This window comes from Mytilus californianus, unplaced genomic scaffold, assembly GCF_021869535.1.
Source record: "Mytilus californianus isolate M0D057914Y unplaced genomic scaffold, xbMytCali1.0.p SCAF_4, whole genome shotgun sequence".
NCBI lineage: Eukaryota > Metazoa > Mollusca > Bivalvia > Mytilida > Mytilidae > Mytilus > Mytilus californianus.
The window spans coordinates 30,310,879-30,417,962 of NW_026262690.1; the positions used below are offsets into that span (position 1 = coordinate 30,310,879).

The 107,084-nt window shown below is 31.8% G+C and overlaps 2 protein-coding genes across 14 annotated transcripts; one reads left to right on the forward strand and one right to left on the reverse strand.

The window, feature by feature from the left end:
* Positions 1-10,631: 10,631 nt before the first annotated feature.
* On the reverse strand, positions 10,632-81,409 carry LOC127739432 (ankyrin repeat domain-containing protein 11-like). Of its 13 annotated transcripts, none has more exons than XM_052251186.1 (20): positions 80,831-81,408; positions 68,590-68,780; positions 62,055-62,274; positions 60,246-60,501; positions 56,356-56,379; positions 52,086-52,322; positions 49,719-49,793; positions 45,821-46,016; positions 44,559-44,692; positions 42,827-42,993; positions 40,246-40,269; positions 30,719-33,173; positions 28,308-28,372; positions 26,141-26,236; positions 24,348-24,577; positions 23,051-23,190; positions 22,349-22,543; positions 19,428-19,484; positions 16,014-16,050; positions 13,218-13,386 (listed from the first exon to the last, which is right to left on the reverse strand). In XM_052251186.1, exons 1-20 carry the CDS (start codon positions 81,386-81,388, stop codon positions 13,365-13,367), a joined length of 5,379 nt encoding a protein of 1,792 aa, XP_052107146.1. In that variant the 5' UTR covers positions 81,389-81,408; the 3' UTR covers positions 13,218-13,364. The 13 variants fall into 13 exon arrangements, with proteins under 13 accessions (XP_052107142.1, XP_052107154.1, XP_052107144.1 ...); XM_052251187.1 differs by lacking the exon at positions 16,014-16,050 and adding an exon at positions 17,118-17,143; XM_052251190.1 differs by lacking the exons at positions 16,014-16,050; positions 19,428-19,484 and adding exons at positions 17,118-17,143; positions 20,657-20,722 and having other exon boundaries at positions 13,276-13,386; positions 22,374-22,543; positions 80,831-81,407.
* An 8,676-nt stretch (positions 81,410-90,085) lies between these two features.
* Positions 90,086-98,578, forward strand: LOC127739438 (uncharacterized). The gene is made up of 2 exons (XM_052251208.1): positions 90,086-90,132; positions 95,576-98,578. The coding sequence occupies exon 2, from the start codon at positions 95,674-95,676 to the stop codon at positions 98,275-98,277; it is 2,604 nt and encodes an 867-aa protein (XP_052107168.1). The 5' UTR covers positions 90,086-90,132; positions 95,576-95,673; the 3' UTR covers positions 98,278-98,578.
* The last annotated feature ends 8,506 nt before the right edge of the window (positions 98,579-107,084 follow it).

Consider the following 107,084-nt stretch of genomic DNA (forward strand, 5'->3'; position numbering starts at 1 on the left):
AAATCTTCAATTTGTCGACGAACCTGAAAATCATTAGATTAAGAAACCATTTTAATCGAATGACCATTCACTAAAACAATGCGTCTTATTAAAATGATATTGAATAAAGATTGACATTGACGAAGGTCATTTACTCTATTGAAATATTTGTCAATATGATTTTATTTCATCTTATTCGTATATTATCCTTTTATCCGTATTGTTGCATAAATCCTTTGACTTTTATATCTTACTGTCCTGTTTAAAAATTGTGAGCCTACTGTCATTATAATTGTTCTGCAGATAAAATATTTAGCAGGTTGGAAACAAAATGAAATATTCACTTTAAGCAGCTTTCTTTTTATACAGCTGCTCATGAACCGCTTGAAAATATTTTGTTTAACTTTTACAGAAACTTACTCGCATAATGTTCTTTTCCAACCTCTATACCATTTCTCCATCTACATTTTAGGGTTTACTTAGTCATATCTGCACAATATAGAACATATTCATATCCACTTCTTTTCCTTAATCCATAATCATAATTATAGTTGAAACTTTCTCAAAAATATAATATAATATTATGCCATTGCGCACTTCCTATATAGTTTTTGGTCTGATGATTTTTTGGGGGTTTCCCTGACCAATGCATGGATTTTGCCATTTCTTTATTTGAGGAACCCATTTTGTACCCGCAACTCCTCCTAAACCCCTCGCTTAAATTTATGTAAACTTTCTCACAATCTCAGCCATTTAATCTTTTGTGCGTCTTCCATCTTTTATCAGAATCATTTTCGTGATTTCCTTTAGCTTCGTGTACACACTACCAGAGACACTATAGTACACATTTGTATCCCCTTTTCTTCATAAACCCCTAATTAGAATTTGATGAAATTTTTTCATGATCTTCTCTATATAATGCCTTTGTGCAAGTTCTATTTTGTTTTTGATCTTAATTATTTTCGTGATTTCTCTTACTAAAGCAAGGGACTGGACAGGGAGTTTCATTTGGTGAGCTAGATTTTGGTTTAAATATCAACTTCTATAAACGTGGAGTACCATCTACGTGACTTTTTGCTTTGTTCAAGACAATATGCATATTTCTGTTTGAATACGATGTAAGCAGTCCTGCTTAGTACATGACAAACTATGGAATATCGTTGACTGCGTTGTCAGTGTTTCGTATACCCCCCTGGAACGGTCACAAGACCAAACAACTATCATGATGTTGCTGTAATGGAATATTCTTGAAAGTACAGCGTTCGATATCATTTCGTAATAAGGCATTACTTTTCTTTTAGAAGATTAAACACTCTGAGCTTGTTTTAAGCATTCTTTGCCACAATATTAATAAGGATCAATTTTGAACTAGTCAGTCGTCATTTTTAACCGATATGAAAGAAATGAACAATACTTAAGTATGGCATATTCAGTCTTTCGGTAAATTTAGAGGCATATCCTCAGTGGAAAATTCAATACAATATATATTCTCTGCTCAGAAAAACAATTTATATTGCATAGTCAGTAAAGGCAAAGCACACCACTGTATTTCCGCTAAGAAAATACCTGAAACATAATTTTACAATGTCTGTGAAGGAGAACAAGAGTGCACACGCTGAAATATCTCGACTGCTTTATTGATCGTTATTGAAATTTAAGTTGAACGTCTTTCAAGTTCAAGGTCTTGCTACGGCTTTACATTATCAATTATCCTTTACAGTGGGACCAAGGACATATGAACTCTGCAAGACGCACATGCACACCTTTTAATCGTTCTATATATACGCAAAAGATAGTTAGAGCTTTTATTTTCTAATAAAGTATCTGAGATACGGACATAACCACAAAAACCTGGTGCTGGTCAATAAAACAGGAAAATGGGGCAAGTACAGATGGATTTGTACACCTTACACTCATTCTACGCAAAAAATATAGTACACCTTATACTTATATTATCTTGTTGATAGCTACGCCGAAGTGCGTTGGTGGTATCTCTGAAGTGCGATGGATTACATAAACTATATTTTCAATGTTTTTCATGTTCACATGTTGATGTAGTCTAAAGTAGTCAATTTGTTTTTTAAAAGGAGTTTTTCAGGTTTTTAAGTAAAGCATCGAGAATACCCGTTTAATTTAAAACAGCCATAATAAAAAGCCATTGCATTTCCAGAAGAGGAAGCTTCTGAGAGGAACAAAGTAAAGATAAACTGTAAACGCAGAATTATGTCTATATGCAGTAAAATAAAATAGGATAAAACTGTAACTAAGGACATATAAATATGAAATATATTCTTTGATTTTGAATGTTGCAAACACTGTTTAAAGTATATTGTAACAGGCTTATTGCAGGATAATCACTCTTTTTATCGATTCTTTTATTTCAACCATAGTCATACATATCATCGATACCGAAATGGCATAAATGTTTCATAGACAATAATGAATGCAAATTCATATACTAAATAATAAAAAGTCGACTTCTTGCACATCTGTAGATTTTAAACTAGCCATCACGCTTCATATCGACCATCGGACATCAGCGAAAGTGTAACAGTGGTTTGATTCCGTCAGTGTACTTTATCCGGATGATGAAAATTCCTAGTGTTTTTTATCCACCAACAAAAAATCACTAGGTTTTTTAATCCGGGTCCAGTGTAAAATATCCACAACTCATCATAAGATTCTAAAGAGAGTTTTTTGAAGGGGAAATATATAAAAAATAGGGGCTTGGTACTTTTTGGGGGTATTTGAATTAACTAAAACTTGCACAGTTGATTTATGTAAAAAATGGACAAAGTAAACTAGTGTTTTTCATCCAAGGAATGATCACACAAGTGTTTTTGAACCAGGAATGATTACACTAGTGCTTTTGTACCAGGAATGATTACACTAGTGATTTTGAACCAGGAATGATTACACTAGTGATTTTGTACCAGGAATAATTGCACTAGTGATTTTGAACCGGGATTAATTACACTATAGTAGTTTAGATCCATATATTGATGAAGTGTTTTAGTACTCATTTTGAACACATGATAACACAATAATGCTTTATGTACGAATTATATTTAAATAATTTTTGTATGCAAATCCATAAAATCATATGCTTTTAATAAATTATCACTAATTGTAATATTCATATATACTGGATTGCCGAAGTTTTTCTGTGCATTTGAGTTTTGGTACATCCAATATTCTCTAGTGAAAAACAGTTACCCGGAATTAGAATATAGCAAAGTGTTCTCGACCAATGAAATTGTAGGATTTGATGCCTCTTAATTGTGAAGAATGAATGTAAATCATGAACTTAGTAAGGGATTATCCTATTATTTAGGTCTATTTACAGTTGGATAATGTAAGAAAGGGATTATCATTCTCTTACATATACTAAATACACAGTGGAATGAAATTACGCTTACATAAGGACCATCTCACTTCGGCGAAAACCATCGCACTTCAGCGTGACCTTATTTGTTGATTTCTATTCACAAATGAAATTAATTTAAAAACTTACCTTTAATTTTTGTTATTTTTATATGCCTTCACTGGTAATCGAACCCCTCCTTGAAATCTGTTATGTGTGACTGACATCAACACATCGACGAAACCTCTAGTCTACCAATGGGTTGCAACTTAGATGTCTATCATATATATATAAATAAACATATGAAAAAGTATATTTTAACAAAACGCATTTGACCAGCAGGTCGAACAACTGATGTTCTTAAACCCTGCTGACTGCCATTGGCGATTGCCAAATAAACGGATCACAAGATGTAACAAAACAGATCTTATTATCAAATTATTACCAAACAGAAAACAATAAACCGGATATGGTGTACAAATTTTTGCACCTCATGTTTGCGGTATACCATCTTTTCCAGAAGTTTATTGTTTTCTGTTTGGTAATAATTTAATAATAAGATCTGTTTTGTTACATCTTGTGATCCGTTTATTTGGCAATCGCCAATGGCAGTCAGCAGGGTTTAAGAACATCAGTTGTTCGACCTGCTAGTCAAATGCGTTTTGTTAAAATATACTTTTTCACTCATTTGGTCTTTTGGAAAATGTTGTTAGTGCTGTATTTAGACCCCTCCACCAAGAAATTTGGTTTGCATGCACACGTATAAAAATTGCGGTTTTTATCCAACGCAATCATAGGTTTGAACGTTGTTTTCAATTTAGACTTGTTTATAAATAAACATATGATACACATCGGTACAACGGACACACAGGGCTTGTACCTTTATATATATATATAATAGGCAATCGTATAGTAAAAGTTGGTAGCCGCGAGGTTAACATGGTTAAGATCAATGAGTTAAAGAGTAGTTAAAGGTATAGTCTTGTCGGTTTAGGTTCGAATCCCTGTATTCTCTTTGTTGTCCCTTTTCTTTAGTTTTTCCGTTTTTCTTGTTATTGTGGATATTTTTTCAATAATAGGGGGTTTTCCCGTTTATTTATGGATTATTATTGGCTATTTCACATATTCGAAAAGAACATGATTACATTCAATTTGTCCATTTTTGTTTTATAAATATAGTATGATTTCATCTGCGATCTGTTCTACTACTTATCGTTATAAAATGTTTTTTCGCAAATCCCTATGAGAGTAAATCGTGATGTGCCTAGAATTAGGCTTCTTGCTAGAAATTTCGGTAACATACTTATGAATTCTTAGAAATAAGTTCGGATATGTCTTATTTTATAAATTACGGATATTATTCAGATGCCTGATAATTTAAAGACGTTGCTCATGGTTTCTTTTTCAAGAATCAACGCTTATTCATTGAAACTATAATACATAATTCATGGCAAAATCATAACCCATTCATATATTTCTCGGTTGTCCAATATACAATACATCTTATTTGATTTAAAAAAGGATAAAACAGTATATATACAGATATCTAATCGAAAAACGAAAATTACTAACCCATTCATATCTTTCTTTGGTGAAATTGCAACCCATTGATATATTTGACATATCAAAAAAGGGACCCATTCCAGCGGCACGTCTGTGTATACACTTATATAGGAAGAGACTTTCCCCCCGGTGCATATTCGACAATTTGTCCATTTATAAATGGACCTAACTCGAGAACGGTGAATGTGTTTGGTGGTAATAAACATTGTGTATAGTTTCATAACATTTGGTTGCGGCAAACTAAAGTTAGAGAACGGAAACAAATTTCGAGAAGTACGGACAGACGGACAAGGGTAAACTTTAATGCTCCCTACGCCTAGAGACGGGGGCATGATATTGCAATAAAAAAACTGTATCGTTTCAAATGGCAGTCACTGAACCATGAACATGAGCTCAAGGACACTTAACATATGCCAGACCGCAAGTTAAAAACATAAAGCATCTGCATGCAAGACATGGATAATCCAGCTCTTTTACCATCTGATTTATGAAGCTTTATACAAATAGGTTTTATTGTCGCCAAATAAGTATTCTGTTAGAAATCAGTGAGACATTCGTTGTAGGTGAAACAAAAACATTAATGCATGGCCCCATTACAATACCTAACTGTGGCCTGTGGAAAAAAATAAACATATAACGTGTCTGTTGTGACGTTTTGGATTTCAATGAACGTAATCTATGTATTACTGGTAAATTATTAAGTCAGGGATTTCGTTACCGCAAATTACTTAAAACCTTTACTTAAATTCTTCCATAGATATAAAGTTTTGGTTTTGAAGTTTGGTTGTTCCTGTAGCCTGGGAAAACTTATTTCAAACGGGATAGCACATCCTAATTTTTTACGGAGATGTTGTTTACCGAGCCCGAACATTTAGATACGATCCATGTAAACTTATCGATCCTTTAAATAAATTTATTCTAAAAGGTTACCAATTCAACAGTGTGATTAGATCTTTGAATATTGTTTTTATTAGTATTAGTATTGATTTTGTTATCAGTAAATTAAAATCAAACTAAATATTATTTTTATATACATATGAACATTCATGGCTCTACAATCTGTCGATACCTGTATCTTGGCATTGCACAAGGTCATGTTTTTCTCTGACTGTTAATGACGTCTTTACACTAAATCCATTGGATATGTACTGATTGATATTTTAGTCTTAGATGCATTTTTTTTATTAGTTGTTATTGGCTTTGAACTAGCTGTCAATAACAAAGTACACTCAGATCTGCACTTACCGTTTTTGTTGTGGGGATGTAAAAGTATCCTTTCACGTCCCCTCTATGCTTTGGTTAGATGTATTTCTATATTTGTATCCATCTGATGAGTTAAGCCTTTTTCAACTGATTTTTATAGTTTGTTCTTATGTTGTAACTGTTACACCACTGTCCTAGGTTAGTGGGGGGGGGGGGGGGGGGGGTGGCGTTTTCAAACTAGTTTAACCCCGCCACATTCTGTATATGCCTGCCCCAAGTCAGGAGCCTGTAATTCAGTGGTTGTCGTTTGTTGCTGTGTATCATGTTTGTGTTTCGTTCATTATTTTGTACATAAATTAGGCTGATAGTTTTCTCGTTTGAATTGTTTTACATTTGTCATTTTGGGGCCTTTTATAGCTGACTGTGCGGTATTGGTTCTGCTCATTGTTGAAGGCCGTACGGTGACCTATTGTTGTAAATTTCTGTGTCATTTGGTCTCTTGTGGAGAGTTGTCTCATTGGCAATCATACCACATCTTCTTATTTTTATACCTTTAATTGTATTTCAGTGCACTGGTACTTGAACGTTGGACACATAAAAACAGTTCTTTAAATCTAGTAATCAGGCAAAACATGCCATCCTTTTTCAATTTAATACAATTTCTTCATAATTAACACCATCATTCAGCAAGGGTTCTTCAAAAACCAACAGCCTTAAGCTTTCATTTAATATAAAAATTACCCATTTTTTTTCATTTTTTAAATGTTACAATTGTTTCAAGGAACTTTTTTCGTTTTAATTATTTACTCCTTTTTGGTACGCCCTGAATTAGTGATTTTACAACCAAACAATGGAAGAAATATATATTAAGGGAAAAAAGCCAGATTTGAAAAATAAACTGTAGAGAACTAGATATGATGTGATTATCTAAAAAACATAACTCCGTACTGAAATGTAACAAACAGAGAAGACAACAAAAGGATAAAAGGCAGAAGACATCAAAAGGCTAGCAGACAGAAAACAACAAATAGATAAAAGACAAAAGACAACAAAAGGATAACAGACTTGGGACAGCAAATGGCAAAGGCATAACAGACAGAAGACATAGAGTGATACAAACAGTGAAGACTACAAAAGGATAACAAACATTAGACATACAGCGAGAAAAACAAACACTGAAGACAACAAAATAATAACAAACATCAGTCATATTGCGAGAAACAAATACTGAAGACAACAAAGGATAACAGACATCAGACAAACAAGAGAGGTACAAACAGCTACGACAAGAAAAGGATAACAGACAGACGACAATAAAGAGAGATACAAACAGTGAAGACAAGAAAAGGATAACAAACAGCAGACATAAAGAGAGAAACAAACATTGAGAACAACAACAGGATAACAGAATCAGACACACAGAGAAATACAAACAGTGAAGACAAGAAAATAATAACTAGACAGAAGACATAAAGAAAGATATTAGCAGTGAAGACAACAAAAGAATAACAGACAGAAAACATAAAGAGAGATGCAAGCAGTGAAGGCAACAAAATGATAAATGACAGAAGACATAAAGAGAGATACAAACAATAAAAACAACAAAAGGATAACAGACCAGAAGATGTAAAAAGAGATACAAGCAGTGAAGACAACAAAAGGATAACAGACTGAAGACATAAAGAGAGATACAAGCAGTGTTTCCACTAAGAGATCTATATTAAAATGTATTTGTGAGCAATGAAGGGTAGTGGGTACTAAAAAAATAAACATTGCATTGTATTAAAATATTGATTTTTTTTTTTTCAATCATTTATGAAAGTGAAATAGTGAAATAATAATTCGCTTTTAGCGACCAGGTTGGTTAAATTTTGTCAAAATAAGCTAAGAAATATCGCTGATGAATTGTTCACTTGCAAGTGAATAATTCGACCTCATTGAATCTGTATTCATGTGACCTTTTGTTAAACTCCGTAGCTAGAGATGGGTTACACATGAACTAGGTGTGTTCAGCTATTAAAAGGAAAGAATGTCAATATTGAAAGTGAAACAAGAGTAAATCATTTGGTTGACTGATTCGATCTACAAAAATTCATTCTTATACAGGTAAAAACGATGATTAACATATTTGTTTAACCTATAATATGAAATCAAACAGACCTAGAAAAATCCAATTGCATGCGTTCGCTATCTATTTATATCAGATTTATGTTTATATCGGGTTATATGACTGTCGGCAGTCTTCGGAGGTCTAGTGGTTAATTAGATGGTGTCTAGACTAAAATACACACGAAATATGGATACATTTTATCGAGTCCATGCATTATTAATTATTCATTTTATACTTTTTGTAAGTTGGATACCTATACGTTTTAGTAGGTTATAAATTAAATATGAGAATTTGAGTCAAATCAGTGAACATGAATTTGACAGCTAATGCCCCTTTAAGCATTGGAGACAAAATTATGACCAAAGGAAGATAACTCCAATTCAAAATATTACTTTAACAATTTATGTAATTTTCTTGACAAGTTATATTTACAATACAAATTAGGATTTGTTAATTATTTACAAGGCAGGGGCTTGGATATATTGGAGTTTTGCATGCGAAAAAGAATGTTTCCATGCCCATGCTTGGTAAATCAATTACAAATCCTAAATAGTACTTTAAATGTTTTGTGTAAAAAACACATTCATGAAGTTTTTCCTGCAGTCCATGTAAAAAGGCTGGATTTTTTTTTCTTTACCAAAAGATCTGTGTATAGTTATAATAGTCTTTAAACATAATGGACAAGGCAGAAAATTTCTTTAAATTTGTTCAAATTTTTCCTTTCTTTTCTTTTAAAATTGTCTAAATAAGCGATAGTAATTAATCATTAAAATTTGTCATGAACGTAAATTGTTGCTAAAATATTTAAGTTAAATTCACCTAGGTTTCAACAACTTGCCCCTATGACTGATTTTAGATGAAAATGGTTGTACACCTTTTTTAATGGAACTCCTTATCAATCTCTAGAATAGCCATGATAAAATTTAATTTTTAACTGGGTTTTCTGATCCAAAATTCATTATTAGTTATTAATTTTAAATTAGTATCGGGCAGGCAGCATCAGCTGTTTCTGTGCACGTACTTGATAACTCTTCTTCCCATGCTTTTCAAATTTTCATATATTGTTACTGATGAAAAAAATGGAGCTCAAGTTTGATTTTGACATTTAAACTAATTTGCTGTAATTTGGCAGCCTTCTGTTTTAAATGAAAAGACATTATTATGATGAATATCATTGCTAATGTTTGTAAATTGTAAACATGTTAGACAAAATGTTTCCTATAATTAATAATTTTTCTTTATTTATCCATCTTTGTCTTTTTTCAATCATGACACAAGTATGGTTATACATAAACACAACACATCAGTTTGTAACTTGCATATCTGAGTATATATTTCATTGATAAATTTTTTGAAATGTTCATGGATAGGGTAGAGAATGATGGGCTCAATGCACAATGTTTTTTTTTTATGTCAAAAGTAGCTAGTGAATAAGTCTGTAAAATTGTTAACTATCAAGCCAGCCACATAATGGTTTTGATTGCATGAATGTTTACCCCAGTAAACTATGGCTCAATCAAATGAAAAGTGAAATTAAGATTACAAAATGTTATTAAATTAATTGCTTTAAATAAACTAGTTGCTAACCTTCTATGTCATTTGTTCTCTGGTGGAGAGTTGTCTCATTGGCAATCATACAACATCGTTTTATTTTCATACTAGCAACTGATATCCATTATAGACCAGAGTGAATGCCAAATAGTAAAGAAAAAAGTAAAATAACAAAAATACCGAACTCCAAGGGAATATCAAATCGGAAAGAAACACTATTGCTTGAATCTTTTTAAGACTGATTGACTGATGATGTTTTATGCCCCAGCAGCACAAAAAGGCTACATAACTAGATAATGAACATAACATAAAATGGAGGATATAAAATCAATCTAAAAGGAAAATAGAGTAAAAGAAGGAGTGGGACTGCACACACAAATAGATCTTATATGACTGCAACAAGAAATATTTGGAGAGTTGGATAGTGATTGACATGCATGAAAGCATGAAATCCATGCCATGTGGTATGGGTTTTAGTCCTTGTTGAAGGCTGTATGGTGACCTATAGTAGAAAAATGGTCTCTGGTGGAGAGTTGTCTCATTAGCCATCATACCAGGTCTTTTTATTTTTTATAATGTAAGCAATGAATTTGGCACTCTCCACATGTTACTTAATATTGTTCATGGCTCTTGTTTTTAAGTATCACAACCTGATTAGACCAGAGAGAAAGGCATCCCTCTCCCCCAAACCAATCTACCATTTAGAGTATAAAATTGAGAATGGAAATGGGGAATGTGTCAAAGAGACAACAACCCGACCATAGAACAGACAACAGCAGAAGGTCACCAACAGGTCTTCAATGCAGCGAGAAATTCCCGCACCCGGAGAGACGTGCTTGGCTGCTATAGACAAATAAAGAATTGTAAAAATACATTATTTTTATTGTCTTGTTGATTTGGCATTATACAATATAATACTACTTTGTAACTATATGTTGTGCTGTGTGTAAAGCCTTTAACAATAACCAATATATAACAGTGTAGTCACTTGTATCAATAAGTAAAACATATAAAGCAATATTACAGTTTCAATTCAGCCATTTTAATTGAAACATATAACAACTCCATTATTAACTATAACAACTAGAAAAAGGAACTGTTCAAGTACAAAACAACAGTATAAATCAAGGCCATGTCACAATTTAAAAATTTGAAACACTTATCTGATTGTTATCAATATGTAGTTCCTTCAAAGCACATGCTCAAACTTTTGTGTATATGTTTCCTCACCACACAATACACAATTTTCTCTGCTGTATAACCACTCATTTTGTCAATATATCTCTAAATCTTATTTTATTAAAAATGTTTGTATAAAATCTGAATAGCAAAAATCTTTAAGCTTTTCTTTATCATTTGTTTCATTGATAATCATTATTTTGAAGAGCGTTACAAAGCAGACTCAAAATAATAACAATAGTTTATCATTATACGTAACAACAAGAGTAAAAGAAACAAGATGGAGCTAGCATTCAATCTATGGCATTGTTACTGATTCCTATGGCAACAGTTCATAAAAATCATTATATACTAGTTCTGATCTTTTAACACAAGTATTAATACTAGGATTTTAATTTGTGAAAAAAAGAATAATAGTATCATATTTGATTGTGTTTCTTGAGAAACTAATTGTTATTTATTTGCATTTTAATCAGATGAATGGTACCATTATTATGAATTTTTAGTTTATAAGAGAACTATTAATATAAATAACGATATAGATTAAAATTTTCATTAATTAAATATGAATTATCAATATCGTACAAAAGAGATTGTCATGTATCAAATAAAAATGCTGTCATAGGACCATTTTACTGATTTTAGGAAAATTCAAAACAACAAGAGCAATATACATGTACTGCTATGCAGCATAAAACTAAACATTTCACAAGCAAAACATTTCTTGTTTAAAACTATCACATAGAACTGGACGGAATATTTTTATCACATGAATGAAAAACAAAACAAACAAATTATATATCACAGCTATGCTTTAAATTACTGACAAGTAATTTGTGTATCTAAAGATGAATGAAGTTTTTCAAATCAATTTAGATAAAAGAATTCATACACATTTCTAATTACACAACATCATTTACAAAACATTGAGCAGAAAAAGGTTAAATCTTTAAAACAGAGTCATATTAGCAAATACATATTGATTATACATTAACACAAAATTAGGAGAACCAAGATTGTCTCCACTTGTTCATTTGGCAAGAAAATTGAGGTATATAGAAAGAAAACTTATCTTGGCAAATTCTGGTTTTTAAAATTCATGTAGCTACAAAAGGCACATAGATTTTTGAATGTTTTGGGATAATTTTGATGTTTAATATATTTTCTGTTGAGAAATACTTTATTTTTTATTCAAATGGTGTTTTTTTTTAATTTTCTAAAGCTAAAATCCTTAATAGGTGTTATTTTTGTTGTTGCTCCAAAAAGCAAATCGAGGGATCACAAAAAATCACAGACTGACACAATTGAAGAAAGTCACATTTATTCTAAAAACATATATCAACTTAAATAGTGACAATTATTTCAATCAGTGCTGAATATAAGGAAAAAGCAATACTGTATCAAATTGAAAACTGTGAACAGTGAGAATATATTCATATTCCCTATTCCCCATTTGTGTAGATTATAAAGTTATGTGTGCTATGGGAAACCTAGAGACATTAAAAAAAAAGATGATCAATTTCATTATGTATTAAAGTTTCTATTAAAGTTAAATAAAAATGCAGTCAGTGGTTTGGGTGAAAAAGCAATAGTAGTTACAAGATGCTTTCTCAATTTTGTAATAAAATGACACAGTCCATGATTTATCAAGAGAAACACCAAAAATCATTTAAATCAAAATTAAATAGGAGGTTCAAAATATCATTAGGTTCTCCTAAATTTAAATTGAAATTTAGTAACTGGTTACATAGTTCAAAAACAAACTATGGATAGATGCATACATAAATGAATACCAACAAAATGTAACAACAATCACTAAAACTCTTTTAACAAGTGACATTTACTAACTATTAGTGTTTAAGTTTGCCTATCAAAGAAAACTATGAAAATTATTGTATTCAAATTCAATACAAGACTTTTTATGTGAAGAAGTCTGATAATCCTAATGAGGTATTAGACCTTTTTATTAACTAAGCACAAAGGTAATGGGAGACAATCCACTTTAATTTCTTGTGACTGGAATACACATTTAACATTTTTTAAACATTTGTTGAGTATTTCCTTGCAATGACATGTTTCACTTCTTAACAGACTTTTTGCTTCTTCCAATTAAATTTATTCCAAGACAATTATTACACAACACCTTTTCATGATAAAAATTTGTGAGAATCATAAATAACAATCTAGTTTGAAAGAATTATATGAAATGGAATGAATGAAATTATTTTAATAGAAAACTATGTCTGCCTTTGTCACGATTCTACAGTTTCTAACATTTTATCTGTTTCTAAAGTTAAATTTCTTGTAGAGTTTCTTGTTTGACCCCCTCGGATCAATCTTTCTTCTTTAAGCACTTCATCATAGACCGTCGGTTCAACAAATACTAGTCCAGCTCGTGGTCGTAGGTTTATACCATCATACTTTGGAGTCCAATTGGCTGAAATTATAAAAAGATAGTTACTAGTTTTCAATAAAAATTCACAAAAGATCTCCTGAGATTGTGTCTTTATCTAGCTGTCAAAGGTTGATTACTAACATAAACATTTCATTTTCATGACCAATACCCTCTTCCTACAAATCATACATGTGTCTTCATAACATAAGTATAGCATTATAATAAAATACTGGATTACTGTTACAACCAAAAATATTAAGCTGTTGAAATAAAAATTTACAGTGACAGCTGCATACATAATACACTTACAAAAAATAAACACTAAAATAAAGATACAATTTTATATTTTAATTTCAATGTCGTAAAGTTCTTTCAATGCTGTTTTTTTTAAAGTATCAAATTAATTCTAATATAATAATGTACAGTAGAGTATGAGAAAATTATCAAAATATGAAAATGGCATCTTGTAAGCTTCTTCAAAATGAGAGAATGACTTTCAATGTTTAAATGTGTGTGAACAAAGATTTCAATCATACGGTTCTTATTCTGTGTTGATGAAAAAATATGATATATGAATGTACATGCATTCCCATACAGCATGAATTGTCTCTATCCATGTGCTGCCCTTTTTCAAGTATGCAATAGAGACATGATAGTCCATAATATAAAATTAATATAGTAAAGAATTCTTCATTTCACATTAAAAATCTGATCTAATTTTTGTTCATTTATATGTTTCGGAGTTTAGTGTGACATCCATTTTCACTGAACTAGTACACATTTTTGTTTAGGGGCCAGGTGAAGCCTACCTCCGGGTGTGGGTTTTTCTCGCTGTGTTGAAGACCCATTGGTGGCCTCAGGCTGTTTTCTGCTCTTTGGTCAGGTTGTTATCTCTTTGACACATTCCCCATTTCCATTCTCAATTTTATAGCTATATACACCGAAGATATCCAGCACCTTTAATGTTATCAAATCAAAAACAAACCTCTGCTACATGTGAAGGATTTTTCTGAATTACTGTGAATTCATTTATTTTCGTAAATACTAAATTTCCTGGACTGAACAGCAATTGTGTTTTCGTGCATATTTGATTTGATGGTTTTTTAACATCTGCATACAAGCCTATAGAAACTTACTTTGTTGACAACTTCTGCATACAAGCCTATAGAAACTTACTTTGTTGACAACTTCTGCATACAAGCCTATAGAAACTTACTTTGTTGACAACTTCTGCATACAAGCCTATAGAAACTTACTTTGTTGACAACTTCTGCATACAAGCCTATAGAAACTTACTTTGTTGAACCTCTAAATTCGTGGTTAACCTATACCCACGAAATCCATAAAAATTGTATTTAATGTTTGTTTACCTACATGGGATCTATATATTTAAATAAGACCCAAAGAGATTAGGTTTGTCTGTCCTAGATCAACTTGTCAAAAATTATATCAACTGAAGATTGTTCTATAGATATGTGATACATCACGACTTAGTGCTAAACATACACTCCTAATACCATCACAGACTAAAAGTTTACAATTCCAATAGTGATAGTAAAAAAAGTTGTGACCAAAGCTCACTCATCATAACTCCCTCCCTCCACATTTTTTTATTCCATAAAATCCATGTTTTCTGTGGGAAACCTCCAAAAGTATTCAGATAAGAAATAAATAGAAGTTGCACAATGCCATAAAGTGATTAGGTAATAAAGATTCTTTGAACGTTTCACTTAAATCCAGAACAGTTTTAGAAAAGTTTCAATTACAAAATGCCTTTCCTCCTTTTGTAGATATGAGGAATTCTATGTTTTGTTATAAGAAACCTCAAAAATAATTTTGATCAGAAATTGAAAGAAGAAGCACAAAATGTCACAAGTAATTTTGTTGAAAATTTACTGGTAGAAGAGTTAGGAGTTGCCAATACAAATTGCAGACAGAAAAAAAATAAGGGATCAATAACTGCAGGGATCAGAACCTGGCTGCTTCCCTATACTGAGGACAAAATTAAATGTCCAAAGTTTGCTGGGTTTGAAGCATTTTTCAGCATTAACCTGGAATAGGATATTCATTGTTTGCAGTTTTGCATGGCTTTTTTTCTTAATTGACATAAAATTTTAAATATTCATACTTTCACATACAAAGCTCAATATTCATTGTTCCAAGTGTGTGTAGTTTACAATCAAACTAAATCCATGCATATATAAGCTTAGCTTGAAAAGGTGCATAGCATGACGACCCCATACACATGTATAAAAGTGATAGAATAAATAGTTGGAGTAAATAGGCTACAATTGACCAATTAATTAAGAAATTTTAAAAAGATCAAAATTTCAGTATTTTTGGAAAGAACATTGAAATACATACTTTTAAAGAAGTAAACAGCCTATGGTAGTTTAAATTTTTCTTTGAGATTTTACAGTTACAACTTAAATTTACAGACTTTTCCTCACAAAAAGATTTCGAAATGGTATATTTGTATATTGATTGTGTGGTTTTGTTTTCAAATACCATACAATGCAAATGAAGTCTAATTATTTCATTTTCCCCCAAATTTTTGTTGAGTTCCAGATAAATAGAAGCTTTTCATCTGAAAATGGCCTTCACCAATAGAATAAAACTATCCCATCCAAAGAGAAATATCCATCTACAAGTATTTGATTTTTACTCACAGTTTCACATATTTCTTTATTAGCCTATATTTTTTTCCTAGAAATTAGGTAACAACACCAGTAAATCTCGTGAAAATGTCATAAAACATTTGGAAAAACTAAATATACTAGAAGGCAAAAATATCTTCGGAATAGAAAATTTTACTATTAAAACAATATAATGTTTTGAACTACAGGAGATATACTTTCCTGGGAATCTTTCATTCAAATGAAACTTACATTTGCAATTTATCAATTCTATTCCATATTTGCTGAATATTTGAATTTCATTTCAAGTCATTTATAATATAAGTGTCATACATCTACTTTGCTCATTTTAAGCATGATTACAACTTCAAGTACTACCTTGTTTAAACCATCAATATTATGAATACCAGAAAGAATCCTTTCAAGCATTTTTTCTTTATTCAATTACAAGATTTTTTTGTTTTAAACATTCTTTAACTATTTTTTGTTTTGAATGTGGATTCTGAAATACTATGTTCATTATATTGAAGATCTACTGCAGTGTGTTTGCTATCTATAAAAAATACATTTTAAATACAGCACGTGTATATATTAAACATAGTTAGCCTTTTTGACTTTCTGCTTAACTGCATTTTGTATAATTTCATGCTATTTTTTCAATATTCTATTACTTTTGTCAAATCAGTGGAAATTAAATATCAATTTCTCTTATTTTTCACTTCTCTGGTAAGAACTTAGTGACTGGATAAGACTAACACATCAGTTCCATGTGTACTTCTCTGGTAAGAACTGAGTGACTGGATAAGACAAACACATCAATTCCATGTGTATTTCATAGAATAATACTATTTGGTAGTGGTTTGAACTATGAAATGGCAGGAGACAAAAATCTTTAGTATAGTCTGAAAAATCAATATGGTATTATGTGACATTAAGGGCCTTACTGGACATCTTTGAAAGAAACGCTGAATAATTCCATAGCAAATGTTTTGGACCCGTCGTCCTTAATGTATAGAACCTTCCATCTAACTTAATTTTGAACAATGTTATTAAAATATAATTCCCCATCTATTTTTACATTCCACTGATCTGACATGTTTGTTAGTGATATTAATGAGGTTTTTTTTTTCTTCTTACCAAGCAGCACCCACCTTTACTATAATCTATTAAAAATAGTATTTAAAAAAAGATGAAAAAAATACTACAAGTTTGAAAGCAGATAATTCAAGTCTGATCTAATACTACATATGAAAGCACTATGAAAATCCCAATGTGCTATACCAAAATACTATACCCTTATTGTAACATTCCATCATGTTTGTAAGACTAAATTATTAGAAAAAAACATTGAATATTAGATATAAAAAGCCTCAAGTGCTCCCTAATAAAAATTGATATTGAAATTTGTAAAATATTGCTTTCAGAACAATTTTTAACAAGTAATTTCAATATTCCTGGTAAAAATGATTTTTTCACAAAAGTAAATTGGTTAATGAGATAATCCGTTAATGAATGAAACTAAGCATTTAAAATTTTGATGAGACAATATTAATTTTTGTTTTTCAAGGTGGATGTTGTTTATGTCAACATTTCATGACACTTGTTTACATTTTGAATGATAACAGAAAATTTGGTCCAAATGTACCTGACATCTAATACATTATCATTTTTTCCTACTAATTGTATACTTTTCAAAACCATCCTTCCACTTATAATTGTCTCATTAAATGAAGTACTTTTGTACACGTTATTATTATATGTATTTGGTTTAGCAAAGTCAAATAAACCAACATATAAACTGTTAACACAGAGATAGCTAGCTCACTTGTGTAAGTAACCTAACCTAAACTTTAACAATTGTTAATGCTGCCAATGCTTACTCAAGATGTCATGGAATAGAAGTTCCTATATAATATTAGATCCAAAAGTAAGAAATATTCTGGAATATTATTTCCAATGGAAGAAATATTATAGTATTTGTTCCTTAGGGAATAAAGTGTACAGAATGTTTGTTCCAACAGGAACACAGATATTATAGCATTGTTTATAAGTTTTCAGAGGAACTTTTGTTAGGAGGAACAATTATTCATTGGCACTAAAACAGCACATCTCATTTTTCACTTCAATGACTATCGTCTCAAAGTGGGACAAAAACTAGACAATATGGCTGAAGGACATGGATGTCCCCCCAATATAGATCAGTGTGTCTTAGAGGTAAAACTTATCTAATGCCATGTTGACCAAAAGTGATTGAATATTCTTTACTAGCTGAAAGGATTGTAATAGTGAAATACCATATCACTGCACCTATATCACTCTGCTCAGTTAGTAAAATCCCATACCATGATGTATCGTAATTGACCCTGCCTTAATAACTTTGACCTGGACTTATCACCAACGTCATAATATTTGACCTGACCTTGATAATTCTTTTTTTTCTGAAACTCTGAAGTCTCTTCTGGTTGGATAGTAAACGAAAGAAAATAAATGGAGAATGTGTCCATGGGACACAGATGGTGCCCCCGCTTGCATATAATGTTATAAAGGGACATAACTCAAGAACAGTAAATGGGATGCCTCCCAAATTCGAAATCAATCTGAGTTTTGTGGTAATAAGCATTGTGTATAACTTTCATAACATTTGTTAAAAGGCAAACTAAAGTTAGAGAATGGAAATGAAAAATTCAGTAATTTTCCATTTGTAAAGGGACATAACTCTAGAACGGTAAAAGTGACGCCACTCAAATTCAATCTTGATCTGTTTTTTTGTGGAATATGCATTGTGTATAAGTTTCATAACATTTGGTTGAGGCAAACTAAAGTAAGAGAATGGAAACTAAAAATATTGTTTCATTCTTGAAAACGGCATCAATAAAAGCTGATAAATTGTTATTAGATTTTGCTCAAGTAGACACTGTAAATATCAGTTGCTGTATACAATATTTAGTCTTGTAAGCTCATTTGCTGAAATCACTTGCCAAAAAGCTTCATATTGTGACTCACAGCTGATATTTTACAGTATCAATATGCAGACAACCTAATAACTGTTACTTATAGGTCTGTATGAAATTGACTGTAAGACCTACCTAAAACACATGTATATATCATCATGGGTTCTTTTAGCTTTGGAAGTGATTCTACACAGAAAAACAAAATCATTGAAGATGAAAATGTAGGTCATTGTGACTTAAATGAACAGCATTGAGAAAATAACACTGCAATACATCACAAGATTTCTGAAAAACCGACCTGCTCTTATTACTTAGAAAGTATGTAATGTAAACATGTATGACCCTCCTACCATTGATACCCCACTGCATAAACACTATAAAGTCATTGTTTATCAATTTTAAGACAGAATTATCAACAAAGATAGCTACAAGCAAGGTTACAGAGAAAGCTAATGTTAGGTTGTGCTAGCAGTGACAGCATATAAATGATTTGTACCTGGTAATACACCCGCAGGTCTCATATAGGAACGTGATTTTGGTGTGCTCATTTTAGCTGTAATTATAAACATGATCTTGTTAAGCATAGTCTTACTGGTTACAATGTTACTAAGGTTTGACAAGTAACAAAACTCTGGATTTATATGGATTATTAATAAAGAAAGTTCCAGACTAAATCCAAAGGAATAATGGATGACATTTTTATGATTTTAAAATTTTATATCATAAAGTTACTATGACTAAAAAAAAAATATGTACATTCAAAATTTCTGGTGATAGGGATATAAAAACTGCTAAACCTAATATATTTGATCCTGAGTCCCTTTTCAAAAGTCACTATGAAATCCTCAGCTTGACTCTAAAACATAATTATCATGAATACTAAGGACTAATATTTTCATGTCTTCTAATTTTTTGCGGATTTTGTGGGTTTATGTAAACCTTAAATTCCACCATTCAACCAAATTCAAATTTTTTATAGATTTGTATGCAGAATTTGTAAAAACCACAGAATCAAATATCCATTTTGTTCCTCAATCCATGAAAATTGGTAACCAAGAATATAAATGAATCCTCAGTAAGTCCTACTCAGGTTCCCTATAATTATCAGGAAAAGTGAGAAAAATATTAATAATTATTTGTCACTTCAATCTACAAATATTTCATCTTTATATTGGAGATAAGTTACAAGTATATCTCAAGTTAAGAGGCCTACAGATGTTCCGTATTTCATATAAACTTAATTATTTTTTTTTTAAATATCAAATGAAACAAATAAGGTATATATACTTCTCATTACTTTATAATTCAGTAAAACTGGTACTTGTATCAGGAAGTAGAATAACCCTTAACAAATTACATTTTTGGTGTCAAATTCATAAATTTCAGATTTTTTAAATAACTTTCTGGAATACATTTCTATAAATACAGCTTTCATAAAAACTATGGTCACTATTTGATAAAAATCAAACTGTTTACTGTCATCTTATGATTCAGTTTTAAGAAACAACAAACTGAAATTTTGAGAAATAAACTGTAAGCTGGTTTGCAAATATGCAAATCCTAAATAAAAATCTGAAATAATGTTAATGGACATCGTGAATAAAGATAAATCCAGTATTTTTTATTGTATCAACTATATATTTTAAATTTAAATTTTCAAGCAAACTACATGTACTAACTACCATACACAACTACACTGCTTGCATTTAAATATCTATTATATACCTAATAATAATTGAAGGCTGTGGCAAATATAGCTCTGTCACTAGGAATGACTTCTGTCAACATAAACTATAGAAAGAAAAATTTAAATGCTTTCTTATTTCAATATATGTGTAAAGAATTGGTCGATATGACCACGGACAACAATTTTATTTATCAATTTAAGGAGTATATTGTGTGTTTAAGTAATTTGTAAAATGTTAAGTAATTTGTAAAATAAATAATTTCAATTTATTGTTAATAGGTATAACATTTGAATTAATGCATTGACCCTTGTATATAAGTTTATAGCCCATATCACTATTGGGTACAAGAAAAAAATCTTGAATGTTATACTTATATTATATCTAAAATTCATACCCATACTAATTTGTACATGCAAAATTATACAAACAATTTCATTGTTTAAATGATGTCAATTTTTCTTAAATTGAATTACAAATAATTTAATTAAAATTTCATTATTCATAGATGATTTCACGTAATAATAACTTTTAACTAAATTGTACTAGTAATGGATGTAAGTGTTAACCTTTTAAGCAATAATAGTTTACTAATTCATATATAGTGTAGCTGGATTCTAAATTCTAATACAATACCCCATTTTTGCATGCCAACTAACTAATTAAAGTATATAGTGTATATATATTCAAATGCAAGCAGCAATAGAATGATACAAAAGCATTATATCTTAACCTCATTGTTTCCTGTAAAAAATCTTAGAATAAAACAATTAAAACAAGTCAATAACATTCCACGCAATCCATTCAGCCTACATAATTCCATGTACAATTAATTATAAATGTGTTAACATTCTAGTATGTTGATCAAAAACTAGTGTACAACTGTCCAACATCTTTCAATATATTTGAATTTGCAAACATTTTAATTAAACATTGCAGATTAATATTCAAATATAAAATGAGCTGATTTTATAACAAGGCTCACACAACTTCAAATTCCTAGGGAGTTGTGATTTCACTTTGAATCTGACAGAGTAAAGTTTTGACAAATCTGACAGAGTAAAGTTTTGACAAATCTGACAGAGTAAAGTTTTGACACTCATTTATTGTACATTACCATGTTCACTTGCTTAAAAACTGCTATTCTGCTATTTGTTTCACAAAATCTAATATGTATCATTTCATGTGTTTTCAGTAAGATAAAATCCTTATCTTTTCCCCCTCATGAATCTGTTTTATAATCAAGTTCTTTATTTCATGCTAAGTGCCCTTACTGGTGGTTGATGTAACCCAAGTAAAATCTTCATTCCTTTGAAGTCTGGGATAAATCATTCTGATTTTCAGTAAACCATATTGCCAGAAACAATTATAACAGAGGTCAACCAGGTCCTTTGGACCCTTTGTTTAAAGTAAGCTGAATGTAGACTCTTTTTTATATATGTCTCATTTAAACCAAATAAATAACAAAATGCATAACTAGAAAATGGTAAAGAGAACTGATTTTAAATGCAGTTTCAAATTTTTTGAAATTTTTAACATCAAATTTTTCATATATTGTTTAATTTTATAGATATAATCCAGACAAATAAGAATTTTCCTGAAATTTGGCAAATGTCTTAAACAGAAAGATAAAAAAATCAATACTTTTACCATATTTAGAACAATTCTCTGCCAAATGACCTGATATAATAGGTCATTCATGCTATTAGTTAAGCATACTAATCATGCATACCAAAAGAGCAGTCTTCTGTCTTTACCCTTCTCATTCCAAATTCTGTCATATGGACCTCCAATTCTTGGTCCTGAGGTCGTGACCTTGATGTAGACATGGATGACGCCATTGACTTAGGTCGTGGAGATGCTCTAGAGGAGTTATTCAAAAGTTTGGGTGTTGATGTTTTAAATGGTGCACCTCTCTTGGATAAAGCTGAAACAACAGAAAGTAATTATACAGAAAAAAATTTCATAAAGATGGTACTTTTTATTGTAAATGAAAAAAAGGATATTTAAGAAGTTGACAAACTGTACTATATTTAAATTCCAAACATTTCTAAATCTCATGCAAATAATCTTGAAAGTGGGATAAACCATAGTTGTAAGATTAAACACTCAAATTGGATAAACATCACAATCATAACAGAAGAAACTAAACCTTGTGAATTTTGCACATGACTTGTGTGATAGGTAACCAGCTGAAGTCATTTTACAATAGATGTCAACATATTCACCAGAATATTGTCAAGGCCTTTTATGCCAGTATAATGTGGTAACACCATCAAACCCCGAATTGTTATGCTGAGCTACTACTTACTCCTACTCTTAGATCACCATATTAAGTTTAGAAACAATACATACAAATGTCTTTGGATAAACTAGATGAACAGGATAAACATTACATTACTGATCAGGTATAAAGAGGATACAAATAAATTACATGTATCAAATACAGGTGTTGGTCCATAAACCCTCATTAATTTCCTTCTTGATTCTTCATCTTTCTTTCTCATCCACTCTTTATGTTTTGCTTTCCTTTCCTTTTCATGTTCGTCCATTCTTGATTGTCTGCTATCCATTCTGAAATGATGATAATATTTGGACGTTAACATCTGGTTAGTTTAAATAAATAAATAAGTTACCAGGCTTTCACTTTAATATACATGTATCAAAATTGAAAATCTGAATGTTGCTGCTTTTGTTTAGCCAAAATTTGTTGTTTCTCCTGCATGGCATTAATTTTGCCTTCCTTACTTCTTTTTCTTAAATAAAATCCAGTATTAATGTAGCTTATTGAGTTTTCTACCAAAAAGAAATAAAGCACTTGCCTTAAAATTCAATTTCAAAATACATGTTTTAAAAAGTATTTCAGCTCTGCAAACTTAAATTTGATCCAGTAAAGATTAGACTTCCTACCAAAATCAATATTAATACAGATAGTGAGTTATATACTGAGTACCAATAGAAATGCAACACAACATATTCCCTTTATTATCAAATTATTTGTTCAAATTATTATACTTGCTGTAAGAATGTTCTTTGATATCTAAAATTCTTTATTTTTGCATAGAGTAAAAATAAATTATTTTGAGAATAGTGTGTTTAAGTAAGTAAGTTAGTACATGCCCTATATCTTCAACCTTTGCTACTATTTTTGAAAAGTCCATGCTCAACACAACATTATTCTATAAATAGCACTTAAAGGCATTAATCAAACATTAAGCTACACTATATTCAAATAGTTTGGTCTACAAGCTTTGTAGTCCCAAAATTTGTTACAGTGGTCAATAGCAAACTCACAGGTTGAAGTATAATATATTCATAGATTTAAGTTTGATTTATATGATTCAGCAATTCATTCTTCCAGTTGATTTTCCCATTTTTTACAGATTGTTTTAGAAATAAAGATTATATTTTTTTACCAATCACAGCATGTTTGTTGGTATTTATTTTAATTAATAAAAGGCATTTCTTTTTGTGTTTTTGTTAGTTATTGCTTGTTTATGAAAATTCTTTTTTGGTATTTTGTTACTTATTGCATGTTTGTGGTAATGTATTTATATTTTTGGTTTTATTACACAATGATATCCATTCTATATGAAATGCTATTTACAGATTATTGTTTTTTCTGCTTTGATAGGTACCTTGACAAAAGCAAAAATAAATTCGCTAAAAATCTAATAAAACTACAGAAATTACAAATAAGTTTTCTATTTTGTACATTTTTATCTACTTACGCCTCTTGTTCCAAAAGCCATGACTTTTCCCTATTATTGCCATATCTATAATTTTTCAGTCTATCCTGACGTTCACGTCTGAATTCTTCCTCCAGACTACTATTCAAATTTCGAGCACTAGTTACACTGTCGTTGGCTTGCTGACGAACACTATCTAGCACAGACTCAGTTTTCTCAGCAAGATGAGAAATCTTTTTGTCCAACTTTTCTTGTTCTTCCCTTTCTTCTACCTTTAAAATGAAAATAAAAGCATTACAAAAGAGAATGATAAATTAATAATATTTTCCATAAAAATCAACTATTTCTTCTAGTAACACTTTGTGTAATTATTCAATTGATTTAGAATTTCATAGTTTTCAAACATATTTTCATAATAATTTTACCAACATCTTTGCTACTGAAACAACCCATCTTAATATTTTAATCGTCAACTATTTAACATTCCAAAGTTTGTGATATTTCACTATATTATACAATCAGGAAAGTCAACACAAGTGGTTTTCTTCCATTGTATAATGAAGAAAGTCAATATTCCTTATTGACCAAGTTCAAAAATTGATCAAGAGGCTGAACATTGTTCATTCTGTATTGAAGTTGTTTATAATTTCCTGTTTTACATACTGTACAAAAGGTTTACAGGAACCTGTATCAATCATCTAGGCTTCAAAGTTAAAAGGGCATGATTATTTACATTGATACAAGTTCTCCAAACCATCAACATTGAAACTAAGTTCAACACTTGATGCCATATTTTTGTATAATTGTTGCCAAAATAACAACAACCTGTTAGAACCATTTATTCATGATTTAATTTTAGAAATGAAATTTATATTTGTCATTAATCAGGTCAGTATAGAAGTCATCATAAAAAAAAAATCATGCTTGTTTTAGGTAAAACTAGATGTGTCAAAACGACACGAATCGTCCCACTCGTCAAAAAAAGAATGAAGCCATTTTTAAGAGTGGAAATTTGAAAATGAAAGGTGGCAGCAAAGACTGTTACTCTTTTAAAGCATATAGAATTTTCAATCATATTTATCACAACTGTTACTATTGGCCTTCCTAAATTCATCATCAGATACATACATGTTTATCTATTCTAAAAATAATCTCTACTTAATGTCAGTCTACTTAAATTCACTAAATTATGAGAAAAGTTTATCAACTAAAAGTTAAAGGAAATGTTAGGTAAAGTAAATACTGTTTATTTCAAAAGAAGAAAAGCCAATCCACATTATACTACAGAAAGGGAACAGTACATATTTACAATAATAGTCTACTGTCAAAATGATATAATACCTATACAAACTAGACAGTTGAAACTACATACCTATACAAACTAGACAGGTGAAATTACATATAGAGATTGAGAGCATTTTAAATCACTTGAAAAAACTTTATCAGTTTGAAGGGTTTGGTAAAATATCAAATAATTTAATCTGGTTTCTATAACATAGCATAAAGTTCTCATTGAGTTTAAGCCAAATAAAAAGAACAAATAGAAAAAACAGAAGAGTGTGATGGAAAGCTTCACAGGTGGATGTTTCAACACTCTCATTTCCTTTATTTCTGTTTTATAACGTTACAGCCATTTTACAACTATTGTTTTACCATTTCCTTATATTTATGAAAAAAAAAAGGACTTTCACTGATATTTTCAATAGTTCATTCTCAAACCGTTTCCTTTCTGATACCATTCTTGCAACCTTCTCAAGACAAGATCCACATTCTCACACCGTTTCCTATCTGATACCATTCTTGCAAGCTTCTCAAGACAAGATTCAAGTGTTTACCTCTTGTTTCTCATTCTGTTTTATTATATGATCAATTCTACTTTCTACAGTTTTCTTAGCATTTGTTGCAGATTTTTCCAACTTTTGGTGATATTCCTGAAAAACAAAAGAAAATTTATAGTTATTCTTTTCAAAGTCTATCTCTAAGGTAAAGTTTAAAAAGTAAATGAAGCAATACATGTTCACAATAGATCATTGCTTTGGTGAGATGCCATTGAATGTGTCATCATGACACATTCATATTCTTATGGAAAGCTGTCATTGTGTCTTAAACATATAAGGGTCTTCAGTATCTTTACTCAAGCATTCCAATAAAGGATGAAACACAGAACAAAGTGACCTACTTTTGGAAGGAAGCTGATATATATCTGTTTTACAACACCAAATATTTTATAATTTGGGGCCATGCTGTAGTCTGATATTTTTGTTAACTGTGCATTCGGATTCCTTCAGTCAAACAGTTTTTTTTAATAATCCACGACGCTTTTAAAAATGTAGATAAAGTATGACCATTCCAAATGTTTCTGGTGGTCAGAGGCTTTTTTATGTAAACAAGGACTAAGAGACCATCAAAACCTTTGCAGTGTCTCTAAGACCATTTAATACACATGTGTTAGCAGTATTTCTAAGACAATTTAATACACATGTGTTAGCAGTATCTCTAAGGCCAGTCAATACACTTATGTTAGCAGTATCTCTGAGACCATTCAAAACAAATACTAGAGCATAAGACAAGTCAATACATATAGCTAAGCAGTATCTATGACACTAGTCAATACATATATCTTAGCAGTATGGTATCTGTAAGACTAGTCTATACACATACTTAAGCAGTATTCTTTAGACCAGTCAATACACAAACTTAACCAGTATCTCTGAGACTAATCAATACACAAACCTTAGCGGTATCTCTGAGACCAGTCATTTCATGGTAGCAAGTATCTCTGAGACCAGTCAATACATAAACCTTAGCTGTAACTCAGAGACCAATCATTACATGGTAGCAGTATCTCTGAGATTAGTCAATACATAAACCTAAGTGGTATCTCTGAGACCAGTCAATACACAAACCTTAGCGGTATCTCTGAGACCAGTCCATACACAAACCTTAGCGGTATCTCTGAGACCAGTCAATACATAAACATAAGCAGTATCTCTGAGACCAGTCAATACACAAACATAAGCAGTATCTCTGAGACCAGACAATACATAAACCTAAATGATATATCTGAGACCAGTCAATATACAAACCTTAGCGGTATCTCTGAGACCAGTCAATACTAAACATAAGCAGTATCTCTGAGACCAGTCAATACAAACATAAGCAGTATCTCTGAGACCAGTCCATACACAAACCTTAGCGGTATCTCTTAGACCATTTAATACACAAACCTTAGCAGTATTTCTGAGACCATTTAATACACAAACATAAGCAGTATATCTGAGACCAGTCAATAGACAAACCTTACTGGAATCTCTGAGACCAGTCAATACACAAACATAAGCAGTATCTCTGAGACCAGTCAATTTACAAACATAAGCAGTATCTCTGAGACCAGTCAATACACAAACATAAGAAGTATCTCTGAGACCAGTCAATTTACAAACATAAGCAGTATCTCTGAGACCAGTCAATACACAAACATAAGAAGTATCTCTGAGACCAGTCAATTTACAAACATAAGCAGTATCTCTGAGACCAGTCAATACACAAACATAAGAAGTATCTCTGACACCAGTCTAAGTCAATACACAAACTTAAGCAGTATCTCAGATCAGTCAGTACACATATCTTACCTGTATCCCTAATACCTGTCAATATGCAAACCTAATACCAGTATCTCTTAAACTAGTAAATATAAATAAATTAGCAGAAACTCTGAGACCAGTAAATACACATATCTAAACATTGTCTCTTCTTAAAACCAGGAAATATAAATAAATTAGCAGTATCTCTGAGGCCAGTAAATATAAATACCTTAGCATTATCTCTTAGATCAGTCTATACACATATCTTAACATTATCTCGGAGACAAGTCAATACACATACCTTAGCATTATGGTATTTCTGACACCTCTTAATACACATACCTTAGCAGTATCTCTTATTAAAACCAGTAAATATAAATAAATTAGCAGTATCTCTGAGACCAGTAAATAAAAATACCTTTGCAGTATCTCTGAGACCAGTTCTGTCATCTTCATAGTAATGGGAAACAAATCTTAATTGATCTGAAATAAAATTTATGAAATAATACTGTTCAATCACAGGGGTCAGAAAATACTACATGGAACTGCAATACTTATATAATATAAAGTATTAATTTACAGATATATAAAAATTATTAACAATATAGATATGGTATCATTTTATTTTAATAGCAAATATTAAATACTATTAGAAACTTTTGGGCATTTACAGTACGGTAAGTTAAAATAATAGATTTATTCTTAAAACCACTGTATATCACTTTTACATTATAATGCCGTGTTATTCTCCAAAATTATGATCTTTTCAAGCTGTGACAATCAATTCAGTTAAGGAGAGGTGCAAACTCTGGTATATATATAAACAAGTGTCTAGGATGTTATACACATAGTATGTTAACTTTTCACTAGGACAAGAGTTATAAGGATTTATACAAAGGTACAAACATGGGGGGAAAAGGGGGGAAAACATGGTAAAGCAAACACAGTTAATGTTTCACCAGTAAGGATTACAATGTAATTATAAACAACAGATTTTTAGGGGGAATAACTTCAATCTTCAAACTGATACCTCTTTGTGAATAATTATAATTAGAATATGCTGTAACAGATGACTTAAACGACCTACAGGTCATGGTTGTACTACGGTCATCTACAAAACAAACATTAATAAGGATCCAGAATACATCTCCTTCAGTCAAGGACACAGGCATTTTATTCAGGAGATAAATTTGATTTCTTTAAAATCAAATTTTTAGGTGTTCTTTTTATATAAAGAAACACATGTCAGATGCTAAAAACATGTCTAGTATTATCAGGATTATTTTAATCTATCATGGATTCTTAGTATTACTGAATAATCTTTCAAAATATAAGAATTTTATTTTGTATAAGAAATGATAACTTTTGATGAAAACTTCATAGATTCCAAATAAATAAAAGAACAAGTTCCAATGTCCCCTGCGTTGCACATATTTTATATTTCCAAGGGGCGTAACTCTTTTAAAAAAAGTCGATTGTCCACCATTATAGAACTTGTCCGAGATATTGCTGATATTAACCTACAGTATATGTTTTATAAAAATCTGGCAAGAATTGTACTCATATAGTTGACCTATTGCTTGTAGTAACTGAGAAACAGACCTTCCGGTAACTACGAAAACTCAAAATTGACCAATGAACCATGAAAATGAGGTCAAGGTCAGATGACACCTGCCAGACAGACCTGTACACATCACATTCATTCCATGCACCAAAAATAATTGACCTATTGCTTATAGTATCTGGGAAACTGACCAAACCATGAAAATTAAATATTGACCAAGGAACCATGAAAATGAGGACAAGATCAAACCATATCTGACAGACAAATAAGGTCAAGGACAATTCACATATGTCGGACAAAAACTTAAGAACAACAGGCATCTTTATACAAGCTATGGAGTATCCAGATTTTCTACCTTCTGAAATATAAGACTTGAGTGGTGCAACTAAATAGGTTTCACAAAAATAAAAACTTGCATTTAAATTTATCAGCATGGTTTATATAGAATATTTTCTGAAATTGTAATAAATAATTTTGCATTTATCTGATTGCTCACCAATAGCAATAATTAATGCACGCAAAAAATTCAAAATTTACAGAATGGGACTGCTGTCAATCAAAAGAATACTGCCCCATGAATATCCCTCCCTAAGGGAATGACCATTTAACTTCAAGGGGGGGGGGGGTTATGGTTTTTTCCTAAAAAAAATATTCTGATCCCCAATTTGATGGAAAAAAATATTGTTGTCAAGCAGATGACAAAAAAAAAAATATTCTGAATCCAGATTTTCCCCATACCTTATAGTGTTAAATTTTGAAAAAAAACAATTTGATTGATAGCGTCGAAAAACTAAAAAAAAATTCTAAGACATAAAACCATAAAAAATATTCTGAATCCAGATTTTCCCCATACCTTATAGTGTTAAATTTTGAAAAAAAACAATTTGATTGATAGCGTCGAAAAACTAAAAAAAAATTCTGACTAAGACATAAAACCATAACACCCACCTTGAAGTTAAATGGTTGCTCCCTAACTCCTTTTTTTCCAGAACATACAAAATACAATCCTCTGTTGTTCATAATATTTCATATCTTCCTTTATGTTTGCCTTTAATTTATAAAGTGATGAATAATAAGGTTTGATAGTCTTCCTAACACATCCTTTGTACATAATGATGTATGTATCATGGCAAGCAGCTAAAATGTCCTCACTTTATCTTTATGAGAAGCAATAATCTATGTAACCTTTATTCATGCTAACTAAAAATAATAAAAAAAAGGCGTAGAGCTGGCTAATATTTGGACAAAGTATGTATTAAACTTACCTTGTAAATATCCATCCCAATCATCCAGCACCTGTGAATCCAGATCTAGTTCATTGTCATAGTTTGATGTGTTATTGTAAACATTCATCATCTTACTGAACAACACAATATCATGCATTGGTCCGGTATATATCTGTGCACGTTTCAATTGATGTAACTGTCGTACAAATGTTCTCTCTGTCTGATACCGTCTCACACTTTCTTGTATAGAATTTGATTTTCGAGTTATTGGTCTTTGTGGAGTTTCTAACCTAGAATATCCTAATGGCAACATTCTGGCTACTCCCCCTTTTGATGGCATTCTCTGAGAAGAATGAGACATTTCTTGCTGTCTTTTTCTATTGAATTCTTTTTCTCTCAACACTTGTTCCCTATTATCTGGTCTCTTTGACCCTATTCGTACTGATCCTGGATAAGGTTTAACTCTGCGTCCAAAATATGGATCATCAATAAATTCGTCTTCTGAATCTAAAGGTGACGGTATATCTCTCTCATCTGGTCGTCTATTTCTTTTATCTTTATCTGCTAAAAGACCAGGCTGAATTCTACCATCTGTGCCTACTTTTGAATATCTTCTTATATCAGCAGGTTTTTCATCAGATTCCCGATCAGTACTCCTAGACCTTGAACGTTCGCGAGCTTTCCTTCGAGCTTCTGCTGCAGCAATGGCAGCTTCTGTTGTTTCGTGTGCACCCTCTGGAAACTCAAATTCTTCGTTGTCTGTAGATCTTGATCTAGACCTTTGTCTGTATTTGACAGGTGAATCACGCCTAGACTTTTCAGATTCACTTGCTGTGGCTGATTCTACAAAAGCTCTTTTAGGTACAATATGAACTTTTTTGTCTTTTTCTTGCTTCTTTTTATTTTCCTCACTGTCTAGTTCATCAACTTGTTTCTTTTTACTTTTCTCTTCCTCACTATCTGATTCGTCACTTAATTTATTTTTACTTTTCTCACTTTGTTTCTTTTTATCCTTCTGATCTTTTTCTTGTCTCTTTTTTCTTTCCTCACTTTCTATTTGTTTCTTTTTTCTTTCTCTTTCCTCACTCTCTATTTGTTTCTTTTTTCTTTCTCTTTCCTCACTTTCTATTTGTTTCTTTTTTCTTTCCTCACTTTCTATTTCATCACTGAGTTTCTTTTTGTCCTTCTGGTCTTTTTCTTGTTTCTTTTTACTTTCCTCAATTTGTTTCTTTTTATCCTTCTGACCTTTATCTACAGCAGATTTTTCTTTTTGTTTAGGTTCACGTAGATCTGGAGAGGTAGAAGGTGGTGGAATATCTAGTTCTTCTCTATCTTGTTCCTTTTTTCTCTCTTTCTCCTGATCTGCAGATTTAAGTGTGTCCTTCCCTTTACCCTGATCTTTAACCTTTAGTTTGTCCTGATCTTTTTCCTTAGTTTTTAATTTTTCCTTCTCTTTATCCCTGTTCTTGTCTTCTTCTGTTGCTACAATAACAGCTGCAGTAACAGCAGCAACTTCAGCATCAGTCAAATCTGGTTTTTGTTTCCCACCTTTATTTTTTTCACCGTCTTCCTTCTTTGTTTTTTTGTGTTTACCTCTTTGGTCGTTATCACCTTGTTCAGCTTTTATTTTCTCTTGTAGCGCTTTCAATTCTTCATCTGATAAGTCTTTTTTCTTTCCTTTTGTTTCCTGTTCTCCTTCTTTCTTGGATGATTTTTCTTTTTCTGCTTCCTTTTGTTCAGCCTCTTTTTGTTTTCTTTCTCTCTCGTCTAGATCACCTTGACCAGCCTGGATTTTTCTCTTTGCTTCCTCTAATTCTTCCTCTGTCAAATCTTTTTTCTTGTCTTTATCTTTTAACTTGTTATCCTTTTTCTGTTGTTCCCCTTCAGTTTTTTTCCCTTCTATTTCCTTTATTGGCTTTCTTTTTATATCTCTTTCATCAACTTCACTCTCACCAGCTTTTATCTTCTCCTGAAGTTCTCGTAGTTCCTCATCTGTCAAATCTTTTTTCTCTCCTTTTCCTTCTTGATCTGTTTCAGCTTTCTCCTTTTCACTTTCTTTCTGATCCTCTTTCCCTTTTTCGTCTTTCTCTTTTTTTTTTTGTTTGCCTATTGGAACAATCACTAATTTTTCTTTTTCTCTTTCCTTTTCAACCTTTTCTTTCTTTTTACCTTTGTCTTTTTTCTTGTCTACCTCAGATTTTTGTTTCTTTTTGTCTTCCTCAGCTTCTTGTTCTTTCTTGTCTTCTTCTTCTTTTTCCTTTTCAGCTTCTTCCTCAGCTTTTTTATTGTCGTCTGGCTCAGTCTCCTCCGGAGTGGTTTCTAAAGTTGGTACACTTTTTCTTGAATTACCAGATTTTGTGTCCCTTTTTTTGCCTTTAGCTATGAGTATATTGTCTATATCCCCACCAGTAACTCCTCCTTTAGATTTTATATATTCAGCGATTTCATTATTGCCTTTAATTATTGCAGCATCATATGGTGTGTAGGATTTGTCCTGAAAATAGAATGGATCATTACATCAAGTGATATCATGACAATTATAACATCTTCATTTAAAATAAATTGCCACAAGACAGTGCTTCTATTTCCATTTTATTCCTTTTGTTTTGGTGCATATTTCACTAAACAGCTTTAGTCTTCAATTTGAACTTTCAAATTCTTTATAGAAGTTAGACATATAGTTTTAAATTTTAATAAGCATTTTATAAAAGTCTGAACAAGATTCACAAGGATTTGAAAATGTTCTTGAGATCAATTAGTAACACAAAATGCATAACATCAAACTAGCAATATGAAGTCATAAAACTTAATATACATCAGTTATGTGCATGCAAACAAAATAAACACAAACAAATGAAAAGATTGATATTATGCATGAGAAGATAGATATCCAATTATCTGCATCAGTCTTTTTTTGTGAAGAAGAGGTAAAGAGACCTTATGATTGACAGAAAAAAGCAAAAATATTTCCAATACTTATTTACAAATTATATAGATTATCAAATTATCATCAATTTCATGCAACATTCAACTGATAAACATCACCATTGTTCACAATTAATTCAATTAATTACCAAACTGCAACTAGGCTATTTATTACTTATTTCAACATCTAGCTTTATATTTTTAAAATAACAATGCAATGAAAAGTATATGTTGAATTTCTAGAAAAAATGAACTATTCCAGATACCATGTTTATATATATGAATATATTATTTAATCTTGCTAAGCACAGAATGCGCACCTCTAATTATTGAAATTAACATTAATTAATATTTTTTTTTTAACCTGCTGGTTACTTTTATCATTACATCAAAATATATCAAAATTAATAGATCTTTTTGTCTTGTGTAAATCAAATTATCTTCATAGATACACATACCTTCCAAGTGTTTTCAAATCAATGCCAAAATCTACTGCCGAAAATAATTTGAGATATGGTCGTCACAATAAAGACACCAATTACAGAGTATTTTTTATGCGGGACAAAGACGTGTTTGTCTACCGAAATGTCTTAGATAATCTAGGTATGGGGTATATAACAGGTCGTACTTTTAAATGGTCAGAACAAACATCCCTTTAAGAACATTGGATCACTGTTTTCAAATCTATTGTCGATGAAATTGGATATAGAGAATATTTTAATAACATCTTAATTTATTTGTAAACAATTACTACTATGTATTGGAATATGAAAATTTGGTCACTGAGAAAACGATCTTAAATGTTTGCCCTATCACCTTTCAAAGTATATATATTATTTTCTAAAGTCGGGGTTGAAGAGGTAAAATTTCAACAAATGTAATTGAAGATATCAATGGTACTTTTGTTAAATCTATAGATGAATTAATTATATGTTCCTTGTTAAATGGATATGTTATACTATAATCAACCTTTTCACCTGCTTTCAATATAACAATATTAAATATAAAATTGGAAGTAGCATTGAACATGAAAAATGATAATGTAATTGATTTATTTAAGTTAATATAAAATTCATTTTATCTAAACAGACAAATGAATAAAGTCAACCATATCACATTTTAATATCTTCATTAAATAACACATGTTCTTGGATACCAAAATTTCCAATCTGCTCCAAACAGAAAACAAAAAACTTTATTTAATTTATCAAATGTACATGTTGCTTTAATCTCTGCCATACTTTGCATTATAACTTAAAACTAAAATGAGAACAAATTCCCCCTCCTATATCATATCAATATACACCTTTAAACGTAAATGGCAGTGTCATTTGTTGTAGGCAACTCTCAATATAACATTAAAGAGATGTGGTATGATTCCCAATGAGACAAGTATCCACCAGACAACACAGAATGAGCATGTAAACAACTATGACTTCCGACAATGAGGTAAATCAATAATGTTATCTGTTATCCAATAAAAATGTTGTTTAATTACTACACATAGAAGTAGTTTCAAACTGAATTAATCAAGCTAGAAATCCCAATCATATGACATAACTACAGAAAATCTGCCATGAAAAACAAGGTTCATAATGACCATCTATTGTCAGCCTGAGATCACTAACAAAACAAGTTTCCAAATTATTTGAATTTCCCGCTATTCAAGGTCTATTAAAAACTTCAATCAAAATTTGTTAATATGCATCTATTTTCAAACTCATATGATCTTGCATATCAATTTTATCAAAATCAATGAAGAATTGTACTTGTGAAGGTATTTAAAAGGCAATTTGTCCATAATATATATTTCCAAGAGCCATACTTTCCCCAAATTTTTTTAAATAGCACTGGTTATACATAATTAATATGGGATATGAACAGGCCACCTCTCCAAGAAACTGTCCCAAATTTCAGATTTTTCTGATTATTGAAGTCATTGAGGTCTTGATTCATATAACTCGAATGCACATTTTAAGAGAATCTGATAAAAAAATGAAAGCTTTATCACGGCAACAAGAATAATTATGGGATATATTTACAAGTTCTGTTTACGAAAAAAATGGTAGCCCATTTCAAATTTTTCTGATTATCATAATCATTCAAGGTTTTGATGAGTGGAACATTTCACACAAATTTGTAGAGGATCTAATAAAAGATGACGGTGCGTATAATGCATCAAGAATTACATCGGTAATATGGGATATATTTACAAGTCCCCTCCCGACAAATGGTCCCCATTTCAGATTTTTTTTAAATATTAAACTCATCCAAGGACTTCATGATTGGAAACCTTCATACAAATTTGAATAGGATCTTATAAACAATGAAGGTGCTATCCAGGAGACAACAATTGATATGGGATATTTCAACTATTCCCCTTCCTGGAAAAAGGGTTCCCCATATCTAAACCAGTGTTTGTATGTCTATTTTCCAGGAGGAGTTGTTAGTGATTGGTGTGGTATGTTGTACTGTCTAATATTTTTGGTAATGGTATATAAAATTGAGAATGGAAATGGGGAATATGTCAAAGAGACAACAACCCAACCAAAGAGCACACAACAGCCGAAGGCCACCAATTGGTCTTCTACGCAGCGAGAAAATCCCGCACCCGGAGGTGGTCCTCAGCTATGTTTACAAGCATTCTTCAGAAGATAATTGCTCAGCTTGAAAACAGTTAACGTGAGCTAGACAAATCATGTACCCTGCATATGTAATTTCAACAAAAAATGATTAAGTCCAACATCCTGTCTTGTGTTAAAAATTTAAAGAAATCAAAATCCTGATAATATATACAAGTGAAAATGGTTTACCCCCACCAAATTTTGTAACTGTACTAAGTGAGGCTATCTGGACCATGAATTGTTTGTTGTTGTTTATCTTTATTGGTATATCTATCGTAGGAGTTAGTTGTTAGTGTGGTCTGTTGTCTACTGTGTAATATTTTGGTATTCCTGTTATCGTTTTTATCTATTTACAAAAGTTCTGCACAATATAAAAGTTATAATGCTTGAAAACTGTTAGAGTTAGTCGGACCAACCATGTACCCTATTTGGAACAGATGAATGGATGAACAGACATGTGCAGACAAGGGTACAACAATAATTTTATTTTAGACATATAACCATGGTTTGTAATAGCACCAGTTGTTAAAACTTTAAGTTAAACAAGGACATTCAGAACACAGAAGCTAAAACATCAACGGGGATTAATTAGCAATTAAACTTCTATATTTTAGAAGTAGATAAAATCTTGACAATTGATTCAAAATGTTTCAATGTTCTTTTTTTCAAAAAAATTATCAGTCAATCATAATCTTGTATCAACATCATTCAAATAAGTCAATGCCAATTTTATAATGACAGAAGAATCAAAATACAATATGAATGTATTCAGGTGTTTAAATGAAGTGTATGGCCCATAAAAGCTATTTTCTTATGTCCTTAGAATACTTCTACAAAGATAATTTGTCTATTGACATATGGAATAGAGGTTTTATAAAACAAATCAATAGATTATTGACTGACATGTAGGTACTAGAGCTCAAATATTATTTGTGAGGATTTTTGTTGGTAACATTTCAACTTTGGAATAAATAATAGCATGCTGTTAAATTTGTAACACAATATATGATTATAATGGTCTTAAGATACTGATTATCTCCCATCAAATGAAATTTTCCAATGTATTCAATTGACAGCACAAACAGTATTTTCGGTGCAAATAATAAAAAATTAAGGACATAACAACCAGTTTAAAGGCAGAAAATAACTGTTTTCCCAAAGTATGATGGTGAAAATGATTTGTCACTGTTTTAGACCATAAGTTACTAAATAAGGACCTTTTATTGTTCCTTTTGTCTTTCCAGACAGCTTAACTGTTAATTTTACATCATTATACATTTATACAAAAGACGTTGATGACATTTATCACAAAAACAAGGACTGAATTTCCTTTTTTTCTGGTTCACCACATGTTCACAGAATTTAAGTTTGAATTTTATATCTGGTAATTAACATTTGTTGTTCTCATTTACCGATTCAACAATTACATAATATATTTCTCAGTTTCTCCATATAAGCTATACTATACATCCATGAACACAGTGTAGAAAAATTGTCTCTGATATTCACCATCTTACATTGGAATTCCCAGAAAAGAACATTGAACATTAGGCTGATGGCAGGGACATAAGTGTCATAACAACACATCTAGTTTTGGTTCATTTTATTCCTAAATTTTGACACCTATGTTGTTTGGTTGGTATGAACATTTGGGTAAAGTTTTGAACAAGGTACCATAAGAATGATTGTTACCATGTCTATTTCAAGAAAGTCAAGAAAGAAGAAGTTGTTTCAAAGTTTACAACAGGTAACAGAGCAAAACCTACACTTATGTAAGCCACAAAACACCCAAGGTTCACAAAATGTGAACAATCTAAAAAAAAAATAAGAGAAATTCAACAGCCTGATTTATGCAAAAAACAATGAACAAAAAAACAATTACAGCAGACAGCAACCAATGACAACAACTGGATTACAGGTTCCAGACTTGGGACATGCTCATAAAAAATGTGAGGAGGTTAAACACTTTTGTAAATCCTCAACCCTCCGCTAACCTGGGGCAGTGGTGTAATGAAAACCCTGTGTAATAGCACAACAAAAACTCTAAAAATAAGTTAAAAAGTGCTTGACTCATCAGATTGGTACTAAGCAAAAGAACAATTAATAAATAGAAAAACAAAGGCCACAAAGTACCATCCTATGAGTACCTAAATGTTCTGAAAACTATTCCATAGCCAAATTTAAACTAATAACAAAATAAACCATAAACTAAAGTAACAATCAGTACACTTCCAACAGATTTCGTGTAAAGACGTTATAAGCAGTCTGTTTGCCATTATGAATGAATATCTCATAAACTCCTATTATAAGGAGAATATCCACATCATCCTAAGAAATTATTGTAACATTTCACCTACCTACAAATAGTACTCAAACATGCCTTTCATACTCAAAGGGAGGCAACTCTAGTAATACATTATGGTAAATATAGTTTGCAAACATAGACATTTTAAAGATTATTTTTATTTCCTTTTTTCTATTATCTTCTTTGTGTACAATTTTGGAAAGAATGACAAAATGAAAACTCTTATAAAAAACAACTTAAGTTTTCATGCTGCCTGTATTGTCCAAATGACTTGTATATCATAGCTTCATTACACATTGGACCAATATAACTATGAAGTTGAAGCATATCATTCAATCATACAAACACAGATAACATTTATTCAAATGTTCAAATAGTTAAAACAAAATGCCTTCAATGGGATTCCATCAGAATCAAGACTCTGGAGGCCATATTTTTCTTATAAAAAAAATTTTACAAATCAGAACCCATGTTTTCTTTTGCTGCTATTTTTTTCAGTCTGATCAGGGCAACATTAACATTTTTTGGAAAAAAACTCCCTAAATGTTAATGTTGCCACAGTTTGAAAATTTTAGTTTTTAACAATGCGACTGGAATATAACCCAAACTTAATACAAGATACTCTAAGGACCATTCACCTCAAATTTTGTTGAAATCGGTTCAGTAGTTTCAGAGAAGATATTTGAAAATGTATACGACGGGCACAAAAATTAGTAAAAAATCAGCATTTAAGGCTAATACTTCTTAATGAGTCATCCAATTGTTTCAGTTGTACTGGTATTTTTGAAGATCTTGTATTTCTTATCATTTTTGCTGTTTACAGTTTCTACCTGTCTATAGTAGTTTTCGAGATAATAGACAAAAAACACAAAAAATCGTCACTTAAGGTCAAGGAACAGTAAATGGTCTAGGTCTCAGATGTTTGTAAGATTTTGCCTATAACTTTGGCTCAAAACTGAAAATTGAAAAAATAATGCATTTATATATTTTATTTTCTGAAATATTACTGATTGAATTCTTTCAAAATAGGTGAACATTTTTATAGAAAATTGGTGACCATATCATAAATCATATCATTAAAATGGAAATTTATGTATCAACAACATGCAATTTTCAAGAGAAATCTATGGATTTGAAGTTGGAGATTTGATGATTTTTAAGACAAATTTAAGAACGTTTTTCTTCGATTTTATGTGCTTTCTATTCAAAGGTTCACCAATTAAAAAGAATTCAATCAGTAATTTCAGAAAATAAAAGAGATAAAAGCATTATTTTTTTGATTTTCAGTTATGGTTCAACTAGCCAAAGTTGTATGCAAAATTTAAACAAAATCTGTGACATTGCCCATTTACTGTTTTACCTTTGGACCATGTGAGCTAAAAATTAAAAAAAATATATTTTCATAATCATGACTCAGATGGTTTCTTTTATTCATGAAAAACCCTTCTGACCTAGTTTTATAAAATACTTTGTAGTTTTGACAAATATAAGACAACACTGGAATCTAGGATCACTATGTCTCTCCCCTTTCGAGACTTTTGATGCAGAAAAGACAAAAAATAAACTAGCTTTGTACATCTACAGTAATGTTAAACAACAAAACAAGAAAAAGAAAGTGAAGTTAAAGATTAAAAGCAGATAAAAATCAATATCAACAAAATCAAATTCTGTTTAATACAAAATATTACAACATTATGACCATGCATACAAACCTCTGTCTCCCCATCCTTGTTGGTCTGTTTATATAGAAAAAAAAACTTTAAAAAGAACTGGAAACAATGTAGAGCAACATATAAACTTTTAATGTGAGGGTTGAGATCTCACAAAACATGTTTAACCCCGCCGCATTTTTGCGCCTGTCCCAAGTCAGGAGCCTCTGGCCTTTGTTAGTCTTGTATGTTTTTTTAATTTTAGTTCATTTATATGTTTTGGAGTTTAGTGTGACGTCCATTTTCACTGAACTAGCACACAATTTTATTTAGGGGCCAGCTGAGGACCACCTCCGGGTGCGGGATTTTCTAGCTGCATTGAAGACCCATTGGTGGCCTTCGGCTGTTGTCTGCTCTTTGGTCGGGTTGTTGTCTCTTTGACATATTCCCCATTTCCATTCTCAATTTTATTTTAATCCCTGTTAAGTCACTTTCCTGAGGAAAGAGCTTGTACTCAGCCAGGTATAGGACATTTGTTTTCTATCAATTGATTTATAAGAAAATATTTTCCAGTTTATTTGTCTTTAAAGTTCAGATATAACCTTGGAACTAAATACGTTTTTTATTCATTGGTTGATTTTTATGTTACTATCAATTTCAGAACAAAGAAGATTTGAATTTTCTATCAACATATTTGTCTGCTGTTAAGTGTGAAATATAAAGTAGATCCTTGTCTATTATTTTTTTGGATTGGGGGTTCCCGATGAAGGCAAATAAAAAAAAAGAACTTCAGACACACCAAATTTATATAGTGCTATTTCAATTTCTAAAACATGACAACATGCATAATTCTTCAAATTATTGAAAAAGAAATGTAGTTGCACAGATGTGCAAATTAAACATGTATTTTAGAAGTTTGAACAACCCATTGACTAGTAGTAAATATGGTATGAATTATATTAGTTTATTTTCCCTGTCACAATTTCAGCTTTCCATCCATATATGTTCTACAATCATTAAAGTTTATCATTCAAATTTATTTTTGAACAATTTACAGCAGCTAAAAGTTGAAAAGGTACTATACAATTTTTTGCTTCTGTAAATTGCTGGCATTTTGACTGGACAGCCAGCTGTGTATTTTAGTTATGTAACTGATACAGATGGGTATATAGCTTATTCTTATGTTGTGCTGTTACACCACTGACCAAAGTTAGAGAAAGGGTTGAGCGCTCACAACAATGTTCAACCCTGCCACATTCTTTTTGTGCCTGTCCCAAGTCAGGAGCCTGTAGCTCAGTGGTTGTCGTTGGTTCATGTCTGTCATATTTGTTTTGAGTAAATTGTTTTTTATAAATTAGGCCATTTAGTTTTCTCAATTGAATTGTTTCAAATTTTTCATGTAGGGCATTTATAGCTGACTATGTTTTGTGTTTTTTTTTCATTGTTGAAGGCCTTACGGTAACTAATTACTTATGTCCTTGCATTTGAACTCAGGTGGATAGTCCTCTCATCAGCAATCATACCACATCTCCTTATCTTTATTTTTATATTAGTGTGTTAAAGATACTTCTGCTTCAGCAATTTAGAGATAGTGTTTGTTCATTCATGACAAAAATAAGTAATCATCTGAAACTAAAGTCTATATCTATATTGGAAGAAATCATTTCTTTCATATTTTGCAAGTCTACCTCCCCACCCACAAAAAAAACCAACCCAAAATTAATATTGGTCCCCATTTCAGATGTTCTAATAATCAAAATCATCTATGATTTGCAAAGTGGAAACTAAATTTGAATAGGATTATAATTTTGATAGTGAAATGCAAATACTGAAATTAAAATGATAATACTTTAACCTGTAAACTATGCAAAAAATTCAGTCAATGAACTAGGACTGAAGTAGCAGATCCATATAATCTCTATCGCAGCATAGCATAAGGGTTTCCCATTAAACTGACCTTATCACAAACTTTAACATGTAAACTATGAAAAATTTTCTAAGTCAATAGACAAGGGTGGGGTCAAATAATCTCCATGAATATGAGATTTGGCAATGCTAATACAACTGCATACCAAATATCATTGACTAACAATAAGTTGTTCATCTAATCTCAAACTTTAACATTCAAAATTAGCAAAATTTTCACAATCAATAAATCATGACTGAGGGGGCAGGGCTATCCAGCTGCATACCAAATTATATTGACTTACAATAAGTGATTCCTCTTAAATTGGCCTTATCACAAACTTGTTGATGCTGCTGCACCTACGTCTTGCCCCTGCAACATTGTCAAGGCTAGACAAAAATAAAGGCACTATTCCAGCAACAGGAATTAATATTGGATAAATTTGCAAGTCCCTAACCTTAAAAAAAGGTTCCCAATTTCAGATCTTTCTGACTGAATTCATCTCTGGTTTCATGGGTGGAAACTTTCATACAAATTTGAAGAGGATTTAACAAAATATTATGATGCTATCCAGCTGACAACAAAGTGATCACAGAAGGATTGCTAAAAACCGAGATAATCTCCACAACTTCATTGTGTATGGTATAATGAGGCTGTTGCTTACATTCTAATACAAACTAAATATAAAATTGACATTACAAAGGTTGTAATTGTTACTGACTATTATTAGTGTGTTACCTTATTTTTCATAAGAGCATTTTTATCAGCCTCACTGTCCAGCAGTAGTTTACATAATTGCAGGTTATTGACTATGGCAGCAATATGTAGACAGGTACGCCCAGCATCATTAGCTATATTTACAGCATCTGGTGAGTTCTTCCATTTTAACAAATACTTCACCACATCTGCAAAAATAACAAGATTACTTTAATACAAAAAGAAAGATGATTCTTCCAATAAAATAAACTAAATATTATTCATCTAAGACATGTTATATTCAATCAGATTGTCAAAAGTATTTGACATTATCTTGCATCAAAGCATAATAAGTACATTTTGGCAATCCTTCTAAATTCATTTTGATTTGTCTTACATCTAATATAAAAATGTAATTATTTTTTGCAATTATCTCCCTTTGATCACAAATTAACAAAATTGTTAACATTGTAATGTTTTATTCTCAACAGAATTTATGCAATATAAGCTTTTTGCTCCATTATCATTTAAAAAAAATAGTGATCTCTAAATGTTTTCTAGTATTCATTAGGCATTCTAATAGAAAATTGTATCTGATTCTTTGTGCAGATGCATATGTGTTTGGAGTAAGTTTTATTTAGTTTTCATTTGCTGCTCACAAAAAGAAGCATTCTTCAGAATAAATAATGTATCAAATCTAACAGTCTTTGAATTTAAAGATAAAAGTAAATTCAGTAATGTGCATTTTTTCCTTTGATTTAATAACTTTTATTAATTATTTCGATTTGATTAACAAATTTTTTCTTAAAGGGGCATTTGCTACGAGATATGATAAAAAATGAAATATTATTTTTTTGTTCAATCAATAATGAAAATGAAATAGTGAAATAGTAATTTGGGTTAAGTAGTAAGTTTGGTTCAATTTTGCCAAATTAAGCTAAGAAACATCGCTGATGAATTATTCACTTGCAAGTGAATAATTTGACCTCATTGAATCTGTAATCATGTGACCATCAATTTAACCTTTTAGCTGGAGATGGGTTACGCATATATACAGCTATTAAAGGGAAAAGAATGTCAACATTGAAAGTGGAACAAGGATGAACCACTTGGTTGACTGATTTGATCCACAGAAAAATCATTCTTATACAGGTAAAAACGATGATAAACATACTTTTTAACCTACAATATGAAATTAAACAGACGTAGAAAATCTAATTACACGTGGTCGCTATTTATTTAGATCTATATTTATGTTTATATCAGGTTACAAGACGGTCAGCAGTCTTTTGAGGTCATCTCAATGGTTAATTAGATGACGTCTAAACATAAATTCACACAAAATGCTGATATATATTATCAAGTCCATGCATTGTTAATTATTTATTTTAGACTTTTTGTAATTTGGATATACGTTTTAGTGTGTTTTAAATCAAATATGAGAATTTGAGTCAAATCTTTTCTTTTGTTTTGTTGCCCTGGTACAAACAAGATTTTCAAGATTTTTAAATTATAAGCATTTCTGTACTGTGTAGAAAAAACAACATGACATTTATCACTTTTTCTGTCATTAAAAAAAGGCGACAGTAAATGGTTGTAAAATAAAAACTTTAAGGAAAATATTTCAAAGGTTCTACATGTAAACTTTCTTTGGAAAGTATAATTTTCCTACTGAAAGCTATTTCTGAGTATGCCTGCAAACTTGGTAATAAAGGAAGTGTGGAGTTCTAACACCACAACATTAAAGATGTATCACCAAATTGTTAGTTCTTACCACAATGTCCTCCCTGTGCAGCTTCATGGATAGGACAATCACCACGGAAACTAGCATGCCAGAGGTCCGCTTTACTTTTATCTAACATTTTAACTGTTTCCAGGCAACCCTTTATTGCAGCACAATGTGTAGGCCTAAAAAAAGCAAAACATGCGAACATGGTGTAAGAATTATATCTATTCACATTTTTATTCTTGAATATTTGGTAGAAGATACATTTATTAAAACACTAATAGTGTATACATTGTCACTTGACTGCCACTATTTAATTTATAGGCAAGCTTTTTGTAAAAGCTTTATTTTTCTTTACAATTATTGACATTTACGGTGCTAAATATATTTGCCGTCTTTGCCGCCCATCTTTATGACGTTAAGTTTTATTATGATGATGTTATTTCAATTTGTCTACGGCAGTTTATTATTTGGATTGTATTTGGACACACAAGATGATTTTTATAAGAGAGCATAATTGGTAAGCATATATTTGATCCGACTTTAGCATTCATTTCTTTAACAAGAATTGTAAAAATGTTCCGTAAATGAAATATATTGATTTAATCTTTTGTGCAAACTTTGTACTTTATAAGAAAACATGTTTCTTTATCTTTTATTATGACTGAGAAGTAATTAATGCACTGTATATTATTTTTATGATTAGCGGAATTTAGTCTCACTCTTATTTATGATTTATAATTTATGTATTCAACATAATCAAAGAACTGATTTGATACGCATACTTGACTTTGTTATTTGATTTACTGTGTGGACCAAATACATGAAAACTACCATTTTTTCCTTAAATCGTAATAAAGCTACTGACTTATTCTGCAAACCTTCTTTGTCTTTCATTTCTATTTTAAAGCTTTCCCAAGAAAAGAAAAAAACAAGAATGTGTCCATAGTACACGGATGCCCCACTCGCACTATCATTTTCTATGTTCAGCGGACCATGAAATTGGGGTCAAAACTCTAATTTGGCATTAAAATTAGAAAGATCATATCACAGGGAACATGTGTACTAAGTTTCAAGTTGATTGGACTTCAACTTCATCAAAAACTAAATTGACCAAAAACTTTAACCTGAAGCGGGACAGACGGGCGAATGAACACACAGACGGACAGACGAACGGACTCACAGACCGAAAAAACATAATGCCCCTCTACTATCATAGGTGGGGCATAAAAATGCCTAAACAAAATTCTTCTGTTATGTTGTCTCAAAATCGTCATCCAACTGAAATATATATATTTTTTTTTACTTACGTCCTCCCTCGAGTGTCTTTGTGATTTGGATCTGCACCATACTTCAATAAAAGTCTGGTACAGTCCTTATTTCCAAGAGTTATGGCATAAAACAAAGCTGTACATCCATTAGTATCAGCCACATTAACTTCAGCACCAAGTTTCTTTAATTTATCAACACATTCAGAATGTCCCCGAGAGGCAGCACAATGAAGAGCTGAAATCATATATGCATTATATAATATAAAGATCTGTATACTTATTTTCCTGCGTAATTTTTCCATCTACTTTTTTTTTGTCAAAATGGACAGTAGGTAGATCTTAACATCTAAATTTTTTTACTGCAGCATGATTTTCTATATCTATTAAAATTTTCAAGATATTAAACAATATTTGAGTTTTACTCCTACGTTTTATTTTCAGTCAAAACTGAACTTATTTTCATTAATCTAAAAGTGTAAAATTGAGTATTGAATAAAGCACAAACCTGTATTGCTGTGTGCAATTGATTGAGGTAACATGTATACTGAAGCATAAAGATTACCTTCCATAGAAGCAAAAAACAGTTTGAAAAAAAATTTTCCTTCTACAATGAGTGTTGTTAAATTTCAAACTATCAGCTAAAAGGAAGTGGCTGCCAAGCTACCAAGCTGCAGACCAAATATGAAATCATTCCATTTAAAAAAAGCCAAGAAAAACTTTGAAGAAAGTTTTCTACACAAGGTCTTTCGGACAGACAGACAGAAGAATAAATGAATAAGGGAATGATGGATGTAGTAGAGAGGTTACTGGACCAGCTTTCCCTGTTGGTGACAGAGATAACAAAAAAGTTCACTAAAGTATACCCCCAAGGCATTTGTCCGCTTTATTTTAACGGGTGAACAGTTGTTTTTATTATACTTTGTTTCATGGCGTAAATAGATGATTCTATTTAAAGTTAATAAATACTTTAATAATTGATTAATACCATCCTGACAATATACACTGATATTTCAGGTATACAAATATGTTGCAAACTATAGGTAAAATGATACCCCGCTCCCACCTACAGGAATGGCAAAGTTAATAATTTTCTAAGAGAAACCCCAAAAGTAATGTGGATCAATAAACAAAATATGAGGTGCTGACCATGCATTACATTATATAGTTATGATTCTGAGAAAGTTTCAACAATTTCTTAAAAAGGGTTTAGCAAGAGCACATACGAAATGGGTACCCCTAGATTAAGTAATGACATGAAGTCCATGAAATGCAAGGGGAAACACCAAACATAATTTGGATCAAGAACAAATCAAGGAGGGCATAATGGCATATATATATTAACTTATATATGATGATGACTCTGAAAAGGTTTTATAACATTCTGATTAGGGGTTTAGGAGAAGTGGATACAAATGTGTATTGTAGTTAGGAAAAGTGGATACAAATGTGTATTGTAGTTAGGAAAAGTGGATACAAATGTGTATTGTAGTTAGGAAAAGTGGATACAAATGTGTATTGTAGTTAGGAGAAGTGGATACAAATGTGTATTGTAGTTAGGAAAAGTGGATACAAATGTGTATTGTAGTTAGGAGAAGTGGATACAAATGTGTATTGTAGTTAGGAAAAGTGGATACAAATGTGTATTGTAGTTAGGAGAAGTGGATACAAATGTGTATTGTAGTTAGGAAAAGTGGATACAAATGTGTATTGTAGTTAGGAAAAGTGGATACAAATGTGTATTGTAGTTAGGAAAAGTGGATACAAATGTGTATTGTAGTTAGGAAAAGTGGATACAAATGTGTATTGTAGTTAGGAGAAGTGGATACAAATGTGTATTGTAGTTAGATAAAGTGGATACAAATGTGTATTGTAGTTAGGAGAAGTGGATACAAATGTGTATTGTAGTTAGGAGAAGTGGATACAAATGTGTATTGTAGTTAGGAAAAGTGGATACAAATGTGTATTGTAGTTAGGAAAAGTGGATACAAATGTGTATTGTAGTTAGGAGAAGTGGATACAAATGTGTATTGTAGTTAGGAAAAGTGGATACAAATGTGTATTGTAGTTAGGAAAAGTGGATACAAATGTGTATTGTAGTTAGGAGAAGTGGATACAAATGTGTATTGTAGTTAGATAAAGTGGATACAAATGTGTATTGTAGTTAGGAGAAGTGGATACAAATGTGTATTGTAGTTAGGAAAAGTGGATACAAATGTGTATTGTAGTTAGGAAAAGTGGATACAAATGTGTATTGTAGTTAGGAGAAGTGGATACAAATGTGTATTGTAGTTAGGAAAAGTGGATACAAATGTGTATTGTAGTTAGGAGAAGTGGATACAAATGTGTATTGTAGTGTGCAGATGACAAAGTCTATGTTAGAGTGGGTGCCCATGATCGCCGCATAAACCATCCATTTTAAGCTACCGCCAATCTACAGTTATACTTGGTAACTTATTATGCAATTTTCCAAAAGTTAACTATAAAACTAACACGTCTGATAAAGGAGGATCTATCAGACATTCATTTTTTAGGTCTACAGGTTAATGCAAACTTGAGAAGAAATCAAATTTTCCGCATACCATGTGAGACACATTTTCACCATAATCTATGACTCTAAAATATTCATTAACCCTGTTATATTAAACAACATGTTAATGTGTGATATTCGCTCAAAGCAATTAACAAACCATAGAGATAAAAAACTGACATAAAATATTTGCTTACTCACAGGGCATTCATGGTTTTCCAGATATTTTTATTACGTCTATTAAACAAATTATATAAAAAACGCACTGAGCTACATTTTTTTTAAAAGAAGTGCCTGCTCATATTTGAAATGAATGAATAAAACTATCCAGGAGGGCATAGATAACCCCACAAAAAATCTATATGGTATATCACAGACACAACGTGCATGCACCCATGACAAATTAGTAGTGTAAGGCGTCGAAAGAATTTGAAATTAAACTTTGATTTAGATTATTTGCGAAAAAAAAAAAAAACCTTTCCTATTCATTGAGCAGAGGTTAACAAAATCTCTGGGTCATTATCATGATGCATTTTGACGACAGCTGTCCATTTGACTAGGGGAAGGGGTTCATTGTTTCAGGAAACGTCATTGTTTTTAGCAATGATACATTTATTTTTGGAACTTTACTCTTATATCTCTGAAAACTTATAATGACGATGATTAAACACGTTGAATGTGTATAAATTGTTGAGATGCACACTGTGCAAGCAAACAAACCATCATGACATGTTCTCGAGAAAAATTGCATAACTGCAAAAATATGTCCATGGCTAATATGGGCCACCCATTCTAAATCATTTTGATAAAGAGATAAAATAGGTGGTGCAAAATTACACAATGTAAGGAAAAATCTGTGAAAGTTTGACAAAATTCTACCAATAGGTCTACTATATTTAAGCAACAATCAATCTATCATCTAACTAATATTTCATTTCTTAATATCACTTTAAATCAAAATCCTGACAATATGATATTAGCACATCCTTAGTATAAATAAATGCATGCTTGCTAAAACCTGTAGAGGTCAAGCTGACAAACAGTACACCATATATTCAAACTTATTCACACTTTAAAGAATAATAGTTGACTTAAAAGCTGAACCACCTGTCCTTTTGGGAATAATACAAAAATGAAATCCTGACAATAAGCACATCCTCAAAATAATAGCATTCTATCTAAATTCTGTAGGAGGAATTGAGTGGACAAGCATAAAGCTGATAGACTTTCACACGGACAGAGGAGCAGGGGTTAAGCAATATGTACTTTTCCTAAAAGGAACATAAAAATCATCTTTTTTTTCTTTCTAATAATTGAAAAGTAGTATTTTCTACATTCAAATAAAAGTTGCAAAGTAATCCCGTTATAGTTACTTTTAACCCTTGTCAATAATTCTGTTTGAAATCTTACCTGTAAGACCATCTTTATCTGTAGAATTAACATCAGCTCCAGCAGTCACTAATAATTTACAGGATTCTGAGTTCCCTGAAAGATCAAGAACAAAACGTCATTTTTGAAAAAAGAAAAATTGATAAACTGGTGTTGAAATAGACTTAATAAGACTTGATACATAGTTAGCGAGTCCTTACTTTTGGTGGTATGTACATATATTGTGAAGTATTTATCAACTGGTGTTGAAATAGACTTAATAAGACTTGATACATAGTTAGCGAGTCCATACTTTTGGTGGTATGTACATATATTGTGAAGTATTTATCAACTGGTCTTGAAATAGACTTAATAAGACTTGATACATAGTTAGCGAGTCCTTACTTTTGGTGGTATGTACATATATTGTGAAGTATTTATCACTAGATTAATCTTTAAATCTATACTAATTCATACCTTCAAATTCTACTGGTCTTTTACAGAAAAAAATGCGAAGGATGAATACTAAACTATTGAGTGTAATTAAAACAATTCACTAAAGCTGTCATTATAACATTTCATTATTATAAAAAAAAAAATATACAAAAATAATGTATACTTAAATTATAGGTTAACTCTGTTCCATAGGAACTGTTCTGTATAAATATATTATTAAGACACAATATGTTTTATTGGGAATGCTTGCGCATGTTTAATTTTATTTGGGAAACCTTGTCTATTATTTTGTCCAATCAGCACTGGGGTTTCCCAGTTACTGCTGGGGGGAGGGGGTTATTTTGGACTACCACAGATTTTCAACTTGATTTTGCTTTGTTTGTAAATATGTTTATTGCTTAATTGATATGCAAAGAAAATATTTAACTGTGGTTCTTTCTCCCAAACCTGTGTTTGTTCAGTTTATACCTTATTCAAGAACCAGTTAGCATGTCTTGGGTCCCTTACTGATCTCTGATTAGTGTAAAACAGATGCTTTCATTTGCACTGTATCTTCTCAGCTTTTGGTTCAGGCCCCAAAGAGATAGCACCTAAGTATTAATACCATAGGCCCTAAATAATATAAGCAGCAATATACAGGGACGATTGGGGGGACTAGTAAATTGGATTAAGTTGAATTTCAATTAAGGAAACTTTGGTTGCATACCATGACATGAACATTTCATTAAAACGAACAATTCATAGAATTAGTTACCAAAATTATCACTTTCAAAATAACCAAAACAGTGTCATTATTTTTCTACAACTGAGCTGACATGGGCAATTATAACTGAATACTTGAGTACACTTATGGATATTTGAGTATATTTATGAATACTCCTAGGAAAATAAATCTTTAGTCTTTAACATACCCACAGTGGCAATTATTGCACAACCCTCCTCACCTAACTTTGATTATTTTCTCATTTCATTCTTCATTTTTAACCCCTAAAATTTAGATTTTGATTAAGGATTCTTAAAACAATAACCATAAAGCACCTAGTTAATGATAAAGACATTTAAGTCACCATATGACCTTGAACAATGATTGAGACACCATATAATGTAACAGATAGAAATTGTCAAGTGTGAAAAACAAATACACTCAAGATAGACAACTAAACACTTAATGAAATAAACACCATACACTTAATGAAATAAACACCATATTTACAAAACTCTCAATTCAAAATTTTGACAAAAGCAAACAAAAAATAATGAGATTCAAGACTTTGGATAGGCACATAATCATGTGACTGGTTAAAAAATAGTTCCAATATTCTTTCTGGGTAGCACATTGAAAAAAATAATAACAGGTGGTTCATATATTTTGATTTAATTTTTTGTCCATTTTTATTTAACACACTTTAATGCATTGTGTTTTGAAAAGAAATTCTGCTTGATCTGAATATTCATGAAATATTTGCCACTGGACATTAAACAAACAATATTTAATCAATTATAGTCAATTTCGCTTTGCATAAAGTACTTTAATTTTTTGGCTGATCATAAAATCTAACTTTATATAACTTTTCTTAGTTTTCATCTGCCCCTATTTTGACTCTCTTAAAAGATGCAGTACAATTTTTAGATGTTGTTTTGATCAGAAACCTATTTTTAATGAGTGTCTCATCGCCAATGGTAACATGTCAAACTTTAATTTCACATAGCATATAAATTGTAGAAAATCAATAAATTAAATGCTGCTGTCGATTATTCTCTTTTTTCATATTGTCTGGTTATAATGCATTGTAAAATGATCTTATAAAGTTTTATACACTGTCATGTATTAATCAGATATAATGAGGAAAGAAAAGACTTTGCTTTTTCTAAACTCGTCATGAAAAGTCTCATTAGGAATAAACTAGATATCTTTGGTTTGTTAAATATACCCAATATTTTAAAATTTCTAACCTGCACTTGCAGCCCATAATAAAGGCTGTCGTCTGTCTTTATCTAAAACGTCGCATGGTATACCACTGTCTAATAATTTCTTCAGGACTTTCTCTCCTATTTTAGCATCAGAGTGCCCATTATCTCGTCCATTCATCTGTGCAGCGTAATGGATAGGGTAGGCATTATGATTGTCACATTTTGACAGCTCAGCATCTTGTTCTATGAGAACATCTAATATCTCTAAATGTGTACATACTGAAAAAATAGAAAAAAGTCTTCATTTTTTAAACATCATTTCATCTGGTAGTCTTTGAAAAACAAAAACAGACTGATCTTATTTTCTATGCAGTAATAGAAATATGAAGAAAAATTCCATTGTATAGCTGTTTTCGCAAATCTTTTCTTCCTTTACTTCCATAATAAATGGAGCCATGCAAATCATATGACACAATTAATATACTTCGAAAATATTTTCATGATTCTGAAGTTTGGTCACTTCAATGTTGTTTGTCATAATTTTTCATGAATAATTGCAAAAAACTCATATGGTCCACATCCCAGATAGTATATGAAATTTTACATCTGTTTCTTTTAGATTACACCTTAAAACTTTCCATATAAATCATAACAGAAATCAAATACAATTTTGAACAATGAACTTGTTAAGAAAAGTACAGTATACCAGTGGGGATTACTGTGAGTAGATAGAATGGCAGATGATGACCAGAAGTTTAGCTCAATCAAGGGCCCAACACTAATACTGAATAGTATGTAGAAATATGAGGTATAATGAAATTGATGATTTTTTGTCCTTTTGATTTTTATGAGAAAAATAGTCCATATCTTTCTTCAACAATAAGGACAGAGGGATAATCAACAGCCTGCCTTAACAATAAAGACAGAGGGATAATCAACAGCCTTCCTCAACAATAAGGACAGAGGTATAATCAACAGCCTTCCTTAACAATAAGGACAAGGGGATAATCAACAGCCTTCCTTAACAATAACGACAGAGGGATAATCAACAGCCTTCCTTAACAATAAGGACAGAGGGATAATCAACAGCCTTCCTTAACAATAAGGACAAGGGGATAATCAACAGCCTTCCTTAACAATAACGACAGAGGGATAATCAACAGCCTTCCTTAACAATAAGGACAGAGGGATAATCAACAGCCTTCCTTAACAATAAGGACAGAGGGATAATCAACAGCCTTCCTTTACAATGAGGACAAAGGGATAATCAACAGCCTTCCTTTGCAATGAGGAAATATGTCTATCATAACTTACTTAATTGGCTATGTTTCTCATTGCTGTAAAATGTTTCACAATATTAAAATAAATACTTGCACTCTGGACACTGAGGTGTGAAGATGACAAAGTAGTTAAGAACATTTGAAACTAAAGCAAGCCAAGATATAAGTGATTTCATCCTATGCATGGAATTCTATACAAGGAGTCCTTCAAATTTAATGAATTAAAGAGATTAAAGGATTTTTGCACATATTTTCACAAACACGAAACCAATTTATAAATCTTAAGAGGTTTGATTGTCAAATCTTTCCGTATTAAAACAATACTGAGTAATCTAATTTCCATATTAGCTTAAAGTGCTCTTCAAGGTAGCAAATTTACCCTTCAAATGAGTGATAAGAAAATATGTGGCTGTGATAAAAGCATTTAATATGACTGTACATATGTATCTTAAAAGGTTTTGCTTCTTTGAATTATGTAAAACATTGAGTAATTACTAAGCAGTAGTTAGGATTATAGACGTTTAAATGTTATTGAATTTCGATGAAATCAGGTTAATGTACATACAATAACTTTATATTAAATATTTGCAGTTTTTTACAAAATCAAAGATACTCCTATACAAAGAGTTGTTAGGCAGTACACATCAACTATGTAAGAATGTGTGGTCATTTTACTAATATGATTCAATTATGCTGACATTTTATTTTCATTTTTTTACAGGTCTGGGTGAACATTCTGAAAGCTTTAAAATTCATTATGTCAACATTTCTAGGAAGGCATGTGATTTGGTAAAAATTGTGTTCAAAGCTATACCAATGGAAACTTGTCTATAGACTCAGAGTGGTTAGCAGTTAACATAGACATTTAACTATTATTCAAATTATTATGTAGAGCTCTTGATGGCTCCTAAGTGTTTGTATTGTTGGGTTGTTGTATCATTGACATATATCTCACATCTCCTTCTTCTAATATAGACTGTTAACTCAGCAGAATACTTCTTTCTCTACAGTCTTGTGAATGTCTGCAGTCATTATAAAAAGTCAAAACTATAATTTCATTTCCTAAGATCATAATTCCAGTAAAAATAGGTTGTAAGCAATAAAATCAAAGTTATTTATATCCTATCATTAGGAAACTTCATACAAAATAGAAGGTTGCTAATATCAGCAGGCACAATTAAATAAAACTTTACTGTATTTTAGAATGATAAATATTGGTTAAAAAAAAGAAAGGCAGAAGATACCAGTGAGACATTCAAAACTTGTAAATTGAGAGAGTTGCCATGGCAAAAAAATGAGATGAAGAAAAGACAAACAAGTCCAAAAAACAAGTACCTGACAATTACTGGGAGTCATAAAAAATGTCAGCTCAAATCAAAAACCTGGAAAGGGGGCTTACTTTAACAGTTTTCTAAATTTGAGTATATATCCGTTCTGCTTTGAGGAAGTACTGCTAACTAACAAGCCTGAGTAAAAGATCAAGTTGTATATAGATTCAACTACAGTCAATGACCTCTTATAAATTTCAAAGTTAATTGATCATAACATTTAATATTCTTTTATCTGATGATTAAATATTGTCTGAATACATTGTTACTGTGTATATACATATTAAAAGAGAGGCGACAGATACCAAAGGGACATTCAAACTCTGAATGCATAAGACATTTAAACTGTTTCTACTCAAACTTTAGTATGAGAATGCCAATAGCAATTTGGTTAAAAATATATCTCCTTCAAAGGGGTCAACCTCTTTGACTTGCACTTTTCTGTACTAAACATGCTATCAGAACAAGACAGCAGCATAAAAATCCTAAGACAAAGTTATAGCAAGAGCAATTACAAAAAAAAAATTAAAAATTAGAATATCATACAATTATAAAAATAATAATTTCATAGTCCTGTTTTTTAAAATAATAGTTACTCCAGCATTTTGTTACTTTGTAATGTTTTAATGATCAACTCTTTTAAATCTATATTATTTACAACACCAAAATAATGTGTAAAAAACACCATATGTGACCAAACATTTACCAATACCACTCATGACAATACATTATATGTGTCTCATATTTTGTCAACTTAATTTGCACTCTTCATTCATATTTGGTATACAGATTTACCAGAAGATGTGTTTTAAAGACATTACAACAAGTAATAAATGAAAAGCTACAAATACTGCTGATTATTTACATACACATATTCTAAACCATCTAGGAACTAAATAGTGAATAAAAAATGATAAAATAATTATACAATAAATTCTGACTACATTAAATAAAATGCTATAAATAGAAAAGACCCAATAAAAGCCTGAAAATTTGTAATGTCTGATTGTCAGTTATAGTTGTTTGAATCTAAAGACCTCCTCAGTATAGATTTCAAGACAGTCCCCAAAAACCATATTTATATCATTAACAGACAAAGAAAATAAATGAATTTTGGCCATAAATACCCTTTTACTGATTTAAAGTATATACTTATGACATCATAATGACTTCATTATTGAAACTTAACAATTTTGTGTCCATGAGACAATTTTGGAAGGTAAACATTGCAAGTTTGAATTAACCAGAATTTCCACCCATGAACTTACTACTTTATAACCCCCTCTAACTGCATAATTAAAGCTTGTTTTACTACTACTCCTTCTTCTTGTCACAAATATACTTTTTTATTACATTCCTTTTTCTTTTCCCTATATATCCAAGCTCTAAGCATTAATAATTTCCCATGTCTTAATTAACAACCTATACTGTAAGTAAATTTACATTTTTTAGATTGGATACTTAAAAAAGATCAATTGATATTAGCTAAATTGAAAAGTTGATTCAGACTTTGTAATGCTTATTCAGAAAATCTTCAAATCTCAAGTCACTTTTAAAATTATCAACATGGCATCTTGAGGGACTTTGCACACCTAGTTACATGTTATAACGATAGTATCTTATAAAAATAATCAATATAGAACAATCAGACATTACAATTTTGCATAAGGTGTGAAATCAGAGAGAGGAAATCGTTGATCTTACCTTTAACTCCATCAAGATGATTACCTTAAGAATGCAATTTATTTGTTAATTCTTGTGAAAACATGCAATTTGTGAATACATATATGCCAACATTTTCAATTTTAAATGCAGGTTCCTGCAATTTCTAATGCTAATGATATGATTAAATACAAGTTTTTGCCCTCATCAACGTTAAAAAAATCTATTGGACTAGTTAATAACCTGAAATTTACTTATTCTATTTGTGTGCATTGTAATTTAAATCAATTACTCACAACAGAAAGACCCCACACTTTGAAGTTGAAATAAGAAATTGGATCAAAATTGACCTGTCGGATGGTAATAATTTACTTAAATGCACCAAATCAACATAATTTTTCTCTCGGTTTGATTAATGGTATAAGAAAGTAGCTTACAGTACAAATATGTTTTTATGTACCAAAGACACTGCTATCATAACTTTGTAATATGTTTTTCTTTTTTCTCAAAAAAAAAAAAAATACATAAAAGAATATCAGTTTCATTTCAGACTTTCTTGTATCATTTTGAAAGAATAGATCCCCTTTCACTAATAAAGTAAACATCAATATGGTGGACATTGAGAAAATATTTCTTTGCAAGATGTACAAGGTTTGTATCAAATCTTTCCCAAATAAACTTTGCTGCTAGGTATCGCCTGTCGGCAGAAAATTCAGAAAAAGACAATCTAATGGACAGCAACATTGATAATTAATTCAAAGTTGTTGGACCTTGACCTAGGGGACAGGGCTTCGAAATAGTCATCAAACTAATGTGTACTGATAGTAATGCAACTTTATAGAAAATATCATTGATCTATCACAAGCAGTTCCTATCAAACTAACTTGAGCAAAAAACTTAACAATTGTTGACGCCGTTGTCACGGGAAAAGCAACACCATTGTCTCGCCTTCTGCGACTTTCATCACAGACGAGACAAAAAACACAATTTGAATGGGAAATATTTCTAGAGTATCTTTGCTTCTTTAATGACCAGAATATAATTGTATCTGGAGACCATACACTCTGTCTTATTTATCATGACTCAAAATTTATTTAACCAAGAATAAGAGAACACATGCTGATATGTTTACATTACTGTTCATGTTTGAATTTTTGCTGATAGACTTTAAGATCAGGTCTTAATACAGTTATCATTATCAATTATCAATGAAAATAAGGTTAATATTTGATGAAGCCTGCCAGACTGACAAGAACAACTTAGCTGACCTATTCCTTATAGAATCTGCAAAACAGACCTTACCAGGAAAACTTAATATTGACCAAATGAACTGTGAAAACAAGTTCAAGGTTATATGAACTATGCCAGATGGAAATGTACATCTTACAATCATTCCATAGTTCACCAAATATAGCTGAACTATTGCTTACTCATTGTAGTAACTGAGAAACTGACCTAACCTTGAAAAAATAATGTTCATCACTGATCTTTGAAATATCATCAAGATTAGGTGAACCCTGTCAGACAGGTATGTATACCTTGCATTGATACCAGTATAGTGGTCATATTATTCACGATTAGTGAGAAAAAAAACATGTCTTTATAAAACTGAACAGTTTTTAAGCTGAACCATGAAATGAGGTCAATGACAAATGACATATGCCAAACAGAAACTTTACAATATAAGGCAACAGTATACTAGAAATAATGTATCCAAGTCTTCTACCTTTTGTAATATAAAGCTTTATATAAATAGTTATACATGTCCCTAAGACTACATTCTGGCAGACAAGACAAAATCTGAAAGCATTAATAGGAATCCTGTCAGTAAATAACCATGAGAACTGACCTAACTCAATAGTAAAATTATTTGATGATATTAACAAACAGATTTTTATTCAACTAGTAGAAGAAAAGAATTATAGATTCATGTCTTCTCTAAAAATTATTCACTTACTGATTAAAAGGATTAAATTAATTTTAAGTATACATAAAATTCTAAAAACATAATGTTAATTTTCCATTTTCAAATGGATGGGACTTTTTATACATAACAAATTCTTTTCCAAACCATTGCCTGAAACTAAAAGTATATGCACATTTTCTTCAGAAAATATGTTGGCAAGTATGCATGACAGAAGTTTTTGTGTTCAAATGTGTTTATTAGTATCTAGAATTATCTCTAGCTTTTGTATAGTTTTATTTTCATGCACAGTTCATCACATGAATACCATCGTATATTAATTTTGTTATTAAATATTAATACAAAACAAATTTGTGTTGAATAATGGGATAAATGTAGTTTGCTGTTGGATAACATACAAATATTGAAGGGTTGTAAATGTTCCAAGTAAAAAGTCACACTAAAGCAGTCAGGAATTAATAACTTGAGGCTCCAAAGAGCCTACATCTCTCACCTTACAATAAAACAGTGCATTCAGGTCAAGCTTGAATTGATATGAAGAGGAGGTCAAGCTTGAATTGATACAAAGAGCAGATTAAGCTTGAATTGATACGAAGAGCAGGTCAAGCTTGAATTGATACAAAGAGCAGGTCAAGCTTGAATTGATTCAAAGAGCAGGTCGCGCTTGAATTGATACGAGGAGCAGGTCAAGCTTGAACTGATACGAATAGCAGGTCAAGCTTGAGTTAATACAAAGAGCAAGTGAAGCTTGAGTTGATACAAAGAGAAGCTTCACAAATGATCTACCTTTATCACATATTAATAATTTTCCATAAAAAAAACCGTATGTTCTTTGCAACCATTTCAGGCAGGTAAACAGGAAGTACGTGCCTGAGAGATCCAGAGTGCTCACCCATTATAACTCACCCCTGTCAAGCTGCTGAACAATATGAAGTCATTCTGTTCAGTATAGTTCTTGAGGAAAATGATTTATAAATATTTGGTAATAAAAAAAGATAAATGCAATATATAGCACCCACTCTAGGAGCCCACTCTTACAGTGGGGTATAATAAAACCATTTTGAAACACTATTAAGACCAAAATCGGATAGGAGTTATTAGTTCATAGGATCTGTAAAAACTCATTAAACATTAATACACAATAAAATCAGGTGTTAATCTGCTTGAAATGCTGAAAATGGGTCAGAACAAAATTAATATTTTCAAATAGAATTGTCCAAGGGCCTTAATCAAGTCAAAAATCATATGAGATATATAAATTCTCAAAACACAATTTACCAAATATCAGAACAATATCTACAAGAATGGCTGAAACTTCAACAAAAACTGTTGTTTTGATGAGAATTGAATAATTGAAACAAACTGGACACGAAGCTAGCTGCCATTTTCATGCAATATTCTCCAAATTCTAAGGTCATAGTTACAAAAAAGTATCCTACTCATTAATATATACCAAGTATCAGCAAAAAAACTCAAAGGAGGACTGACATAGGACAAGAAATCTGTCCATGGGCAATAGTTAAGGCAGAAATAGGTAATGGAGCCTGTTACTAACTTTCACACATGTATATACATGTACCTGGAACTAAAAATCAGCTAACTATTTACAGACTAGCTGTAAAACTATATATCTATCAATTTTACTCCTAGGTTCTACTTGGCGGTCATTTTGGTTGGTTCTTTGGAAAATCATATATACTTTTAAAACTAAGACAGCTAAAGAATTTTGTTTTGCCATGCTTAGTGCCAATCTGCTCTGTCATGTGTCTGTTATTTCATAAAACTATTTCTGAAAAATAATTTAATAATATAATAATTGATGATGGACATCAAGTGATGGCAATAGTTAATAAAAGCCATTTTTGCCAAGGAAGCTTAAAAGAAGTAGAATTTTGCATTGTGAAGTTCTTACTGATTCATGATTTGTTTTTTAAAATTATAACATTATTTACATGACAATAAATGTGAAATGTACAATCCACAGATTCCTACATTCAAATGAACCTACCAGTAGCCCAGTGTGATGGGGTATGGCCGTCAGCATCTAAAATATCTACATCTGCTCCTTTTCTAACGAGCAGCTTCAATAATGGTACATTTCCACCAATAACTGCCATATGAAGGGGAGTGAATCCCTGTTCATCTTGTACATGTATGAGAGACTCCTCCCTCATCAGTAACATTTCAGCACATTGTGTCTCTAAGTTATCGGCACAGTAATGTAATGCATTCTTTCCAGTTTTGTCTGTAGTTTTAACTGAAGCCTAGAAGAGAAATAATTGTCTGTTAAACATACACTCACTAAAATAGTTTTGATGGTGGTAAAAAGTCCTGTAAATCACTCTTATTTAAAGGACGTTGAAATATGTATGCCATTCTTCACCTACCTGCAGGTAAAAATAAAATGATTTTGACGGTTCTTAAAAGGATTTAGGTACAAAATTATTTATCTTTTTTTTCAGGCAATGGACTCTTGTTTTATGGATATTGCTACTATCACTTGGGAACAGAAATAACAAGTTTTAAAATTATGTAAATAGCATAAATGTTCTATGCCAGATATAGCTGCCCACAGCTACTATAATAAAAAAAAAAATGAAAACTCAAAAACCTAGTTTAACCACACCACATATTCAGTTGCCTGTTGGAAGTCATATGTCATATTTTCAAATTTTTTCGGTTATTTGGAGAACTAATTAAGTGGTGATAGAAGATCTTTGATAATCACTGCTTAATGTCATTGTTTTTAGATAAGTGGCTTTAGATTTAGAGCTTGACATATTGTACAACAAAGGGTTGCGATCTAGATGTCTTCTGATTCTTGTGTCATAGGGTTGCTGTCTCATCCATGTATACCCTACATTACCATTCATAATGTCATGTAACATGTAAAATTGTCAAGAAAAGCAACAGCGATTCTGTAATTATTTAGGATGTATAAAGACATAAACTAAGAAAGTTCAAGGCAGATCAATATTATCAATCGAACAACTTCCTGTAATCATTTAGAACTCAATACATGCACTTTTCAAAGTATTTCTTAAACTGTTTATTTCTTTTTAATGTCTTCCTTCTTTCATTAATTAACTGCAATCACAAATGTTCTTTCAAATTATTACAATTAAAAGCAAACTATGTAAAAAGTAAATAGTATGTATGTGCCATCTAACATGTCTAATAAGTGGCACTTCTCTTATAAAAAAACTGAAACCTGGTTATTTGCACTTTGAAGGTAACCACTATTGAATTTAAGAGGGCAGCTAGCTTGAATGAAATGGATCTATTCTAATAAATCGCTTTTATAAGGTTTGTTTGATCTGCCAAGTTCATGCCTTTTTTCCAATCTATCGTGGAACATATTTCCTGAATCTAAAGTGAAAATAGTCAATATCGAATTGGATATCCGTTTTGTCACTAGTAACAGCATATTAAAATCTGAAAAGCATCGGTCGAACACTTCGTAAGTTTTTGCATGGAAGTGACATAAAGTGCCATTTTTCAATCTATCAAGGACCATAACTCCTTAACGGTACCAGTGAAAATTATCAATATAGAAGATCATATAACCTAACCTCCATTTTTTCATCAGTGACAACATACTAAAATTTGAAAAGTATTGGTTGAACAGTTCATAAGTTATTGCACGGAAATTATTGGCAGTCGCCTCCCGTCTGCTGTATTTCAATAAGTACATCTTGTTTGGATTTTCTAATCCTCAGGCCATCTTTTCAGTTAAATTTGGTAAGATATTTTTACATTCTTAAAGTTACTGAAAATAATATAATCACACATCCTTGTAAGATAAAGAAAGACAAACCCCATTTTCTAGCAGTTCTTTTAGTTGTTCAGCATTTCCATTCTGACAAGATATAATAACAGGAGTAAGACCATCATCCGTCTCCTGATCCATCAGTGATGTTGTGATATTGAATCCACTGTGAAATAATTTCTTCAAATACTTTGGTTCCTGGATGGCACAAACACGATGGAATATTGTCCTCCCCTTATGATCACAATGGTCTAAGTTTGGCTTGTGTCTAAATATAGAAGAATATTTTTATAATATTTGCTAGACTTATGTTCTATTTTTTAAAGTTACCAATCTTTAATACCAAATCCCAATCAAAATAGAATATATCTTAGTTATTTATTAATAAAAAGACTTGGAAATAGTTAGGATTAAACACTTTTGTTGGCCATCAAATACATATCCATACTTGCCATACTTTTAACAATTTTTTTTTAAATCATAATTTTTCTTTTCAGACATTTTCCTGACCTTCAGTATTTCCCAAAATTTTGAAACTTTTAACAACTTTCTTTCTCATTACTTTTCAAACAATACAATTTACTTTTATTCATTAATTTTTCTATTTACATGTATCTTGTCCTATCAAGATTATAATTTTTTATGCATGAAAAAAATTTAGCTGCCATATAAAATTGCCAGTCTCCTTTATTTATATGTAAAACATTGGTAAAAACACTAGTTTGAAATGAACATCTAAAGGAACCGATTGTATGAAACTCAAATGTTTAAAACGCACATCTCAAGAATGAAATCAAAGACTCAAAAGAGGGTAGTCATATAAACATCTTTGTTGTGTACATCTTGATAAATCAAACCTTATTACCATATTTGTGTATAGCACACTACCTTAATGAAAGAAACTAGAAACTTGTAATGTCAACTTTATATTGACAGCCGACAGAGGTATACTTTTTGTAGTTAGATTTTACATTAGACTTTCACTGTACACTAAATGAAACGTTTAAAATGAACAATAGAATGAAAGATATCTGTTATCATAGTGTTATAGTTAGGTTACAATTGTTAGGTACCTATCAAGCAAAACGAACAGAAATAATGATTAAATTTTAATTAATTTCTTTGTTCTTAGGAAACTTTCATTTATCATATCATATTCCTGTAAGAAATTATTGTCCAATGAAAGTGAGTATTCAAATGTGTTCTAATTTAATCATACATTCTGATGAGGAAAATATCAATTTACACGGAAGGGGAAGCAGTGATATCTCATAAATATAATCCTAGTATAAATATTTAAAACTTTATTGATAACATCATAGTGATTTTAATTAAAAAATTGTTTCTACAGCATACTTTTTACCTAAATTATTATCATAATAAGACCATAAAGCAAATTAATGCATAAAATATGCAAGTTTAAACAAAGCATCTATCTAACCAGATTCAGCCAACAGAAAACATGCTTTAATAATTGGAAATGTGATTTAAATTAGTCATTTCACTTTTCAAGGGATAATGACCTACCTGTGTTTAAATTTCTCATTTTAATAGATTTTTCACTTTCATAATTCTTTTAAATTTAAATTTCTAGACATTATAACAATAGCTGCCTTATTCTAAGTTTGATTGCATCTAATAAATATTTCTCTCTGTTACCATACACTGATTTGTTTATGATCAAAGACACTAGACATTTACAAGCTTCAACTTTAAACTCAGTGACCAAGTGGTTAATTTAAATGGATAAGATTATATCAATAATAGTCTTATGAAGTTATATTTGTAATGTGTAGGTCTAAAATATTATTCTTCAAATTGGCTTAAAACCAATCTCTCAACTTGATATTAAAACATGTACTCTCTACATAGAGATCTTCAATATTATCAATAAATCATTTACAGCTTACCTTCTGAGTTCATATATAATTCATAGCAATCCCATTCAGTTATAAAACAGAAGTTTATAGTCACATTTTTTTCTTATTGTAATGTACATTTCGACGTCCATATTTTCAATGTTATGACAAAAACATAACAGTTAATATAGACTGTCAAGCATCGAGTGTTTAAACTGTGCCATTTAACACAGATTTAATACAGCTGACTGGTTTTAAAATACATCGGTATAATCATAGGTGAATTATCATTATCGGAAGTTTCACTTAGCTGAAGACCTATACATTTCGTCCTTCTATTCAAAGAGATATGTGAAAATCAATCTTTGGTATTAAAAGGTCTTGTTATAAGTCAAATATTTAATTGTTTGATTTTTATCTTCCATATTGGTAATAGGTATTAAGCAGGGGTTCCTGTTAAATACCATTAATTAAACAATTTTCACGGACACCATTTAATTCTTTCAGGTGTGATTTCACTTAAAGTATAGCAATAGTTTAGGTTATTGAATGTCACTTCAGAGTATGTCTCCTGTACCAACAGCATCAAGAGCTCGCATGTAAATTAATGCACATTTTTATTAGCTATCCAGCCTACCTATCAGAATGACAAACATTACATATAACTTGCATGCAGCATATTATAATTTGATGGAAGCTTCTTGAAACTGTTAAACAACATTTTCAAAATCAATATGATAAATCAAAATCATCTCCAGCATCAAAGATTCCAACAACAGATTACTGTAATCCAACTAATTTTCAAGAGTGATTTATTTTCACAAATTGAAAAATAATGCAAATATGAATCTTCACAAATATGAGTATTCCCTTAAATAAATAAATAGATCTCATCAATGTGAAAATCACAAAAATAAATCGTCGCTTAGTGGGATAGAAAAGACTAAATTCGTAAATAAGTTGGTTTACAATAGCATAAATCAAAGAAACTGTATTAGACTATGCAAAAGTACGTTTAAAAATTAATATTGACACTATACTGTAGATCTTATTGCAAAAAAAATCATTGTAAGCTGTTTGTATAAAAGTCTTATAAAAAGAGATAAGAAAACTAATTGGATTAATGGATATAATTGTAATACTGTAACAACATACAATAAAGAGCTGCGCCATGAGCACATGATACCCCCGTCGCTTTTTTAAATAATAAAGTTCCATAACTCCTCATTGTCATATCAGAAATTTGTATAAAACAAGAGTGCACACGCTGAAATGTCTCGCCTTCTTTTCTAATCATTGATATTATGTTGATAGTCCTAAATATAAAGCTTTATTACAACTGTCACCTAAACTTAACATTAACCAAGAAAACTAAACATTGACCAATGAACCATGAAAATGAGGTCAAGGTCAGATGAAACGTGCCAGGCAGACATGTACAGTTAACAATTCTTCCATACAACAAATATAGTTGACCTATTGCTTATAGTTTAAGAAAAACAGACCAAAACACAAAAACTTAACACTGAGCAATGAACCGTGAAAATGAGGTCAAGATCATATAAAACCTGCGTGACTGACATATAGATCATAAAATATTTCCATACACCAAATATAGTTGACCTATGGCATATAGTATTAGAAAAAAAAGACCAAAACTCAAAAACTTAACTTTGACCACTGAACCATGAAAACGAGGTCAAGGTCAGATGACACCTGCCAGCTAGACATGTACACCTTACAATCATTCCATACACCAAATATAGTAGACCTATTGCATACAGTATACGAAAAACAGGCCAAAACACAAAAACTTAACTATAACCACTGAACCATGAAAATGAGGTCAAGGTCAGATGACACCTGCCAGTTGGACATGTACACCTTACAGTCCTTCCATACACGGAATATACTAGACCTATTGCTTATAGTATCTGAGATATGGACTTGACCAACAGAACTTAACCTTGTTCACTGATCCATGAAATGAGGTCGAGGTCAAGTGAAAACTGTCTGACGGGCATGAGGACCTTGCAAGGTACGCACATACCAAATATAGTTATCCTACTACTTATAATAAGAGAGAATTTAACATTACAAAAAACGTTAACTTTTTTTTCAAGTAGTCACTGAACCATGAAAATGAGGTCAAGGACATTGGACATGTGACTGACGGAAACTTCGTAACATGAGGCATCCATATACAAAGTATGAAGCATCCAGGTCTTCCACCTTCTTAAATATAAAGCTTTTAAGAAGTTAGCTAACGCTGCCGCCGCCGCCACCGGATCACTATCCCTATGTCGAGCTTTCTGCGACAAAAATCGCAGGCTCGACAAAAGCTAAAGGGAGGTTATTTTAATAGATATAAAACAGCCTCCAAAGTTATTGTCCGAAAACTGGAAAATCACCCTTTTTTATGAATTAAATCCCATAACTTGGAAACATAAAATCTAAAATTTATAAAAATCGAAAGGGAGCTCACATCAATAGATATTAACAATTCACCAAAGTTTCATGCAATTTGATTAAAGTGTTTTTGAGTTATTGTCCGACATGTTAACGATGGACGGACAACGGTATACCATAATACTTCAAGTAAAAGACCAAATGAAAATCAACTGAATATCTACAGTGTCCTTATTATGATCTTGATTATACTATCACCAAAGTTATACTATGTACAAAGAGGAAAATGAAATGTTACATCAATAATGTTTATTTGTTAGATACTTTCTAAAGATATTAATGATTTTCACATATATATGTAACAAAGATATATAAGATTAATTCTAATTTAGAGGAGTTTAATACTGTACTGATTTCTTCACATACAGCTTGGATAAATCTAAAAGAGACTATCAAAGATCTACAAATAACACTTAAAAAACATTAATATATAAGGTAATATTACATATGGTGTAGCATTCTTCTTTTTTCATTGGTTATTATGATTACATGATTCAAAGGGTATTTAAGTATATGGATGGTATTTTTCTATTTATATATATATATTGATGCTATACTTCTAACTTTATATCGCCATTCCAGTATGAAATTACCCTCTGCTAGACAACAATCATCAGAGGCGGATTTAGGGGGTGGGGGGTAGCCCCCCCCCCCCCCCTTTTGAGGGAAAAATTTGGTTGATTACATAGGGAATCACTGAAGCATGACTGGAGCAGGCCCCCTCTTAGGCAGTCAGTGGGCCCCCACTTATGAAAATTTCTGGATCCACCACTGATCATGGCCCATTTCTATAATATACTACTTACATATGTAATATAGAAATTAAGGACTTTCACTCAGTTATATTGGACCTTGTCCTCAGTCAATATAATCCGAACAAGTCTATATAAAACACATTGACCCTGTCAAAAGTCCATAATTGATAAGTATGTATCATTTCATCTCAACTTATTGCCAAGAGAGGTACTATTTATTATTTCATGTCAACTAAAGGGTAAGAGAGCTAGCATATGAATAAAAGGAGATGTCAATGAGACAGCAACCATCTAGAGAATGATATTTATCATAAAGGACCCAGTCAGTTAGCATGGAACGTTCTTAATTCACTTAGGAGCAAAAATCCTTTAAAACTTGTTCCAATGATAACAAACTCATCAAATTATGGAACATAATCGAATATATGTATAGATCTCTTCTGATTGCTATAACTGTTTATAATCATAATTCATCTACTGGGGTATATCCATTGAAATAAGTGTATAACCACAGCATGTACATTTATTTAGAACCTTTTAAACATGTAATGCAAATTTGGAACAAATTCCAACAACACACTGACCTTGTGTTGTTCATCTGCCAATATTTTTTTCATCAAACTTATCCTTCTGGAAATAACAGGAAACCAAAGGCGAATTAATAAACCATCAAAGCTATGCAAACATTCTTGTTTGAATTATATTACCTTTCAGGACTATTTTTAATAAAATATTTAAAATTCATCAACTTTAATCAGTAGATTTAAATAAATCAAAGTAGTAATTGTATTGTGCAATTCATCCTTGTTGATTTTGACAATGATGCCTATTCATTTTCTAAATTACCTTAAATTAACCTGAATAAAACTGCAATTAATATTATCTTAATACTAAATCATTTTAAACAAAGTTTCATTATTCTACATATATAAAAATGGAACAGTGAGAGTTTGCTGTTAATGGTACGGATGGTAATGTGTATAAATATATGCACAAATAACATTTGTCAGGAGGTATCTCACTTAAGTTCAAAAAGTTTAAATTTTAGTGAAAGTATAAGGTCTATAATTATTAGACATTTTATTGACTTAGTAAATCAGCTTCAAAAATATAATGGTTTATATTAAGTACATGCCAAATTACTTTAATATATGACTTTAAACAATTTCATGTACAATTAGTAAACTAAAGGCTCTGGTTATCTTTTTTGATAAGACCATGGCTATTTAAAGTCAATCTTTGTTTTGTGCTGAGAAACATGGCATTGGTCTACTTTTATAAAATTAATTGTAAACAAAATTTTGTGTGTACAGATGGATGGCAATGCAAACAACACACACACATACCATAACATATGCAACACAAACATCGAACCATAGCACACAAAAAAGTTATATTGCATATAACTACTTGTGAACTACTGGTACTTTTTCATGTTTTGGGAGTGAGGATCTCTATTATCCTTGTCAAACTTCATGAACATGTGGCATTTTTACTTACTTTAACAGTAATTCAAATAAATCAAATCTTTTGGCTATAACAGCATAATGTAAAGCATTTCTCTGGAGTTTACTATCATAAGCATTGATGTCACAACCACCATCTATCAATAAATGACATATATCTATGTGTCCATGTTGAACAGCTGCTACCAGTGGAGGAGTTCCTTTTCCATCTTTTCTGTTAAATATCTGTAAAATCACATAATTAGTACATCACATTTTTGTTCTGTTTGTCTTTTATGAAAAAAAGTTACTATTTAACCCTGTAATATTTTTTATATACTGTCAATGCAAAGATATGGCTCACCTGTAGGTTATTTCCATGTATGTTGAAATTAAAATGGCAATACTTTAACATGTAAAGCATGCAAAACATTCAGAGTCAATGAACCATGACTGAAGGTGCAGGAACAAATAATCTCCATTGAAATGAGATGTGACAATACAAATACAACTGCAAACTAATTACCATTGATTTATCATAGTGATTCCCAATAAACTGACTTAATCACAAACTTTAACATGTAGATTGCACGAAAGTTTTAAAGGCAATAGACCATGACTTAGGGCCAAATAATCTTCATGTAAATGTGTCATTGCTTGTATAACTGTATACCAAATATCAGGTAAGTACCATTAGTGGTTCTCTTTAAAATGACCTAATCACAAACTTTAATAAACTGTTGCCACTGCCTCCAACACAAGAAGAAACAGCATGTCTAAGTCTCACATTGGTGACTTTGTTGAGGCAACGCCACAAGACAAAAATGAGAATTAAGAATAATGCTATTAAATATAAAAATAAGACGATGTAGATTGATTGGCAATGAGACAACTCTCCACAAGAGACCAAAAGACACAGAAACTAACAACTATAGGTCACTTTATGGCCTTTAACAATGAGTAAAACCCATACCCCATAGTCAGCTATAAAAGCTATGTTTGAATTCCAAACTTGAAAAGTTGTTGAGAATCTAGACATTTTAAGAGTAATCTTCAAGGATATTGATAGTGCTGTTAGGGATTTTTTTTTATTAACAATAATACATAATTTTAATTTCAGACTAAATGGTCTTTTGCACAGATATAGAAAATAAAGTTCAGGTCTGGCAACCCAAATTAAACAAATCTTTTTTTTTTTTGTTTTAACTTCATAATTTACAATTTGGTTTATATCAGAGTCTAATTTACAATAAAATGCTTCGCTGGGGCGCAGCTTGATACGACCGCAGAGGTCGAACCCTGAACAGTTGGGGCAAGTATGGACACAAAATTCAAGCTTGATACAGCTATGACTTTGGATTGTCATTAAATATTTGACACAGCATAGGTTTCTGACACAGGATGAATGTGGTGTAAGAACTGGAAAAAATTTAATTTACCTATTATGGTGGAATATCCATAAACTAAATTGTTTGTTAATTTCAATATATCAAAGAATATGTAGAATTCAATGTTTGATGTAATGTAATAAAGTTGAAATTTGGACCGTTTTTGTTCAATGTGGACCAATTTGGTAACATGTATAAATAATCAAAAATCTAAATACATGGGAGCCCATTTAAATACATCATAAAGGTATTAAAATAGAAAGTGACATCATAGTCATGGCTAAAAATAAACAAAAATCCTTAATCAGCAACATTTAAAGTAATATCTAAAAATAAAATTCCTTTGTAATCATAAAAGCCCATTTAAATACTTCATAAAGATATTAAAATAGAAAATGACACCATAGTCATGGCTAAACATAGCAAAAAACCCTTAATCAGCATCATTTAACAGTAATATCTAAAAATGGAAATTACATCATAAAGGTATTAAAATAGAAAATGACATCATAGTCATGGCTAAAAATAAACAAAATCCTTAATCAGCATCAGCAACATTTTATAGTAATATCTAAAAATAAAATTCCTTTGTAACCATAAAAGCCAATTTAAATACATCATAACAGATATTAAAATAGAAAATGACATCATAGTCATGGCTAAACATAGCAAAAACCTTAATCAGCATCATTTAACAGTAATATCTAAAAATAAAAATTTCTTTGCAACCATAAAAGTAAAATAGAAAATGACATCATAATCATAGCTAAAAATAAACAAAAATTTTTTTTATTGGCAAATTTTAAATAGAGTTTATTATACTAAAACAATAAATTTGCAACCATAAACAAACATGATAAAACCCCATTTAAACACATCATAAAAGTATTAAATAATTCAACTACATCATAAGGCTATAAAAGTAGAAAATGACTTCATAGTCAAGGCTAAAGGTAAACAAAAAACCTTCATCAGCAAAATTTTATATTGGCAAATTTCCAATGAAGTTTATTACACTAAAATTGTTGGCAAATTTCCAATGCATTTATTAACAATAAAGTTATTGGCAAATTTCCAATTTACATAATTTAAAAGCAGTGTAGATGAGATATTTAAATGAGTTTGAATTACCAACCTTACACTGCTTTTAAATAATGTTCTTTACTCAATTATTTGTCTATTAAAATGGAAACCCTTGTTTTTTAACCTTTTTTCCCCTTATTCCTTAAACATTAGAGCCATAACCATCCCCCCCTCCCCCCCCCCCCCCCCCCCCAAAGCCAATTATTACTTTCCAATGTAACTTAAATTTCCAATATACATAATTTTAAATTTCAATTCCTCATGATATATAACCGTATCATTATTATTTTCTTTCATATATAAATCTGAAACAACCATCTTTAAATGGAAAATTTTAAAGAAAAAAAAAAGGAAAAAAAAAAAAATCCTACCTCCCACACATTTTTTCAACCCCCTTTTGATTCATCATCCCCCACCTCAATCACAACCTTCAATTTGTGGTATGGTACATTGCAATACAATTTCACAGAGATCCATACACTTGAACACAAGTTTTTGTTGCAAACTAAAAAAATCCTTATTTTTGACCAATATTTGGCCCCTTATTCATAAATGTTTGAGCAATTAACCCCAAAACTCAATTCCTACTTTCTCTTCGTGATAAATAATAACTAACTTATTATGTTAATTTTAAACAAAAAAAAAAGGAAAAAAAAAAATTACCCCTTTTTTGACCCCGCCCCCCTTATGATTCATCATCCCCACCCCCCTTTCCCCCCAAACCAAGCTCAATAACAGCCTTGCCTTTGTGGTATGGTACCTTGTAATACAATTTTAGAGAGATCCATACACTTGAACACAAGTTATTGTCTAGAAACTAAAAAATGCTTATTTTAAACCCCTTTTTAGGCCCCTTACTACTAAACGTTTTGGGCAATTACCACAACACTCAATTCCAGCTTTCCCTTTGTGAAATGGAACCTTGTAGTAAAATTTCAGAAAGATCCATACACTTACACACAAGTTATTGTCATGAAACTAGAAAAATGCTTGTTTTTTGCCCCCTTTTGGCCCCTTATTCCTAAAATTTTGAGGCAATTAACCCCAAAATCAATCCCAGCATTGACCCTTTGAGATATGGAATCTTGTGGTACAATGTCAAAGAGATCCATATGCTAACACACAAGTTATGTCTGGAAGTTACAAAAATGCTTATTTTCGGCCCCTTTTTGGCCCCTAATTCCTTAACTGTTGGTACCATAACCCCCAAAATCAATCCCCACCTTCCTATTGTGGTATTGAACCTTATGGTAAAATTTCATAGAGATCCATTCACTTAAACTAAAGTTAGAGTGCGAAAACCATTGTGTTTTCGGACGACGACGACGACGACGACGCCAACGTCATACCAATATACGACCTCAAAATTTTTTTGCGGTCGTATAAAAAATGATGTATAACACCAGATTTCCAGCAAAAGTAAAGCTGAACTTTAGGTTTTTTCATTATGTCTGAATATAGCTGTAATTATAGATTATTCATACATTAATATCCCTCAGGAAAAGTTGATCCAAGATGAATTTGGCCATTCAAGGTTTCTTCTTAGTCAGTGCTTCAGTACTGACATGATTTCTAACAAACTTTTCTTAAATTTTCCATTGATAAACAATGAAATATGAGTAAACTATATAAAGTTCCAACACCCTCAGGCAAAGTTAAATTCGGACTATTTTCTAAGGTCCCTTCTGGTCCTAAAGCTCCTTACATGTTTAGGTCTTATACAATGGTGGCTTTCAAATGATTGGGTTTGAGTGTTAACTAATGTTTTCGGAAGTGCAATTTTGAAACTTTACAAACATAATAAGGAAGTACATGTATTGCTGAATACAATTGCGCAAAAACTTTTCACTTTTACCTTTAAAAATAATTCACCCAAAATCAGGATAAAAGTTCAAATTTTGGACACAGAAATAATTTTAATCATGTTAATGTTTCATTATCATGCCTGTAAAGTTTTAGACTGGACTTCCAAATGTTTATGAAGAAACTTGAATTTCTTTTCATAACTGTCAAAAGGAGAAAGGATTTTGATAGCAAAATCCATTATATGATAATGAGCTATTCCTTGAGGGACAGTAAGAGGGGGCGTCATCCCAAATTCAAAAAAAAAATAAAAGTATTCTTTCCCAGATCCTGAAAAATTAATCAGTCAATTCCCAGTCTCGATTGGTGTAAGCTAAAGGCAGAATCATGAATTCCCGCAATAATAAAGGCCCGATTCTGACGTCCCGAAAATGATCACTCTGCCACTCTTCCTAAACTTGTTGATTATTGCATTTGATGTCTCCCACATGCACTAGGCATTCTATCAATATTAATCAAATATGGGCAATGGGAAGAAAAAAGTGTCAATATCTATACATTGACTCTATAAACGTATTTACACTTTTGGTATTTAGCTATATTTTGCCTCCGAATGACCTTAGATCTACTCCGAATCACCTTTTGACCTCAGGCAACAATCACTTTTTATTTGTGACGTCAAATGTTTTGAATTATGATGTCAAAGTTTACAGGAACCTGTGTGATTTGACGTAATGACAGACAAATTTGCATACAAGTGTAAATACGCCTACTTTCTTCCCACTGCCATAAATACCCCACACCTTTTTAAACAATAATATTCCAATCATGTTTAAAATATGTTTTAACTGAAAGAAATTGGCCAAATTACAAGGAAAAAGTTTGTTATATGTATATGAGTGCTAGATTTTGACTACTACTAGTGGAACCAGAGACACATATATATATGGGAACAGGTCTGTGGTGGAACCTAAAAGGCTAAGAACATTAGTAACGCTATTCTTTTTGAAATAATATTCCCTACAAACACGTATTTTAGTGTACGACACATATATGTAATGGATTTGTGTACTAGTTTAACCATATGTATTTTAAAGTGTTTTCACTGCCAGATTTATACAAGATTATCTGATTAAATGAGCTGCGTAGAGAGTAGGGTACCAGATTAGATAATCCAGTTGTCAAAATTCCCGCACTTTTCAGAAAAAACACTACCGGCACAGTTTCCGGAAGCAAAGTCTTACCAGAGACATATATAATATGGCATCTGGACCGGGCATCTGGGACATATATGAGTTGCGTCGGATAGAAATCGACCTTATGCAAATGAATATAACTTATTTCGGGTTGAAAAAATCTCTATGCAAAGGCTGTAACTGTCTGAAAATTGAAATGATATAAAAACCATACATGTCAAAAGAGATCAATTACATTCGTCCAGTTTGTTTCGTATTTGAATGTTCCAAAATTAATCAGTCTTATACATGTATATGTATACGTGCACTTGCATAAGGTCGATTTCTATCCGACGCAGGACATATTGGTGGACTTTTCAAATTTGGTTTTCTTACTTAAGTTGGATTTGTTATATGACTATAAAAGTTCTCTTTTCTTATTTGCTAAAAACGTAGGAAATCTTCTTTGAGAAAATGTTGTCTCATTGGTACCTGTGAACAGTATATCTAACAAAAATATATATGTTCCTGTTGGCACTCATACCACATCTTCTTATTGCTATATATCATTTACCGCTGGAAAAACAAATGTCACAGTGGTTATAATTTGTTGATATCAATTGATACAATGATTTATCAACCCTATAGACAAGACATTCACACTCAGCCGTTGGCCTCGGAGAATATCATATCTCTGGGGTTGAAACATCATTATTTCAACCTTATCAGAAGCCAATAAGTGTATAATATTGGACGTCGATTTGGGGAACGGAAGTCGACCAGTCTAATTAAAACATATAGATCTTCAAATTTCGTTATCCTCATATAGACGAGCAACAGAATTTTATTCAGTTTGGGAGGTCGATCTGAGTCCAACACCAACATATATATGTTGCAGGCATTTTCTAAATTTAGGCATTTTGTAAATGACTGAATTTTCAGGCAATTTATACTGAAATGCCTAACCTTGACAGGCATTAATATATAAAATGACTAAAAATACCTAGTCATTTTGTAAAATGACTGAAATTTTGAAACACAATTCAACAAATTGCCTGTTCAGTTTCAGGCAATTTGTAGAAAAAGGATATCATTGAGATGCATATGACAAAAAGTGAACAAAACACAACAATTTGCAAAGAAAATAACTAATGGTTCGGTAGAATTAATTTATTCCTCAAAACCAGCAGGGAAAGTTTGTATGTCACATGATATGTTTTGTTTAGTGAAACTACATGATTAAGTATGTCCTCACTCTGTATTTCAGATAGTAAATGTATGATTATTTTGTCAAAATGGCAGAAGGACAAATTGTTCTTTCAATAGAAACAAAACTGGCTTACAAACGAATTTTTAGAAAATCCAGATTAAAAAAGTGAAGTGAAACATATGAAGCAGAGAAAAAGAAGTTTGTTTTTAATTGATTCATTGCTGTTTGTTTGCTTTCAGTAGCAAATAGTTCATGCATTTTTACGACGAGAACAATACGGTTATAATTCATGAATTAATGAGACAGTAGTTAACTGTGGTTAAAATCTCGAAAATCGACCAAGAAGATACAAATAACAGTGCATTGACAGGGTAAGCGTCTCATGTTATAGATGCATCACCCGGCATGGGCAGGTCTGCTTCAGTTCGTTAAAAGCTATAAGCCAAAAGATACAAATCAAACAAATCATGATAATGTACTTTGAATCTTTTGGGAACATATGAAAAAGAAGGTATTAATGTATGACGTGTGTGCATATTGTAAAACCCAATGTTGTCGAACGTTAAGTGTTTTATCAGAAAAGGTAATGAAAGAGCTAAAAGTGTCATGATCCAGATTTCTCCAAATGTGGTCGAAGTGCTAAAACCAGATTTTACGCCCAACAATGTATTTGCAAAAAATCAGGACAAATATTGTGCAACAGTTCTGTCATCGAAACATTTTAAGAAATAAAAAAATAGTTGTCGAGTTCTGTGCTTGTGTGATATATTTGGAATAATTCAGTAAAACTTATTTTTGATTACTAAAACTCTTAAATTGCAAGCTTTAACATTCATTAATTATCATAAATAAAACTGCTCTGTTGTTCAAAGCATTCAATTGTTTTTTAACATTTCATTCTATGAAATAATTACAGGCAATTTGTAAAATGCCGTTCAATTTTTCCAGGCATTTTGTAAAATGCCTAGAAAATTAGTCACTATGTAAAATGCCTGAATCTTTAAAGTTTTAAGGCATTTTACAAAATGCCTAAATTTAGAAAATCCCTGCAACATATATATATGGCAACCAAAATAAAGCTTAGAGGATAAACATTGATTGGTCGTAATTTGCTGCTAAACGTCCGACTGTGTCGAATATATAATGCATAATCAGCATGAGAACAGATTAATGAAAAAATAAAAATGGGAAGGGTCTGTGTGTGAAGTGCACAAGAAATCTCGACCCATTGAAGACAAATCGGACTGTCTAGCGTCACGTTTTTAGGTATTTTTACATATGTGGATTTCAAATGTTTGGATTTGAGCGTTCATGACTAAGGCAAATCAACGAAATTTATAGTCACGGTTATTTCGTTTATAATACAACTCGGGAATGGTACGTGTGTGAGTGTGTGATGGGTAGGCGCAGAAATTTCACTTTGTATACCCGTATAAGGGTAAAGTGCATAGAGCGTTGCAGTCTTTAAACGGAGGAAATTAGATTTAATGTAGTATTTGAGTATTCTGACAGGTCCGTGGTCTAACCTTAAAATTGCAATAAACCTGAAATTATTTAAAACACTCAGTGTCTCTGGAATGATTAATGTCCTTTATCCTAGTTTTGTTTAATTCGTTTAACAAAGAGGTCTTGTTATACTTTGTAGGGGATTGAAATAGTAGTAAACTTTAAAATGTACATCGTCATAGTGAAGAGTTACCATGCTTCATCATTGTCGTAATAAATGGACACGTGGTGTAGTGAACCGACAATTCTCTAAAAAGTTGAATGGAATGCAGTCAGGAGGCGACAAGAGAAACGTAATAAAAACGATGTGGGAGGTTTGAAATCAAAGTAGAATTATACTTATTGTCCTCTTATATAAAGGACTGAATGAACCCTAACGTGAAAATGTATGAAATTTTAAAAATTAATCAAAACCGAAATGCCAACAGTTTTGTTTCGAATACAAAGTTATAGTACTAATATAATATGCATTACAACAAACAAAGATGAGATATACTCCTGAGAAAACTAATTACTTAGTACCTCCTAATTTTTACGGTGATGTTGTTTTATAGCCCGTAAATTTAGATACGATCCGTGTAAGCTTATCCATCTTTTGAATAAATTTATTCTATAAGGTTGTCACTTTGGAACTAGTAAGAACACTGAATATTGTCTTTATCAGTACATATATAAATTGATTTTGTTAACAATAAATTAAACATATTAACTAAATATACATTGCTTTACATAAGTACAGTTATTAACAATTGCGGTTCTGAATCCTGTCGATACTTATATTATGGGAGCGCACAAGGTTATATTTTCCTACAATGTTTATGACATCTTTAAACTAAATCCATTGGATGTGAACTGATTGATGTTTTGTCTCGGATACATGATTTATTGTTTGTTATTATTGACGTTGTCTTTGCTTTCAGGTACTAGTGACGAGTATTCTCAGATCGGTACTTTGTGCCTTTATTGATTTTGTGAGTTGTTTTGTGCATTGTATCGATCAGATGAGGTAAGCTCATTTCAACTGATTTTTAAAGTTTTTTCTTATGCTCTGATACAACTGTCCCTGGCAAGGGGATGGGCGCCCGCAGAGGTCTGTAATTCATTGTCTGTCGTTTATTGCTGTAAATCATATTTGTTTTTTGTTTGTTGTGTTGCACACCAATAAGGCCGTTGGTTTTCTCTTTTGAATTGTTTTACGTTTTGTCATGTCAGGACATTATATAGCTTGCTATGCAGAAAAGTTTTTCCTCATTGCTGAAGGCTGTACGATGATCTATAGCTGCTAACCTCTATAAGTCATTGGTCTCTTAGACAAGTGGATAGTTGTCTCCTTGGCAATCATACCCACATCTCCTTATTTTATACTATAAAGTAGTTTTACAGACTCTAGGGTGAGAGTCAGCATTCGGATAGTTGATGTGTTTGTCAGATCATATGTGATGTTAGGTATATATGTCAATCAGATATTTCACAAAGTTATAATAATTCACATGATATGATAATAATAAAAAGGCATGTAACTTGGATGGAGAGTTGTCTCATTGGCACTCATACCACATCTTCCTATATCTATATACACCATGATAACATGAAAATAAAGACGGTTATATCAGTAGTGATGTCTGGTCGTTGAAATACGGGTTTTGAATGTCCTTTTAATATCTTTGATATATATGACAAAGCATTGAAAAGAATTGAATTCTTCGGAAAAAAATCTAAACGTAACGTTGAAATTGATGAAATAAATCTGAACCAAAGCAATACCCCAGATATGATTTCATATTTTAAAGCTGATGGATCCTCAATATTGTGCATTCTTTAGTATGACACAGACAAAAAATAATTTATGTTTGAATTGGTGTGTACTATATGCTTTGGTTATGGAACTTATATTGGTGAATGTTAATGGTTTTATATGCCATGTGCTTGTTTAGTTGAATAAAACAGGTTCTATGTATTGAATCTGTATATTTCGCAAAAGAGACAGTATACAAGAGCTTTCACTATATATATATATGAATATGAATTACATGCTAACGAATATATTTAAACAATCTTACCAAAAGTCATCTGAAAAACTATGTCTAGTTGAAATCCAAAATATTAATGTAATCCGTCACTAAGAAATAAATGATTAATTAACATTTTTCGATGATTAGCGAAAACGAACATCCAAGTAACTCGAAATAAAGGTAAAAAGGTGTTTTTCGCGTATCTATTATGACAAATTATAGATTTTGTTATTGACCTGTAAACAATAATTTAAGTGTATGGTTAAATTAAACGACACTCTATAATGCTAATACAATGGCAAGTATTAAGGGTGTAGAGAAAGGGAAACCAAGTCAGGATTTTAAATATGTAAACGACAAAATGTGCATTGTGTTTAAGTTTAAAGGGGTACGGTTCATATTTCATTGTATATTAGTAGTTGTTATGGGATAGATCTTTATATATTGATCTGGACTGGACATAATTGATCGTTTTATTTTTCCTCCCTGTATTGTGTATTGTACTGTGTTCAATTGCACCTTTCTGTAAAGAAACACTTCAATAAACTTAAATTACCCTTTTTGAAGCAGGTATAGTCTAATTGATTAATATGTGATTTATTGATTGTATAACAGAGAAAGCGTTAAGAAATCTACCTAAAGAAATGGACTGACTGCTCAAAATCCATACACAAGTTATTTCATATTATGTAAAGATTTTCAATGAATATATTGGAAGATGTATATGTTTTGGAATGTTGAAAAATAATACAAGTCACAAATATTCTTTTCATCCCCTAACTTGCAATGTGTCGACGTATAGCTGTTGGAACATAGAATTCTTTCAAAAATGAAATCGTCTGTATACATGATTTCTTGGGTTAACTCATACGATTAGTCGGTCAGAAACTGCATCTTCTCCTTTTTCCATTTATTATGAATATGAACAAAAACTTAAAGCCCTTCCTCTCTGTACCCCCGACAAGAATGAATTAAGATTAAGCGTATATATAATTGACTCCAAAGAAATGAATCGGATAAACAGGTGAAAATTAATACTAGTATTCAATTCGCAAAAAATCTTCGGCCTGTCCTCTCATAAAAAATGTTAATCTCTGCATAAGCAGAAGTTGTTAGTTTAAATACTCAAATGAGAACTCATTGATAAGTAGCTGCCAGTGGAACTGGCATTAATGAAAGTATAAACGCATCGTTAACTAAACAAAAAAGTAAGGGTGAACAATTTCGTATAAGTTATGTTGATCCGAAGGGGATGCCTATAGCATACAATAAACGGAGATATGGGTTATTTACGTCAATCACACAGCATTCCCAAACGACTCAAATAACCAAAAGACATCTTAAGCATACACATACAAACTATGCAACTGGATGGAGTGTTTTAAGTTCTTCAATGAAATTGTTCTTTGTTCAACACAAAGGACAGCAATTAGAGCAATCATATATTAAAGAGACAAACGATTATTAAAATCTAGAATATAATTAAATAAAGTTATCAACATTTCTATATGGGTCAGCAACAGAAATTAAATGCCATGAAAAGAAGCAATGACTCGGTTATTATATAGTCTATCATCATGTTTTATCGCCTGTATAGTTTTTCTCCGTTTGTATAGTTTTTCTCCGATTGCTAGTTATAGTTTATGTTGTATCTAAAGTCTGTACCATTTATGGATGTGTTTACTTAATTCATTCGACTTGTAAACAAATACGGTTTAATTGTTTGGTTCGTATGGTCCTTTGGTAAGTGATTTAGCAAACATCCGCCCTCGCGGGATTAATTTGTTCTTTGACAAGGATCAAAACATTTGGGTGTAAAATAGACAAGAAAGAATAAAACAAGTAACTACAAAATACGCCAAGAAAATTTAATTCTACATTTTGAGACTCCTCCCCGAATGGTTTTTGTTGATTTAAAAAAAAACTTGCAATGGAAAATTTTACAAAAAATTAAAATACCATAAAATTCATATTTCAAGTTTGTTACAGCTTAGATGATAAAAAATGATGCAGTAACCCCTTTGCCACCGCCACATCCTCAATCATGGGACTACCTTTGATTATCTTTCGAGAATTCATTACCGTTCTTAGAGATTCTTGTTCCAATAGAATAACCTACCTCTTTTTCTTCATGTTGTACCAATAAATTAAAACAATCTTTATATCCCAAATGAATGGCTAAGTGAAGAGGATCTATACCATCCTGGTCAAAGCGATCCGCTTCTGCCTTGTGGTTCAGTAAAGTTGTAATATAATTGGTATTCTTGTAGAACACGGCTTCAAACAGTGGAGTGTGTCCTGCCTTGTTCATATGATTTATGTTTACATTATTTGCGATTAAAATTTCGGCACACTTATGAAAATGTCGTCCAATAGACGGTCCACTGTCACATCCTTCTTTAATGCAATAGAGGAGAAGATTATTTCCGTCTTCATCGAAATCTGCATTCTCTTCATTCAGTAATTCTTCCAGGTTTTGAAAATCTTTCACTTCGTTCAGTAACTTAGTCAGTGAGTCCGAATGACCTTCCCCAACTGTCTTCCACAACTTATCTTTAAGTTCCTTTTTGGTATATTTAGGCTGATGTTCATTTTCTTTTGTCTCTTCGTCCCTTTTTTCATCGTGACTTTTCGTTTCATCTTCTTCTGGAATTCTATCACTCAATCCCAACACCATTCTCTTTTAAGTGACATTAAGTGGTGCTTTTCCTATCTATTCTATCTAACAAAAGAATCAACCACAAACATGGCATTCTCTGTATATACCATTTCATCTATACTCAAAATTATATAGTTGAAGAAGCCAAAGGCAAAGTCAATTCTATTCAGAGATGGATTGATCATTCAACCATTGTCCTCAGTACAATATAGATACAAAGTCTACTACGTAACGGTAAACGAAGAAGAAATATTTATGCGTGACAAGGTTATAATTATAAATTAAATCAAATTAAATATTAAACATCAATGTATTAAGAAGAAAATATATCTATTAAATGTTGTCAATGCCGTATCAGATCAGAGAGTTCGATGGTGTTGCTAATAGGGTATTGATTTGGGAGTTTTAAGCCATATTTGCATTTATGATTTACCCTGACGTGTCTATATATGTAGTTAAGCTATTATTGATTGGAAGGAAACAATAAATAAAACTATGTCAACATCGGAATTTCGATGATACAATTCCATCAATTTCCACTTAAACAAAGAATGGTCATAGTCTGGTGGAATTGTCGATTTATAAAAAATAAACAAATGATACGATTTCTGTGGAAATGCTGTGTATTCTTCAAGAAATACTTCAACATGAACAAAGGTAAACCACTTTGTTCTGATGACGAAGCTATAAAACTATTAAATAAATTCGGATCAGACGATTGTCAAGCCGCTTTGGCTGACCATAAAGATCAAGGGGAAATAAAAAAAAACAGTATATCACACAACTTATAAGCTTTTGATTAACCCAAGAAATGTCAATTTCCAAAAAGGATAAATTGAGCGACACCAAAGGATTACCACTAGGATTGTACGTCATAGATCGTCGTAAGGAAAGCTACATCACATTTTAGTTTCAATTCTATACAGGAGATGTTTTCAAGTAGATATAAGAAGACAAGGTATGAGTGTCAATGATACAACTCTCCATCCAAGTCACAATTTGTAAAAGTAAACCATTATAGGTCAAAGTACGGCCTTCAACACGGAGCCTTGGCTCACACCAAACAGCAAGCTATAAAGGGCCCCAAAAATGACTAGTGTAAAACCATTCAAACTGGAAAACCAACAGTCTAATCTATATTAAAAACGAATAACGAGAAACACGTATGAACCACATCAACAAACCACAATTTAACCACTGAACATCAGGTTCCTGACTTAGGACACTGAGGTGCAATCAAATGCAGCGGGTTTAAACGTTTTAATAGGCGCAAACCTTCACCCTACCTGAAACAATAGTGTAACATCACAACAAAGAAAGACGCACTATAAAATATAAATTGAAATGGCTTAACTCAATCAAAAGACATATTAACAAAAACAAGTGAACATACACTGAACGATGACACAATGTAAATACAAAATTCATAAAACAAGGGGGTTAGATGTAAAACAATATCAGAAAGACAACCATAACCTTGGACAAAATGCCGCCAAATAAAATAACGTACACAGGTAAATACAAATAATTTTGTTATAAGGTATACATGGAGTACGGAAAAGTGTTTACAAAATAAATAATTTTGTTGTTTCTAGTACGAGAACAAATGTGAAAATTTATCGTCATATACTAAACACTTATCAAAGGTGGTATACAAGGTCCATATTTACAATATAAGCTTCAATGAAATATTGTCCGTCGCTGCCACCCGGGCAATATTGATGAGCCGACCGGATCCCATGTCATTGTTCAATTGACTTGCAACAGCACTAATATATAAGAAAAGTACCTTGCATTTATGCTTTAGTTTCAAAATTATATGGTTGATAATTTTTCTGTAAGAATATTTCGTCCTATTTCCACATACAGTTTCAGTAATTGGTTCACTTTTCTCAAGAATTAGACTTTTTATATGAAAGATGTGTGTTATAAGTTAATGAGATAGCAACACAAACGCACAAAAGACATCTAGAGGTCAATATACTGTCTTCAACAAAAGACATCTAGAGGTCAATATACGGTCTTCAACAAAAGACACCTAGAGGTCAATATACGGTCTTCAACAAAAGACATCCAGATGTTAATATACGGTCTTTAACAAAAGACATCTAGAGGTCAATATACGGTCTTCAACAAAAGACATCTAGAGGTCAATATACGGTCTTCAACAAAAGACATCTAGAGGTCAATATACGGTCTTCAACAAAAGACACCTAGAGGTCAATATACGGTCTTCAACAAAAGACACCTAGAGGTCAATCAATATACGGTTTTCAACAAAAGACATCCAGAGGTCAATATACGGTCTTCAACAAAAGACATCTAGAGATCAATATACGGTCTTCAACAAAAGACATCAAGAGGTCAATATACGGTCTTCAACACAAAAGACAGCTAGAGTTCAATAAACGGTCTTCAACAAAAGACATCTAGAGTTCAATATACGGTCTTTAACAAAAGACACTTAGAGGACAATATACGGTCTTCATCAAAAGACAGAATGATTTATAAACAATATATCTAGCTTTAAATAGCCCGAGTATAAAAAAAATGTGAATAAATTGAACAGAGATTGTCAAAGATTTGCCTCAACACGAAATGCTCCATATGACCTGAGACTACTATCTCATTGTTTTTATACGATATAAAAACAAAGGTAAAAATATAACAACAATAGCAAGCTCAAAGTATTTAATCTGCTGATTTTAAACTATGCATGACGTCCTACACTCTAATATCGGTAGCTGTACTTCAGTGTTGATTTTATACAAATGAGATGCCGTTTTACTATTTATTCCTTATTTTCTGATATCAAAAAATATTTCTTGTTATCCCAAAAATTGAATTCTTGATATAAAAAAATAATCAGGAATTCGAATTTTTGATATCACAATGACACAAAATCATTTTTTTTATAGGAAATCTATTTCTTAAAGAATATTTTCTGATATCAAAAATTCGAATTTCTGATATCAAAAATCGATTTCCTGATATCCAAAAATGAATTTTTGATATCAGAAAATATTCTTTATCCTTTTTAATTCAAGAAATCGATTTACTGATATCAAAATCATTTTTTGATATCAGAAAATAAGGAATGGATAGTAAAACCAGAGACATATAATTGTATTAACACGTTCTCATCTAAAATTAGAAATTCTCATATGCCACTTAACTGATTTTTGTGTGAAAAAGCTACATCTTTTGGGGTGATTGATATATTTCGCGTTAAAAAGTCACTGTATAGCATTATTAATATTTGTCTGTCATTTTTTTGCAAGATTTGTGGTCTTTTTTTGTAAATGCGAATCCAAAACTTCATCATTTTATCATAAACCTTTTTCATAGGATGCTAGAATGAACTATTTCAACACCCAGGAAATAGTTGAAGCAAATAAACCTTAAAAAATTACTCATTCTGCATTTTTGTTATACTTTTATGCCATTTTTGAAATATATACATAACATAGCATTTGCCCATCTTTATTTCAGATGTTTCAATGAAAAGTATGCTAAATTCAGTCTTTTTTCTCTTACTTGTATTTGTCAGGTCTGTATGCCTGCATACCGACCTGGTGTATGCTAAACCCTCACTCTATGTGTATACTAGAATTTGTCAGGTCGGTATGCTAGCATACCGACCTGGTGTATGCTAAACTCTCACTCTATTCATATACTAGTATTTGTCAGGTCTGTATGCCTGCATACTGACCTGGTGTATGCCAAACCCTGAATCTATGTGTATACTAGAATTTGTCAGGTCGGTATGCCAGCATACCGACCTGGTGTATGCTAAACTCTCACTCTATTCATATACTAGTTTTTGTCAGGTCTGTATGCCTGCATACTGACCTGGTGTATGCTTAACTCTTACTCTATGTGTACAAATGTATACTAGAATTTGTCAGGTCTGTATGCCAGCATACTGACTTGGTGTGTGCCAAACTCTCACTGTATGCGTATACTAGTATTTGTCAAGTCTGTATGCCTGCATACCGACCTGGCGTATGCTAAACTCTCACTTTCTGCGTATATTAGTATTTGTCAGGTCTGTATGCCTGCATATAGACTCAAATTATTATTTATTTTGGCATTTTTCTGCCAGGTACTTGTATGCCTGCATGGATTCTAAAATTTTATTCTGGATTCATGTTTGTATTGGCAAGTCTGTCTGCCTGAATGCTAAGCATTTGCTGTGTAGTAACATTTCTTATTTACTTATGTTTGCATAACCCCCCCCCCCCCCCCCTAGAAAATAAGGAGATGTGTATGATTTTGAAAGAGACATACAAATGTATCTCCATCAAACATGTCAAAGGCCGAATTACATCGATGTAAGGAATTACTTATGTATAGCCTTCAACTTCGTTTGAATTTGAAAGAAAGCTCTCAATTCTTAACTGCAACACTCAGGGGTTTATTCCTGTATATCAACCCGCTTTTCAATAAACTCTTGTAAAAAAATGGAATTCATAGGTTTGATTGTCGGCATACCGACCTATAGTCCTATACACATTGGAACATAAAAGTTTGCATATTTGTTTGACATTTTCAGTTCACGGTATTCTTGCATACAACACTGGTGTACGGTGAACACTTATTTTTTTTTTACTTGGATATATACAAGATTTGATTGCCTGTATACCCACCTATGTTCTATTAAATTATAGTTTTACATACATTTTAGTATTGTCAAACCAAGCTGGTGTTCATTGAGCTAGTGTATTTGTGTAGGGTTTGCCTCCAGTCTAAAATTTCTGCATATTTTGTGGCACTTATTGGATATTTAGCAAGCTGAATGGTTTGCATTCTAACCAGCTGTATGTTGTACATGTATTCATATTTTAAATTGTAAAACTATTATTTTTCATCATGCTCTAAGTTAGTAACTTCAAGCATTGTGTCAAGAGGGGCGAAAGATACCAGAGGAACAGTCAAACTCATAAATCGAAAATAAACTGACAACACCATGGCAAGAAAAAGACAAACAGACAAATATTAATAGTACACAAGAAACAACATAGAAAACTAAAGTCTGAGCAACACGAACCCCACCAAAAACTGGGGGTGATCTCAGGTGCTCCGGAAGGGTAAGCAGATCCTACTCCACATGTGACACCCGTCGTGTTGCTCATGTTATTACAAACCCGTTAAATAGTCTAATTCGGTTAGTCACATTCATGAAAAGGGAAGGGGATTGTAGTTACGACGTAAGAAACATATCCGATATCATCTGTGAAACGGTTATTCCATAACGGTCAACCAACTCGTAATGGCGTCCGTATAATTTACGAAGGGATGATTTCAACTTCACCATTTGGAACTCTTGGTTAGAAATTGATGGAGAGAAAATGAAACTGTCTTAAAATCTGATATAGTTGGCAATATTCATACTAAATAGACAGTGATACAACAAAGTGTTTAAGTCATTGTGTTTGCATCTCTGCCTGTCAACATGGTGTATGCCAAAGTTCTTGTTTTTTTTTTTAATGCTTTTAGGGGGATGTCTGTATACAATTTGCTTTACAAAGATGTATGCCAAACATGCATACATTTATTTTAATTATCGGTAATGTAAACAATTTGCAATGATCTGTCTTCACTGCATATCATAAGTCGATATCTAACTGGATTAGCTAATAGATATGGAAATTAGTGAATTTATAGCATTATACTATGGTAAAAATTGTTTATAATGGCATATTATACACTGGAGTTGTAAAAATAAATCCTTCAATCAGGAAAGCCAAAGAATTGATGCTTTTTCTACATGTTCTAGGTGTCGTCCTTATCTAGTGAAGCCATTTTTACTTTATTAGCAGGAACAGCAAAAGGTCAGGTGTTGCTCATTGATGTCGTAGTTTTCTAGGAAGGCATTGGTTTAACCTATCCAGTCACTAAGAAGTGTTACAATTCAATTCATAAGCAACACATAAATAGTTACATGAAAGGTATAGCCACTGTTTGAAAAATGCTGAAACGAGAAATGGAAACTACATATTATATACATATATATATATGTGTGAATATTATACACTTCACAACTTTAACATTATCACAATTACTGATTTTAGAATGTATATGAACTAAGGGTTCTTAGTGGTTGAATTGAAGTCGTTCCCTTGAAGTTGAAAGTATTTTTGTCGCCATGCATCTGATTGAAGATCAATGAAATATGTCATTTCCTTATTAACATTCATTTTTCCAATTGAACACTCTTGAAATGTGCTGTTCTGATCCTTTCGCAATAAATGTATGTTTAATTTGTTTGAATTACTTCTTTTTTTGTTTTTTATTGCTCACTATATTTTAAAATTTTCTGTCTGTCTTTCGATTTTGTTGATAGCTTTTCATATTAAGTAATAAGTAACAGCTTCTTACATACACACATCACAAAATGCTGCAGTGATCATGTGACAAATGTACTGTACAGTTTTCCAAAACAAGGACACATCATACAACCTCCTTGTAAAAAAAAGGAGATGTGGGATGATTGCAAATGAGACAACTGTACACCAAAGTCCAAAATGAAGTGGATGTAATCAAGTATAGGCCATCTGTACGGACTTCAACAATGAGAAAAACCAATACTGTATAGTCAGATGATAAAAGGACCCAACATGAAAAATAAGAAACAATAATTTATAGCAAAACAATTTACGAAAAAGAAATACGACATACATGAACCAATGACAACTTCAACTACAGGCTCCTGACTTGGGACAGGCACATAAAGACTAGTGTGGCCGGTTTTAACATGTGAGCGCTCACCCCCCCCCCCCCTTTTTACCTTGGACTTTTGTTTCCCTAAAAGTTGTTAGAATAAGAACTGAAGGGCATTGGCCATGCATTTTGAAAATCTGGATAGGGGCTGAATTTCAATTTTTTTTTTAAATCCGGGAGACTTTAACTCAGTGGCAGATCCAGAAGTTTCATAAGGGGGATGGGCTGGGGAGGGCGCTGAATTCCTTAGAAATGGACCGCTCCAGTATTGTTTCCCTCAATAAATCAACTAAATTTTTCCCACAAAGCACCCCTTAAAATCCTTAAAATTGTAACTAATGCAAGGAGACATCACTATGGATGTACACATAATCGTATTTCCCATTCATTTTTTCTCTAAATACTTTCAAGGGGGGGGAGGGGGGGGGGGGTGGTAGTCCAAATACTTATGACGTCTTGCAAGGCTATTTTTTTTTTGGGGGGGGGGGGGGGGTAGCTTGATAGTAAAACAGCAGTAAATTTCGCCACATGATGTCTAGCATGAAATTGATTGAAGTGAACAAACCTCTTGAGAAAACAAACTTAGTGTAATCAATAATCTTGTATTATAGTTTTCAAGCCGGATTAAATCAGTCAGTCACTTCTAAAAAAAGAGGGTGTTCTATGGAATTCGTGGAAAATGTACAAAAACCAGCTAGGTTTACTTACCGTAAATGTATCTGACATTCTGTTTTGCTTCTGGTATATTAAAATTTAGATAATAGAGCATATTTTTCAATGAATTGTCCATTTTCTTCTCCGTGACGGGAACTCCTTCATTGATCATTCACATTGTTTACATTTGTAAATGACGTCATATAGGAGTGCGTGACATAAGGTGTTATTAGGTCATTCAACGCAGATAAATAGTCCATTTGTTCTTTGACTTTTTATCATTTACCAATACAAAGTATAAAAAAAACATTTTGTTTTGTAATCAATTGCTATTATTTTAATTAAGTGTACTGGTAAAAAGTAACTCGCGTAAGTCAAGTGCTATCCATCTATAATTCCCTCCGCCTTACGTCAGAAGGTCCCTGACGTCATTTAAAATTTTGTCAACAACTTGGAACCTTGTACAAATTATGATCGCCTCATTTTTCCGTAATTTTAATTTGCAAACAAACAGATAACTGTCATGTCAATACAGTGATCATAGTCGTGGAACTTGAGAATCGGTTTTCATTTTTAGATTTACAACAGTAAACGCTTTACCGGTTTGCCCTGCAAATTAACGCTTTTCTGTTTACCTATCGGGAGAAAATATAGAGGTCAGTGGTAGGCTTTTAGTTTAAAAAAAAAAATCGAAATCAGCGTTAAAACACAACTACTGAAGTAAAGGATTTTTTGGAAACACCCAGGTTCGTATGCTAGCATACAGACCTGCGAAATACAACATTTGATTCAATATTTGCCGTTCTGCATACACCAGGTTCGTATGCAGGCATACAGACCTGAGAAATACAATGTATAAATCAAATGTAGACTTTAGCATACACCAGGTTCGTATGCTGGCATACAGGCCTGAGAAATGCAAGTTAATTTATTACAATTCAGTTCAGCATACACCAGGTGTTCAATATGTCAGATTCACGATTTTCAAGTGCTTGATAAAAAGAAAAACGTGTTTTTCTTTTATTTTTCTCGTTTTTGCACAAGTTTGTCTTATGAGCGATAATTCGACCTATTTGAGTACGAATTATGGCAAATGACCGTTAATGAGAATTTCTAATTTTAGATGAGAACGTGTTTATTATATGTCTCTGGTAAAACGGCTTCTCATATATACACGGTTAGTACAGAAAGACACTATTTTGTGAAATACTAGATACAACTCCTTGGTTGCAAAAATCGTTTTGTTTTCACTGATTTTTGAAAAGGTCGAAAGTGTAAGTTTTACGATTAACGTACCAAACTTAGGTTCAGCGTTAAAGGGACATAATAACCGTTTCCCGCCTTATTCATATAGGTAGCATGGAAGCAAGAAACAGTACATCTCTGTAATAATTTATTAGAATATTACATTGAACATAACATTTCTCGATTGTTATTCATCATACATAGATAGTATTTTGTAGGAATTTCAAATGGGAACGATGTCATTTATGATTTACTAATATTAACTTTTAACAGTTTAGCCTTTAGTTTAGGAAACTTTTACCAGTTTACATCTCTAAACATTTTTGTACAATCTGGGTCCAATTGTAAAGCAAAATATTGTCCTATGAAATATTGTCCCCCAAGACAATATTTCATGACTTTGTATCATGAAATTTTGTCCAAATCTATGATATAATGTCCAGAGAAGGACCAATTTACATATGTCTGTATCACAGACGATTGGGTATATGATACAGATATTTTGACCTCTGAGACAAACCCCCATTTAACTATCCACACTGACAAACCCCCATTTTACTATCCACACTAAGAAGTTAGTGTGGATAGTAAAATGGGGGTTTGCCTCAGAGTTGGTAAAATCACTCGAAACTAGGTGAGACATGCGCAGTAGTGATAGATATGTAGTATAAATATAGAAAATTGAATATTTTAATCAACAAAAAAAAAAAAAAAAAAAATATCTGTATCATATACCCAATTTAAGCGCCTGTGGTCTGTATGAAATTTTGTCTTGTTAAAAAGGGAGGTTATCCAAGGTTGTATATTGAGACAATATTTCATAGATGGATTGTGATGAAATTTGGTCACATGAAAGGGAGGTTATAGACATTTAAAATTTTGGATAATGATATCATTAAGGTGTTTTATTTGATAAATAACAGAGAAACATGCTTAATTGATTTATGCAGCAATTTATGGTTATATACCTACTTTTCATCATGTTCATGAAAACTGAGACTACTATAACACATAGTATTATAGTAGTCTCAGATGAAAAATGTTAAATAAAAAAAATCTAGAAACTCTAGCAATTTCATGGCAGAAAAATCCCCTGGGAAAACATAATTAGATTAAGAAATATTTTCAGGGACAGTATTTCACAGTGAAATATTGTCATGGACAGTATTTTATAGTGAAATATTGTCCAGAAGGAGGTGACAAAATTTCATGGACAAGGACACTATTTCATGATGAAATATTGTCCTGGACAGTATTTTATTATGAAATAGTGTCCGTGGACAATAATTTAAATGAAATTTTGTCCGACAGAAAATATTTCGTGGGGGGCAATATTTTATGTTACACATTCACTCTCCTCGTTCCCGTTTGACATACTGTATACAAAGAGTATCGCAATAATTAGAACCCGCATTCTGATAACTGATACATATAACTGTATTAAGATTTTCGTGAAATCGCAGTAATAAATCTCGCATTTTAGTCCTTTCTTCCAAATTCGCAATAATAAATGCACACAATAATTTCTGAATTTACAGTACTGTGAATGTTCAATCTGATATAGACGGACCGAGAATAAATGATTGGTTCAATTCAATATTTATTTGAATTGATCGATCTATTGGTGTCGCTTCACATTCAACGCACACAGTTACTAAGAAAAAAGGGGAAAATACCAAGAGGTAATCAATAACCACAAAAAAAAACACAATGCCAGGTCAAAAGATAAAGACATACAAACAAGTCCTTTAAACATTTAACAAAAAAGATTGAGATGTCGGCACTGATGATATAGAAGGGTAAGCAGTTTCTGCTCCACAAATTGCACCCATCATGGTACACATAGCAAGTAAAAATCTGAAATTTTGATAGGTTAGGACCAGACAACCAAATGGGTTATACCCCGGTACATATACAGGGCAAACAAATTTTTAATTTTGATTTTAGCAATAATGTTCAAAAGTGCATTTGTTGGACCAAAGCAATTTTTGGTAAATGACTTTTAGATTAATCCCTCTGGAAACCACCATCTTTCCAGGTATCAATCTAAAAAAACAAGCAGGAATCCCTCTCTTTCACCATTATTTCTGAAAATCCCCCATTTTTGTCGAGCCTGCGACTTTTGTAGCAGAAAGCTCGACATAGGGATAGTGATCCGGCGGCGGCGTTAGCTAACTTCTTAAAAGCTTTATATTTTAGAAGCTAGAAGACCTGGATGCTTCATACTTTGTATATAGATGCCTTATGTTACGAAGTTTCCGTCTGTCATATGTCCATTGTCCTTGACCTCATTTTCATGGTTCAGTGACTACTTGAAAAAAAAGTCAACATTTTTTGTAATGTTAATTACTTTCTTATTATGAGTAATAGGATAACTATATTTAGTATGTGCGTACCTTGCAAGGTCCTCATGCCAGTCAGACAATTTTCATTCGACCTCGACCTCATTTAATGGATCAGTGAACAAGGTTAAGTTTTCGTGGTCAAGTCCATATATCAGATACTATGAGCAGTAGGTCTACTATATTTGGTATATGGAATGATTGTAAGGTGTATATGTCTGTCTGGCAGGTATCATCTTACCTTGACCTCATTTTCATGGTTCATTGGTCAATGTTAAGTTTGTTTCTTAGATACTATAAGCAATAGGTCAACTATATTTAATGCCTAAATCGATTGTAAGGTGTACATGTCTGTTTGGCATGGTTCATCTGACCTTGACCTCATTTTCATGGTTCATTGGTCAATGTTAAGTTTTCCTGTTTAAGACTGTTTCTTAGAAACAATAAGCAATAGGTCAACTATGTTTGGTTTATTGAATGATTGTAAGGTGTACATGTATTTCTTGTTTGGTTTATCTGACCTTGACCTCATTTTCTTGGATCATGTTAAGTTTATGTGTTACTAGTAGTAAAGCTTTGTATTTAGGACTATCAACATAAAATCAATGGTTAGTAAAGAAGGCGAGACATTTCAGCGTGTGCACTCTTGTTTAGAAAAATCTCTTGAATACTGATTGCAAAAACATGAATTGTTAAATGAAAAATGTAAAATAAAACAATGTGAAATATGTTTGTCCACAAATCTTCCTCTTAGAACATATTTATTCAGAGGGTGATCTCCCACTATATAGACTTGAAAACTTGACATCTATGCAGTGGTTGGGTTGAGTTTTTAAGGTTAGGTAGTTCTTTAGAAATTATACATAATAGGTAAACAACATATGATATGTGATTTCATTTTAAGAATTGTATTAGGATGACATCATTATACCATATGACCTAGACCTCACTTTCATGTTTCATCTTCGTAACATGATCTGTTCAGTTGTCTGGATTATAGACCTCACTTTCATGTTTCATCTTCGTAACATGATCTGTTCAGTTGTCTGGATTTAATCTGTTTCTCTGACAGTAACTGTTCATGATAGGTTACTAATATCTGTTATATGAATGTTGATTGCTTTTAGCAAATTTTTGTCATTCTTATTTTCACGCTCCAGTTATTTGTCCCTATATCATTATGGCCTACAGCATTGTTGGTCTTGTGGTAGCCTGCTCGTCTCGTGTGAGGAGGTAGTTGGTTTAGTCCCAAATAGGTCAACCAAAGACTTTAAAATTTTCAAGTTGGGGTTTTGATCAATGATCATAGATATAAGAAGATTCTGCGAGTGGGGCATGGTGTCCTACCGACATATCTTATGAAGACTTATCTTGTTTTGAAACTTGGACTTTTCACATGTTATGAGTAATAGGATTACTGTATTTGGTTTATGGGATCCTTGCAAAGTGTCCATCTCTGTCAGACAGCTGGGTTCACCTATCATTGATCTGGTTTATGGAATGATTGTTATGTGTACATGTCCATCTTGCAGATTTCATCTGAACTTTACCTCATTTTCATGGTATTTTGATCAATGTTAAGTTTTTGTCTAGCCTGCAACTTGTGTCGCTGAAAGCTCGACATAGGGATAGTGATCTGGCAGTGGCGTTAACAAACTTCATAAAAGCTTTATATTTTAGAAGGTGGAAGACCTGGATGCTTCATACTTTGTATATAGATGCCTTATGTTATGAAGTTTCCGTCTGTCATATGTCCATTGTCCTTGACCTCGTTTTCATGGTTCAGTGAAAACTTGAAAAAAAAGTTAAGATTTTTTGTAATGTTAATTTCTCTCTTATTATGAGTAAAAGGATAACTATATTTAGTATGTTCATATCTTGCAAGGTCCTCATGCCTGTCAGACAGTTTTCATTTGACCTCGACCTCATTTCATGGATCAGTGAATAAGGTTAAGTCCATATAGCAGATACTATAATCAATAGGTCTAATATATTTGGTGTATGGAATGATTGTAAGGTGTACATGTCCAACAGGCAGGTGTCATCTAACCTTGACCTCGTTTTCATGGTTTAGAGGTTTAAGTTAAGTTGTTGTGTTTTGGTCTTTTTTTCTAATACTATATGCAATAGGTTAACTATATTTGGTGTATGGAAATATTTTACAATGTTCATGTCAGTCTGGCAGGTTTTATTTGACCTTGACCCCCCTTTTCACGGTTCATTGCTCAGTGTTAACTTTTTGTGTTTTGGTCTGTTTTTCTTAAACTATAAGCAATATGTCAACTATATTTGGTGTATGGAATGATTGTAAGGTGTATATATCTGTCTGGCAGGTATCATCTGACCTTGACCTCATTTTCATGGTTGATTGGTCAATGTTAAGTTTTCATGGTTAAGTTTTTTTCTTAAATACTTTAGGCAATAGGTCAACTATATTTGGTGTATGGAATGATTGTAAGGTGTAAATGTCTGTCTGAAAGTTATGATCGGACCTTGACCTCATTTTCATGGTTCATTGGTCAATGTTAAGTTTTCATGGTAAAGTTTGTTTTTTAGATGCTATAAGCAATACTATATTTAATGCATAGATTGATTGTAAGGTGAACACGTCTGTCTTGGATGGCAAGGTTCATCTGACCTTGACCTCATTTTCATAGTTCATTGGTCAATGTTAAGTTTTCCTGTTTTAGTTTGTTTCTTAGAAACTTTAAGCAATAGGTCAACTATATTTGGTGTATGGAATGATTGTAAGGTGTACATGTAATTTCCGGTTTGGTTTATTTGACCTTAACCTCATTTTCTTGGATCATCTGAAGTTTATGTGGTACTTGTAGTAAAGCTTTATATTTAGGACTATCAACATAAAATCAATGGTCTGTAAAGCAGGCGAGATGTTTCAGCGTGTGCACTCTTGTTGTGGTTTGGTGTGGTTCTCTGATATTGAATGCAGTAGGTCTACTATATTTGGTGTAAAGAATGATTGTAAAGTGCACATTACTGTCTGGAAGGTTTCATGTGAGCTTGACCTCATTTTCATAGTTCATTGGTCATTTTTAAGTTTATAAACATTTATTGTCAAGACTTTTAATATAGATTAAATAACAATCAGTATATAATGAAAGCAGGTGAGACATTTACAGTGTGTGAACTCTTGCTGTTCCTTGATCAATTATTCAAATATTTCAGCAGTTTCGACAATTAATTGTGTCAACTTTGTTATTAAATTTATCTTTTTTTTCAGAATGCAGCTGTATAATTGACAGTCAGAAGGTAGAATATTTTAATATGATCCATAATGCCTTCTGAAGAATTTTAAAAGCCAATTTTAAATTAAGAAACATGATGGATTTAGGAGAAATAAAAGAAATGAAAGGTAGGCATGAGAGTGAAGCTTCTTGGCAGCGACGAAAGAAATTTCTGATAGTATGTCAATCTCAATATACCAAAGACAGGTTGAACACTTTATCCTATTGTTATGTTAATGTACTACTTTATGGGTGTAGATATTCTGAAATATTAATGGATGATTTGTATGAGAAGGCATGTGATGTTGCAAATTATCCTTGGGACAGTTCAGTAAATATGTCTAAATGGAATGAAATTTTTGAAGAAAAACAGGCTGAAAATAATCTATATGCCTCTTTTGAGAATCCAGTAAAAAGGAAGTGTAAAACTCTTACTGATAAAAGTCATAGAAAGTTAAATGAGTTAGAGTTACAAAATGAACTTTTAAAGCAATTAAATAAAGATAAAGTTGTTGTAAAGACCCCTTTGAAAATGCATTTGACACCTGAAAGCAACCAGTACTCCGACAATGGAAAAGAAAAAGTTTCAGATACTAATTCAGCGAAAGGACAATATAAATTTGACTTCAAAGTAGCTGATGATTTTCAGTTCAGTTTCAACAGCTCTGAATCTCAGAAATACATCTGCCCAATTGTAAAAACAAAACCTCATAGATCTGATTTCTCACAACTCAAACCAGAATCTGGTATCAGTAAATTAAGAAAGGCAGTTTCTTCTATAAAAACAAATGCCTTTGTGGTTAAGCCAAAATGTACTATTAAGTATTCAACCAAGACTTCTAATGGAAGTAAGTTCATCAGTCAAGAGAAAGACCGAAAAATTACTACACCAAATAGAAAACTTGTTTGTGATACACTTTTGTCTGTTTTGAATCAGAAATCTGAGGAGAATAAAAATGTGTCAGTCAATGCATCTTCAAAAGGATTGATGAATCTTAGAAAACACAATAAATCTTTGGTAAAAGGAAATGACGAGCATAAAGCATCTAAATCTGAAACTGATAGAGCAAAGCTAAGACCAAAAAGTGCTTTCAATAAAGAACAACTTATACCTCAGAATACTACTAAAACTAGTTCCAAAGTAGTAAAGAAAATGTCTGAACAACAGAAATCCAGTCTTAATCATAGTTGCTTGAAAAAGAAAACTGACACAACATTAAGTAAACAGTTGATTGTATCTATAGATAATGGAACTAGAAGTGTTTCCCTCAATTCTAATGGTAAATCAAAATCAATCACCAATGAGAAGAATTGTAAAGATGAAAAGCAGAGGTTAACAGAAACACTAAAGTCACTTGACCATGGTAAAGGGGAAGATGTCAGAACATCTTATAAAGCAGCAATAAGTATTTCAAAAGATAAATATCTTGATTCTGAAACCTTCAAAGTCCATGTTAATGAAATTAAGAAAGCAATTTCCTCTGGTTTTCATGAAAATCCAAAAAATGAGGACAGAAAAATTACTCAGGCTAATGGTGATATGAACTGTAGCCAAAACAGAGAGTCAACAACATCTCACAAAATGTCTTATTTGCAAGGAAAAGAAGCACAGAATTCCAAGAATGAATTACAAAGTCAGAAACACTTAATAAACAATAATGATATATGTCATGATAAAAAGAAACCAAAGGAAGAGCCTTGCTTGAAAGAAATTCCGAAACCTTACAGTGGAGGTTATTTTCATGGGAATGAAATGCAAAATTCCTGTGCCAAAACCAGATATGAGGGCACGTACAAACAGAATGAAGAAGAGAACTTGCAAAAGAGGCCAGAAAACAGTATTAAATGTAATAAGACAAGCCAAAGAGACACCACCTGTAAGAGGTCAAATGAAGATTCATCAATAACAGATATGAATAACAATGTAGAACAACAAATGAAAAAGACTTGCATGTCAGAACCTGTGCCAAAAGATAAAACTTCAAGTAGGGAATCTGTTAATAAGGCAAAGTACTTAGGAAAAATATCCTCAAATTATCAGAGACAATCTTGTAAATCACCTCCAGAGTTTGTGAGGGAGAGATACAGTTCAGAATATAGTGCATTCAGTCCAAGGTTTATGGACAGACCAAGTAGGTTTAGATGGTCTTATGATTGTGAAGAAAACTATAGTTACAACTCTGGATATTGGTTTGGACGTGGCTGTAATAACCCATACTATGATCCTTACATAGAGTATTGTAGAAGATATGACCCAGAAAGATTTATGGCCAGAACATATCAGGGTTATGGAAATCCATATGAATTGTATGGTAGATCAAAATACATTCCAGAGTCTGCTAAAGGATTGCAGTTCAAGACTAAGGATACCAATGTTAAAGATAAACAGACAAAAGGCCTTGAAAGTCAACAAATAAAACAACTTACACCAAAGAAACCCTATGGCTATTGTCTGGAGAAAAGTATTGATAAACATCCTTCATCCCATCATGGAAAATCTGCAATAACCAAAGATCATGACAACAATTTGAGTGAAAGAAAGGATTTTGAAACAGAAAAGTGCTCAGATGTCAAAATAGGTCAACACAAGCAGCAAAAATTGGCATACACAGAAAGACCCAAGAAGCTCTCAGGAAAAGAATGTAATGAGAGAACAGCCATGTTAGAGTCACTACTAGATCACATCAGGAAAACATGAAACTATATTTGAAAGCATCTATCATGTCTATATGACCTGGATACCATGTTTGTTTACATCAAGGAGACTTCATCTTCTAATGAAAAACCTTTATCGATAAAATTGTGACATTATAAAAATATTCAATATACTGTTATACTGTGTATTGTTTTATATTTTTGTTCTCTGCTAGAGAATAGAACTATTATATTGAACTTGTTTATAGAATTTTATTATTTTTCATGGTACTTGATATTGGTATATATCTTTATATGGATTTAATTTACTAATTCAGTAAAGAATACTGAGACAAATCTTTTGAGTATATACATTCTTTTAAAATCTATATTTTTCTAAATGACTTGATTAGATATTGATATTTGGTTCATTTTTTTTTCAAATTTTGTAGTAAAGTATACGAAATTATTTGATTAATTGATTATAAACTTTTAAGTTACATGGTATTTTGTATTAGAACTATGATGTTGTATTGTTATACCCCTGCTTTAAGAAAGTGGGGGTATACTGCTTTACCTCTGTCTGTCCTTCCGTCATTCCATCCATCCATCCGTCAGTCCGTCCGTCCCATGAATATATTTGTCGCATTTTTCTCAGGAACTACTTGACAAGGATTTCTGAAATTTGGTTTCAGGGTTTATATAAGTAAGTTACACCGTGTGATGCGTTTTCAGATTCATCACTCAACAACTTCCTGTTTACCGAACACTTGTATTATTTTACACATGATAGCCAAGTTGAAAATTTTTCGTCACATTTTTCTCAGGAACTACTTGACAAGGATTTCTGAAATTTGGTTTCAGGGTTTATATAAGTCAGCTTTACCGTGTGATGCGTTTTCAGATTCATCCTGTATACCGAAATATTTCTGCGGGGGTATCATCAGTGAGCAGTAGCTCACAGTTTTACTTGTTTCTACCATTTCTAGTAAAGTTTCTTGTACTTCCACATACAAAAATGGAGTTACTGTTAGATTGACAGGGAATTTGAAAAACACAATGATGAGTCAAAAGATAAAAATGTCATTAATGCTTATAACTGAAGAAATCTGGTTTAGAATTACCATGTGATTGCTTAAAAAACAGGATGTAGGTTTTAAATTTGTCAAACATGTTTAGTAAACTCCAAAATTCCTCAGCAAACTCAGGAGAATGTATATAATAAGTATAAGTGGTATACTGAGGTGTTACATACAACAAAAATGCAAATAGTAGACAAATTGGTCAAACGATTTCTATGCTTTTCCATTTTTGTAAAATAAAATTACCAAATCTTACAAAAAGGTTTTTCTCCCCTATTGAATTTTGTATTAAAAGAAAAAAAAAGTTCCTCTTTCTTTACCAAATTTAAAAAAGGGATACCCCTTACATTTTGACTAGTCAGACTTTCAGGTAAAAAACGATAAGTCTTTAAAGCAATGGGCATGAATTCCTAATTCCATGGGAGTCGTGTTCAGTCAGAGTGAGAACATTAAAACTGAGGATGTTTGTGCCATTGTAATCGACAAGAAATCCTTGAAACAACTGTATAAGAAGTTTGTAAGTGACCTGTAACAAGACCCAAGTTTATCAAACATTTTTTTACATATGAGCCGCCACTAACTTTAAGGAACTTAAACCTCCTTTATTTACATACCCCTTCCACAATTTCTATTTGTATTCCATATTTCAATCTTCTCACTTTATAGAACCCACATATTTGATTTATTGTTTACTTTCTTCTAATTTTGAATGAATTATTTACAACAGGGCATTAAAAGGTAATCAATCAGTCAAAGAATCATGACTATCCAAAAGGTATATACATTGTACTTACAAATTTGTGTCAGATGTTCCTGGTAACAGCCAATATGGATGTTTAATCAAACTTTTTCTTGCATATATATGAGGTTTTTCATGGCAAATGCTGATAACATGATGGTCATCTTTCAAAATTTTCTTAGATGACCAAATTGGGGCAAAAACTAAAGTGGGATATATGATGCAGGATACAGATTTGAATGAAGAATAACCTGAGCTATGTGTTTAATGGTCTTTACAATATGTACAGAATTCAAATAATTTGGTTAAGGTTAAATCAAATTTACTAAAAATAAAACTGAAATAGAGTGAATAGACAGACAATAAGACAAAGACAACTAAATATAGACATTACGCTTCTTTTAGCACCCCCGGAATGGATTTTAACAATTGTTTTTGCTAAAATGTATCCTTTGTAAACACTAACAAAAATTAACTGTAAAATGGAAATTAAAAAATGTGGTAGAATTCAGACAAGTTTGAAAATTCCAAAGAATGATGTGGTGTAAACACTACAAAAGGTACATTTCTTATATGTCATCACATTCATGTATGACAATTTTGTGATTATTTTATGAATCATACATTACCTTATATGGAAGATATACATTTTGTAGAAAAATAGTAAACTGACATAAGTTCTAGTCATGTTTTATATAACAGCTGGTGTCTATATTGAGTAGACTTGATTTATAGGTTACAGTTTATATTTCATATTTGTTTTTATACGCCCGTCAATTTTTGACGGGACGTATTATGGTATACAAATGTCCGGTGTCGTTCCGTCTGTCTGTCCGGCGTAAACATGTCGCACTGTAACTTGAGAATTACTTATCAAAATTTCATGAAACTTAAAATAGTTGCTTCTTATGATGGTCAAACGATCTGTATGCTTTTTGGTGAAAATAAGATTAAAACTTTTTGAGTTACGGGACTTAGTAACTAAAACAGGTGTGTGTTTTTTTTCACATGTCGCGCCGTATCTCAAAAACAATTTATGATTTTTGCTTAAAACTTTACACACTTCTTAGTTATATTAATCTAAAGATCTGTATACTTTTTGGTGATGATTCAAAATTTTATTTTAGAGATATTGAGTATTTTGTTAAAAAAGGGGGAGGGGTTTTTCACATGTCGCGCCGTATCTCAAAAACAGTTTATGATTATTGCTTAAAACTTTACACACTTCTTAGTTATATTAACCTTAAGATCTGTTTACTTTTTGGTGATGATTCAAAATTTTATTTTTGAGTTATTGAGTATTTTGTAAAAAAAGGGGGAGGGGTTTTTCACATGTCGCGCCGTATCTCAAAAACGATTTATGATTATTGCTTAAAATTTTACACACTTCTTAGTTATATTAATCTAAAGATCTGTATACTTTTTGGTTTTGATTCAAAATTTTATTTTTGAGATATTGATTTTTTTTTTTTTTAAAAGGGGGGTTTTCACATGTTGTGCCGTATCTCAAAAACAATTTATGATTATTGCTTAAAATTTTACACACTTCTTAGTTATATTAATCTTAAGATCTGTATACTTTTTGGTTTTGATTCAAAATTTTATTTTAGAGATATTGAGTATTTTGTTAAAAAAGGGGGTTTTCGCATGTCACGCCGTATGTCAGAAACTATTTATGCTTATTGCATAAAAATTCACACACAAGACGACGGGCGTATCATGCGCTCATGGCGCAGCTGTTTATTATTTTATATTTGTTAAAGACTTGGATAAGAATCCATTTGTTATTTTTTTCCTGATTAAAATGTTAAATGTTATTTGATGCAGTTTGTGATGTCAAATTATATAAGATTTTAGCTCACTTGGTCCTATTGGACATACGAGCCAGATGCGGATTTAGCCCCCCCCCCTTTTGAAAGAGCTACATATATGGTTAATGCATAGACTTTTTACTTGTTCCACTCCTAACATTGCCTAGTTTGTCCCCATCCCCCCCCCCCCTCTTTTCATAGTCCTGAATCCACAATTGTGAGCTATTGCCAAAACTTGTCCATAAACTTTTTGTATTTTCATTAACTTCTCTAAAAAGAAACCAATTAACAATTTGTAGGACTGATGTATTTAGTATAGGGAGCTACCATTTGATTTTTATGGGGGGCTAGGATGAAATTTAAAAAAAAAAAGGCAGGACACGAGTTTTGAGTAAAAAAAAGGCAGGATGAGCAACTTGGCAAAAAAAGGCAGGATGACAATTTATGTAAACAAAAGGCAGGATAAACTTAAAAAAAAAAGGCAGGACCGAATAGATAAAAATAAAAAGGCAGGACAGAGATTACAACTAAAAAAAAAGGCAGGACAAAATTTTTCATCCTGCACCCCCCCCCCCCCCATAAAAATCAAATGGTAGCTCCCTTATGCAAACACTCCTCTTTTGGTTGTCATCTGTCACTCATGTTTTTCATCCAACCACATACAAATAAGGATTGTTTGTAATTAAATGAAAATCATGGCAGACAGAGGCAATCTTTGATTCTGAGTGGTTAATATTAAAAAAATTCCTTTTAAAAACTACAAGGCAAAACAAGTTTAGGGGTGAGTGATTAGAAGACCCTCTGCAAATGATCCTATTAAATGTTGATTGATTGGCAAGCATGATGACATTTGGAGCAAATAGTTCTCATTGAAACGCTATAAAAAATTACATTTTGATTTTTTTTCTCTGGAACTGCTTGGAATGTAAAAGGAATTATGTATAAAAATCCTCCACAAAGTAATCTCTTTTGGTTCCAATCAGATGAAAGGCATTGATACAAGAGGCAACCTTTTTATTCTGATAAGCCAATTAAAAAAAATCTAACCGATGAAACCATGAGATGGATGAAAACACAATCATCCTAGCAAAATATTATAGAAGTTATCTCCCTTAGAGCAATTAAGAGAGCCATGTGAGTGATTCAGACGTCTACATGCCTCTATTTATAGTTCCTTCAAACTGTCCATCTGAACAGAACCATTATAAGCAATTATAAATCACTGTACAACCTTCAAAAATGAACTATAAAATGCCCTGACATGAAAAATGTGAAATAATTCAAACGAGAAAATTAACGGTTTAATTTATAACAATGCAATTTATTGCAGACATGAACCACTGAATTACAGCAGGCTCCTGACTTGGGACAGAAACATAAAGAATGTGGCAGGGTTAAGCATGTTTGTGAGGGCTCAACACAACCCTAACCCGGGACAGCTGTGTAACAGCACAACAAAGAACTAAAAATCTGTTGCAAATGGCTCAACTCAATAGATTCAGGCTAAGCACAAAAAAAAAACAACTAACATAAAAACAATAGACACAAAGCACTGATATAAGAGTACTTGCAGTTACATGAGTTTTTACAACACAGTTCATGCAAATAAAAGGAGATAAATCCCAATGAGACTAATATTGCACCAAAATAGACTTCTTGAAGTTCAATTACAATTTTCAATGGCAAAAGAGCACCAAAACAGTTTGGCAAGCAGTAAACCAAAGCATGTCAAATGTTAATGAATTGGTAGTTGTCCCCCCCCCCCCCCCCCCCCCCCCCCCCTTGAAGTTAAATGGTCGTTCCCTTAGACATCTGTTATTAAAAAAGAATTGTTTCTGTGGTTTGTCTAAAAGTGAATATTTTCTTGTTGTAAAATTGTAAAAACTGGCAGTTGTAATCGAACCTTGACCTCATTTTCATGGCTCATTGGACAATTTTAAGTTTTTGTGGTTTGGTCTATTTCTCAGATATTACCGGTATAAGTGATAGGTAAAATTTATTTGGTGTATGGAACAATTGTATGGTGAACATGTTTGTCTGGCAGGGTTCATATTATTTTGAATAATGGAATGGACTGCTGCGACCCTTTAGCCCCTAATTACAGAGAAACTTTATACACCATTCGAAAGCTTATCGATAGAGGAACAAAATGGTTATAATCAATATGTGCCGAATGCGCATTAGAGGGGTTACGGAGGACCTAAATGCCAAAATACGCGTGAAAATTAAGAAATAGCAAATTTTGAATAAAGGACATGTCTATTTGGCAGGGTTCATATGATCTTGACCTCATTTTTATGGTTCATTGTTCAATGTTAATATTTTGTGGTTTGATCAGTTTCTCGGGTACTATTATCCATAGGACCAAAATATTTGGTGTATGGAATGATTGCAAGATGTACATGTCTGTCTGGCATGGTTCATTAGACCTTCACCTCATTTTCATAGAACATTGATAATGTTAAGTTTGTGTGATACTTGTATTAATACCTTCATATTAAAGACTGTCAATTCATTGCACTTTTGTTTAAATTGTCTCCTGAATATACATGAAATATTTGCCACTGGGCAATTAGCAAACAACAGTCAATAAATAACCTTGAGATCAGAAGATTGAAGAATTCAGCTAATATGCATTCTAGGTAAGGTTAGATCAGGAGTATATGGATATCAGACATGTCATGTGGCCTTCACCCTACTTTCACACATGAGTGATAATTTTTCAGAATGTCAGCTCTTCAGTTATTACATAATGGATATAGGTAAACAAAATTTCAGAGACAAAGTATCTGTGGTCAACAATACTTGGTATATACCGGTACAGTGGATAAGTTATGAGGAGTACATGCCCCTTGATATATCATTTTACTTATGTTTTCAATTACCCCTTCATTTGATTTACCTTGACCCCAGTCTGTTAGATTTATATGTGTGTCTACATTGGAGATAGGCCCAAATTTCTCGTCTTATCCTTGTCGACTTTCCTACCAGAACCTTTGTATTGAATTGTTGATTTGCTCCCTTCCTGAATTTGCATTAAATATTTGCCACTGGACGTTAAGCAAGCTGCAATTAATTGACCTGTACAGAAGATGAACTGAGGATAACAAGCTGCATGATAAGAAAGATATTTGACTGTTTAATAAAACAAATTTTAATTTCTGTAAAAATGAGATATTCTCCCCAATGTTTATAATTTAGTAAAGCATTTAAAATAAATTGCTTCGCCGAGCGCAGCTGGATACGACCGCAGAGGTCCAACCCTGAACAGTTGGGGCAAAAATGGACACAATAGTCAATATTCGCACTTGATACAGGTCTGAATTTGGATTGTAATTAAATATTTGACACATAATAGGTTTCTGACACAGAATAACTGTAGTCAAAAAACTTTAGAAATGGTTATATGCTTTGAATTTATATTCAGTTTTTTAGTTTTGTGCAATACACTTTGCTGTTGCGAATTGACCCCCCTCCCCCCACAAAAAAATAAAAAAATCCCCCCCACCCTTTTTTTTTTGCTTTTGTGCAATACACTATGCTGTTGCGTATTGAACCCCACCCCCACTTTTTTTTGGCCAAAAAAATAATATTTGAAGAATTTCTGAAATCTGAAATGAGAAAAAATTGATCCCCCACAATTTCTTTTTACCCCCCCCCCCCCCCTCCCCAAATTTTTTTTCACCTCCCCCCCCCCCCCCCCCCCCTTTTCCCAATAAAAAAATTCTTTCCCTCAAGATATGGTCATAATCTCAATTCAAATTTCCAATGTAGTTTGCAACCATAAATACCCATTTAAATACATCATTAAAGTCTTAAAATAGAAAATGACATACATTATCATGGCTAAAATTAATATACCTTAATAGTAACTTCTAAAAATAAATTGACAGCTAATCATCTCAAGACAATACAACATTTCTTTATACATAATTTAAAAGCAGTGTAAGGAAGGTAATCAAAACGTTTTTTGCCCCTATTTCCTAAACTGTTTGAGCCATAACCCCCCAAAGCAAATCCTAACCATCCCTTTGTGGTATGGAAAGTGGTATAATTTCAGAGAGATCCATATACCGTTCCACAAGTTATTGTGGAAACTAGAAAAATGCTTATTTGGGCCCCTTTTTGGCCCCTAATTCCTAAACTGTTAGGACCATAACTCCCAAAATCAATCCCAACCTTCCTTTTGCGGTTATAAACCTTGTGTTGAAATTTCATAGATTTCTATTTAATTATACTAAAGATATTGTCCGGAAACCAACTGTCTTCGGACGACGCTGACGACGACGTGATACCAATAAATGACAGCAAAATTTTTTGCGGTCGTATAAAAAAAATGGTTTTCGTCTGAAAAGTCTCCTTTTTGACGGAAACAAAAATTCACCTTTGCTTAGGGTTGTTGTCGAGCCTGCGACTTTAGTCGAAAAAACGAGACATAGCAATCCTACATTCCGTCGTCGTCGGATTACACAAATATTCACTCTGTGGTTAAAGTTTTAGAAATTTTAATAACTTTCTTAAACTATCCTGGATTTCTACCAAACTTGGACAGAAGCTTGTTTATGATCATAAGATAGTATCCAGAAGTAAATTTTGTAAAAACAAAATTCCTGTTTTTCCGTATTTTACTTGTAAATGGACTTAGTTTTTCTGCCGGGAAACATTACATTCACTCTGTGGTTAAAGTTTTTAAAATTTTAATATCTTTCTTAAACTATCCTGGATTTGTACCAAACTTGGACAGAAGCTTGTTTATGATCAAAAGCTAGTATCTAGAAGGAAATTTTGTTAAAATTTTGTACCTGTTTATCCGTATTTTACTTATAAATGGACTTAGTTTTTCTTCCAGTTAACATTAAATACAGTCTCCATTAAAGTTGTTAAAACATTTATTAGATTCATAAACTATCCTGGATTTATACCAAACTTTGACAGAAGCTTCTTACAATCAAAAGATAGTATCTAAAGGAATATTTTTATTGATGGTTTTCCTCATTTTTGTTGAGCCTGCGATTAACAGCAAAAGTAGGCGAGACACTGGGTTCCGGGGAACCCTTACAAATTTTTAATATATCACACTCTATTGGCAAAAAATGACACTGATTTTTAGTTTACATATGATTGATTTGTTACATTTTGATCTGCAATAATCAACATATTTCATAAAATTGTATAAATATCTATTGAAAAAGTATAGTTTACATATATTTAGTAATTTCACTTGCTTGAATATGTAAGT

What these genes read in the sequence shown, in the direction of transcription:
- LOC127739438 (XM_052251208.1), top strand. Translation starts at nt 95,674, where the DNA reads ATGATGGATTTAGGAGAAATAAAAGAAATGAAAGGTAGGCATGAGAGT.
- LOC127739432 (XM_052251182.1), bottom strand. Translation starts at nt 81,388, where the DNA reads ATGGTGTTGGGATTGAGTGATAGAATTCCAGAAGAAGATGAAACGAAA. An exon ending in TTATTTGAATTACTGTTAAA is followed by an intron (nt 62,275 to 68,589) that starts GTAAGTAAAAAT and finishes TTCTATATTTAG; the next exon opens with ACACAAGCCAAACTTAGACC. An exon ending in AACACCTGTATTTGATACAT is followed by an intron (nt 22,544 to 23,050) that starts GTAATTTATTTG and finishes CTGTTGTTTCAG; the next exon opens with CTTTATCCAAGAGAGGTGCA.